The sequence below is a fragment of the Candoia aspera genome, chromosome 18 (assembly GCF_035149785.1).
Source record: "Candoia aspera isolate rCanAsp1 chromosome 18, rCanAsp1.hap2, whole genome shotgun sequence".
Taxonomy (NCBI): domain Eukaryota; kingdom Metazoa; phylum Chordata; class Lepidosauria; order Squamata; family Boidae; genus Candoia; species Candoia aspera.
In genome coordinates this window covers 81,597-203,885 of record NC_086170.1, presented here as the reverse complement: position 1 = coordinate 203,885, position 122,289 = coordinate 81,597, and the positions used below count along the sequence as shown (strand labels likewise).

At 51.5% G+C, this 122,289-nt stretch overlaps 6 protein-coding genes across 6 annotated transcripts; 4 read left to right on the top strand and 2 right to left on the bottom strand.

Moving 5' to 3' along the window:
• Positions 1-4,277: 4,277 nt before the first annotated feature.
• LOC134507139 (polyhomeotic-like protein 2) lies at positions 4,278-17,223 on the bottom strand. The gene is made up of 9 exons (XM_063317625.1): positions 17,128-17,223; positions 16,157-16,221; positions 15,457-15,661; positions 9,295-9,453; positions 7,485-7,562; positions 7,195-7,365; positions 6,299-6,448; positions 5,218-5,536; positions 4,278-4,774 (listed from the first exon to the last, which is right to left on the bottom strand). Exons 1-9 carry the CDS (start codon positions 17,221-17,223, stop codon positions 4,278-4,280), a joined length of 1,740 nt encoding a protein of 579 aa, XP_063173695.1.
• Positions 17,224-54,231: 37,008 nt separating this feature from the next.
• Positions 54,232-77,197, top strand: SLC2A1 (solute carrier family 2 member 1). The gene is made up of 10 exons (XM_063317352.1): positions 54,232-54,354; positions 66,622-66,714; positions 69,205-69,365; positions 69,929-70,169; positions 70,875-71,037; positions 72,261-72,448; positions 72,661-72,765; positions 73,237-73,338; positions 73,769-73,972; positions 74,879-77,197. Exons 1-10 carry the CDS (start codon positions 54,337-54,339, stop codon positions 75,074-75,076), a joined length of 1,473 nt encoding a protein of 490 aa, XP_063173422.1. The 5' UTR covers positions 54,232-54,336; the 3' UTR covers positions 75,077-77,197.
• A 795-nt stretch (positions 77,198-77,992) lies between these two features.
• ZMYND12 (zinc finger MYND-type containing 12) lies at positions 77,993-84,726 on the bottom strand. Its single transcript, XM_063317318.1, has 8 exons — positions 84,606-84,726; positions 83,414-83,555; positions 82,688-82,859; positions 82,169-82,338; positions 81,411-81,536; positions 80,648-80,768; positions 79,869-80,014; positions 77,993-78,844 (listed from the first exon to the last, which is right to left on the bottom strand). The coding sequence occupies exons 1-8, from the start codon at positions 84,719-84,721 to the stop codon at positions 78,725-78,727; spliced, it is 1,113 nt and encodes a 370-aa protein (XP_063173388.1). The 5' UTR covers positions 84,722-84,726; the 3' UTR covers positions 77,993-78,724.
• Positions 84,727-84,884: 158 nt separating this feature from the next.
• PPCS (phosphopantothenoylcysteine synthetase) lies at positions 84,885-87,463 on the top strand. The gene is made up of 3 exons (XM_063317463.1): positions 84,885-85,359; positions 85,988-86,091; positions 86,926-87,463. Exons 1-3 carry the CDS (start codon positions 84,888-84,890, stop codon positions 87,241-87,243), a joined length of 894 nt encoding a protein of 297 aa, XP_063173533.1. The 5' UTR covers positions 84,885-84,887; the 3' UTR covers positions 87,244-87,463.
• Positions 87,464-89,143: 1,680 nt separating this feature from the next.
• CCDC30 (coiled-coil domain containing 30) lies at positions 89,144-112,439 on the top strand. Its single transcript, XM_063317624.1, has 21 exons — positions 89,144-89,359; positions 90,122-90,268; positions 95,254-95,374; positions 96,448-96,626; positions 97,140-97,229; positions 97,846-98,011; positions 98,648-98,779; positions 99,688-99,824; positions 100,951-101,196; positions 102,415-102,584; positions 103,776-103,983; positions 104,067-104,222; positions 105,270-105,479; positions 106,125-106,276; positions 106,734-106,899; positions 107,878-107,999; positions 108,735-108,876; positions 109,284-109,420; positions 109,690-109,804; positions 110,221-110,288; positions 112,067-112,439. Exons 1-21 carry the CDS (start codon positions 89,144-89,146, stop codon positions 112,272-112,274), a joined length of 3,288 nt encoding a protein of 1,095 aa, XP_063173694.1. The 3' UTR covers positions 112,275-112,439.
• A 1,455-nt stretch (positions 112,440-113,894) lies between these two features.
• Positions 113,895-121,874, top strand: PPIH (peptidylprolyl isomerase H). The gene is made up of 9 exons (XM_063317458.1): positions 113,895-114,010; positions 114,096-114,160; positions 115,407-115,430; positions 115,694-115,738; positions 116,897-116,939; positions 118,533-118,625; positions 120,344-120,431; positions 120,633-120,673; positions 121,783-121,874. Exons 1-9 carry the CDS (start codon positions 113,945-113,947, stop codon positions 121,849-121,851), a joined length of 534 nt encoding a protein of 177 aa, XP_063173528.1. The 5' UTR covers positions 113,895-113,944; the 3' UTR covers positions 121,852-121,874.
• Positions 121,875-122,289: the final 415 nt, after the last annotated feature.

Here is a 122,289-nt window from a genome sequence, read left to right as displayed (position 1 = left end):
GGGCATAGGCCCCTGGTAAAGGCGACATTTCTTTTCAAGGTGGTGGGGCACCGTTCAAGCTTCTCTGGACTACAACACCAATAATTCCCAGCCAGCATGCCCAGGATCTGTGCCAGCGGGGCATGATGGGAGGGGAGGGTAGAGTTTAGAAGATGTCCGGTTTGGAGATTTGGACAGATTAAAAAAAACAAGGAGAAATCGCACTGGGACAAAAATATTCATTTGTTCTAAGAAACCTGGCATTCACTCATCTGGTGTAACAAGGAGGGAGGGATGATTATCCAAGCCAGAAAAGGAATTACGGTTTAACATTATTAAGCGGACAATCCTCTGGTGACACTAAAGTTAGCAGGGGAAGAATTGCGTTGGGAAGAAATCATATTCCAGGCCAAGTTGGCCTCTTCACGAAGGCAAATGCCTATTTTTCATTTTGTAGCATCCGAGGGCTCTTGCAATTCAGGTGGGGGCGGCGCCGCATTTGAAAGCGAGCCTATTTCCAGTCATGCAAAACCCCAAATCTGATGCGTTAGAAATAAGATGGCTGGGGATGTGAGCCCCACATCCTCTCTTTATCCTTCTTCCAGATAACTTTGCGGATCTCCACGAGAGTCGGGACCAGAACAGAAACGAGCTGGGAGTTTGCGTGAGAGAACGGCAGCTGCTGGGGTCTGGGGGGGCAGATGTGCCTCTGTGTGGCCCACCCCCCAATTCCCCATTTCTTGGCAGGACCCCCCCCCCATGCATTATCAACAGGCAAAGGCATAGGGCTACAAATAGCATTGTCCGCCCAGGAGGGGGAATTATCCAGCCTGCTGGCGGATGCAGATGTGACCTCACCCCTCCCAGGGGGGGGGAGTTTCACTCCATTTAACTTGAGTGAAGGGGCTTTGGAAGCGGGGTCAGAAATCCAGCTGTGGGGTGAACCGGATAGGGCAGTCCTTTGTCTTTGGGACAGCGCCCCCCCCCCAACGTCGAGAGCAGACAAAAAGCAGTTGCCCGCATGCGCCCCACCTCGCAGACTGGGGCGAGAAAGCCACCATGACCTGCAGAGCATCTCTGGCTGAGATATGAAGCCAGGACATTTTGCTGCTGGAAAAAGAATGACAAGGGGGACCACAATTTTGGGAAGGCATCTTGCGCCATCCCGTGCGGCTGTTTCGCAGAGAGACCATTCACGGCCCCTCTTTGTCCACTCCTTTCTTCGTTGGAGAGACTGATAAGGCCCCCCAGCTCATAATCTATGCCTCGGGGCAGCGTGTATCAGCCAAAAGCATAAACCTTCCAAACACGGAGAAGAAAATGAAACCGAATTAACGAACCACAATCACATGCAAGCATGTAATCTAGGGAGGCCACGCCTCAGTACCAGCCCCCCTCTGCCACGTGGTGAGCTTGCCTTGGGCTCAGCAAATCCCTCCCCACTTTTGAGGCCACTGGAGCCAACAGCCCTCGCCACATCTTGTGGCTGGGAGTTCCACATCCGCGCTCTGTCCCAGGAATAAGCGCTGCCATTAGCACACCTGAGCGGCTCATGGCTCAGCCGTGTCATCCAACCTCTGTGCTACAGGTAGTCCTCGCTTAACGACTATAATTGAAACTGGAATTTCAGTTGCTAAGCGAAGCAGTCATTAAGCAAATCTGACCTGATTTTACCACCTTTTTGTGGTGGTCGTTAAGCGAATTACTGGGGGCGTTAAATGAACCATGTGGTCGTTAAGCAAATCACACAGTTCCCCATTGATTTTGCTTGCCAGAAGCCAGCTGAGAAGGTAGAAAATGGTGATCACATGACTACGTGACGCTGCAACGGTCATAAATGCGAAGCAGTTGCCAAACACGCAAATCGTGATCATGTGACCACGGGGATCCTGTGACAGTCATAAGCATGAAGACTGGTCATTAATCAGTTTTTCAGCACCGTTGTAAGTCCGAACCATCACTAAACGAATGGTTGTTAAGCGAGGACTACCTGTAATAGTATGAAAGGGAGGGAAAAATTCCTTGCAGCTGCTTCTCCTGTTTCTAGCATCCCACCCATCCATTCGCACACACACAGAGAGTCCTAATAAGGTGTGTTGCCAAGAAAATATTTTTAGATCCAGTAATCCCGGAATAGCACGCTAGGAAAAATGACTAAATTCTGCCTCCGTTCGAGTCCCTGTGCACTATGCGAAACAGGACATCATGTTATTTGGGCCAACTGGCATTTTAGTGCCCGCAGGGGGAGGGTGACCCTGTGCGCCCCCCACCCCCAAGCTCCCCTGCAGAATTGGCCCACGGTTATAACTCCAGACCTTTGTTTGACCCTTGGATAATTCCTGGCCGTTTCCAGCCCCTAACTTTCCTCTCCGTTCATTCACGTCACCTGCAACCTTTCAATTCTCAGGACTCAAAATGTTCGTTTCCAGGTTCAACCTTTCAACTTCCCCTTTAACCCTTAAGAATCTTCCGCTTTCGTTTTCTTTATTTTACCAAGAGGCAAGCTTCTGGGGTCACCCTGATAATTTTCGTACTTTTTTCCCCCCCAAGAGGTAAGATGCTAACATTTAGTGAGTTTAATGCATCTTGCAGAGTTAAGCGTGAAGTTTTAGAGGAAACGTGTGGATGCGAGGAGGGGGATGGAGAGGAAAGGAGACCACTTAAGAAGAACTTATTTGATCCAGCCAGGCTCAGAATACGAGTTCCTCCCAGTCTCCCCATTTCTCCCACAGCTATTAGCACAAGCCTGGAATTCTTGCAAGTAAATATTGAGAGGGAGACTTATCCAGGGTTTGGCGAAAAAAGTAAGAAAATCCAGACCCCAGCTAGAATTTTTAAGGTGAAATTGCACAGAAGGTAAGCATATGAGCAGTATGGAATTACTTTACCAACCTTTAATCTAATTTTTAACCTCATTTTCTCCTGACCCCATGCACTGGGGGAGTACGCCTCCCTGCTCACAGCTGGTTTCTGCAGGTAGACTACTCTGAATGGGGAAGTTCCATTAAGTGATCCCCATTAAGTAGCTCTGATTCCCCCAGAATAATCCAGATTCCTGGAAAAGAAGAGAGCACCTAGGCATCTCCTACCGTGGGGTGGAGGTCCGGTACCCTCGGAAGCTGGCTTAGGAGTTGCTGACAGAGGCGTGCAGGTGGCCTCGGGTACAAGAAGACCGGGAACAGTGTCTTTCCGGGAACCCTCTTGGACGCTGAGGGGCAGCTGCAGACAGAGAAAGGAAGCGAAGGAAGGGTCCAAAAATGCAAGTAGGCAGAGCAATTTTCCCATTTCGGCAACCCAAGATGCTCGTGCCAACCGCTGGACAGGACAGCGCCAGAGCTTTGCAGATCCCACCGATCCATCAGCATCCGTGGAGGGCACCTTTCAGATCTGCAAGATGGGATCCTGGTCCTCTCCTCCAGACGTTACCGGTCCATGCCAGCTGACAATTCCAGGCATTACAGTTTCAATTGCACAAAGATAAGCCAAGTTTCAGTATTCATGGTTTGTTAAAGAGACAGCTATCAGTCGGGTTTAAAATCATAATGATGGGGGATGGGCTGTCTGTGCAGTTGTTTTTTAATTGCTTTTATTGCCTGCTTGGTACATATCTGTACATTCACATGTGCACGCACACACACGTACGATAGATGGCCAGTGGCTTGCAGATGTTCGTTGATCAAACTGGGACGATGCAATAAAAGATACATTTTTCCCTCTAATAAACCCATCTTTGTGCTCCAAAAGGAGAAAAACCAAGAGGAATTGAGCTTTCTGCTTCCTTCCAGCTCTGGGCTGAATCACGAAACCAATGCACCTTCCGATTTCTAGGGGGGAAAAGTTGGCCCAACTCGTTCTTCTTGCAAATTGGAATACACACGTGGAACTTTTCCTAAAAGATGCTGTTTCCCACACTCCAGCTTTCAGAGGATCATATGCCAAAAAGAGGCGGGGGGGGAGGGCCATCTTGCACCAGTATGGTTTACACTTTTTCTGGCACTAGCTTAAGACAGCTTACATCTTTGGGCGTGCAGATTTCCGTATAATTCTTTCCAGTCTCGGCTTTGTAGCTGAAACCAGAAGAGAGATATTCTTGGCTGGCCTCGATTTAACTGGCTGCTGGATTCAACGTTTTCACAAGTTACTGGAAGGCAAATTCCAGCTCACATAAGGACAGTTTGGCAGTGGAACCGAGAACCTGGGCTTCCCTTGCTGGATGTGTCCAAGTGGAGCCCGGGACAGCCACCTGTCAATTTGGAGCAGGGGATGGACTGGATGGCCTTAAGGGAACCTTCCAACTCTCAGATTCTAAGTAAGAAAACTCCACATCGAAGGCTGATGAGACAATGCCCAGAGTCCCTGGAATTCAAGGGGAGAAACCCCGCCAAGGAACTCTCTACCTCCACCCTGCACAAACTCACCGTCCCAGCCGGAGGCTGCAGCTGAAGAATGACAGCTGACGTGTGCTGGAACCTGTGCTGGGCCGCGTGGCTTCGGCACCCTGAGGGATGCCCTGGGGGGCCGCCTTCTGTTCGCTGCAGCCCCAGTGCAGGAGGGCCAGAAGGGTGCGTGGGGTGTTGAGATGTCTGGCTGGAATTCGGCTTGTGCTGGCTGGGGGCCTGGCAGGCTGGCAGGTGGGCTGAGGGGGCGTTGAGGCTGGGGGCCGGGGTGGGAAAGCCTTGCAGGTGGGGAGGTCTGGGCTGCAGCTGCTGCTGGATCACAAACTGGTGCTGAAGGGGCTTTGCCTGGGTCTGCTGCTGTTGCTGTGTAAGCGGCTGAGTCTGGACTTGAGAATAAGCTGGAGAAAGCATACAGAAGAATCCATCACTTTCCCACCAAGACTGCACACTGCTCCTGCCCATAAGAAGCCAAGTGAGCTGCCGGCATCCCTTGGTGCTCATTCTTTTGGGCAGAAGCATGATTTTGTTTACTTAACCGAAAAGAGGGAGAGGGAGAACAAAAAAGAGGATGGAGAGGAAGATGAAGAAGAAAACATTCTAATCTAAATTTACAATAGGGAATCCATCCCCATTGTCAAATGTTCTTTTCCTGGCTCTTCTAAGGGGTTCCCTAAGACTCCTGTGCACAACTTCCCACTTAGGGAAAGTGGAACTTCACCCTCTTGATGTTGCACCGTAACTCCTTGGACCCCACAAAGAATCCCACAGCCAGGGCCACCTCACCGGGTTCTTCTACCACCCTCCCTTTCCTCTGGCCCCTGCCACCTTCAGAAGCACTCACCTGGGGCAACCAGTGGCTGAGTGGTGGTGGGAGGGCCCGTCCGGCTGAGGGTGCTGCCTCGTCCATCCAAGGCGGCCGCCGTCCCGTTGCTACCGCTGCTGCTGCCTCCCCCACCCCCTTCACTTTTCCTAAGGTGCTCAGAGAGGAGCTCAGACAGGCCTTCCTTGGCCCCCTTGGCCTGAGCAGCGGGTGAGGTGGAAGAGGAATGGCTGCTGTTATTCAGAGCAGGTTTGATAGCCAAGGTGGGCAGCTGCTGGCCCGGGGAGGAGCTCAGAGCCTGGGTTACCGCCTGCTGAGTGCGGAGGGCTGAATTCTGCACCTGCAGGAGGAGATGGAAGACAAGCGGGTCTGTGCGTTGGGGGAAGCCTTCTGCTACTCACTGAGTGCCTGAGGACCCTGATTGATGTCAGCGAAGGATGAGGGTGATCTGCCACTCTACCCCGTCCTCCACTGACATCAATCCAGGTCCTCGGCTGCATGGGCCCCGCCTTGAATGCTGGAAGACCTCCCTCACCAACGTCCAGAGGGGAGGACCACAGGCTCCCTGCACTTGTCCCCCTCCATCCCCCTAAAGCCTTTTTCAATTATTTTTCAGCAGAAACAGAACAGAGGCCACAGAACCCCTGCCCCTCTGCATGAGTGCCTGGCCTGGTTGGTTTCTCTTCCAAACCAGAGACATCTCCAGAGCAGCCAACCATGCAGAGAGGTGGCCCCAAACCTCAGAAGAGGACAGACCGCACTTGCTGCAGATTCTGAACTTGGAGGGAGGGGAGAGCTAAAAACGGGAGTGGGGAGACGAAGCAGCAAGGCACGGAGACCAGGGGTTGTCAGACGCTCTTTTCTACCCAAGAGGCACATAGCACGTGTCTAATAATATGGAAAGCCTGAAAAAGCACCACTTTCAGGTCATGGCTGAATTTTGATGAACCATTAGGAAAAGCAAGCGATGAACCGGAAACATCTACGGTGACTCCCGAGGGGAGACGTCCTAAGGGGCTCTCCCCATGCGGGTTTTCGTGTCCTCTGGGAAGAGCAGCCCTGGCCCTCCTTTCCCAGCCCCCACCAGCACACCCTCCCTTACCTGAGGTGTGGTGGTGGTGGGCGGCTGCATGGCGCTGCTGGTCCCCTCGGGCTGAACCGCGGCGACCGTGGGCGTGAAGATGAGCTGAGGGGACAAAGGAACAGCACGCCCTAGGCTCCTAGCTACTTGCATTAAACTGCTCTGCTGGGCCTGAAAATCACAGGAAACGCGTCCCCTTGTACATCACCCCGTTGCCAATCCCAGCCAAGCAACCCCAGCAGAGAAAGGAGCCGGGTACAATTCAGCCAGGGCCTGGGATGCCTCCCGGCAGGCAGAGGGCACAAGCAGGCAAGGGGAGATGCCATCCACCTTGCCCTTGGATGCATGAGGAGGCTACCCACGTACGCATTTCAGAGTTGGCCAACTTGCCCCGAAAGTTTGATTTCCTAAGTTTTGGGAGGGCGGGGGGGGGGGCAGCGTTGGTGATGCTGCAGGGAAGGGCTGCAGCCATTTCAAAGGCAACTCCTTGGCAAGAGAGCCCCCCACCCCCATTTTGAGAAGTCCAAAGCTGCGAGGGAAAAAACCATTGGACCACTGAGGTTCAACAGCCGGGAAGAATCGCGAACTGGTCTCGTCACCTCGAACCAGGACCAGAGGGGTCTAACTGAGTGGCTTGGAGGACCCCGGGGGGCTGAAGCTGCCAACCGCGTTCCTTTCCCCATGGCGTCGCAACAGCAGAATTGGCAAGCTTGTCCGCGATAGGCGGACGAGCAGCTAGGAGAGGCAGCGCTGCGTCACTCCCTGCCCAGGTGCAGTCACAGCCTGCTGGACATTCCCCTGCAATGGCAGGGCCCGTCCCCTCCTCTGGCCAAACTGGGACCCTGCCCGCAACTCCCGCGGGCCACCCCTGCGGGCCCCGATGAAGAACGAAGCATCACGACGGCCCGATCGCTTACCATCTGCGCACGGAGATACATTTGCGCCTGGCTGGCACTCAAGGTGGGGCTGCTGGTGTTGCCCAAAAGGACGGCTTGCTGGGCGATGCCCGAGGCGGTGGCAGCCGCGGAATTCACACTCTGGGCCCGGTTGATGAGCTGGGCTGCTGCTGGGGAAGCGGCCAAGTTTATCTGGAGCGAGAGGTAAGCAATCAAGTGAGTAGAAGCCCAGGTCCCAGGCCCGGGCTGGAAAGGGACCTCACCCACTAGAGAGAAACCGAGGCAGGTACCACAAAGCCCATCTGCCTTACCGTGGGCTGTTGCGAGGGGGTCTGTGTGGCCCCGTTGGAACCCGAGGAGACGCTCTGCCGATTGGCTGCCAAGCTTGCCTGGAAAAAGGAATAGGAAATTATTGCCAGACAGGTCGGAAGGGAGCCAAGGTTTCTTCTCCATCACTGAGAAATCTCCTCCTGACTGCAGATGGGGATATTTCCCATTAGCAAGGAGACAAACTTCTCTGCTTCTAGCATCTTCTGCTGGTCCCAAGGGCTGCCAGAACTGCCCTCTAAATGGCTGGGCTGCTTGATTTTGTTTACTTTCTTTATCTTTAATTTTATTTATTTTAATTTTTTTATTTTTATTTGTCAAATTTTTATCACTGCCCATTCCCCCCTGAGGAGGGGCTCTGGGCGGTTAATAGGCCTGGCAGCTATTTAGCAACTTATTTTCTTCCTTTTTTTAGTCGAACTTCCAAAATTGTACTGCAATCCCAACATTGGAAGCCCACCGCTGCATTTTCCAGGGCTGCAAAAACCAGGCTGGGAAGCTAAAGTGTCTGCAAGACCTTTCACTTCCACTGAAATAACAAAAGCAGCATTCTGCTATCTCACCGCAAAGTCTGCTCCTTTTGCACGGGCATGCGGTGTCATAGTGAGCATACACAAAGACATGCTTGCATCATGTTGGCACAACTTTGCTTTCATCACCTGCCCCTGCTTGCCCCCCATGGGCACCGATGCAGTGAAAGCTGAAAGCTTGTAGCCAATACAAGCCACAATGACAACAGCATGCAACAGACACAAATTGCATAATTCACATCATTTGCACAAGATTGTTATTCCGTGCTCATACTGGCTTGCCTCGATGGAAATGATGACATTATTAGTTTTGTTCTCTTTTTTTTTTGCCACTAAGACAGGGGATTTAGAGGCTACTAGACCCATGACCCGTTGAGTTATCGTTTCACAGATATTTCCTTACCTGTTCCCTCAATGCCTTCAACAATGGCAGAGCTTCCAATGTACTGCCTTCCCTGGAAAAGTTCTTAAAAATTCAGGGAGAGATGTATCTACCTGGAAAGTAGCCAACGCTGAACTGCATAGCACAGTCAAACATTGACCACAATAAATTTTTGATGACATTTTGTGTTATGTCATAAAATGTTTTATGATAATTTTTATGTCATAAAATATTTTATAAAAAATTGCCAAATTTCAATTCCACAGGAGTTGTGGGTCCTGGATTTTGGATGCATTCTGTAAGTTAGCCCATCTGAGGTACCTTGGTTCAAAAATTGTTGCCCTATGATGCACCGTTTTGCCCAGTTATGGTTACAAAGTATCAAACAGACACGAGAGTTTTAGTAGTATATTGATAGCTAGGTTTCAAATGACCCTTTCAAAAACCAGCTCTTCTCAAAATATTCTGTTGGTAAAGGAATTTAGAGAGTATCTTGGAGGAGATGTGAAAGAACCATTAAGAAGGAACTTGGAGAAATGGTTACACCGTCTGGAAAAAGAGGAAAATGTGAAAAAGAAGCTCAGAATAAGCTTTCTTTGCTTTTGCTTGGTATAAGATGAAGTAGAGAGAAACTCAAGTTTCTGTTATTATACCCAACTACAATAAAGTAGCATTCTTGGAATCTTGGAAGAAGCAGTGGCTCTTTCTTGAGCTGGTCTACCTAACAGTGTTGAAAGAACTGTTGAAAATGAACGCCTTCTTGCCATCAAGAAGGTGGAACAAGGCAAAGACAAACCTTTTCTGGCAGGCTTTTCCCCACTCTCCCACCACCCCACAGGCCTGGTCCCTGCCTTCCGGCGGCATCTCCCCAGAGCCACACACCTGCTGGATGGCAGCCAGGCTTTGGAGCTGCGTGCTCCCCAGGTGCTGTTGCTGCAGGGCGGCGGTCTGGAGCATCAGGTGCTGCTGCTGGGCGGCGTACATCTGCTGCAAGTACTGGGCGGCTGTGTTCGGCTGCCGGTGCAAAGCTTGCTGGATCACCTGCCGAGAAGGGGAACTGGGTTTGCAAGACAATGAAGAGAGGAGAGGGCCTCTCCAGACAGGAGACTTGCAAGAGCTTGTCCCCAACACAGAGATTCCCACCCCCTCCTAAGGGCTTGTATTCAGGAAGAGTCACAAACTTTTGCCATTCCAAAGGCAATTCCCAGCTGGCATGGCTTACCTAGAACCTATTGCAACTATTCCACAGTGGCGTTATGGTTCTGATGGGTTGGCTGGTAGTCCTTGCTTACCGACAACCTTGTTTAGCGACTGTCTGAAGTTATGACACCACTGGAAAAGTAACTTTACAACCAGTCCTAGCATGTACGACTGGTGCAGCGTCCCCCACGGTCACACGATCCACATTCGGGCACTTTGCAATTGGGCATTTGCGGCCGTCGCAGTGTCCCGCAGTCACATCATTGCCATTTGTGTGCTTTGCAACCCGCTTGCGACAAGCATGGTCAATGGAGAAGCCGGCAGTAAAATCAGAAGCTGCGGTCACTTGATGTCTCACGTAACAACCGAATGGGAAGTGACATCGTAAGTCTGTCGTGGTCACACAATTTGCTGCTTAGCGACGGAGCTGCCAGTCCGAATTGTGGTTGCTAAGTGAGGACTACCTGTCCTTTGCTTTGTCTTGAGGCACAGTGATGGAGGGAGAATTAGACGCTGCTCAGAGTTGGTTGCGATTGGGATGGCCAATGAAATAAAATATGATAAAATAAAGCAAGACACCATGAATTGGTTTCCGTCTGTCTGGGCTGCTTGCTGACCCACAGAATGTGTGAGTGCAGCAGACATCAATAACATCCAAGATCCTTGGCCAGATCAGTTAAAGACCGAGGAGAAGGATTCATGGAAAAAGCTACATTTGGCTGATTTGAACTTTGGTTAGAGCTCTGAAAATGTTGCATCTTCCTCATGTGGTTCATTTATGATTCAGTGGCTGGGGATCCTAGGAGATGAAGTGCCAGGCATCCAAAAGACCCCGGATTGGGGGAGCTGTGGCACCAGAGATGCTGAGCAACCCTGGTCCACCACACGAATCTCTGCTGGGCCACAGCTGCGTAAACCACGGGCTGCAAAACAAGGCAGCTGGAAGACACACTAGATTGTAAACAACGGTTTGCAAACCCCAGCGGTGGTAGCGTCCTCTCTCCCCAGCACCTCAAAGGAAAGATTTGGGGGGTAAACCTTGCATTAGCACAAATTCTCCTCTCTCCGTCTTTTCCCCTGCAACTCGTTTGAAATCGTGTGTGTTTTGGGAGTAGGCAGACAAAGAAACACAGATAAAGTCCAGGGAATCGCAGGAGAAGCGGGAGTTAATGAAAGAGATCCTATCTAAACATCTTACAGCTTCCTCGCCCTCCACCCAAAATGGGGTGGGGGAGAGGAGGAGGGTCAGATCAAAGGTTAACCAGCCTCAATAAGGGCCTTAATACTTTGACCTTGTAAGGAATTTCCAAGCTGTCCTGGGACCTATCAAAGGGGGTCATCAATCATCTTCACCTTGTGCCAACATTCTCACATGCACCAGGGGAATCAAAAGCAAATCTTTGGTTCATTCCCCTGCGTGTCACTTCGGGATTGATGCCTGAAGAGCAGGTAGTGAGCAATGCTACTTAAAGAACCTCGTATGTATTTTGTTTCAACAGCGGCACTCACGTTGCCTTTAGTGGCATCCATTTTTTCGGGGTGGGGGGGTCAGGATTCCAACTGAACCTCCCTTCCTTCCCTTTGTTGTAAGAAACCCTCATGTTTTTATTTGATTTCTTTTCCTGGTCAAAACAGATAATGCTTAAGTGATTTAGGAAAGAAAAAAACCACACAGTAGAACATATAATAATTGCAGTACTGAGCTGCTTATAATAATATAATTCTAAGCATAATTGTAACTATAATTCCAGGTGAGCAAACCCCCTAAGGAAGGAACTGCTAACTTGTAAACTGCCTATAGCCACATGCCTTGTTAGAACTTCGGTTTGTTACCCAAGTTACGTCAGTGGCAACGTTCACATGCATTTTCTGGATTTGCACAATCCACTGAAACATAAACCAACCTAATTACATAATTAAGGGTGTTATGTGAAAGCAGCAAACTCAGTCAACCTCCAGTAATAAGCTGTTAAAACGCACAGATCAAATCCACCTGAAATTGTATGAAGCCATTCTATGATCTGGAGATCATCTGGGACAGCGGAACTACCAGCCACTAGAAGCATCAATTGATCTAAGAGGCTGTTCCTTCTTCCAGGCATATCTACACTATTACAAAGTCTGCTGATGGCTATAGAGAAGCCATTTGGGCACTCTATGGCTCATTCCAAGGGAAGAAAAGTTTTCCAATTCCAACATTCCCATGATCCGTACCCCGCTTCCAGACAAAGTTGAGTTTGGAGCCAGGCGGGACCAAGTAACAGAAGAGTTAAGGTTGCATTCTTGGGATTCCTCGAACATCAACGCCCAGAATTCCAGTTGTAGATTCTCGGAGTTGTAATTTCAATGAGTCTTCCGTTCCCATCACTAACACCCCCCCACCCCAAAAAAGCAGGGAACTTGGAGACACAGTCACAAAACCGTCAAACCGCTGTCAACGTGCACGAGCAACGCCTCCCTCGGCTGGAAACCACATGTGGTGGGATATGTAACCAGATCAGCGAAAGACTAAGGGGTTGCTTTTCAGCCTACACTAAGCTTGGTTAGCATTTAACTCTGATTTGGCTTGTGTGCATGTGTAAGCATGTGTGTGTGAGTGTGCATGCACGTGTACACGGCTGAGTGTGTAGCACAAACACCACCTGTTTCATTCGTTGAGAGTGGATGTGTTGTGCACACCCAGAACGCGGGTGAATTCAGCAAGTGAGGGGGAGGGCGGGGGACTCGCTCCCCAACAAAAGACCACGATGAAAACAAGCCCCCATGATCCACATTAAACCAAAACCTGGGTGGGGAATCTCTGCAAAGCATTGTGCAGACATTGGACATTCACTGACCTTCCTCTCCAGGGAACCAGCTCAACCCAGGCAGTGCCCCCCCAGTAAGAAAAGCATCGCAAGATGGGGTTTGCCCACGCTGCAAACAGACAATGCCATTCCCATGCTGCACTTTTATCCCCTAGAGCGAAACACACAAAGACTGTGGGGTTCCTTGGCTGAAGAAGCTCCAGGATAAAGAAAATGGAGTACCTACGCTCTCGTCCTTCAGCAGAGCTCCGTGGCGCCTGGCCCTTCCTGCAGGACAATGATGGGGATCGACAGGCAGCAAACCGTCAGGCAGGATTAAACCCCGGGGGTGGGGTGGGGGAGGCGCTAAACACTCTCCAGAGCCTCCCATCTCCAGGCCCAAAGCAGAGGGACAAAGGTTTGATCCCTGGCTGTATCAGCGCAAGTCGCCGGCCAGGGAGGGAAGGAAGGTGGGAAGAATAAAGTTGCTGCATCTAACAGCTGCCCTCTCCTTCCAGACCCGTTCCAGGAAACAAACACACACACACACACACACACACACACACACACACATACAAGAGCAGAGGGCTGAGCTTCTCCAAAAGTCCATCTTTGCAAAACTTCACCTGGTGCTTCCTTGCAACCCATTCCCAGCCTTGTGGCTACATGCCCCATCATTCCCATGTTCCTTAGCCATACCTGCTGGAGGATAATGGCAGTTGTAGTCCAACAGGTTGGGGAAACAGATTCTCCATTGGTGGAGGAATGCAATTTCACATGGTTTGGTGGCTGGGGGATTTGGGCCGCTGTAAAATGCAGCGCCTCCTTCTTAAACATTTTCATAAATGTCCAACAGCGTGAAGCCGTTGTATCGTTAATCAGCATCGGTTTCATCCAATTTCTTCCCCTTTTTCTAAAAACAGGGCTAGGAACATCGATCAAGTTCTCCAATTCTTCAAACAGACGTGCAACTTCAGAGGCAGCAAAGCATTGGAAGCAAATTGTTAAGCTTGAGTTAATCAGCAGCCAAGCAGTGTTCGAAGGTAAATCAAAGTCATAACTTTAGGAGAGGCCTGGTTTCCTTGAAACTCAGATTTACTGGCTATTTTTAAAGTTCAGTCGTCCAAAAATGAGAGCTTTCCATGAGGAAGGGCCATGAGAGTGCCGCATTTTTCCGATGTATTTGAATTGTATTTGAATGTGCCGCATTTCCACAACAAACGCAGGAGCTGGATCTGACCCTGAACAAACTAAAATCCCAAAGCTTGCTAGGATTTCGGATTCTCTCCAGCACTCTCACAAAATGGCCACCATGCTCAGCCAGGAATGCCCATTTTCCCAAAGGCAAAGTTAGGCCTTATCCCCACTTCCAGTAATGCTCTGAGCAGGTGGAAACACGTCCCTGCAATGTTCTGCCGTTTTCATTTTTTAAGGAAAACGGGCCCAGGAGGCACCCCAAACTCTCTTTTTCCACCTGAAGATGATGTTTGATGGCGCCAGTTTGCTTGGCAGCAGAACAATTTCCCAGTTACTTATGTTTAATTAAAAGCAGGTAGGCAGGGAGAAGTTTCATCAGAAGTTTCACCCCGCCTCCTTTCATTCCACAGCGCACCGTTTCCCTGCAGAGCATCCACAGCCGTGCCGTGCCGTCTCCTCCCCTCCCAGACAGAAGACACATTGGACTTTGGACCAGGACATATCCTTGATTTCAACAGAGGCAATCTTGATGGGCTTCATTCCACAACTTATTTCCAAAACAGAGAGATCCACGTTCAATCTGCATGCTAAAATCAGCAACTCATACAGAGAGACAGCAAAGGGCTCTCCAATTAGGTAATTGGAAGCAGTGGATTGCAATTAGACCACCTGGATTGTGACAGCGAAGAGGCGCAACAAAGTTATGGGTGAATCTACACATCATCCCAAGCCGGTTTGTTTAATCATGGTTTGTAGAACAAGCCACAATGACTAACCCATGCTAAGCCAAAACCAAACAGATTGCAGTTTAGCCTAATGTGTGAACCAGGCCAACTAGCAGGCTAATGGGCCAGAATAAGACCTGGTTTATTGTAACCGTGATTTGAAAATCAGCCAGAGTGACCTGAGAGACCCAGAATGCCATGGCGGAAACCATGATTTCCATACCACAGTGATTTGCATACTACAACCGTTCATCGTTGTTTATGTACCACATTATTTGCACAGAACACCAAGCCAAAATTAAACCAACAATGTTATAGCAGAATGTGGAACACCATGTCCAGCCCATTCTAATAAGGAGGAACATTCAGAAAGAGAACTCACACAGAGCACAGCAACAGAACTGTTGTCAAGGTTGGCAGGAAGATAATAAGGGGAAGAGAGAGAAGTGAAGCAAGGTATAAATCAGATCATAATTTCATTTGGGCAGCTTCTTAATTAATTAATGTTATTAATTACTTCTGCGTGGCTCACTTGCCCTGTATTTGGCGCACCAGGCCATGAAGACATAGTGCCAGTGCTTCCAAGGGCCACTAGAGGGCAATATTTACCAACCAATTCCAGATCAGCATCCTCCTGGACTTTGTCACAGGACCCTGGAAGGGAGCCTGGAGATCATCTAGTCCAAACCCACCACTCAGGGCAGGAATCCACCACTCTGGTCTTTATTCAAATCCTTCCAGCAAAGGAGAGTTCACCACTTTGGGGGGCATCTTCTTCCCCTGCGGAAGAGCTCTTCCCGATGAAACCCCCTACCTTGCCATTCCAACATTTTTCCTCTGCCCCACCTATTGCTCCAAAAATGAATCTCAGTTGTTTTGGGAGGCACAAGAGGCCAAGAAACACCCTCCACCTCCCTGATCTCCCCCAACTCATGTCCGCCGGTTGAGGAGCACTGAAGAGGGGGCATCCCAGGAAGTCACCGAGTTGGACCTCAAAGGCCATCTAGTCTGACCCTCCTCCCCAGTTCAACCGCATCAGCCCCCTTGGTGGGAACACACGATCCATTTCCTTCTCGCCCTTTTGGCCTTCTAGGGCTTCCACCCTCAGGCCCGGCCACTGGCCGCCTTCCCCTCACCTGGACCGTCTGGCGGTCGGGGATCCCACTGTACACGGAGATCTGGGGGCCCGCCTGGCGCCCACTGCTGCTGCTGCTGGTGGCTGTGGTGGCTGCAGGCCCCGGGTTGCTGACTGGCGGCGGTGTCTGGAGCTGCTCGTTCTCCATGGCGACCATCCAGAACAGCCCACAGGCCGGGCGCCGGGTGAGAACGGTGAAGCAGACCCTGCAGGAAGGGAGAGAAAAGGGTCCAGTCTTGAGTTCGGATCCCACACACCCATCTTCGAGACGGGCAGGCCACCCCTCGCCAAACCCCGACGGAAGGGAGGGTTCCAGCTGCCCCCACCCAACGCGGATGGGCCGCTCGTGTGGCTGGGAATTATGGGAGTTGTAGTCCCAGGCCGCCTGGGCCATTTCTGTTCAGTCGCGCCCGGATGATGCTTGTGCAGCAGGATAGCCTGCAATTTTTCTGTAGAGTTTGCAAAGCAAAACCAATTTTGTGAGGAGAGAGAAAGGCCAAGGGGCTGGTTGGCACAGGACCCCCACACACACACAAGGAAAGGGAAGAAACTCGATTTTTGCTACATTCAAGCTCCCCCTGACTAACTGGCAGTCCCCCCTCGTCTGCTAATAGCTAATAGCGAAAGGAAATAAACCCCATCGTTTTCCTCCTAAATAATCATTTTCCTGCCCAGCCACCCCACCCCACATCGGACCCCACCTTGCCTTGGCCCTAACTGCAATGGGCAAGGGCAGGGGATGATGGGAGCTGTAGTCACCGCCTCCCTAAGAAGATAAGCAAAACCTGGCAGTCTATGGAGGTCTCGTAGCCCACCCCGCTCGTCTTCATTTGGGAAGACACGTGCGTGGCATTTCATAGCTCAAAGGATCTCCCGGGGTGTCTTAAGATCTACTTCAGTGGGAAGCTGGTGGCAGTGAGTTTCACAAGCCGGATTACAATTTTATTTTCCGTTTTTCTCTCTCTCCCCCTGTGACTTCCCTTTGGCCTGTCTGATGTACCACAGCCTCCACATAGATCCCATGGGAAAAGAACCCTACCTAATACCCAGAGCATTCACATGTTTAAATCCTCCCCCTCCCCCAGGTAATTTTTGTCAACAAAATGAAACCACCTCCTTGCCTTGATCGGGGAATCACAACCTGCAAATCTCCACAATGGTGGGGTTGTCACTTCCAAGAAAGTTTCAGGGAAAAATGAAGATGGTCCTCTCACCATTTTTATTTGGGATGTGTTTCTATCTAAGTACAGTACAAGACCTATCTTTCCCCACCACAACAACCCTGTGAGGTAGGCAATGTCACCTGTTCCTTGAACCCGGGTCTTCCCACTCCACCTCATCCCTAACCAGCATTGTATAGAAACCTAGATCCTCCCCTCATGGAATTTCAAAGCCCTCTGCAGTTTTAAACCCTCCACTGCCTAAAATGTCTCCTCTTCGCCACAATGAGGTCTAGAAGCTTGCCCTGTGCAATTAGATAAACAACTCCCCAGTTTTCTTTCAAACAAAAAACAAGTCCACCACATCCAGACATGCCAGCGTTTGTACCCTTGTAACATAGATCCCCCCATGAATATAAAGAAAACACTGCAGAAGAGTGGGTGGGGGTCCCGAGTGGGCAGGGGTGTCACCCCCTGCTTCCCCAATCCACCAGCACCGGTTTGCCCCTTACCTTCACGACCGGGGCATCTTCAGGGATCCTGGCATTTGCAGCGCATGAGTCAGAAAGCGGGTGCAGCTGCCGAGGGGGGCCAAGACCCCCGTTCATCCCCCCTGGCGGTGCCCCTCAATCTTGCACCACCCCCGAGGGGCTCCAGAGCCTCCTGTTCCCCACATCGGATCCTAACCAAAGGGGGAGATCCCAGCAGCCTCCCAAGGCCGGGGTTGCGAGACCCCCGAGGGATGCTCCGAGGTGGTGCCCGAAAGGCGCTGCACGGCCACCTTTTGTGGGGGGGTCTGTCTCATGGGCTCATCCCGCCACTCCGCCTTTGTTCGTCCTTTCTCAGCACAACCACCGGCAATATCTACTCGCGGGCTAGGAAGAAAGATGGAGAAGGGGGAGGGCGGATGGGGGAAAATAAAGAACTAATTTCCAGATGATTATGGCATTTCCTAGCAACGGCCAATCGAAGCCGTGCGTTTTTGACTGCAGTATTTCATGCAAATAGTTTCGGAAGGGTCTTATCTCCCCCCCCCCCTTTTTTTTTTTTAATCACACAGGGTCAGCCAAGCGGCATAGCATTATTCTGCCGGGGACGGGTGAGAGACCAACGCAAGGGTTTTCATGCCAGGGAATTAACATCCCGCCGAAACCAGCCAGCGTAAGGAAGGTGCCCACGGAGAATTGGGCAAATGTAGCCACAGGGCACCCCCCAGAACAACTTGCCTCGCGCAGACGGGCGCACCCTTCGAAAACCCCAACTGAAAAAGGGCACCTTTGCAGGTGAATTCCGAACCCCCGGAGATGCAGAAATCGACCCCCCACACACCCACAGCCCGTTTGCAGAAATAAATACCAACCCAAGCGAGGACTTCCTGCCTCCGGATCAGCCGGATGGACTGCGAAGTTTATAAAGTTTGTGTCGCGGATCTCTCGGCAAAAACGCAGACTTAATGCCCAGGTCGCCGCCTGGGCACGCTTCGGGGCAACCCAGCCCCGGAGGAAAAAAGGGCGAAAAGGCGAACAGGGCCCAGGGAAGAGAAGGAAGGAGAAGGCTGCGGGAAGGGGTTCATGCATTAATTCATGCCACTGGAATAGGAAGCACTCAGCCCCCACCCCGCCCCCACGCCAGCCCATTTATCCTCCCCTAATTGTTTCATTTTTATTGCTGGCGTCGCCTGGAAAAGATTCCATTAACTGGTCACTCTGCCCCACCGAATCTTCCTGTATCGATCTGCAGGACTCACTGATTTCCAGCGGGTTCATTAGCATATAAATTAGCCATTCAAGGAAGATAAAGAGAAGGGGGGGAGGCATTAGACATAAATTGATTTGAATTTAGGAGTCCTTTTCCCTAATAGCGATAACAATAATCATCACCATCACACTTTTCTGCAAAAGACCATGTCTTCCCTCAATGGGTTGGTGCTACATTCTCCAGCTGGACAGTCCCCCAAATTCCTACCCCCCCCCCCATGGGAGAATTCAGGATGGGGATTTGGACCAACCCATGTGGGGAAGACCCGGGAAGGGTGCGCTTTTAAAAAAGCGAAGTGCAAGCTAAGAAGAAGAGGAAGTTGTGGATGCCAACTGCAATGAGTAGGGTCCACCAGCAATCCAGCCTCCAAAGGTTGCTTAGCGTATCCTACGTGCCCGGCGTATGGCATTAATTTATGGTTCTATCATACCCGGTGCCAATGCAGAGTTAGTTCAGGTAACGTTGAAAGCATCAAATTGGGGTGCCTGACCTGGGGATGTGAGGAAGAATTGGGGGCCAAGCAGTTGCACCAGACCAATGAAGGAAATGCCCTGCATGGTGGTCCTGAATTCAAGAGCCCAGTTTGGGCAGGATTCTCTGCCCCACAGAGGCTGAAAGACCCCCCTCGTCCTTCTCATGAAAAGCAGAGCTTTGGACCAAGTTTCCTCGATTCATTGATCCCACTAACAGCTCCTTCTCCTGGGTGACGTTTGAGATCTTTCCTAGCCTACAAGCTAAGAATATTTTGATAGAAATTGGTGGGGAGGCGGGGTCATTCTTACACAAGAGCTGCTAGGAGGACAAGCTGTGCCAAGGCAGAATCAGCACAGCTTTGGGGCACCATCTTGGAACCTGGATTTTCCTTTAGCTATCATGGCCAACCGTCACAGATAAGCCTTCCTTAACTTAGGTTGGCCAAGTCCACCTGTCAGGGTCATATTTAACACCCACCCCTGCACCCTGAGATGCTCGTCTGCAGGAAAACCAACTTCCCCACTTAAAGGCCCCAGCTTGAGTCCTCCGACTTTAGGCACATCCATGGCATTTTCACAGCCAACTAGCCTCGGCTCACCCTTCCAAGGTCTGCAAGTTGCTCTCCCCCCACCTCCAGGAAATCCCTATAAATCCCACGGACTCCCAACCAGCACAGTTAGGGTCTGAGAGAGTCCCACACTGGACTCAGGCAGGACGGAGCACCAAAGACAGAGTACCCCATGAGGGCTAGAAACTTTCCTTTCTTTAAAGATATTTCCACAGCCGAATACACAAATTTCCACATGTTTCAAAGGCTATGCTGGGGGACGAAAGGAGTGGGATCCCAACCAATCTAGAAGAAGTGAGGGGAAATTATTTTTATTTCACCTGATTTCTCCTTCCTGTTCCTGTTTGCAGACAATACATGTAGTCCTCACTTAATGACCATTCGTTTAGTGACGGTTCAGACTTAACAATAGTGCTGAAAAAAACAACTTACAGCTGGTACTCACACTTATTATCGTTGCAGCATCCTGTGGTCATGTGATCATGATTTGGGCGCTTGGCAACTATTTCACATTTATGACCATCGCAGCATCCTGTGGTCACGTGACCACCATTTTTGACCTTCCCAGCCGGCTTCTAGCAAGCAAAATCAATGGGGAACTACATGATTCGCTTAATGACTGCGGTGATTTGCTTAATGATCGCTGCAAAAAGGTCATAAAATCAGGTTGGATTTGTTTAATGACCACTTTGCTTAGCAACTGAAATTCTGGTCTCAATTGTGGTCATTAAGCGAGGACTACCTGTACTGCATCTTTACAATTCTGAGGCTTTTTGAGATTCTGCAAGGCAGGCCCCACTTTTAATCCCTCCATAACCCACCCACCCCCAATTTACCCGTTCCCCCCAAAGGGCAGGCAGGCAAGATAACTTGTAAGAGGGAGGGGTCTCCCCAAACCTGCAGGAAAAGGGTTCCTATGAAGCTCTTTGGCTTCACAAATCACTTCTGGTTGAGCCCCTGGCTGTAACTCTTCCAGAAAGAGCTCCTGGTGCATCTCATAGTCAAGCCTTCTTTCCACCCAGGCTTGGCCAGCTGCTGCTGCAATTTAATGACCATTAAACATCAGAGAAATTTATCATAGCTGTGCAATCTAAGCCAGATGCTGCTTTTCATCCTTTGTTTACTTACATCCCAGGTCATGGAAACGCTGAATAAAAGGCTGCTGGGTGTAAAAGGGGCAATTTTTTGTATACCCCAAAACCGTCCTCTTCGGCCACAAAGATGCTAGAGCAGATCGCATAAAGCAAATTAAGACAAATCCGGGAAAGCTGACAATCGGAAAGGCACAATACAAAAGGAAAAAGGGATGGTGAGGGAGGAGGAAAACTTAAGCACCAGTTCCTAAGTTACATTACAGGGGGACATTCCAGCCGAACCAAGTCACATAACAGCAACTTTTTTTCATTATCCCTGCCCCTGCACTACTGGTTTTTCCCCTTGGGGTTATTATTTTAAAGTTCCTTGCGGTGAAATAAAGTAACCGTTATTGATAATTAAATTCATTACTGTATTAAAGGCTCTTCGGCATCCTTGGCTGCTGCTAAGCTAACCATGACACACTTTGGCTGAGATTATCAAATCCGCCATGCTACATTGCAAATAAGGCACTCTTCAAATCTTGCCGCAACCTCATATCTTCAGAGAAGCCTGCCGGCCGCCTCTCTCCACAAACCAACTGTTCTGGCTTTCCAGCTGGAAGAAATACCCCAGTCACATCACAAGGGTGGGCAAAACCAGTGACCTCGCAGGGGTCAGTCTTTGTCCCCATCCTCAAAGCTGACATGCCACTGAAATTGTGGGTGCCTTGGGTCCAACATTGCTGCTTTCCAACATGAGAAAAACTAAAGAGATACTAAGGAGTTAGAGCCATGTTTCTCAACCTTGGCACTTTAAAATGGGCAGACTTCAACCCCCAGAATTCCCCAGCAAGCTGCACAGGATCGACGGCAGAGAACCTGGGGCTGGCGTACACCTGAAAAACGCACTTTGGTCCAGCTGAGCAGAGGGGAAGCGGCACAGTGGAGGCATCGCTGGGATGCGACTGGCACACCAAGAGGGGGCTGCAGCCAAGGAGGGGGCTGGGGGCTTGGGCACGGTGGGTGTGCCGAGTGGCCCTCGACCCTTTCAGCTACAGCGTCCGTGACAAAGAGGCCCCAAAGAGACCCAGACATTTATGAGGGCGCCGCAATTCACGGATCCGCTTTTCTGGCAACCCCCCCCCCGAAGCAGGTGCCATCGTGAATGCGCCGGCCTTCCAGGCGCCACAGCATTCTTTGTTGTCATCCCTTGGTGCAAGATAATTAGCTTCCCATATGGGGGTAGGAGGGGGGAGCTGTCAAGGAGGAAAAAAGCATCGGGCAAAAATTAAAAATTCTCCCCCCCTGCCCCCGCCCCGTTCCAAATCTCATCTCCATTTCAAGAGCTTGTTTCCCACAAGGGACCGCGCAGCTCATTAGGAATAAGCACGTGCGTGGAGGAAACGGGAGAGAAATCCTCCGCTCCTTCTCCCCAGGACACACGGAGTCTCCCAGCTTCAGCCCTCACAACAATCCTGCAAGGTAGAATCACTGGCCAAAATTTGCCCAGGCTGTCTTCTGATCAAACGCAGATTCTGGATGTTGGATTCTCTTCTCTACATGCAAGAGTCTAAGCGTGACGCCCGTGGACTTGCCCTGCATATCGCTCCACTACACAAAATAAGCTTTAAAGCAGGAAGGAAAACAAAAAATGTGTACATTTTACTTTCCTGGTTACCTATACAGGTAGTCCTCACTTAGCGACTGCCTTGTTTAGTGATGATTTGCAACTGCGAACAATGGTGATGAAAAAGTAACTTTGTGACCAATCCTCGCATTTATGACCTTCACAGGTCTGTAAAGCAAAGGAAAGCTGAAATCAGATCATAAGCACAGTTGCGGTTTTACTTAGCGACCACTTTGCTTAACAACCAAGTTGCCAGTCCCAATTTTGGTCATTAAGTGAGGACTACCTGCATCTTAGTCCTGCTTGCTACAGGTGACCAGGTAAGAATCAACTTTTCTCTCTCTCTCTCTCTACAGGTAGTCCTCATTGAACAACTGCTCATTCAGCAACCATTTGAAGTTACGACGGTGCTGAATGAGGGGGACTTATGATGGGTCCTCATAGTTATGGCTATCGCAGCGTCCCCCACAGTCACATGACCATGATTCAGGCACTTGGCAATCAGCTTGCAGTTACGACGGTTGCAGCATCCTGAGATCACACAATCACCATTTGTGACCTTCCCTGTCGGCTTCTCACAAGCAAAGTCAATGGGGGAGTCGGCAGGAGGTCACAAAGGTGATCACATGACTGCGGGATGCTGCAACTGCACAGTATTCGCCTAACAACGGCAACTGGGACTGCTGCAACTGCTGCCGTAAGTTGGCGCAGTCACGTGACGTCGTGCTTTACGGCCGCGTCGCTTAGCGATGGAGTCACCAGTCCCAATTACCATCATTAAGCGAGGACTGCCTGTATTATGTTTGATCTCAGGATGGCAGAACCTCACTGCCCTTTCTCCTGAGCTACTCTGTCTTAAAGCCAACAAATAAATACACCATGGTTTGACATTTGTCTATGGGCCTGAAAAATCTTTGTATTTCTCTCAGGGTGATACACACGCAACTTCCATTTTTGTTCTGGGTCTCCTTGCTTTGGATGGTTTGTCTAAAACAAATCTGTCTAGTGCTTCTGGTTCCCCACCTGCAACTCCCAGAATCCCCCAGCTGGCTAGGAATCCTGGGAGATGTAGTCCCAACCCCTTGGGATGGCCCTGGGCTGCAAAGGGCGGCTCGGACGCCTGGCGAAAAAGCCCTGCACGAAAAGTCTGTGTTTTTCTCCTCCCTGCAGCGCAGAAGCGACGGCGAGGCTGCGAGCAAGTGGCTGGCCCAGCACCAACGCCGGATAGCTCTGAAGCAGGGGCTTTCCCACCAGTTGGTCCCGGCTGTCTCATTCTGAAACACCGATACAGGCACATCCGCGCACCAGCGAGGGCAAACTCTCGGTTCCGGCTAGCCACCAGACCCACACACACACACACGTGGGTTTCTGAAGACAAGAAGACCGCCATGGCGGTCTCTCGCAAAGAACAGGCTTATAAAGGAAGCTGCCCTGTTCAGCCGCATGACAGGAAAGGGGCCCGTGTCCATGGCTAATTCGGCGGCGACGGAACTCTCCGCCACAAGACGTGGGGACTGCCCCAGCAGTCCCAGAAGGGTGTCAGGGAAACATATAGGAGGGGGAAAATTTCCCCAGACCTGACCCCCTCCACAGACATTAGGCAACAGCCCCCCAAATTCCCAGCTGCTGGGAACTCTGGGCATTGTAGTTGGATCACCTTTGGAGAACCCCCAGTTCGGAACAGAGGGCCCAGATTCTCACGGAGGAGAGAGTTTTGAGGGAGCTGAGGAGATCTGCAGAGGACAGCTCAGTGGGTTCCGAAGGCAGGATAAATCTTCCAGGATCAGTCACTGTCCTGAACACCAGGTGTCAGGAAATCTATTCAGTAGGTGGCTTCTTGGACAAGTCGCTCACCCCCCCACCAAAAAAAAAATCACCCTCGACTGATTGCTATAAATGGCCTTCCAAGAAGAGCCTCCCCATTCAGGAGCAGCCTTCCTCTGCAGAGATGCCACAGAGGAGAACTGTTTCTTTCCTCCCCCGCCCCCCCCCGGCTCAGAGACGTTTGCTCGGCTCCAACCAGCCTCGACCTTCTGGACCACAACTCTCATCATCCTTACCCACGAGGGGAAAAAGCGGTTCGGTCCCACCTCTGCCGGAGAAAGCACAGCCCTCCGGGCTTCAGCGCGTGCATGTGAACCCACGACCCTGAGCCTTGCATCCCCAAAGAGCGAGGCGGCATCTCCGGGTGGCCTTCCCACCCCTGGCCAAGCCGGGATGGCCGGACGGCGGCCAGCAGCGGCGGACCCCGCAGATGATGGGACTACCGCTCCCACAATCCCTCGCCGCAGCCAGGCTGGGGAGGATGGGGGCCGAAGTCTCCCGCTGGCCGGCAGGCACCCGGCACTGCCCGGGAGCAAGCGGAGCCCCCTTCGTTTCCCCGGCGGGCGGCCCGCCAGATGTGCCCGGACGCGCCCGCGAGGGTTGGGGGAGTGCGGTGCGGCACATCTGGCGGGCGGCGGGCGCCTGCTCGGGGCCGGGGCATTTGCGGGCGAGCGCCTGCCCGTGACAGCCCCCCGCCCGCCCTGGCAGTGCCAGGCCCGGAGCAGCAGCGCCCACAGGGAGGGAGGGAGGGCGGGCGGGTGGCAGACGGTCCCGCCCCCCGCCCGCGAAGGAGCGATGACAGCCGCGCCCCCCCGCGCGCCCGGGCTTACCTGCCCTCCGCGTGCCCGCGCGGGCCTCCCCCCCGCGCGCCCGCGCAGCAGCCCCGGGGGAGCCGCCAGCCAGCGGAGCCGCCGCGCAGCCCGACCAGCGCGCGCCGCAGAGCGGAGAAATGCCAGGGGTTCATTCCAGCGGGCGTCACGTGCCCGCCCCCGCCAATGGCAGCGCGGGGGCTGCCTGGGCTGGCCGTCCCGCCTTCCCCCCCCCCGCCCTGGGACTCACCGGGGTGGGGGAGAGGAGGAGAGAAAATGCCAGGCATGACCCAGACGGTTCCCATAGCAACTGGAAAAGGGGGGCCGTCCCCTTCCGCGTCGCATCATCTTGTGCTCCCCCTCTTGGTGGAGAGTCAAAGCCGGAGAAAAAGGGTGGGGGGGGGGGCAGCATGGCATGCAAACGGCATGAAGTGTGCAAATGCGCGGAAGGAGGCAGGCGGGCATCGGGGCTCCGCTGCTCGGCGGGCGCGAGACGGCGGGGTCCGGCTCTGCTGCCCCTCGGCGCCCCCGAAATCCCCAGGTGGCAGCGATGAAACCGTCCGGATGACCAGGCGGGGTGGGTAGGTAGGGAAGTACCCCGTGTAAAAGCACCACGTGGTTTTACCGAACAACAACCCTGCAAAGTAGATGAGGCTGGGAGGCGGCGGGCACATTTGTTCATTCCTTCCACCCCATTCTCACAAGCAGAGATGCTGAGCTGCCCTCCGGTCCTGGCCAAGGCCTGCAGGAAGAGCCAGGAGGGTCGGGCCTGGGAGTCTTGTGGGGAGGCTGTTCCTGCCCCCCACCACAGGCCCACTACCTGAATTGAGCCAGGGCTGCAGGAAGCCACCCAGTGATGTTGGTTGCTTGGCAGTGCCAATGGGCAAAGGCAAATGTTTGCCTTCTTTGGCTGGGTTGGGGGAACCAAGCCACCTCCGTGAGCTTTTGGCAACCCCCTAGGCTGCAAGGAAACTAAACTGGGGTTTAAGCCCCCTGCTAACCAAACCAGGGTGTCAATGTGGGCAGTGCCCAGTGCCCTCTGGGGGTGCCCAGCCTTGGGGGCAGCTTTCCTGTGACTTTGCAGCTTTGAACCTGCAGAGGAGGCTTCTGGCATGTGGCCACTGATCTCCAGCCTGTGGCAGGAGAAAGATGTTGGCAAAAGTCGGTCCTTTGGAAGAACTACACCGAGGGTCTCTCCAGGGTCTGGGCTAACCTCTTTGAAGGGCTGGGTAGCCTCACTTTGGTTGGCACATCCACATGACACACGTCACCGGACTCCTGACTTAAACTCAGATTCTCAGGATGAATGGAGCCGAAAACTAAACAAACACACGATTTATCCCTCCGAAGCAAGCCAGGATTAACACTAACCATGCTTAGCCTCAGCCACTAACTCGTCTGTGCTGCATGAACACAGGCCTGCGGCTGTCAGCCCTTCTCAGGAGACCTGTGGCTTTAAATGGCAAATGTTTGTCAATTATGGTAGAACTGGGAGAGACAGCGGGAATTTTGAAAGCATAAGAGTGTCACCATGGGACAATTATAAAATTTATTTGTTTGTTAAATTTCTCTGCTGCCCAAATACCGATTCACAAAAGCCCTGCTGCAAGGAAATACTCAGAGATGAATGCTTCCTTCCTTTAAAGTTTTATTTTATTTTATTTTTGCAAGGGGAAAGGTTAGGTATAGCAGAGAACTTAGTAGCCTGGGGGCAGATTTTGTGCACGGGCTTGCAGTTGCCGACCCCGGCTCTAACCATTTCCCATACTTACTTTCCAATTGGGGATGGGTGAAAATTGCAATACCAGCTGAGCACAGCCCATGAACTTCTATTCGAGTTACGATGCAGTTCAGAGTTCCCTGTTCAACCCTTTTCCAGCCTGCGCCAAACTAAAACGAGCTTGTGGCATGTTAGGACTCCCTTTGAAAGCTTGACTCGCGTGGCTGACTCAGCCTGGCCAGTGCTGGGGGGATGGTCAGGATGGAGAAAGGGGTTCTGGCAGAGACATTAGGAAGGGGACCCCCTCCTACATCCCACCCATAATAAAAAGAGGAGAACGAGGACCAGGAGGAGTGGGAGGTCTCTGCCCCACGAGGCTTGCAAAAAGTTTGTGTTATGGAAGGGAACTAGCAAAAGAGAAAGAGGAAATGTGTGCCAATACAGGCAGTCCTCGACTTACAACCATTCATTTAGCGACCATTCAAAGTTACGACAGCGCTGGGAAAAGTGACTTATGACCAGTCCTCACACTTACGACCATCGCAGCATCCCTGCAGTCATGTGATTAAAATTCAGGCACTTGGCATCCAGCATGTATTTATGATGGTTGCAGCATCCTGGGGTCACGCAATTGCCGTTTGCAATCCTCCCAGCCGTCTTCTGACAAGCAAAGTCAATGGGGGAAGCCGGATTTGCTTAACAACCACATGATTCACTTAATGGCCATGGTGATTCACTTAACAGCCGTGGCAAAAAAGGTCACTAAAGGCAATGGCAAACCATCCCGCTATAGTCTGCCCAGAAAACGTCATGAAAGCAGCGTCCCTTCAAAGGGTCAGACATGATTCGGTGCTTGCGCAGGGGACCTTTCACACATTTAACAACCACCTTGCTTAGCAACAGAGGTTCTGGTCCCAATTGTGTGCAAATCCTTTGGAAGAAATGGGGAGGGGGTCATAAATAATTTAGAAGGGGAGCAAAGCACCATGAGGGTCGCTGTTGATGGCAGCCGCAACCTGCTTTTATCAGAGACACCCGGATGCTGGTTTCTGGTCCTTTGCCCCACCCCCCCGCCGCCCCATTTCAACAAAACCCTGGCAGATGTCTGCAAAGGCCCCTGTTCTCTCTAAAAGGTGTGCCAGACAGCTTTGAGGAGTCAGAATGGGAACTCAGAAAGCAGGGGAGGGGGGGGAGGAAACCCCCTTAGAGATTAACTAGATCAGTGTTTCTCAACCTGGGCAACTTAAGATGTGTGGACTTCAACTCCCAGAATTCCCCAGCTGGCTGGGGAATTCTGGGAATTGAAGTCCACTCAAAGCTGCCCAGGTTGAGAAACACGACACTAGATTGAAAAACGGAAGGTTATAACACAGCCCTCTGCCTCTCCAGATGGGCCACATTGAAGCTTCTGTCCTCCCAGGCTGGACCACCTGAGGATGATGGGGATTGTGATCTGACACAGCCGGACGGTTAAGGCACCAGCACCAAAAAGGTCCCATCCTGCAGGCTTTGAAGACTAAGATGATCATGGGGTGAAGGAGAGAAGGGGTAATAAATGAATGTACTGTTCTGAGAAAAGCATTGGCTGCTCATACAATAAATGATTGTTTAGTGCCTTTTACTCCCCTCCGATGGTCAGGCTGAATTTAGCATCTGTCCCACAGCCTATCCTGTTCTTCCCTGGGGCAGTGATGTGTGAAGTTGATTTTTAAAAGAATTTCTATTGATAATTCCAGATTTCCCCCAACAGGGACGTTTCTTGCTTCCTCATACCCTGCCTGGTAGGTCCAGCGGAGAGACTCAAAGAGAATGGCTGGGTCAGACCCCATGCTAGCCAACACTCACTACGTGTGAATGAGCAAATGCCCACCGTTGCACTTTCTGGGGATGCCCACCCACAGAATGACAAACAGCTGGTAGAGGCAAAGTGCTGGTTTTGAAGGGCTCAATCTTAACCAGGAAGAGTTTGTAAGATAATGACATTATTTCATCCTTTTAATTTATTTCTAGCTTACAAAAAGGCCTGGGTATTCTCTCATCTGGGAGGGAGAGGGGGTGTGCAAAGACCCCAGTCACTGGGCACTTTTGTGTCAAATGCCCTTGAAAAAAATGCTCCCAAGGTTTTACCATCAGGTGGCGCTAGAGTACTTTATAGCCGAGTAAACGCTGATTTTTTTTCCAGAGCTTTCCTGTCAGCAAACCTGCATTTTGAAAGGCGCTATTTTTGCAAATTGTTGAATATCAGCTCCTAATCTCCTTCCCAGCAGAGAGTAGAGGTGAGGAAAAGGTTTTCTTAGTTGAAGATTCCCACTTGGGGGCTTCTCCACCCCAATAACCCAGTTTGATGCTGGAGCATCTTGGAAACCATTGCCTTTATCACAGGATAAAGGTTAGACAGGGCCCTAACATATAAACATCACAGTATCAATACAGAATTGAAGGTCAGTGGAAGAAACAACATTCTCAGGAAATTAACGAGTTCTACTTGGGTGCCAAACCAAGGGTCCTTAAAACAACAGCATTAGCCCTTTGCTACTCGGCAGGCAAATATGCCTGGCCGGTTTGGTATAAATCAGCCCATGCTGGGAAAGTAGACGTTGCTTTGAATGAAACTAGCAGAAGTATTACCGGATCTCTGAAACCTACCTCTCTAGAAAAGATCTACCACCTAGCAGGCATTGCCCCGCCTGCTGTCTGTAGAGAAGCAGCAGCATATAGAGAGAGGCTTAAATCGTCAATATCCAAACAACACCCTCTTTATGGCCTACAACCAGCTCCTCAGAGACTAAAATCCAGGAAAAGTTTCCTGAGGTCAACGGAAGATTTAGATGAATTTGAAAGTAGAGTGGACCTATGGAAAGCTACAAAGAACCCACACTGGATGGAACCAGCAGAGGACCCACCTGGGTCTGGTGAAGTTGGGAAGTATGGAAATCGCTGAACAGACTGCGCACGGGAATAACAAGATCCAGAGATACTCTGAACAAATGGGGCTGTCTGGTGGCCTCTGCCCTTTGTGAATGTGGAGACATGCAGACAACAACACACTTGTACACTTGTCCTTTGTGCCCTGACCAATGCACATTTGAGGACCTCATGACAGCGCGACAGAATGCAATTAATGTTGCCAGTTTCTGAGCAAGATCTGTTTAACTCTTATATATTTTAACTTTTATATCTTATATTTTAAATTCTATGTTTTACAGTATGCCTTATTTTAATTGTGATGCTTCTGACACAAATAAATAAATCATAGGAATCTTGACCCAGATGGGACCCCTGGTGATTTCACAGACGTGTGGCCTTTACCTATTTCCTTTGGGGAGTTTCTTTTTAACTTCTCAGTCTGACCTTTGGTCCCAGGATGTCCTGGTGGCCTCCCATCCAAGATCTAACCGAGCCTAGCACTGTTCAGCTTTTCAAGGTCAGCTGGCTACATCCACATGGCACCTTGGACACCGCTGCCAAACTCTTCCACGCTTACCCCAAATTTTAACAAGATGGGAGAACCAGACTCTGATCAGGATACGGAATGAATGCTGGCTGGGGAATTCTGGGAGTTGAAGTCCACCCACCTTAAAGTGGCTGAGGTTGAGAAACACTGCTCTAAGGATCAACGAAATGAAATCAAGTTTAGATTTTGTCCTGGCCCCATCCTGAGAGATTCAGGACCAGTGCCAAAGGGGTGGGGGGCAGATTGAGGGCATTGCCATTCGGGCCCCTCTTGTGCAGCCAGGCAGGTGGCGTGCAATGAAGGACGCCATGCTGGCAGTTCTCCAATTTCTTATTAAATTGTTCCATCTCAGCGGAGCTTGGCAGCGAGTCTGTGCCCCAAGTCGGCCTTCTGAGGTTGGGGGGGCAGGGAGCTCTGAAGACAGCAGGCATAAGGGGCCAAGAGGGCCCCTCTATTCATAAGCCTACCGGCCATTTGCAAAGAGGCCAGAGACGGGCCTCACACTAATAAGAGTTAATGAGGATGATTGTTGCAGAATTTCCTGGGCAGAAGGGCGCTGCTAAGAGGCCCCGGATTCTGGATTTTTGCAGCTTGGCAAAGGGTCAGCTAGGGGTTGCTGGATTTTTTTTCCTTTGCCCCGCTCTTGTGCAAGAGACAGGTGTACATGGTGTGTGTGTGTGTGTGTGTGTGTGTGTGTGTGTGTGTGTAAAGTGAAGATGGGACAAGAGAAATGGGTAGACCCAGTGCAACATCAAAATGGTATGTCACTGTCGCCTTATTCAGCTCACCTTCTTCAGCAGGGTGGTTGCCAACTGACCTGAAAAAGCCAGTCAGTGCTGCTCTCCTGCCATCAACCGGGCCTCTTTCTGGAGAAGAGCTGATCTTTCACATCCAGGCTGCTATACATGCCCAGTTGCAGAGGCTGGGAGTGGTGTGAGGGTGGCAGGGAGGGAAGGTGACCATTGGAGTCAACTGTCAACAACGGGTTGTCAGGATTGGTCGGCCAGCCTCCTGCTCCCCTTGAGAGCTGCTGAACAGGCACGTAATTCAACAGGTGAGGCTTGGGCAACAGGAAGTCCTGAACCCTTTTCCGAGTCGTCTTGGGGGGCAGAGAGGGTCAAAAGCTGCGGGTGGCCTCCCCTCCTCCCCCATGTGCCGGGGATTAGTGCCCCCTTGCCAAGAATGTGTTAATTCCCAAGTAATTAAGGCGCAAGAGAGAACAGAAAAGCAAAACTTTTGATGAAATTCACCTCTCCTTTAGACAAAGTCTTAAAGCCAGTGACCTCTTTCCAGTCTGAATGAGGGGGGGGGGGGATGCAGGCAGCAATTCCCTAGGCAGTGCTAAGCTTTCCAAGTGGGCCAGGACAAAGATATCAGGTCAGGGTTTCTCACCCGTTGCCCTTTAAGATGGGTGGACTTCAACTCCCAGAATTCCCCTCTGGGAGTCGAAGTCCACCCATCTTAAGGGGGCCAAGGGTGAGAAACACTGTTAGGTCAACCCAGTAGTTGATCTTGCTCATGGAAACAAAATCAGGGGCTGGGTACCCCATGCCTCCAGCGAGGGCTTTCTGTCGAAAAGGCCCCCTTTGTGCAGGAGCATTGCTCCACACGCTTCGGAAGGCCGCCAACAATGGAAACTGCCCTGCTGAGCTTTTCTGCCTCGGCCAAATCCTGCCCCGCCCCCGGGCTGCACCGTTTTGCATCGTCAGTGGATTCCCAAACAGCTTCGGGACACCTTTCAGGAGGGGCGAGCGCTTCTCTTTTGTCTAATTTTCTATCCCTCTTTTTTTCCCCTTTCACTCCACTTCTTCAGAAATCTGCACCGCCTGTGGGCAGAGTCACTCTCCTTTCGCTAGAAAAACAAGGGCGAAGTAATCTTTCCCAGCATCCCAGAAAGGGAGCATCTATTTAGCTCCTTCAGAGCTTGGTTTGGGAGTGCTTCTGACCATCGACTGTGGCGTTTTCTCCTGTTCTGGGTCAGCCATCTCTCCGTCGCTTCACCTTCCTCCTGGATGAGCTCAAGAGGCCCCCTGGGCAGAGTCCCCCAATTTAAATAAAGCATTTATTTATTTTATATAGGTTGCAAAAATGTGGAGTTAGGGAAGCTGTAAGCAGCTAAGTCTGTGCAGGTAAATAGGGCACAGACGTATCAGCCACCACGTTATATTGCGAGAAGCCCAAAATTACCCAAGAATCCCACTTAAATTTTCTCCCCGCAGGAAAAAGAAAAAAAAATCCTTTCTATCTGACTGAAGAATAGTAAAATACAGGTAGTCCTCACTTAATGACCACAGTTGGGATCAGAATTTTGGTTGCTAAGTGAAGCAATCATTAAGTGAATCTGACCCAATTTTACAACCTTTTTTGCAGCAGTTGTTAAGTGAATCACTGCCAGCGTTAAGTGAACCACGTTGTCGTTAAGTGAATCATGTGGTTCCCCGTTGATTTTGTTTGCCAGAAGCCAGCTGGGATGGTCGAAAATGGCGATCCCATGGCCACAGGGGATGCTGCGATGGTCATAAGTGTGAGGACTGGTTGTAAGTTGGTTCTTCCAGCACCGCCATAAGTCCAAACCATCACTAAATGAATGGTCATTAAGCGAGAACTACCTGTAAGGTCTAGGGTTGGTTTGTTCAAAGGATGCAGTTCTCTCTCGTGAGTTAGGAAAAATTTCATCTGTGGAGGGCGGGAGCAGGTCAGGTGAAAATCTTTACGTGTGTGTGGACTCACCGGGCAACACCCTGGCCAAATTGTTGGCTGTTTGCTGTGAGCAATATTTGCAGTTACAGATAAGTCTTCCTGCTATGGACCTTGAAGAGCATGCGATTCTATTGGTGAGTAGCTCGTTCGTAAATGTTTTCTAAGCAGATAAGCAGCAGTCACGAGGGTCTAAAGGGCAGGACAACGGGGAAGGAAAGAGGAAGAGGAAGCGATCTGGAGCTGGGGAAGAATAGCTGGCCCACAGGCCAAATATGCCCTCTCTGGTCTTCCCTGAACGCCTGTGTGCCAGAGGCATTGGCCCACATGATTTTTTAATCTTTCTTTCAGCTCCAAAATGAGCCTGTGGGAAGCAGGCCATCACAGCTCTGCAGGGATTAAGGCCCATTGTCCCCTTCAAATCCCTCCCCAGATCCCCGGAATGAACTTTCAGCAACCCCCTCGCCAGTGTCGCCAGCCCCGCAGGCGGGAGGGCGGCCAGACTGCTTCTCGGAGGAAGGGCGAGCGGAAAATGGGCTTTTCTGCCACCCAGGACTTGGATCGAGGGGGTGTGTACGGGCAAGACCACCTCCGTCCCTTCCAAATCTCTGTCTCCCCCAGCTTTTAAGAGTGGGGCCCCGAAGCGGAGAGGTAGCCAGCAAAGGTGTTCAAATCCTAAGAGAACTTTTGGACCGAGGGGCTGTCTCCAAGGGCAGCCTGCCCCCTCGCCCCCAACAACGCATGCCTGCAGTCCTGTTTGCATATTATTCCGGCCAGCATCTTTTCCCCAAATGGGCCATAGCCAGAAGCAGCTCTGCTTTACGGAGAGCTGAAATCTCTTCCAAGGCAAGCTGAACCCATTTTCCTTTCAAAATAAAACCAGCCCAGGCCCGTTTTAGGTGATCAATGTAAAACGTACGACGGGCAGAAGCTGAGGCATAACTCGGGAAAGTGCGCGAGCGTGCCTGAACACAGCGCAAGCCATGTGTGAGTAATTCAGGCGCTTGAAAGCCTCCAGTGTCTGCAGCGTGTGGCTGGCTGTGCTAATCCTTGCCTGAAGTCATGCCAGGCAGAGAAACTCTGGAGTTTCTTTTTTCCCCAAAACTTTTTTTTCACTCTGTTAGGTGAAAGAGGATTTGTTTAGAGGCATTTTAAAAGGAGAATTGCGAAGAACTTCTGGGTGGTAGGCGGTGTGGATGGGGGTTCCCTGGTTTTATCAGCCCCCCTCTTCCTGAATTCCCACTCTTCTATCCCCAGGGCATCCATGGGGAGAGGGGGCCAAAAAAGTCTGCACGATTGAGGCCCTGTCTCTTTTTTGATGCTTTACTGTAGTACAGTCTTTTTCAAACTGCGCCACTTTAAGATGCGTGGACTTCAACTCCCAGAATTGAGTGGGAATTCAGGAAGAGGAGTTCCAAGACGACCTTGGAGAAAAGAGTTGAAGTCCACACATCTTAAAGTGGCCCAGCTTGAAAAACCCTGCCTTAGGGCAGGGGAAGACCTGACCAGCATGAGAAATCCTAAAACCCTTTTTTATCGTCATGGGGTATAATAAGAGAAACTCGAAAGGCTGCTGGCGTCTCTCTCTTCCCCTCTTCCTGTATACCGAAGAGAATCAAGGCAAGGCTGTCTTGAGTTTCCTCCTTACTCCTTCCTGTCTTTCTGGGCTCAGCTGATGTTTTCATGGCTGCTGTGTCTTTTCTCCAAGGTCGTCTTGGAACTCCTCCAACTTCTCCGCCCCTTGGGAAAATCTGGAAAAATCCCCCACCCAATTTCTTGAATGTCAAATTTCAAAAGGCCATTGAAATTCCGCCTCTGTTTAAGTTGCCGGAGACATCACCTCCCTCCATCAAAGGCGGCCTGTTGTTTTTCACATTCTCCTCCCTAGCCAGTGGTCTGTGGGGGTCCTGGAATTCAGCCCTGGGATTTCCTGCAGCCGTGCTGGTTTATTTTGAAAAGGCTCAGCCTCTATTCATGCCGGGAATTCAGCCCCTGCCCAAATATGCCAAAAGCAAGTGCAGGAACCACCTGCAAACCTCGATGGAATCCAGCTTTCCCTTGGGGCTGGGGAAAGGAGAATGAGGCGCAAGGGAAGGGGCCTGCGAACGTCCAGTCACCCTCCGACAAAACATCTGAAGGTTGGGGAGAAAGTCAGGTCAGGCAGGACTGGCAGACTTGCTGGGATGGGCAGGGAACAAAGGTTTCCAGCCCATTGTGGACGCAAAACAGGCCCCCACCACAACCAAGCGACGACAAAGAAACAGAGGAACGCTGCCAGGGTGACCCGTGGCTCATCCACTCAGGAACCAGCTCAAGGTTCGTTCTGAGGTTATGCTTTTCTGCCCAAGAAGACTTCCTCCTGTTCTGAGTCCCTTGCCTCCACCTTGGCTGTGCGAATCCCCGCCTGGGGTGTCGGGACACAAGTCTTGCATAACCCCTTGTGTCACACAGCATAGACCTACCCACCGTCCTGTTAAAAGTGGGAAGGATGAGAAACCAAGTGTCAGCCTTGCCTGGTAAACCTGAAAGAGCTAATTCTACTTTATTGCAAGGCCACATTAACAGAAACTTGCAAGTCTAAAGGTACAACTCTCCTGCCGTCTCCTTTCCAGCCCAAGAAACCAGGGAGGGTCCCTTCCGAACCTCTTTCTCCCCCCGTTATGCAGCTGCGGGCTCTGCTCCCTCTTATCTGACTGTTCCCTTGGCAGTGTCTCTTCGCCCGTTTCTCAAGGCCTTTCTCACAAACCATTACACCAAGATGCAAAAGTGCTTCATGCTCTGCCAGAAATGATGTCGGCACATGAAGGAAAGGGGTCCTTGTGTGCACAGAGAGAGATTGGGGCCGTGGGGGAAATGGTTTCATGACTGGGATTCTCGTAAGTCCCTGGCCTTCGTCGCCACCAGTTCCTGCAAAGGAGGTCTCCGGCAGAATCGTGCATGGAGAAGAATCTGTCCATGATCCCAAGAAAGGGATGTTCACAGAAACGGAACAGAGCTAGGCCCTTGGCTGGAACGTGTTGCCCTCTGAGTGAAGGGGCGGCTCCACCTCGCTCGCGGTTTGGAAAGCTGCAGAAACCATCCTGCTCCGACAGGACTTGGGGTGGATGATGGACCAGCCCTGTGTTTGTAATTGTATTCTCTATACTTGGATGTCCTAGTTTTACTATGGGAACTGTCTTGACTCACAAGAAGCAGGGCACTGAGAAAATGTTGTCATACAGAAAGCAAATAGACGTCAATCATTTTAAAAGTATTTTTTGTTTTTTTTGCTGACCCTTCCCATTTATATTGCCAACTCTCCCGAATTTGAGTTGAGTCTCCATTAAGTCTGGAGACTTTGAGGAGGCCTCCGTGTGCTTTTCTTAGGAACAGGACTGAAGTGACTTGCTGTTGCTTCTTCCCTTGAGGCCATCTAGTCCACCCCTTGCTCAGTGCAGGAATATTCGATCGCTCAAGTCCATCCCTGGGAGAGAACTTCTAGAGGACACCCAGGGAAGGAAGGGCGGGAGCGGAGACTTTAGATCAGCAGATGTTAAATGAGAGAGAACTTGGTTCTGATCTCCATTGCGGTGAGGGAGGGATGGTGGGACATTCCCTGGTTGCGTTCACACAACCCTGGCCCAAGTCAGCTAACGCCACGTGCTAACTTTTTGTAAACATTTCTGGATGTTTTTGAACTTCCTTTCTGGACAAATCCAGGCCACTTAGCTTCAGTTGCCGGCTACCAATCAATCCCCAAAATGAGTTAATGCTCAGCAGGACAGATGTGGGTGGTGGCAACTCGGTCATGGTCCCAATTGGGGGGGGGGGGGTATTATCAATAAACAGGCTGGCTCAGCTTGTGGCAGTCTTGTTCAGGGGAGGGGCACTACTAAGGACATTGATTCCTAAACTGTACCTGCAGAAGCTGGCACCCAAATTTTAAAAGCCAAGAAACTTGCAGAAGTTGGCATCTGGGGCTGACAGCCAGAAGAAGGGAGACCAAATGGAGGAACATTTTCCTAGAATCAGGGGGGTCTCCTGCCCTTCCTCAGCTTGTTCCCTCCCCCTCCCCCCGCCCCCACTGAGATTGTTGTTCTTCTTCCTCTTGGCAGCCAGCCCTCCGCTCTCTTTGAAGCCTCACCCCTGTTCAGCCGTTCAACCGCATGCTCCAAGAGGCCGAGGGGGCCCTGAAGTGCCCCTCTTTGGCAGCGGAAATGTCAGACTTATTCTTAGAGGCGATGGGACCCCTTTCAGGGCATGGCGGGGGAGAGAATGAGAGAGGCCACCTCAGTGGAACAAGGATGGCCCTATAGAGGAGCATTTGGGGGGGGCTCATACTGGAACAAGGTGGGGAGGAGGAGGGGGGAGGGGAGGGAGGAAGGAAGAGGATGGAGGGTGGATGGATAGATGGATGGAAAGGAGGGAGGGAGGGAGGGAGGGAAGGAAGAAAGGGGAAGGGGAGGGAGGAGATGGATGGATGGATGGATGGATGGAAAGAAGAAGAGAGGGAGGGAAGGAAGGAAGGTAGGGGAAGGGGATGGGGTAGGGGAAGGGGAAGGGGAAGGGGAAGGAAGGGGAGGAGGAGGAGGAGGAGAAAAAAATAGAAACGTTAAGCCCCAAACTCCTAACATGTGGCTTATCTACCTAGCATGGTGACTCTTGGTGAAAGAGGGGAGAGGAGAGCAGTGATCAGGGGTGGCATCATGATTGTTTGCAGTGTTGCCAACTGAAAAGCGTAAGAAAGCCGAGCACCAACCAACGCTTCCTTTTAACCCCCAAAGCGAGGGAAATGCCTTTGGCCCAGTCTGTGAGAGGAGTTGCACCCTAAGCAAAGGTCACCATATCTCAGGAACCTTCCCTCGTGGCCCAGAGGACCGGAGCGAGGGCCGTTATCTAGCTATTCTGGGACCAGGTGGGCAGACACCGAGAGGAACACGATCGAGTGAAGCTCTTCGCCCGAGAGGGCCCTTCTGTCAGTCCCGGGCTTCAGGGCAACACAGAGGCAGCGGAAAGGCAGGAGGCAAAGCATGGAGCAGATTTAACCCGCCCTCTGGATGTGTGAGGATAACGTCTGAACGCCGTCCCCAAGTCTGTTCACACCAGTTGCCTGGGTCCAGTGGCATCCAGATGACAGACCAGCCATTCGTTCCTCTGTCATCAGTCTGTGCCTCGACCCTCCTTTTTGTTTGTTTGTTTGTTTATTTATATTTATTAACATTTTTTTCATAGAATAAAGGACAAATTGAAATAAGAGAGAGGGATAGGGATAGGGATAGGAATAGGGATAGGGATAGGGATAGGGATAGGGATAGGGATAGGGAGGGAGGGAGGGAGGGAAGGAAGGAAGGAATAAAAAAGAAAAAAACCTAAAGTTAAGGAATATATGAATGACTTCCAACCTTCTTTTCAACAGATAATTACAATCTTATTACCCTTCATCCCTCTTCAATGTCCCTTCAGACCCTCATTTGGTCCATATCTTTTTAAATCTTCAGATCCATAAATCATCAATGTGTTTCCTTCCTGAGCAAAAAGTCCAATAATAAGCAATAAGGTTTCCAGTCTTCCAGAAAAGTTTTGTTGTTTTTATTCTGACCAAACAGGCCAGTTTTTACCATTTCTGCGAATTCTGACATTTTCACAATCCGTTCCTCCCCGCTGGGAAAATCTGCACCTTGAGGCTCAGATTGAAGTCAACCTCTTTTTCCCTTCAGGATGTTGGAAGTAGCCAAACCCCATTCGTCATCCTGCTGGGGATGCTTTGCCCTGCCCACCAGATGCTCCTCTCTCCTACCTGTCTGCAAGGAACTCTGGGATTTGTAGTTCTTCAGAAAGGGCATCGCTTCGGGAAGTTTTCCCTGCAACAGAGAAGCCGTCATGCTAATGTTCAACCATTCTCCGCTCCCCGTGTCTGTGCCAGGTCACAGATGATGCAACGTCTAGCAAGGCTGGGCACACCAGGGCAGATCCGCAGCTGTTGCACCAGGTGTGGCCAAGAGCGAAGCGAAGCACAAGCCTGGGGCCCTCCCAGCTTGGAGATAGGATTGCCAGATTCCAAACGGGCTTGCTGGTCTGAGGACAAAACCGCCAATTAGGAAAATTTTCCGTGTTTTCTCTTCCCAGGAAGATGAAAGGGAATTTTCCTTTGAACTTTCTTTCAAAGGGGAAGGGAATTTCGGAGCAAGAGGCGAGTGGGGTTCTCACACTGATTTAGTGACAAGTGGCTCAAGGAGGTGTGTGAATGCCCAGCCTTTCCTGGCACTGCCCTCCCGCCAGCTTCCCACCCTGCCATCCAGTCCCAAGGGGGCCTGGCCTTGTGGGGGGGGCCCTCCGATTGGGGAAGGGGGAGGCCCTGGAGCAACGGAAGATGCGTAACCCCAAAGGAGGTGACTCTGGCGAAATCCAAGATGGACTCAAATCCAGCTTCATCCCTGCTCTCGTTTTAGGACCCCCAACACCAGGCTTCGCCGAAGCTGACTGAGCAGAGGCTGAAATGGGGAGAATGAGCTTGTTTCCCCTCCCCGTGGCCAGAGCATTGAGCAAATCCCGCCCTCCCCACCCCACAAGCCGCTTGGCTGCCGGCCTCTGGGTCATGCGGGGTTTTGCGCATGAAGGCTGACCTTTCCCGGGAATGCTAAGCCTCAAGTGACTGACCCGATTGCAGCCAGAGGAGAACATCAAACAGGGATACAAGCCAGCGTGTCCGTTCTTTGCAGCTCCTTCCTCCCAGTTTAAGCTGTCCTTCTCAAGGCTGGAATCCCAACGTTCTTGATCCAGAAAGTCTTGTTTCCACAGGTCTCCTGGCTCAATCCTCATCGCCCCTTTTTCCTGCTCAGTGGTCCAAGTTGGTGACTGGCTGGTGACTGCTGTAAATAGAGCAAAGCCTTTTACTCCTGGCTGGGCATTTTCCAAAGAGGTTGGGGGAGGGGTGCATTTTCAGAAAGTTGCTCCAAGGTCTGCCACGGACTCAACTTTTTGGAAATCTCTTTTTCTTGGGGTGCAGCTTGTCCCCCTGAGACCCCACACTCTTTGGGTGTAGCCAACAATGCCCAGATAAGGTTCCTGGCCAACTGCAATGTCTGATGCAGTGTTTCTCCACCCTGGCAACTTTAAGATGGGTGGACTTCAACTCCCAGAATTCCCCAGTCCACCCATCTTAAAGTTGCCAAAGTTGAGAAACGCTGGTCTAATGGTACAGAAGGTGGAAAACCCATTAAATGAGCTGCATTAAATGCCATTCGGAGGAACAAACTATGATTTGTCCTGATGTGGAAAGGAAGGGAGATGACCTTGATGGAGGTAGGCCAGATCCGTTACCAAAGCGACAAGGAGAAAAACGTATCTTAAGTCCACAACAGACAAATAACGTTCGGAAGCGGCTCAGACACCTCCCTAATTCACGTGGGGGGGAGGCAAGAATGGGGGGGAGGCCAGCCACAATCAGACTTGCAAGATCCGATTTTGGTAGCCACTCTCACACCCAGTATGCTTAGCCTTTCTCTGGAGCTCCTTCTTGGTCTGGTGTACCTCTGGCCTTGGAGGGAGGGCTCTTCCGGCAGGCTGCTCAGAACCCCAGCGCAGCAACACAAAAGTTGTGTGCCAGTGTTTTTGGATCTTATCAAATAATCAGATCGAGCCTGGCACTGATTGAAATGCGTGCATAGCCACAGGGAAGAGGGCAAACCTGGACCCCAGGACCCAGACTGCACTCCCTCCAACCACAGAGGTAACCGTTAGCCATCATGCTGAAGTTCTGGGCACTTCCACAAACTGTCTTCCACGGAGGAGACATTGCCTGCTTGCCAATTAATTGCTATGAAGGGAGGGCAGACATTGAAGACCTATCGTCGTCATTGTCATCACCTTCATCAGCTACTGTATATTTCAAATTTAGCCACCACCCATCTCACTCAAAGAGCCATCATCATCATCATCATCATCATCATCATCATCATGTTGTTGTTGTTTACCAGAGAGCACAGGGCTGAAATTGCTCTCGGCTGCCCACCCCCTTCAATATTCTCCATGTCCCCAAGCTTGTCTTCTCTCCCACCCCTCCCAAAGCCAACCTGGGTCTGGGGCCACCTGCTATTTTTATTTTCCAAGCGTGTCCGAAGGCCAGAAATAGTTCGTGGAAGTAAAGGGGATGTTGGTGGGTATCTTTCTGCGACATCACTTGAGTTTCCTGTTTGAGATAAATAATCAAGACGTCAAAATGTAACTCCACCTTGTGGGACAGAAGTCTTGAGAAGTTCCAAAGGAGGTGTCCTTGGGAGCTTGGACTTTGTGGGTTCTCTGTTCGGACCCCCTTCAACTTAACCCCCAACCCCTCCCACTCCTGTTCCTGTAGCAGCTGGCTCTACCTGTCCCTACTGGTCCTTCGCCCAACGTCACTCTCGAGTAAACCAGCCAAGAGAATTTTATTGTCCAGGTAATCTAGCCAAGTATACATTGCACTTGTTCGTGGCTTATTTCTGTGTTGATTTAAAATGGAAATGCCTGTCTTGCTTCACAGGTTCTTAAGAAAGGAGTGAATCCAAGTTCTGAAATTGGCACAACTTGTAGCTCCCCAGACAGGAGAGACCTTTCAAAATATCCAGAGCCCCTGCATGGAGAGATGCCCACAACTGCCAGCCAGAGAGTTTCATGCCAATGGGACCTCGGTCGAGGCTGTGCTAAAATTAGCAACTGTCCCATTGTGCTCCCGAGAGCAGTGGAGCAAGTCAAATGCCCCCGATCTGCAGCAAAATCCCTTCCCCAGGAGTACCCGTTAAGTGAAATGGATTGAAAAGAGAAGGTGGCGTTCCAGAACAAGCTGAGAAGCTCGTTCGCCCTGTTTGTAAGTCAGGTGCCAAGTCAACCGATCTGCAAGGTTTCAAGCCTTGCCTGCTGATCCCTGACGCAAGAGGGGGAATGGACACACCGATCGGCCACAGACGCTTTTGATGCTGGGAACCGGTCGAGCAAGGAACAAATTCTTAGCCACTGCATTGACAGTGCCCTTTCCTTTACAGCCAAGTCACCTGGATCCCTCTTGAGAGGTGTCATGTGTTGGCTTGTGATTGGCCTGGCAAAAAAACTGAACATGGAAAAAAGAAAAAAAAGGAACACAACCTGCGTTTTGTTTAACCATCTCCCCTGCGTAGTAAGCATGACAGGGACGTGTAACTTTAGCCACATGATTCAAACCAAAGACTCTTCCCCAAGATGGGATTGAGGGCTTCCGCAAAAGGAGCGCAGCACGTCCTGGGTCTGTCACCTTCTCCGTGGGCTCTGTGTTGCTTTCTGCAACAGAGACCGACAGAAGGGAGGTAAACATCTGGAGCCAGCCAGGAGTTGGTGCTCTCAGAGGAGGTAAGGGGTCTCACCCGTGGGCATAAAGGCCATTTGGCTGGCTCGATATCTTTTGGGACTGTTTTGGGCATGGAGCGGATAGAAAATTCAGAGGCGGCAGCTTGGAAATGGAACCAAAAATGGGGCAACAAAATGCACAGTCCAGCATGGCAGCAGGCCGTCGTTCAGGGGTGGAGACCCCACCTGTATTCGCCTGCTAACGGCTGAAATGGGGGGGAGGCAAAGAGTGGGCCACTTGGTTTCAGTGGGGACAGCTGCCGATGGAAGACTCACCCGGGTGTTTCAGCGTCTGGCCTCCTGCGCGCCCTTGTTGAGTGATGTTCACCGCTTTCCCACCTCATTTTCCCTCCCCAGAAGACAGCAGCCTTTTCATAATGTGTGCCCCCAGCACTAGGTATTCAGAGGTATACTGCCCTTGATCCTGAAGGTTCTAGGGAGATGAATTTAAAATAAGGATGGGCAAATCACCCATTCAGCTTCTTGCTGGGTTTCTGTTTGATTCTTTGTTGTTGTTATTGGCCCTATTATATTTGTTTATTTGTGCACGTCTATCTCCACATGTATAAATCTTTCTGCTTTAGCGAACCTACTGCATCATACCTTACAATGGATTTTAGTATACCTTGTTTTTAGGGAGAGATGCAGTTCTCCATAGACTTCCCCCTGACGTTCCTTAAATTGTTATTTGCATTTTGAATGACAGCATTGGTCAATTCACAAATACCACACCCGTCAGGTGGTAGCTACGTTCTGGTGAAATTCCACTGAAAACGAGACTAGAGGCTTTGCGTGCAACATTTGCAAAGCAACCCAGACCTCGTCTACAGCCTCTCTGATTCAAAGCCACTGGTCGATAGGCTGACTTTCCCAGAAATGGTTGGATGCTGTTCTCAGGCCTCTGTCATGTCGCGGCTTGTTGATGGATCTTGATTCTGCAAGGCCGTAATACTCTGGCTGGAGTCCCCTTTCGCAGTGACATCATTATGGGCTCTATTTTAAGAGTGCGCGTTGAGTCATCCTTGGCGTCCCGTCCTCTCGTCTCCTCAGTCAGGAGCGGAAACTCTGCAGGACCATCAGAGCTTCGGTTTCACTCAAGCGAGCCAAGAGTCTCCCACCCCTTGGATGGCCTTTCCTATCCCCCTTTGCAGTGGGTATTCAGGCAGAATCTGAACAGCCACCGGCCTGTTGGCAGCCTTTAATTTGGATTCCTGCCCTGGGCGGGGGACAGATTGGATGGCCTCAAGGGCCCCGCCCAGCTCTAGCTTTGCTGTTTCCGTGGCTCCCTCATTCTAAGGTCTGATGGTCCCCGCTTACAATGGCGGCTCATAGAACCAGGCAGGAGATGCGGAGACGCTCCGAGGCTGATGAAGTGGGGGCTGCAACAGGCTTGGTCTGGTTGCCAAGGCCAGCGGATGAGATCCTGGTCTGTCGGCATGGAAACAGCAGATGAGGGGGGCATCCAGCTTGGCCTAAAGAGTGGGGCTGGCTGATGGGGGAAGGGCTGTTTGTAGGCACAAAACACAAGGGGACAAAGCAGCATTTCAGGAGCAAGCTGGGCTGGTATGGAGTGGACAAAGAGGAAAGGGTTCGTGCACAGTTTTTTTTTTGTAGGGGGTAGAAATGGGGGGGGGTATAAAAAGCAAGGAAGATGACCTTGATGGAAATATGCAGGCTCCGTTGCAGGGCAGCCAGGGGTAAAACATATTTGAAGTCGGCAACAGGCAGATAATATCCAGAAGAAGATCAGACACCTCCCTAATTCACTGAACTATAAGGAGGAGGAGGATGGACAGACAGCCCAATCAGACGTGCAAATTCTCTTATTATAGCCAATCTCAATAAAATATAGCTTAGTCCCCTCATGGAGTTGATTTCCTGTCTGGTCTACCTAAGGGAGCTGATACCAAGGCAGGGAAGGCTTTGAGGAATAAGGGGAAGGGGAAGAAGGGGAAATTGGGGGGCCCTTCTGGGGATAAGAGGCACCCCGAGAAAAAACATAAAATGGAAAGGGCTGGGGGAAGAGGCAGGAAAGAGATTAGAGCAATGTTTCTCAACCTTGGGAACTTTAAGATGGGTGGACCAACTCCCAGAATTCCCCAGCCAGCCATCTGGCTGGGGAATTCTGGGAGTTGAAGTCTACCCATCTTAAAGTTCCCAAGGTTGAGAAACACTGGATTAAAAAGGCAAAGAGAGAAGGGTGGGATCTTGGCTTTCCCACCAACCTTAAAGGCAACACCACAAGGGGGTTAACATGGGGGTTAATCCACAGCGACCATATTAATCCAACAGCTTTGACTCAATCGCACAAACGCCATCCCCTTAAATCTCTTTCCCAGAAGACAAATCACAGTTCAGGCGGATAAGCTGAAACTTTCTCACAGAAATGGGGATTGACTTCTGCACCGGAGACTGGAAATGGGCGACCCCAGGAGGACCAAGCCATTTCAACGTCAGATTTCCTAAGCCTTGGCTTCTTGGCCCCATTTCCTGAAGCCGTGGGGCAAGGACTGCCAAGCGTGGGGAGCATGTTTGCAAGGCTCTGATGCCGGCAGCCGATGTGTCTTTCTGTAGCAAATCCATCCCGGTGCGGATTTGTGCCGACAAGTTTTCTCCTGCTGGGCTGGGGTTTTCTAGGCCTGAGCACCTTCAAAGAAAGAGCTATTTTTGGAATAACTGATGGGCTTGCTCCGGAGGGATGTCTTTATGCTGGTGAGCAGCAAGGCCCCTCTCCGGTGGTCCCACAGCTCTCAAAGCACCTGCAACAAGAAGGTGGACATGGTGGGGCCACAGAACCAAACAGACTTTTGCAAGGATGAAAAGAAACGGTTGGAATTAGCTGCAGGCTTGGGTGGCGTTCTCATCCCAATCTGATTAACAGCGTGCTTAATTTCCTGTTACACGCGTCCCTCATATCTCCTTCTTGAGCTGCCTGGCCCTGTAAGATTCATCTGGCACAGCTGTTTTTCTAGCTTATACTTTCTAAAGAAAATGGATTTCATCCATCCCCCACCCCAGGGAAATCTTGTTTCTTTCCAAGGGCCATAGCTAATATCTTTAGATAAAGGTCAGAGGAATCCCCTGCAGCAGAGCTTAAGGCTAATCTTTCCTGATCTGGAGGGGGGGTGCATTTTCTTCTTGCATCCTACCTGGGTGCTGCGGGGGCGGGGGGGCTGTCTGAGCAAAGTCACCAGCTTGACTGGCCTTGTAATCTGGGAGTCTTAGTGCCAAATGTAAATAGCAATGAACACGTCTATACCTACAAAGATCAGGATTGTGCAAGCAATGGTTAAACCAGATGGTATTTCCTGTGACACTCTGTGGAAGTGAAAGTTGGACTTTGAAGGAGCAGGATGGGAGGAGGATTGATGCCTTTCAACTTTGGTGTTGGAGAAGACGCCTGAGAAAACCAGGGACAGCCAAGAAAACGAACTAATGCATCATTGAACACATCAACCCAGAGCTCTCACTCGAGGCACCAATGCCCAGGCTCAAATTATCCTACTTCAGACACATGATGTGAAGACCAGATCTCTGGAGAAGGCTCTGATGCTGGGAAAGATGGAAGGAAAGAGAAGAAGAGGACGACCAGCAGCAAGGATGGTGGACCCAGTTACAGTGGTGACGGGTGGGCGCTGGCACACCTGAAAGACCAGGCTAGAGGCAGATCACCGTGGAGCAAATCTACCTATGTGGTCACTAAGAGTTGACAAAGACACGATGGCACACAATCAATCAAACAATGGGAAGAAAGAGGTGAAGAGGACGACCAGCAGCAAGGTGGAGACATGATGGCCCATAATCAGCTGATTAATCAATGGAAAGAAAGAGAAGATTAATTAACCAATGGGAGGAACGAGAAGAGGACAACCAGCAGCCAAGTGGACGGACTCAGTTTCAGGGGCAATGGGGGCACCATTGGAAGGCCTGAAGGACCAGCTTGGGGACACATGGGTAGAGAAAATGTCTCCAAGAGATGACACCAACTTGATGGAGATAATCAACCAGGGCCAACATGTCAAACCCCTCAAACCCCTGAGCCTTTGGGCTGTAAGAAGCGTGTGAAACTGCCGCCCAAGGGCTAAATCCTCACAGCCAAAGGGTGAGGAAGTATAGCCGGTTGTCCCACATGTGCACTTAGCACCCTGCCCATCTTTGGAAACGAGCACAGGGATTGGTACATTCTTCTCCTCCCACACCTGGCCCCCTAGCTACACCTTCGTTCATGTGATGCTGAGTCTAACGGAGGAATGAGTTGAGTCATGCCTGATCTAGGAACGGACCCTTGCATCAGCAGGGAGGATGTTTTTCTGTGTAGGGACAACACAGAGATGCTAACTTTGGCCTAGTTAGTTAAGAGCTTATTGGACTTCCTCCTAAGAAGGAAGCCTGTTGGAAAGTCCAATTCCGTACAGTATTTCCTGAAGAAGGACAGACTGTACCTTGGCTACTGGGAGAATCTCAGTTTGTTTTAGACAAACAAAGCGAACACTCCTAGCTATTACAGTTATGTCAACCAGCAACTTCCGCTGAATTCTCAGAACCCACCCACGTGATACCCTTGTCAGCAGATGGCGTCTTCCAGATCTAAACTGGGGATGGTGGCTTGTATAGTGTTGATTGACTGAACAGGCCACCCACCACCCACCATTCACGGGTCACACCAAACCATACAGGAGACAATTGAAGATTTTAAAACTCTTGTGCCAATCCCCAGACAATCTTTCCCAGAAAGGCTCAGTTGCTGCCAAGGTAGACTTAAAGTTTGCTCATGTTGCCTGGAGCTGATTCCTGCCCTGACAGAATTAAGACTCTTTGGATGTTTCTTTTTTTTGGGGAGGGGGGGGTTGGTCTTGATTAAGGAAAAAGAATCAGCGATTAAAACTTTGAGGATGTTGTGCATGGAAAAGCCACTGGCTTGACATTGCCCGATTACACAATCCATAAATTCCTGGAATGGGATCTAGCCACAGGTCTTAACTGGTTTTGTTCAGTCCTGCTTTTTTTCCAGGATGAGATCCACAGATGGACTTCGCAGTGGGAATTAATTGCAAGGAACGGTAAGCGGCTGTTTCCTGGCATGCAAAGCCATAAGCCCTGATCAGGACACCTAGGCAAACCAAAGGGCCTTCATTTCACCCCAGCATTGCTCAAATGATATCTGCAGGGAAAACCAGCATGCTGTACAAGTACAAGGCCTGTCTCAACGCACAACACGCCAATGGTTGTGTACCCAAAGTATCTCCCTGCCAAACGCCCAAGTTGGCATTTCAGCGACGTGTGGGTGGGATATAAATGGGGCTCCTGTCGGCCATTTCAAACGCTTGGCCCATCTTGAAAAGGATTTGGAGGAAGTGGGACAGGCTCCAGGAAGGTCCACGAGAAGATCAGTGGATGGAAAGGAAGCTCTGTGAAGAAGGATCGAAGGAGGTCAATGCCTGCGGCCTCTCACTCCAGGGCGCAGAACATGGAGCAATAGATTTTAGGGGGGGGAGGGCAGATTCTGGTTCAACGCTAGGAAAAAGTTCCTCAGGGTCAGAGCTGCTCAACAGGGGAATTGGGCACCAGAAGGGTGGATGCCTTCCGGTGGAGGCAGGCCACGGTTGGTCAGAGTGGCTTCTATAAATTGGATTCTAGTATTGAGAAGGGGGCCAGACTAGATGGCCTCAAGGTCTCCTTCTGTTTCTGGGATGCAGGGAGAAAAAAGAAAGAGTAGATCTGTCCTGCAATTTCTCCACTGTTTTCTCCCCCAGCAAAATAAATTATCTTTTTTTCCCTTTTTTCTTGTTCCCAGGGGACCGGGAAATTAGTTTCATGTGTCTCCTGAGGATGTTTTTCGGTTGATTACTGTAGGGCAGCGTTTTAATTTATTTTTTATCATATTTTTATCACCACCCATCTCCCCCACACAGGGGACCCTGGGCAGTTCACAATAAAAACAATTTAAAATTCAATAAAATAATAAATAATAACAATGACCAATAAATATAATACATTAAATTAAAATAATGTAATATAAAAGTAATATAAAATAATAAATTTTTCAACTTTAGCCACTTTAAGAGGTGTGGACTTCAACTCCCAGAATTCCCCAGCCAGCCATGCTGAAGTCCACACCTCTTAAAGTGGCTAAGGTTGAGAAACACTGTTGTAGGACGAGGAGGATGCATGGGTTGAATTGCTGGTTTTGGTGGCACATCGGTCCAGCCCTCTGCAGCTTCCTTGGCTGAATTTGCTGGGCAGAGCTCAGATGGGCAGGAAGCTGGGGAGGCTGCGGACCAGCAGAGTTTGGCTGCCCAGAAACGACGGGATCTCCACATCCAGTTTGGAAGTAAGATGAAAAGAACATCACGGTGCATGAGAATTGCACCAAAATTCCCTTCTCCTTCGAAAGGAGTTTCAGAAGCAACTGCCAAGGGGGTTCCTTGTGCAATCAATTTTTCTGCACAGCACATTTCCCTCCCTCAAGAGATGACAACTCTTGCCTATCGACTTCCCTAAAAGGAAATTAGTTTTTCATCTCCAGACAATCCCCATGAGCTTCAACTTTTTCTGGGCATGTGATGTTCACACCCCCGGGCCTGCTGGAGCTGGAATCATGCAAGGTGACACATCCTTCTTTTTCCACCCGCCTCTTTCCACAAAGCCGCTGACACAGAGGCCTCCTGACCGAGGTGCTTGTTTGATCTTGATTTTCTTTTTAAACATCCCTCAAATGCCGTTGTTGCACCTGGGCCAGAAGGAGAAAAAAAAAAAAGACATTTCCCAGATGTTTTTGGCCTAACCTGCAAGGCCAAGTCACATTTTGGTTTAAAAATATATGTGCATAATAGAATATTCATAGATGACTTGAGATGCCTTTCTCTGGGGTGGGAAAATGCTTTTTACAAACTTCCCCTCTGTGGCTGCATTAATGGATCATTGGAATAGATATTGATCCAATAAAATGGCTTTGTGACTGCCGTTCTGAGACTGTGCTGACCGAAGCTGAAATTCCCAATCAGTCGTGAAGGTCATTCCAGGATCGGTTGTTTAGCATCATTTTGAATATTTTGCAGGAATATTTGCTTGCTCCGGAGGGGAAAAACAGAATGAATGAGATGACGCTTCAAGGATGAAGATACAGATCCGACATTAGGAAAAACTGTTGGACAGGAAGAGTGGTCAATCGGTGGAACAGGTTCCCACGCCGAGTGGTTTCTTCCCCCTCACTGGAGGCTTTCAAACAGAGGATGAGTAGCCATCTACCAGGGATGGTGTAGTGAATCCTGCGGTGTGCAGGGGGCTGGACATGATGACCTCTGAGTTTCCTTCCAACTCTATGATTCTATGTAGGGACCCTTTTGGTTCCTCCTTATCTTTCCAACTCTGCATCTTATGCCCAAAACACAGATGAGCCTTAATCCAGGCCCAGTTCAATGGATTCCCATCAGCACAGTTAACAGACAGGGCCTTTACCGAAATATCTTGGCCTATAAGACTGTTGGACTCCGCATTTCTCTTTCTCCCTATCTGAGCATAAGGACTTAATTATGCCGCAGGTATCTAATCACGACTGGAATGTAAATAACCAAGATTCTGCTTCCTTCCCTCTTGAGGTCATTTCTTGAAACTTTGCAAAATTCTAGTTTTGCACAGCGGTCCCAGGAATCTGCCATCAGCTGGCTCTGCCTCGTACTGCAAAGTACTAAGTTTAAATTTTCAGTTTATGGCCCACAAGGGGTGACGCTAAAACCTCACTGGCCCTCAGCCACCATGGCTGACGCGTACCAGCAGGTTTTAAAAGCTTGTCTGTTTGCATGTTCATCATTTTTCTGGCCCCAAGACCGTAATGAGGTCTTATTTATTCCTTCCATGACTTGGGATCAGTGTTTTCTGTGGTTGGGAGAATCTTATGAAGATGGGGTCTTTCCACCAAGGTGTGAAGTCCTCTTACAGAGGCCACCCCTTGTAAAAAGAACAGTTGCAATTGTAAAAAAAATGTCTGAACGTGTTGCAGTGGGGAATAAAGTTGGGCACATCCATTGTGCCCTCTTCCTGAACACTACGTCTCCCTGATTTTATCCAAGTTGAGAGGGCTTTGTGGCTTTGTTGCTCCTGTGCTGAGTTTTGCCCTTTGGCTCAACTGGGCACTTCTTCAAGCTGGTCGATATCTGCTGGTGTGTGGAAGGTGTTACTTTGATCACCTAGCAGATTCATTTATTGGCAGGATTTATAATTCACTTCCTCCCGTTTCCAGATGAGTTTTGAAAGCATGCATTGCTGCAGGGGCCAGGACTCTTGACAAACTGTCACCTCCTTTTCTATTTTGTTCACCTGCCATTCCCTCAACCTGTCTAAAAAATTTAAGTAATTCCTCTCTTGCTGTTCCAGGATGACAGTGGATTTCATTAGAGCAGTGTTTCTCAACCTTGGTGACTTTAAGATGTGTGGACTTCAACTCCCAGAATTCCCCAGCCAGTCCACACCTCTTAAAGTTGCCAAGTTTAAAAACACTGCCCTACATGGCTGGCTGGGGAATTCTGGGAGTTGAAGTCCGCACCTCCTAGAGTCGCCAAGGTTGAGAAGCCCTGCATTAGAGTCAAAATGGGCTTATATTTTATTAATGCCAGCAGGATCTATTTAACTGTGCCTTCAATTTAAAGAATAAAACCACTGTTCCCCCATTGCATTAAACTTATTTATGGAGTACAGTGCAGTTGGTTGGGTTCATGCATTGCACGGGGCCCTTTCTGCAGTTTTGTTTCCTTTTGAAACAGAGAGAAAAAAAGAGTCCCTTTGAAAATTAGGTTTTCTTACTTTCATAACAATGATACAGAAGTGAATCGTATCTCCGTTTTACTGTCAAGGTTTAATCCCCACCCCCTGCTTGCAATATTAATAGCAGTTCATTTCTTACACTGCAAATTTTCCCCCCTGCCAGGAAAATGAAACAGAGCGAGAACAACGCCTTGCAATAAATGAGAGAAAAACTATTAGAACCGGGACTGAAAGGACATTAAAAATGGTGAGAGGCAGGTTTTGTCATCATCCTGATACTTATTTTCTCCATTATATCATCCCCCGCCCGATTGTTTCTTTTTCAAACTGGATGTTCCCACTTGATCCTGGCAGTTAATAGTAATTCTGGTTTTTGTGGGGGTGGGGAGGGATCCAAGAAGGACATCCTAAGGACATCTCCCATACGTGAGAAAGAGGGAGAGATGTTACAAATATAATAATAAATAAAATAAGCAAGGCTGCCCATGCAGAGACACTTGAAAGAAAAGCAGGTAAGACAAGCTTGCTTCTCTACATTATTGTAGGATAATTGCTAAGCAGGGTCAGACTTGGCTGAACAGAAAACCACAGAGAGCTAGACCGGAAAGTAAAAAAAACAAAACAGAAGCAGGAAGACCAACTGCTTCTCAGCCGGTCCCTGAGCTCGATAGGAGTCGATATGAGCATCCGAGGCGCCCAGGGGGAGAAGGAAACGGCACTGGGGTAGGGGGCGGGTAACTTCGGAGGGGCTCTCCCTCGCGGCCTGCAAAGATTTCAGCATTCATGTGATTATTCATCAGGGCAATTTACATTCCTGGCTATTATTAGTCACAGAAAGGGGCTTGTGGGAAATGCCTTCCTTCCGTCTGCAAGGCTGGTGTGGTGCTGAGACGGGGCCACGCGGGAGATCCTTTTCAAGTCTCTGGATCAGCAGCTGCTTCACTCCCCACATTAAGCCAAGTTTAATGTTAAACCAGGATTTTTAAAATGGTGCCTTTGTAAACAAGCCATTTTGGCCTGGTCAGCCCACGTGGGACTGTCTGTGAATCTGGAGCGTGGTGGCCTCAGCTTATTTTTGCCTCTGGCTTACTGCAAAGGGCAGAGACCCATCCAGAAGTAGGAATGTGTTTTATTTTTTTTCAATTAACCACCATTGCAGCCAGGCTTACAGTCCCGGCTGGGTCCACCGCCTGTACTGCACCATCATTCATACAGGTAGTCCTCTCTTAAGAGCCATTCGTTTAGTGGTGGTTCGGACTTACGAAAGTGCTGAAAAAAAGGCTTACAACTGGTCCTCACACTTGTGACTGTTGCAGCATCCCTGCGGTCACATAATTATGATTTGGGCACTTGGCAACCAGTTCACATTTATGACCCTCGCAGCATCCTGTGGTCATGTGATCACCATTTTTGACCTTCCCAGCTGGCTTCTGGCAAGGAAAATCAATGGGGAACTGTGTGATTTGCTTAATGACCACATGGTTCACTTAATGACCACCGCAAATAAGTTGTAAAATCGGGTCAGATTTGCTTAATGACCACTTAGCTTAGCAACCAAAATTCTAGTCCCAATTGTGGCTGTTAAGTGAGGTCTACCTGTATAGCTTTGGAGTAAACAGCATGAAGTCCCTGCCAGTTACAGCTGGTTCAGGAAACCATGGTTAACTATGGCTTTGTATAATGTGGAGACCACCCTTTGTGAGAGGAAGGGAAAGGAAAGGGCAAAAATTCAGAAATGGGGGAGGGATTTAGAGAAAGGGGATGAGGAGGGCATTAGCTCTGTAAGACTAGCTTGTTCCTGGCTTGTTCCACAAACTAAGGTTAAACAAATTTATGTCTCGAGCCTTCTCCTGGAGGAATATATTCCCCATTCCTGGGACCAGCCCAGACTCTCTCTGCAACCCTCACCCTTCTCTTGCAGGGTAGCTGAAATAGGGAGGCTTGCCCCCCCACCCCAGCATCTTCAGGCCTCAGCCCTGGGGAGGGACTACTGCATCTCAAAGTAAAGCTTCCCCCAATAGCATGTGGGGTGCACGAGGAGGGCCCTTCTTCCTCCTCAGATGAAAAAGGGGGGCTCCATCTTGCCCTCCTCCCCCCGGGAGAGAAGCTGGTTTCAAAAAGAGGGTGATGAGATGGGGAAAGTGACGGGCCTGAAAGCAAGCCAGGAATGAAAGGGCTGCTGGGCAGGCGAGAAGCGGGTGGGGTGGGGTGTTGGAAGCCCACCTCTGCTTGCCCTTCCCAGAAGCCAAAGCATTGCAGATTTCACACCTCTTGAAGCTGTTGAGGTTGTCTGCAAGCATGAAAATCCTCCCCCCCACAAGCAGGGAGTGCTTTACAACCCGTGTCCCCCCTTCAGGAAGCTTTGCGGGGGTCAGTAAAAATGAAGGCAATAACCTTTTAACCCAGCGCAAATGGGAAGGGAGTGGGGCTGAGTCCCATATCCAGGGGACGGGGGCTGTGCTGCCAATTCAGGAATCCGTCAAAATAGGATTCAGTTATGCGTTTTAAAACGCTTCTTCAGCTGAGCGTGCTCTTGGCTGATGCTCCGTGCAGTTTTAGGAATGCCGCCCAGTTAGCAGTCCTCAGCCCCAAAGCTTTAGGCATCCCACTTTGTTTTTCAGGGCCTGGCAACATAATTCGGTCCTCCAGCTGCATCTCTGGAGAATATTTATGCAGCACAACCCTCCCCCTCCTTTATTTATTCCAGAGTTTTAAAAGAACTTCTTTTTAAAATCAGTCCCCCCACAGGAGCAGCCTGAAACAGAGAAGGCTTTTAAAAGGCGGCCAAGCAGGGAAACAGAAAAAAAAAAAGGGGGGGGTCTCTTAAGGGCGGGATTCTCCTGCAAAACACAGCTGTCCTGTGTGTTACCTGCTTTCCAGAATGAGATGACCTCCAATTACTCTACCGTGGGTGTTGATATGATGCACAGGCCATTTACGGTACGCGTGCGAGATGCACGTCCATGCGATAGGGACGGAGGATGCCCCGCCTCCCGGGAAGGTGAAATAAAAGGAAAAGAAAAGAATTAACGAGTTAATCAACGAGCGAGTGTGTGAATCTCCTCCCAGACCTACATTTGAGGCGAAGAGGGGGCGGGAAGAGGAGGAGGGGGCGATCCGGGTTTAAACCCGCCCTCCAGGCGCGCCGACCCTGCGGCGTTGTCGTGTTGGCGGCTCGGGAGGGGTTCAGGGCCAGGTGTGCCGGCGGAGACGGCGGGAAAGCGTTCAGACTGACGGGGGGGGCAGGCGGGCTCACCTCTGCCCGGATCACGCGAGCCTCCCAGACGGACGGCGCTCCCTCCCCGCCCGCGTGACGTCAGCGCCGCGGCAGGCGGGGCCCGGGAGCGAGCCAGCCAGCGGGGAAGCGCCCGCCCCCCCCGCCCCCGCCACACCTCCAGCGGTGGGCCAATTGCCTCTTAAGCCGCCGCCGGCCGCAGGCCCCCAGACGCCGGTCTCGCCGCCCTACCCGAGCAGCCCAGGAGCCGCCGCCGGACCCCGAAGCCGCCGGTGCCCCGAGACGCGCTTGCCCTCCCCCTCGCCCTGCCCCCCCCCCGCCGGCAGGAGAGCAGCAGCAGCAGCGGGCGCCGCGTTGACGAGCCTGCGGCGGCGGAGCGCAGCGCCATGGCCTCCGAAGCGAAGGTGAGCCGGCCGGTTCGGCTGGGCGGGGGCACAGCAAGGCTGCGCGGGGCTCCGGGCCGGGCGGCGGCGGGCGCTCTTTTGTCTGCGGGCGCCGGGGCGGCTTGCGGGGCACGCTGGCAGTCGTGAGCCGGGGGGCGGCCGGGGGGGCTTGGGGGAGGAACCGCGCGGCTGCGGGAGGCGAAGCGGCGCCCGCTTTCAGGACCCTGGACCAGGCGCGGGTGGGGCCGACGGCGGAGCCGGGTGCCCGGGGGCTTGGCCGGTCCCCTGCTTGATGGGGGGCGCGGGGGGGAAGGGAAAGGAGAAGCGCGGTCTAGAGGGGGAGAGAGAAAAAGCGGGTTGGAGACGGGAGCCGAGCGCTCGGCATCCTCCTTCCGCGCGTAGCCCCCGCCCCTCCACGTTGCCTCAGCTCCGGGTGGCGACGCGGCGGGAAAGTTTTCTGCGCGCGTCTTGGGCCGGCTCTCCCCCGGGACGCATCCCTGCCCCGCTCCCCAGAAAAGCGCTTCCCCCGCGCCTTTTTCCGGCGTCTCAGCTCCGCCGGGCCGGTTGCGCGAACCTTTGCGGGACGTCCCTTCCCGTCCTTATCTAGTCTCCAAAAATCCCTGCCAGCTTCTGTGTAAAAATAGCAGGAGTCGGAGAAAGCAATCGCGGGCCGACCCGCAATAGCTGGGTTGTTGCGGGGGTGTGAGTGTGCGAGGGGGTCTCGCCCGTGGTAAGCCACAGAAAACGTAAGCAGGATTGAAGCCATTAAGCCTGTTGGCTTCCAGCCCTGGGAAGCCTGGGGAAACGGTCGTTGTTCTGGACCACCAACACTGGCAAGGGATGGGGGCCCCACCAGGACTCCCAGCTGTATCGTACTTTCGGCTTTATTTTTAAACATTTACTAGCCAGAAGTTGTCGGAGAAGAACTGGGTTAGTCTACAGCAGGCAAAAATCAGGAGTCTGTGGTAGCATCTTTAGGACTAACCAAATTAATAAATAAATAAAATTGGTTAGGGTTAGGGTTAGATAAAATTGGTTAGTCAGAAAGGTGCTATCACAGACTCCTGATTTTTTTTTCCCAGCTGTTGCTGTTTGCATTATTAAGATGCTGATTTTCCCATTTTTTACTTTCATGTTTTACCCCTTTCTGAGTTCAGGGGCTTCATGTCAGGGCCAGAAAAGAAAAGGGCAGAGATTGTTAGGGTGGTAGGAGGCTGTGATTTAAGCAAGTTTAAAACATCCATCATGCATGCTCAGAGTTGTTGTTGTTTTTAAAATCAGAATTGCTGGGATTTTATTTTTATTTTGTTTGTGCTCTGAATTATGCAATGATTGCAAAGCATGAAATTGCAGGAGAAGGAAGGATGAAAAAGGGGGGTCCTTTAAACCCAAGAATATCAGGTGTCTAATGATCTAGCTCTACCACATTTACTGTTACTGCAGAACAGCCATGTTTTCCAAGCCAAAGGCAATTTTGGGATGTGCTTCTGCCTGTTTCCAGCACATCCTTTGTCTACTGAAGTCTGACTTTAGAGCATCCTACTCTGAAGTAGGCTTTCAATGCCTGGATTACTGGGCAGCTGTGGAAAAGTCTTTTCAGCCTTGCGGCTGGGAGCTGAGTGGGTTTTTCCCTCTGATTTTGCAGTTGATAAGTTAGGTGCATTTATATCTGTCTTAATTCCCTGTTTTATTGATTGAAAGCAAGCAAGCGCAGCCCTTCATCAAAGGGCATTTTACTACTCTAGCAAAACATGCGTGCGAATTGCAGAGGAACTGGTTGAACGCTGTTACAAACCTGGCCTTGTGGGAAGTAGGACAGAGTAATACCTTGAGCATTCTGGAGAAGAAGCAGGAACCAAACTGTTTAATTTCGTTTAAATTAATTTAGGCCTCAAGGTTGAGTGGCAGTTGAGGAAGGCCTCTCCTTCCTCATCTGAAAGGGTGTGTGACCCTCCCAAACTCAATCCCCTGCTCTGTCTTGCAGGCTGCAGCTTTGTGGAAGGCCAAATATCACCCCTTCTGCAAGTTTTGCTGGTGGCTATAAGGTGGAAGTGGTCCTAACTGCTCAAATGGGGGATTTTGCTTCTGTTTTGAATTTGCAAATGGCCGGAGCAATGGGGCTTCATCTGCCTGTGTCAGTCCATCTGAGGGCCTTCCTGGCAGCAGACCAGCCCATTTTGAAATGCTCTGGTTTCCTTTAGCTTCAAGCCAATTTTCCTTGTATCTCCAAATGTGGGTGCTTAGCATTTTATCCAGATGTTTCAAGTTCTTTCTTCAGCTTTGATTCTGGATTTTGCCTTCCCTGCTTGGCTGGCCTGTCTTGGGATGGAAAGAGGCCTGCGAATGGCTCAGCCCACAGCAGAGCACTTTGGGGGGTGTCTGTGAGAGGGCATCTGCTTCCATCTCCTTTATTCTCCACCCACCCACCCCCCTTTTCTAATCAAAATGGTGTGTGCCGCAATGGTCGTCTCCCCCCACCGCACAGGCTGCCAGCTGGGAGAGGCGACAGGGCGGCGATGAAGAACTGGGCTGGAATTTTGGCGGAGTTGGGGGTGAGGCCTGGATTTGGAACAGGGCTGTGGGACGTGACTGTTGGGAGCACGCCACTGCGCCGTTTTTTTCAGCCAGAGGAAAGAGACCCGCCCCTTTGGAGAAGAGGCTCCCCTTGGCTCTTGGTTCCGCTCCCTGAAAATATCTAGGAATTCAAAAGAACATTTTTTGAAGAAAGCGAGTAGGATATATATTTCTTTTTCTGGGCTCCTTCTTCAAAGGGGATCAAGGGACAATAGGGCCAGCTTTGATCTCCTAGACAAAGGCCCCTGGGAGCAGTGGGGGTCGTCCTGGGCCATTGTGGGGAGAGAGGACAATAATAAATATCGATGAATGGATGTTATTGTGCCCTGGGCTTCCCAGATCCTGTGCCCACTGGACAGCAACAGGAGGCCCAATGGGCTGGCCCTTTTCTTCCCCCCATAGCATCCTTCAGCTCACAAATTCTTCAGCAAGGGATGTGAGAGAGCTTTCAGCCTGTGGCTCTTCCGTTTTGAAGGGCCAGATCCATCAGCCTTCCTGCCTGGGCAGGCCAAGGATGAGGGAGACCGTGGTGCAATTTAGCAATGCTGGAGAACTCCAACCACTCTTCTCTGGACTTTACTTCCCAGCTTTAAACAAAGCAGCTAAGGGTGGGTGAAAGGCAGTCAGTGTGGCAAGGGGACCTATTGGCAAGTCACTGTAGAGGAGTTGACTATGTGCCTTACCAGCAAATAAATTAACCCATTTCTTGCATTTGCACAACAGAGTTTGCCCCCCCAGACTAAGACTCAACCCCGCCAAGCTAAATTAAAATATCCTGTGGGACTCAAGTATCAGCAGGGGGCAAGTGACATCCTGTGCATTATTGTGCCAGATGCTGGGAATTTGCATCTGTGGCTTCATGCATGCTGTCAGGGTTTCACCTGGAGGCCAGTGGAGACTGTGGGGGAGGTTAAAATTTATTTCCCTGATTTGATTCAGAGAAGGCAGGATGGCTGCACTTCTTTCTTCAATCACTGAGGCACATTGTCAACCTCTGGACTGGTTTCCCATGACGATTCTTGCAAGCAAATAAAGGGAGTGATAGAACTGCCTAGTTATTATAAAGGTCTGTATTCAGCCAACAAGAGCCACTGAAATACATCTCCCTAGAATGTGCCCATTTTTAAATTAAATTAAATTAAATGTTTAATTTTATTCATCTTTTAGAAAAGCAACGAATTGTGATCTCTTGAAAAACAATCATGTTCTTACTTGGGAACCAAACTCTACCACCACAGATGGAGGATCATAATCGGCAAAGTTTGATTGGCTCCTGCTGGAAACGGTGGCTTGATCTGGTGGAGGAAGTCTGCTTCTTGTACAGCAGCTTTCCCTATTCTGGGCACACACACCCCTGATGTGTGGATTTCCCCTCCCAGAATCCTCAGCAAATGCTGGATGGGGAATTCTGGGAGGGGAAGCCCAGAAGGCTGGAAAGGGCATTAGGGGGCATTTAGGAGGTGATATAGAATGGGTGAGGTGGACAATGTGGAATCCACCAAACTAAGCCACGGTTGCTTAACCATAATTTTGATCTGCTATAACTGGCTGGAAAACCAAGCAACTGAATTAAGATTAGTGAAAGGAGACCTCAGAGGCATGGTCAGGCCTCCGTGGCCAAGCCTGGGTCCCACCCATCCTCACTCGACTCTCTAACTGCCCCAATGCCCAGGTGGCAGGCTGGGTGGCAGGCCTTTGTGGTTGTGAGTCAGAGGCACTGACTCAGAAATGGCTTCTGCAAAACCTTCCTTTGCTCTGACTGCTTGGCGCCCCCCCCCCCCACTTGCCCGTCTGGGCACGGGAGCCCTGGACCTGTTCGGGGAATGCTTTGATTCCTTTTGCTGCTTTATGGCATTAATGGCCTCTTTGGGGAAAAGCTGCCCATTTGTTTTTCTCGCGGGGGCTGTTTTATCTCTGATGTTTTCTCGCTTCCCATGGACAGTAGCTTGTGCAGAAGGGAAATGGAAAACCTAATCATCATAATGACACTAGCAGTAAAAATCACAACAGTCACCACAAGAATAATCAGTGTAAAATTAAAAGGAGCATGGCAGTGTTAGAGGAAAAAGAACTGAAAGGAAAGCCTGAGGTTCGGAGAGCTGCTTGGTTCTAAAATCCTCTCTCCGTGGTGCTGAAAGGCCCATGGCTCGGACACCGGGCATCTTAGGGGTGGCAAAAGGGCAACCTCCCCCTTTGCACCTCGCTTGGCAGGGCCAGCCAGGATGGGACTGCTGGAAATCCTGTAAGGACGCGGGCAGGTATGTTTAGAAAGAAATCATCCTTAACGCCTCAGAGCAGGCCTGGTGCCCAGCTTCCCCCCTCGCCTTACTATTTCTCCTTCGCATGCCTGGCATTTGAAGGTACACTGCCACAAAGGGTGGAGGTTCTCTTCTTCGCCAACCCATCCCCCCAATGAGCAACCCATCCAAGCTGTCGTTTGTGTATCGCGCCAAGCCAAAATGTGGCTGGCTTTTGGTTGAGCGCAGCAAAATCTCATTTATTCGGGTGATGCCTGACTGAGGATCCTCCAGGAGTCTGTAGAAATGTCTTATTTCAGGAACATTCAGCCTCGTTGGCTTTGTATGGTACATGATTAGGGTACAGCCAAAATTTTACTTTTATTTGCTTTTTAAAATTTGCCTGCTGCCTGCAACCCTTATAAAGCCTGGCTGGAGGCCTATGCAAATAAAAAATGGGGAGGAAAGCAGGAGACGCTGACCCACGTCAAGCTGCTGTGGGTGAGTCCACCAGAGAAAGGGCCTGCCAGGGCTGTGTGGGATCAATTCAGGGCAATTCGGTAATTTATTATTATTCCTGGGTGGGGTAGCAATCTGAAATGAGAAAAACACGTCACCCTGTGGACATGTTTATTTTAACTGATCTTTTTTAAGCAAACAGAATGAAGAAGAGCAAGGATGAGTTTATCTTTTCTCTTTCCTGCCTGGAAAGTGGGTCGAGCTGTCTCCCTGGTGCGTTGTACTTCAGTTCCCATTGTTCCCTGCCATGTCCAGCATAGTTGGGGGAGTGGTGACGTAACACATGGGGTGGGTGTAGCTAGCTGGATAGAAGATGCTGAGTTCCAGGGGATTGTCCAAAAACTTTGACTTATCACTTAGAAATCCCCTAACCCAGTGTTTCTCAACCTTGGCAGCTTGAAGATATGTGGACTTCAGCTCTAAAACTGTAGTTCAAAAACTGGCGTAGAGACGCTTTGCAAATGCCAGATATTTTGGTTGCTCCTTGGTGATGTTGTGCCTCTTGTGTGTGTGTATGTAAAACCTCACTCTGTTTTCCCCTTCCCTTAACCATTCATTGAACACTAAACTGTGCATTTGGCAGAATTAATTCTGGGCTGGGACAGGAGGAGATGCCCCCTTGATTCCAGGAGGCCCCCCGTGGCTGGCTGGCTGTTGGGCTCATTAAAATAGAAGCCCCCTTCTTCCGGGACCTTGCGGTGGTGATGTCTCTCGTGACTGCATCATGCAAGGTGATGCCATCCCTCCCGGGTTGTCTGCTGGTAGAAGGAAACCCAGTGGCTGTGGGCAAAAAGGGAACGCAACGTCGCCTACCCATTGGCTGCAGGGGCGAGCCTCCCCACACCTCGCCTGAAATCTGAGGTTTGTGGACGGTGGGAAGAGGAGTCCAGTCCATGCCAGGGAAGAGGGCAGATCATGCAGAAACCTTGCCGGAGGCTAATTTAGGAGATTACAGCCCTTGGCAGCCAAATTTGCCTTGTATGGGATGCGCTACATGATTGGGGGAGAAGAGACTTATTTTCAGTGGGGGAGCAAACCTGGCCATTTTATAATCTTCTTTCTCAGCCTCATGCCGCCTGGGCATGGTGGGGGGGCATCTACCTCCAGCTCATGCTGGTTTGCCAGTGGGCTCCTTGAAGGATGCCTCTTTCCCCATACCAGGCGCATTTGCACTTTTGGAAAGCCGCATAAAGGTCCGGTTTGGTGTGGTGGTGAAGGCACCAGGCTAGAAACCGGGAGGCCGCGAGTTCTAGTCCCACCTTGGGAACGAAGCCAGCTGGGTGACCTCAGGCCAGTCCCCCTCTCTCTGCCCTAGGAAGGAGGCAATGGCAAACCACTTCTGAAAACATTGCCAAGAAAACTGCAGAGACTCATCCAGGCAGTCGCCTGGAGTCAAGACTGACTTGAAGGCACAAATAAATAAATAAAGGTCCTGGGGTGGAGAATGGGATCAGCAGCCCCACCCCCACCCCCGCTGAAACCCTTTGGCTGAAAATTTGCATTGCTTGGGAACCCCATCCTGAAATCTTTGGGAACTTTTCGGTCTCAGTTCTGCCTCCACCCCAGTTTGCAGCGTGGTGGAGGCAACAACATTTCACCTGGAAGGGTGTCTGCAACAGTCATTGATGTCAGGCACCTGGGCATGTTTACACAATTCCCGTGCTTTGGTGACACAGCCCTTGCACACCCAGTCTGCCACCACCCGGCCGGGTTTCCATGGGGCTGTCAAAACAAGGCTGGTGGAGGGGGGATGGGGTCTCAGATGGTGCCATATTCCCTGCGGAAAAGGAATAGCATAGAGACCTTAGTAATACAGCAATTTGAAAAACCCAGTTCAAAGAACTGGCTGCCTCGGTGCAACCTGCAAAGCCGGAATAGTTTTTCTGAAGCCAAAGTGTGCAGTTGATTTGCAACTCGGGACACCGAAGGAGTTAATGTGTAAGCGGCTTATGTTTGCAGGGAGCTCTGCAAAGCTTCTTGGAGGGTGGGGAAATATTCTGGGCAAACCAGCTCTGAATGAATAGCTGTATAGTTCGACAGCACTTTTGCTCGGCAAGTGTTGTGGGTGGGGGACGGGGGGGAGCACAAGGGGAGGTTGCGAAACTTGACATTGTATTGCGACAGAGTGGAAGATTTTGCATGGTTCTGCCCTGGCCTGTTCTGGGTGGCAAGTTTTAAAGGAAACGTATTCACAGGATGAGGTCGGAAGGAGGCCGAGGAAGATGGCTAGGGGCCTTCAAAGAAAATTTCAGGGGAGACGGGGAAGGAGGGGGTTTGTGCCATTTAGATGTACGAGATGTTGAAGTTTCCGCTGAATGTGGAGCAAAACCTTTTGTGCTAAAGGCAGATGCAGAATGGGGCCAATAACCACTCCCCCCCCCAAGAGCTTTCCAAGAATTTCCTCTCTGAGGTGGGCTAGATGACCTTTTAGACCCCATCCTCTGTGATTCCCTGAGGGAAGAACCCATTCAGGGAGGGGAAGAAACAGAGAATGAGCTTCCTGTTGGTCTGAATCCAGCAAGGGGGTAATTTCCTCGGGTCAGAGATTTCCCAACGCAACATGGAGAATGGGTGAACTTGTTTGTTGAGAAGCCTGCCCATCACGCTGCAAAATCTATGCAAAGCGCGGATTTTCAGACCAATAAAGGGAGTTGCTGCATTGGATGCAAGGAATCTTTCTCTCTCTCACAGACCCACCGAAATATCCTTGTAGGACTCAGGTGGGGTCGCGGAGCCAAACCCCGTGAGAATTCATCTGAGGCCAAAGAAATAATTCTTCTCCCTCATTCTTCTTGCGATTGCTAAGCCAGCAGTTTGTTGCATTCATTACCAATCTCAAAATATTTCTGTTTAGTACATTCACCTTCTTGTAAGTTGCTTTGTGGCCCAGGACTGCTAAACCATGGTTTGTCAAGGGCTGGTGAATCTGCTCCTGGAAGAGGTGAGGTTTTAATCTGGGCCTGCCCAGCTCCCAAGGCGCTGCCTTCTCCCTTGGCCAGAAGTGCTAATCCATCATCAGAAATTTTGTCAGGAGGGACCATCCTGCGTCATCTGAGGTCTTTGGCAAAGCCTTGGGCATGTGATTGTGGTTGTGGGTATTATGCAACTGCATGCAGATGGGGGGCTGTGCCCCACACTAAATCTTGAGTCTGCTTCTTGCTGTTGGCCAGCAACATAATCTCTTCCCTCCCTGTAATCCGGCTCCCAAATTTGGATTTCTGTGTAGCTCACTCCAAGTTGTTCCCTTTAATTTTGGTAGGCCCCACCCTGAAGCTGGAAGGCCAGGAATCAGGTGGGTCTCTTAGGCAGGCAGTCATGACAGTTTTTACTTAAAACATCCTGGTTTATTTGTTGGTATGTTAAATCAAATGCAGAGCATTGCACAGCCCTCTCTCCTTTGTTCTGCCTTTTTGAAGACGGGTGTAGGTGGGAAGAAGGCTGTTTTGCAAATGAAGTATGACCGTCCTGTTTTTTTGCAATTCTGAAAATTCACTTTTGCATGCTGAAGTTTGGGTCTTCGGAAGGAAGGGAATGAGGAGGGTGTTTCTTTTTCTTTTTTGCGGAAACTGAACAAAACTTTTTTGCAGAATTTTTTTGTGCTGGTTTTATTGTAGTTCTGGGAAAGCTAGAATTTTAAAAGCCCGTGTTGCTTCTCACAGCCACTGGTGCCAAGGGCATGTTGGTGGTTTTACTCCCGGTGTGGTGGAACCAAGTTACAGCAGGTGTTGCGAAGTGGGACAGCTGCAGGGACAGCATTTGCTCTCTGTTGTGGGAATTCATTTTTTTAAAGACATTGTAAATATACATGACGTGATGGGTGCTGACACCTTGCCATCAAGGAATGGTTGCCTAAAAACAAAATGAAGGTGAACAAGAAAAAGTCCAAGTGATCCAGAAGTCCCCAAAGCTAGGGAGCAATTCCTAAGATGGAATTGAGGATGAGTTACAAATTCAGAATGGAGCGAGCTGTAGTGGGCATATGCAGACTGATGCTGCCCCGGTTCTTGGGACAAATGCAAACAGTGAGTGGCTGATTTCCCCGTTTTTTAATGCACACCATCATCCACTTTTGGGGAAATGCACAAACACGCTAAGCCGTAATTGCCACAGTGGCTTGTGAATGGTGGTCTTCGCATGCTGGTGCTATGCGGGGCACTCGATTGCCCTTTGCAGAACAGAAGCCCAGATGTTTCAGTGACGTCTTCTAGCACCTGTTGAGAAGGGATGTGGGCCAAGAAAGCTCCATCTAAGGAACAGTTCTGAGTTAGCTGAGGCTGCTTGGAAGAGAAGGGCTCCTGCGCAGACCAGCACTGTGGTTAGCAATGGGCCTAACCCCACATTCCAGGGTCTGATGGAACCATCCAGGTGGAACCATCTCAGCGTGGCCTTTGCCCCATGGTGTGATTTTGGGCTCAGCACCTGCTTTTTGTGCAATGGGGTGAGCGGACAAAGGTGACATTGGCTGGTGCGTATGTGTCTCTGATGTTGCAACCACAACCACACCTTTGGGAGCAGCATTATCAGTAACAAAACAAAAACAAAAACTGCTTCTTCGCAAGCTTCCCGGGACTTGCGCCAGGCAAGAAAATGCCAAACACAGAGAGTCCGGATTCCTCATTCTTGTTGCTGGGTGGCTTTATGGTTCAGCCCCCAAAGTCTGAACATGAAGTCTGAATGCAGCCGCTCTGTGAAGCCCTGCCAGGGCATGAGGAGCCCCAGGCTCCTGTGGGGGGTTAGGGAGGGTCAGGCTGCTCCAGGGCTCACCTTGGCGGGAGGCTATGCCAGCGGCCTGGTCCAGCTGCTCCCTTCGCGGTGGGACTCATTTCTCACATACTCGGCCAGGGTGAGGACGAGGATGGCCAGCCGGGGCCTCGGGTTGGCTGAGTGCATGTGTGGGCCTGGTGTGCAGCCTCCTGCCTCCCCTGGTGGGCCAGGACCCCCAACCAGTTCGTGTCAGTCTAGGAGGCTTCACATGAGACACCCGGGGCGGAGGGGAAAAGATTCAAGATCCGCAGCTTGTAATAGCTAGGTTCAGACTATGCGTCATTTGTGGTCCTTGGGCTTCTTGATAGAGGCTTGCCGCCAGGTACACCCCTCCATAGAGAACCAATGCTTGTTTAAACATGGTTTATTGTGGTTCCCATAGTAAACCTGATCGCGGCTAAGTGCATTGCATGGGCCAGGTCAAATGCTAGGTTTATAGTTCACACCTAGTTATACAGGTAGTCCTCGTTCAGTGACTGCCTCATTTAGCGACTCTTTGCAGTTAACGATGGTGATGAAAAAGTAACTTTACGACCAATCCTCTCATTTGTGACCTTCGCAGGTCTGTAAAGCAAAGGAAAGCTGACATCAGACCATAAGCACAGTTGCAGTTTCACTTAACGGCCGCTTCACTTAATGACCAAGTTAAGCAGAACAAGAACTATCTGTAGTTGGTTTAAGCATTTTTTAATGCCTTTGGCAAGCTAGTGCACCGCAGCTCTCAGAAGCTCTGGTTTGGAGTGGGTGGGTTATGACCTTGCTTTTCTTAATGATAGTTTATGCCCCAGTTAAACCATGGTTAAACCTGTTAACTGAGTTAACATGGTTTAACCCAGTTAAACTATGGTGCATGAGCTCCAGTTGGCTGAGTTCACCCTGTGGACTGAACCATGGTGGCTGAGTCTGTGCAGCCCAATGTATACTGGAGGCAGGCGCATGCTGGCTTAATCAATGGGGGAACCATGTCCTGTTGCATTCAACTTTGGGGATGACACCTGGGCCAGAGGTATTGCGTTCTTCAGCCTGGGTGCTTCCTTCCAGCTCGGACGCGTATTGGTTGAGTCAGGCGGCCTTGGCTGGCCTCTTGGGTGATTCAGCCACGCAGGGCTCCGAGGGACCGGTGGTTGCCTGGGGCTTGGAGAAACCGTTCTGCTTAATCATTCTGGAAAGAAAATAAGGCAGCAGTGGTTTCTCCGTGCTTTCGTGGCCTGGCCTGGGACGGGGGACCTCAGCCTTGCCCCTCCCTGTTTTCCCCCTTTCCCACCCCTGGCCCCAAACTCCGCTTGTGCTCGTGAGCAGTGCACAGAGACCTGCAAGGCCACCCCCTCTCCTGGTCAAGAACAGGCAGCTTGCCGGAAATCTGATTCACGAGGCTGCAGGCTCTGTGTTCTCTGGTCCAGCAATGTCCTCTGGGCTCAGCTGCCCCAGGGAGACCAAGACAATGCACAGAGCATGAGAACAGGAGCATGGTTTTCGTGCCGCAGGGCTCTTCCAAAGCAGCTTAAGTCAGCTGGTGAAAATTGGATCCCCGGATTACTGGCATGGAGCCACCGAGGTGGAGCTCCAGGGATTTCAGCCCCCTCTCGTAACTGATGGCCCAAACAAGCCCTCGATTGTTACCCTGGTTAGGCAGAAGGAAGGCTGGGCGATGGGGAGGCCGGCTAAGAAGGGTGCTGCTCACCAGCTTGCACAGTAAGTTGGTTTTCTCTTGGGCAAACTCAAGGCGGCAAACATACCTAATGCTCCTTCCTCCTCCTATTTTCCCCACAACAGCAACCCTGTGAGGGGAGTTGGGCTGAGAGAGGGGGACTGGCCCAGGGTCACCCAGCTGGCTTTCCTGCCTAAGGCAGGACTGGAACTCTCAGACTCCTGGTTTCAAGCCCAGCACCTTCACCACTAGACCAAACTGGCTCTCCAGTTATCTTGCAATTCTGGACTTAAAAAACGTTTCGGTCCCTTTTGCCTAGACAACAGCTCCTGATGATCTCCATCAAGGTCATGCTCTTGACGCTCTACAGATGCCTCCTTTGTGATCTGACTTAACCAAACCATGCTGGCAGGGCTCTCTGACCAAGCCCAGCTGGTTTCACCCACTGCCACTGTACCATGTGTTGGCCCGTCCGTGTTCATGGTTTAGTCTTTCTCAGTTGAATGACCACCACTTTGTCTTCTCTTTCTTTCCCTTTTGCAACAGATGACCCTCCAGTTGATGCTGGCTGTTGGAGGGGCAGTGTTGGGCTCTCTGCAGTTTGGGTATAACACCGGAGTCATCAATGCACCCCAGACGGTAAGAACTACTGCCTCAGGGCACCGCGGCTTGGATACACAAAACAACACACAATTGCACTGTCCTTCAGGCTTCAGAACCAACTTGCTTCCAGCTAACACCAAGTGCTCAGAGAGCGCCAGAGCAGGAAATGCCACGCTAGGGACTTGTAAAACAAGGTGTGCTCTGTTGACTCCCAAGCTAGCCAGCCACAACTTACTCAGAGCCCTTGCACGAACCCAGCCTGTGTGGTTCGTAAACCGTGCTTGATGACCGTGGTTTGTGTAAACCAGCCAACCGTAGACCTTGAACAGCTGGAGGAAAGCTGAGGAACCAATATAAAAATAAATGCATCCTGAGAAAAAGATGCCCTCCTCGAACAGCACCAGCTTCCCCGGTGGAATAAATAGGCCACTGGTCCGACCACTTGCTTTTTACACTGGGAGCCACCTCCAGCCAGGCAAACTCCTCTGATTATCCGAAAACAATAGAGGCCCAGAGCAGAGAATGTGAACTTGCTCCTCCACCCTGCTTAATCAGAACTCGGCATGGCCTGCAGCCAAGGACTAGTTGCATCACCCGCCCAGGCTTCCTTGAAACCTCCCAGGCGTGAAAGTTATATTCTGGGGCTGGGAACTCAGTAGAGGCCTTGGAATACTTCTCTAATCTGGATGCTGAGTGCTTAAGATATTAACTGGAGCTGAAAAGAGGCCTCCCTCCACCCACACCGCCCCCCCAGGGGCTAAGGAGAAGATGTGGTCCATCTTTGCTTTGCCCTGATATCTCTGAAGGCTTCCCGAGCTGGAAAAGGTGGTGCTGCGGATTTGGTCCAGATCTGGGAGGGCCGGAAAGAGCCCAGGCTGAGATCTCCCACTGCATTCAACCCCAATACAGGTTTGGTGTGATGGTTTTGCTTTGGCCTGTTGTGTCTTCCCGGCTAATTGTGCTTTGCTCAACAAACCACAGTTTCTCAAGGAAGCAGCGCACTATTTTATATTTTGAGTCTCTAAAGCGCCTGGAACGTTTTGTTCCATTAATGGTGGGGTTAATTTCTTTTTCCTCTCCAAAGACACAGGCGCATGTAGCATTGTGTTCTTGCACCATTAAGTAAGGCAGGACTGGATCCAACCATGAGATTTTAGTCTCTGGAGGAGCACCAAAAAACTTGTTTGGAAGAGGGCATGTGATCTCTCTTGACTACCCACCAAGTATTCTTGGAATCCTGCTTTCACTATTATCTTCATAACCCATCCTCTCTGGTGTATTTACACACCCACACCCAAAAGGACATCCTGCTGGAAAAGAAAGCAGCGCAAAAAGAGGTGAGCCTACAACAACAGCCTCTATGGGCCCCCTTTCTTGGGGGGAGAAGGAGGAGATGAAGAGGAAGGAAGGAAGGAAGGAAGGAAGGAAGGAAGGAAGGAAGGAAGGAAGGAAGGAAGGAAGGAAGGAAGGAAGGATGGATTGAGGTGCTGCTGCTTAGGAGAAGAGGGCCATCTCACCCCATAGTCACCTTTCCTTCCATTTCCACATCCATTGTGACTCAGCAAGATATCAGACCTCCCAGAAGCTGTTTGCTGGGCTTGAGGTCTTACTTCCTTCTAGGTCACTGTAACCTGCTTGGCCCGGTGCCCTCGCAGGCCAGATGGAAGACTGCTACCCTCTGGTGGAAAATAGACATCCGTGGCCACCAGCTTCAAGAGATCCTTGGCCCAGGATGAGCAGTGGGTCAGCTGGCATTGGGACTCCCTTACACGGGCAAGGTGGATCCTTGGCCCACTTCATCTCATATTGCTGACAGGGTCTGACCACGGAAATCAGAGTTTCTACCACCTGTCCTTGCTGATGTTGGCTCCTGAAGCTGGAATCTAATCTAAGCTTCCAGCCCAGTTTATTTTGTCCTGAATGAACTAATGACTTCAGTAAGAGCACAAGCTGCAACTTGATATCAAAGGGACATGCTGGATGTTGGTGAGAGGACAGCCCAGAGTTTTCTTTGTCACTTTGCTGCAATCTAGTGATAACCTGGACTTTTGTGGGCCTTGTGTTGGTGGCGTAGACTGTCCTGGGCTTCAAGGCTGAGATCTTCCACCCTGCTGGAGATGCTGGATGATAAGTCTTCTGCATGCAAGGCTGGCTTCTACCTGTGTCTTCATGCGCACACTTGCCTGGAGCCTGCTTGACTCGGACCAGCTTTGGGGGTGTTGCGCAACTTCCTAAGCCATACGTGAATTACCTAGGCTGAATCACACAACAGTTTAAAATGTGGCTGGCTTGTTTGTGGCTCAGCGTCTTAATGAGTAAGCTAATCTTGAAGAGTGAGAGATCTCAGGGGGGTTCCAGTATCTTGGGACATCAGGCACCTTCTAGGGAAGAAGATCCTCAGGGGCCATCTTTGGCCTGGTCATGTGTCAGCAGAATCCTCTGTAAGGAGATCTGACTGGTCAAAGCATATTATGGGGGTGGAACACTTCCCATTTCAGTCTATTGGGTTCTTTCTTCTCTTTACAGGTGATAGAAGAATTTTACAACCAAACATGGTTCAACCGATACGAGAAGTACATCACCCCGGGCACTCTTGTCACTCTCTGGTCTCTCTCGGTGTCCATTTTCTCGGTTGGTGGGATGCTCGGGTCATTCTCAGTTGGGCTCTTCGTCAACCGCTTTGGACGGTAAGTCAAAGGCTCTCCAAGAAGATCTTTTCTATGCACCACATCTGGCAATTTCTCAGGATTTAGGGCTTTGTAAAAAAAACAACAGTGGAAGTAAAAATACTTCACGTGGAAGGTCCATGGATGCCATTTAGGGAGGAGAGCAATAGTGGTTTTCAATCCCTGATGTCCATTTTAGATAAATTGGTCCTACAGAAGTGTCTGTAGAAGCAGATTCGGCACCCTTTTCCATGGTGGCTGCGGGGGGTGGGGGGGAATAAAACTTTGGAAAGCATTTTGGGTGGCAAAGTGGAGCTGCTGAATGGGATGGTGTCCTTGTATGTGGGGGGAGAGGGGGCTCAGGATGTTATTTAGAGAGTCCCCAGATATAATGGAAATAAGTGATAAAAATCTGGGGAAGTTGAAAAGGGTCGGGCGGGCCATTTGCCAGCCCTCTGCAGAGCAGGTCCTCTGCTGTGGTCAAAGAAAAACTGGGAACAGCTGAAAGTGCGTTGGGGGTCGGCCTCCTTGCTCCTTTCCCCCGATCCTGCCTGGTGCGTTGACAGCCGCCGTCCTCTTCCCAGGCGGAACTCCATGTTGATGTCCAACTCCCTGGCGTTTATCGCTGCCATCCTGATGGGCTTCTCCAAGATGGCCGGGTCTTTTGAGATGCTGATCCTTGGCCGCTTCGTCGTGGGGATCTACTCTGGCCTCAGCACAGGCTTTGTGCCCATGTACGTGGGGGAAGTGTCCCCCACGGCTCTTCGGGGGGCCTTAGGGACACTCCACCAGCTTGGGGTCGTCGTCGGGATCCTGATCGCGCAGGTGAGAGGTTCTCGGGGGAAGGAAGGACCTGAAAGGGCCACAGGGGTGCCGCGTTGTGTCTCCTGCAGATCTTGACTGAAGATCTGAGCGGTGCAAAGTGAAATCGCCACAATTCAAGTGTGGCTCATACTCATACGTCAAAAGCGTTCGAGTTCGAAACACTTATTCCAACGACGAGACGGGTCGTTTTAGCCACCTGTAAAGTGCGTCGAGCTGAAAACGGCCGTTTGGAGCGCAGAACCCTTCCAAAGGGGCTGAAGCAGCACGTCCCAACCTTGATTTGGATTTCAAGTTTGAAATGTGTTGCCCGCCAATCTTAGTTCCCCGGACACAAAGCCACTCTCTTCCCTGGCCTTGTCTGGAAGAATCCAGGAGTGGTCTCTTGGCTTTTTGCACAAACAAGCCCACACACAAAATACGGTGTGGGAGGAATGTTGACCTGCAGTAGCGAAACATCAGGAGGAGGAAGTCTTATGGAAGGCCCAGAGGGTCATCCTCCCCCAGCCCAGCTTAAACCGTAGATAGTCTGACCACGCATCGGATGAAGTGAGCGGAAAGCTGGTGCCTTTTAGTAAAATGCCTTGGTGCTACCAGATTCCTCCTGGTTTTTGACAGACAAGGGATTCAGGGATCGCCCGAGGGGTCTGTATGCTTCCTAGACTTGGCTTCTCACCTTCGCAACTCTCCGCTGTGCCTTTTTCACAGATCTTTGGCATCAATCTGATCATGGGGACCGAGACGCTCTGGCCCTTTTTGCTGGGGTTCACCTTCATCCCTTCCTTGGTTCAATGCGTCCTGCTGCCTTTTGCTCCTGAAAGCCCCCGCTTCCTTCTCATTAACCTCAACGAGGAGAACAAAGCCAAGAATGGTAAGATGCGGCCACCAGCCAGGATGGCCAGCTTGATCCCTCAGATGGTTGGGCAGCAACGGTGGGGCCAGTCACCCTTCACATGGGGAAGATGGAGGGCACGAGGGCAACCTCCGAAGGACCGCTCTGGGAGACATGTCCATTCCCCCAACAGAGCACAGCCAAGTTGCCACGTACGTTTTGCCCCACACCAGCTTCTTATTTCTTAGTTCTTTAAAAAAAAAAAAGTTGGAGGAAAAGAGGAGACAAAGATGCTGGGGTACTGGTGTCCATGTTGCCTATCCCTTAGCTACAGCACGCCAGGGCCTTCGTTTATCCGTGGTGGAGCTCTTTGCTTACACAGAATAAATCCAGCTTCTCCAGGGCTCCTGGCTGGGGCTAACAGACCAGACTGGCTCATCCGAGGTGTTCTGGTCTGGTCAGCCAGTGGTCACTTAAGGCTAGCACGTCCTGATATAAGCCTGCCCCAAAGGAAGCCCCAGTGAATTCGGGGGAGCCTATTCAATCGCCGGCATCTTCTTCATTGGCCGTGCTGGTTCTCTAGCCTCCCATCCCTTAAAATAGTCCCAGAGCAGAGTATGGTACCTTGGTCTGACTTTATCAGCAAGTGCTACTTGGGCTTTTCTCAGGTCCATATCAGCAGAGTCGGAAACAGTCTCCTCCTCCCTTGTAGGGGTTTTTTCCAGGGAATATTTTAGAAGCCACTTCAGGAATGTCAGGAGCCAGCTGGCATATTTAGAGGGAGCTTTAGTGCAACCCCCTGAACATCTGGAAGCAGGACTTGTCCCAGGAGAAAAAGACACGCTGTTGAGATGGAACATGGTTGAGGGAACTTGTGAGCCCCCACAGGTAGACCAGGCCAGGAAATCAACTCCACAGGAAAGCTGGAAGTGCTTTAATTGAGATCAGCTACAGTAACTGAATCTTGCAGGTCTGATCGTGCTGAACCTCCTCGCGCTTCTTATGCTCCACTGAGTTAGGGAAGTGTCTGCCTGATCCACTTCCCAATGTTATCTGGCTGTTCTGGGCTTTAAAAAATGCTTCAGCCCCTCGAGCCTAGGCAATGGCTCCTGCGCGTCTCCATCAAGGCCACCTTTCTGACTCTCTACACCCGCCCCTGAAAGGCCCCTTCCCATGGCGAGCGAGGAAGCCAGGTTCTGAGGACCAGGAGCCCAACTGGTGTGCTGGGAGTCTGGTTCATGGGCCACCCTTTTCCTCTCCAGTCCTAAAGAAGCTCCGAGGGACGACCGATGTCAGCAGGGACCTTCAGGAGATGAAAGAGGAGAGCCGGCAAATGTTGCAGGAGAAGAAGGTCACCATTTTGGAGCTTTTCCGCTCCCCGGTGTACCGCCAGCCCCTCTTGATTGCCATCGTACTGCAGCTCTCCCAGCAACTCTCGGGGATCAACGCGGTACGTACGGGGTTGGCGAGAAACTGAGGTGGAACTTTTGGGTTGCGCTGGTTCTGCAGTCCTACCAACCCCACTGAGTAGGACGATGGGTTCCTTGCGACGTCTAGAGAGGGTCGTAGCCCTTTGCTTCTCTGCCGACATCCCAGCGATGCTGCTGGGTGCTCTTAGGGCGTAATGGTGTTGACGCTGTCCTCTTTCTCTCCCTCCCCAAGGTCTTCTACTACTCAACAGACATCTTTCGAAGAGCCGGAGTGCAGAAGCCTGTCTACGCCACGATTGGGGCTGGTGTTGTCAACACAGCCTTTACCGTTGTCTCGGTGAGGGAGGGCCTGATGGGCTTTCTGGCTGGGGAGAGGGCAGGGCTGGACTTGGAAACAGGAGGAAGGGGCTGTAGCAATAGGTATTATAATAGGGTTGCTAGGCAGCCTTGGGGAGCCCCTCTCTTGGGGTTCAAAACCTTTTTGGGGTTCAAAAAAATGCGTGGTGTTCGGAGCAGGCAGTGCAGCAGTGTTTGGAGCCAAAGTGGGAGATGTTCAGTTACTGTCCAGATGTGCTGCAGAGGGGTACTAGTCCTGCAGGGTGTAATTTGGCCTATGAATAAATGTCACTCCGAATCAACTGCCTCTTCCTCCTGCTGGGGAGGCTGATTCATACGTGGCAAGATCAAGGAACTCACCCAGAATCACCATCTCTGGGTGGTCTCCCCAAAGCTATTGGGTTATTTTGAGGAGGAGCTTCCATGTTTCCCATGCTGATGAATTCATACCTCCATTGTTCCCGCTCTGCAGTTGTTCGTGGTGGAGCGGGCTGGTCGAAGGACGCTGCACCTGGTTGGACTTATGGGAATGGCCGTATGTGCATTTCTCATGACCATTGCCCTGGCGCTACTGGTGAGTGAGTGGCAAACACCGTTCCATCACAGGTCACACGGGATGACCACAGATGAGGAGCGAGGAGGGCCCCTGTCTTTTCCACTGACAGCCTAACCGTTCCATAAGTCCTGTTCTTGGCACAGTTTACCCTTGCCACGTGCTGGGAAGAAATTATGGGAAGTAAAGTCCAACCCACCTGGAAAGTTCAGGCTCTCCTCCTCAACAGCAGGCTGTTGGATCAAATGTCCTGTTGATTTTTCTCCAAACTTCCATATTCAGTTTGAATTACTATGATTCTTAGGGGAAAAAAAGAATTCTTTTGGGAAAAAAAGAGAAGCGAAGAAGCTAGTGCAATTTTTGGGGTGGGGGTGAGAAAAAAATAAGCTGAAAAATGCTACCGACAGTAATGGGAAACCCAATTAAAGGTCAATTTTTCTTCCCCTGCTAGAATCAAGTGCCGTGGTTGTCGTATCTCAGCATTGTTGCTATCCTTGGCTTTGTGGCATTTTTCGAAATCGGCCCGGGACCTATTCCCTGGTTCATTGTGGCAGAGTTGTTCAGCCAAGGCCCACGTCCTGCTGCCATTGCCGTTGCGGGGCTGTCCAACTGGACCTCCAACTTCATCATAGGGATGGGCTTTCAATACGTGGCGGTAAGTGTGGCTCTCCGAGGTGAGATAAGCTGTTTTCAGCACCAGCATCCGCGATGGGCTTCATGTATAAAATTAGTTTCCAGGGGCTGATCTGTGCAAAGCAACCAAGAAGCGCTTGGACATTTTGACATGCTGCTGCTTCTCTTTAGGAGCACACCAGTGCTTAAACTGGCTTGGGATCTTCTCAGTTTTACTTGTTGCCTCCCCATTATAACTCCATCCTTCCTGAGGGAACTAGAACCACTGAGATGGCTGGATAGACCAACTACTTTTGTTTACTCTGAAAGTCAGACACTCTAGGTACCCAACTGCCATCTCTGCTGCTCTTCAGGAAGGCAGTGGCTGCTTTGGGAAAAAGCAACAGAAGAGCCTGTTGGGAGGTGGAAAACTGATCAGGGAAGAACAGCAAACGTAGGGATGAGAGCAGGGTATAATAAAGTGAGGGTCTAATGTGTGGGGGTGCTTTTCACCCCAAGGGAGCCTCCCCACATGAGTGCTAAGTTGTTGCAATAAGATTCCTGACTCTTCTCAAGGGACAGGAAGCATCAAAATAGTTATTTCCCTACTGCCTACAAAGCCCTGATATTTAGAAAATTCTGAAAATTAAGTTTTCACCTCTTTCAAAACGGGGACTTTGGAAGCCAGCGGAGATGTGAGGGTGGGCACATTAAAAGGGCTTCCTGAAAAGATGGCCGCTTCTTTTAATGGGGAATATCAGGGAACCTGGGACTTCTTGGTTGAGAGAGATGTCTGCCCCCAACACGCCACCTCCTTGGCTCTCAGAGAAGGTTGTCTGCCCAACCGGCTTGGCTGGGCGGTGGTGGAGTGCATCGTCCTTAGCTAACACCCATCTGGCTTGTAGGCTGCACCGAGCAGAGCAATGACATCCCTTCCTCTTCCTTACAGGACCTTTGTGGGGCCTACGTCTTCATCATTTTCTTCGTCTTGCTTATCCTCTTCTTCATCTTCACCTACTTCAAGGTGCCTGAGACAAAGGGCCGAACCTTTGACGAGATTGCCTCCGAGTTCCGCCAGGGGAGTGCTGCCCATAGTGACAAGACGCCAGATGAGTTCCACAGCTTGGGTGCTGACTCCCAAGTCTAAGCTATGGAGTCGGGCAGGTTTCTCCTTTGCGTTGCTCCTTTCCTGCCTGTCCTCCATAAGCTTGTAGCAAAGCCAGGTCTGAGGCAAAGAAGGTGTTTGGGTCCTGATTCCAGCTCCAGAGCCTGGTTTCTGGATGACGAACCCAACTCTTAGCTCCTTAGGAACAGTTAGCTGGTTTCAAGTCCAGGATTTCAATGGTGTCAACATTCAGAAGCAATGGTTACTCTTCACGGCCAAGCCACGTCCTTGAGAAGATAGCACTTCTTCACCCTTCCTCTAATTTTTTTTTCCTCTTTGTTTTATAAAGGAGAAAAAGCAGAAATCTCCCCTTCCCCGAAAACCTTGCATTGCTGGAGGCAAACATTCAAAACCATTAAAAGCCAGTTAAATACGGGTAGGGGAAATTTAAAGCAGTGTGTCTAAAATGAATGTGGACTGGATTTGAAGGGGCAATTATGTGGTTTCTGAGGCCAGTGTTTAAGAGTTGGGGAGAAGAATGAATGAAGCAAAGGCAGAGGTTTCCTTTGATGAGTTGCAATTGTGTCCTAAAAGGAACGGTGTGGTATTTTTAAATGTGGGTGGGTGGGTGGGGGGAGTGAGAAAGTGCATCGCAAAAACAAGATTTTAAACCTCCTGTGGGGGGGGGGGAACCATTGGTTCTTCTCCCCACCTTACAAAGGTATTGTCCAAAGGTCAATAGAGGCCTCTTTTTTTGGCAGGACTAAGTTCTTGATCATGAAAACCTGGTTGCCAAGGCTCAGCCCCTTCCCAGCTGCCCCTTCCTTCAGTGTGACAGTCTACTCTGGTCACTCCAGAGCAAGAGGGTCCTGGGGAGAAAATGGGCTTGGTGGTCCAAGGGAGCTGATAAAAGAATTGAGCTGGGTTGGCCACTTGGGGCTGCAGTTTCCAAAATCTGGGGCTGTGAACAATTGGCATGGGCAATTGCTTTCTCTGGCCTGGAGGGGGACAGATCTGGATGTTTCTCTGATGAGACACCCCCGCTCCAAATCGCTGAAGGCAGAGGGTGCTACAGACGCCCCCAGGCCCAGTTTCAAAAGCTTGATGTGCAATGGGTGCCTTGCGACCAGAGTTCCAGAGACCCCTCGCTTTAGAGCCTCCATCCTTGCCGGAGTGGCTGGGTCGGGCTGTGGCCCACAGCCGTCTTCCTGCTCTCGGTTCCCCCTGATGGGGAGGAAATGAGTGAGGGAAAAGGGCCGGTTCCTCCCCATCAGGAAGGCTTCCACCCGCATTCCTGCCAGAGCGGGGTTGATCTTCGGACTCTGTGGGGTCAAGGGCGTGTAGTCCGGGATTCCAAAAAGGACGTTTCCCAGCCTTGGCGGAAGAGGGTCCCGACTGGCTGCCTCTGAAGAGAACAGGGCTGCGATCTCCCTGCCCTGGGAATGGACAGATTCTTTTCGAAAGCCAGCAGAAACAGCTCCAGAAATTATGCACTGGGGCAAGAACGACCCCCACCCCCCAAATCTCAGCTAACAAGGCTTTTTTCCTGCACCCTCCTCGCCCCCACCCTGAAAGAGAACCCATATCGTTGGGGTGGGGCGACTTTCTGGCAACCCTTGACAACCTGGACTCACTCAACGCTCCATCCCACCGCCCCAAAAGCGAGAATGGCTGCACACCTTTTCCTGCTTTGTGTCTAGACTGGAAAATATTTATATTACGATGTATTTTTTTTTGTCCGTTTTGTTCTTGTTTCACGTTAACAGTGCACTAAGTTATGGCATTGTTTCCGATAGACAAGTTCATTCTTGAATAGTTCTAGTTTCTCTAGCAACTGAAAGGTCTGTATTTGACTATGATAAACTTATTTTTTATATAGATTATCTCACCCGCACTGTAGCAGAACCTGTTGCACTGATATTTTAGAGTTTCTTTACTATAGTCAGCCACCCTGATTAAGAAGCCCTTCCAGGTTGTGTTTGGTAGAACAGGTTTGCAAAAAAGTAAAAATAAAAATTCTGAGGCAACACAATTAAACGCATCTATTTAATAATATATATATATATATATATTTTATTTATTTGTCTGTCTGTAAACTGAAGGCATACACACAACTGCACTTGAATTCAATAAAATAATTTCGTTTTTAGGATTTTTTTTTAATGTTAGCTTTGTGTTTGCTGTGTACTGTGTGATGTCGAGGGCGAGCTCCTTTCTGAAGTGCCAACAGGAGGAGGGGGGAAGGAAACACAGAAAGACGTTTCTGTGGATCAAATAAATAAAACAAATCCTAGGATTGTGTTCTGCAAGGTTGCTTCCGCTTGGGCAGAGAATTCTGGGAAGGGGAGGGAGGGAGGGAATCATTGGCCAAAGGCCTGTCAACCCAACTTCTCTCACTGCTGTGATATTTTCCAAAGAATTCTCAGCTCACCCTTTTACATTTGCTTTTCCTTCCTGGTCTGGGCACCGAGCAGATGACAAGCCTTCAGCTCCTAGAATCCCCCAGTCAGCAGTGGCCCCTGGGAGGATTTTGGGAACTGAATGCCACACCCCTGAGGGAGGCTGCAGTCTTGGCCATTTGAGAGCCGTTTGGGATGCCTGGGGAGAGGGGAAGGAAGTCCTCAAGAATGCTACAAACAGAGCAGGTCAGCCCTCTGAAGAGAGGAAGGTGCGGTGGTCCCACTGCTTAAAAGGAAGTTTAGAAAACCAGCCACTTCTAGGAGACTTGGGGAATGTAGTGGTGATGCTGGGGAAGAATCCTTCCGAGTAGGACCAGAAATCAGGGGCACAACCGTCAGCTCCACCCGATTCTGTCATCTGAGGACCAGTGTAAAAAATGCCAGTGGCACAATTTACGTGAACAAGATGAACTGGGATTTAACAGACCGTGAGGAGTAACAGACACCCCCTGCAGCCAAACTGTCCATTAAACCAACAGCCCACCTCCCCACGCAGAGCTGCAATCCAGCGTAAAACACCCTTGCGGATGTATCAACGCTTTCGATTGCTCTCAGGCTGCAATCCTGATCTCAGACCAGAGTGTGTCAGGTCCTGCTCTTTGGGACAATAGCAAGCCCTCTCCAGAAATTGCTCCCACATCCCCCTCATTCTTCTCTACCCAAGGGTCTACATTTCCAGCTCCTTTAATCCCCCTTCACAGGGCTTAAGTTTCTATCCCCCGAATCCTCCTCATCGCCCTTCCAGTTTCCTTCGAACGCCCTTAAAGTATAGTACCAAGGAATGGGCGGAGGCGTCAAGGAGGGGCCTGGCCCAAGCAGAATAATGCAGAACTAACTTTTTATGCTTTGAAAACTGAGCGCTTCCTGATCCACCTCGGTGTTCAGCCACGGAAACCCTGGTTTATGATTTACTGAGCTGGGCAGACGCAGCCGGTTGCCCTTCTCCAACAAAGTACAGCTAAACAGGCCTGGGCTCTGCCCAACAGGTCAACCGAGTGGCTGGGGACCTACCTGCTCCCCCACCCGCGACACTATGTTGTGACCCAGACTTTGTCTCCTGATGAAGGCGTGCGAGGTTGGGTAGAAAAGGAAGAAAAGGCCTTGCTGGTCTTTAGGGTTCCACAAAGACGTAAGACAGACTCATTTCATTAAAACTGGAAAGACACGTCGCAAAACAAGATGGGGGCGAGTCACAGCCGGAGGCTCCTTCCTCCCTGGAAAAGCCACCTCTCTATTTTTCATAGGCTACTTTGGATTTGATCAGTTTCACCAAGTGGTAGAGAGAGTCGTCCAGGTCGTGTCCGGGCAGATGCTTGCTTGCCTGGAGAACTTTCATCACAAACTCGTCAGCCTGAAATGAGGCACGGCGGGAAGAGGGTTAAGTAAAATCAAGCCCTTTGCAGAAGGCAGGGGGATGAAATTGAGAGGTTATTATAAAAGCTTGATTTGGGCAAGGCCCGTTCGGGTGCATTAGAGCAACGCGAGGCTTCATTCCTCACACTGTGGCGGATCCTGGCTTGGCCTCTTTAACATGAAGCCCAGCCACTGGAAACGGTAGCAAAACGCTTCAGCATGAAACGCTCTGACTCAAGTCCAGTCACATCCACTTCCAGGATGCCCAGGGCCCCCTTTATGGAAGGTTAAGTGTTCACTAAACGTATGCGAGCCATGTGAGTTTCTGCCCCAGAGGGCTTCTCCTAAGCGGGGTGGTTCTAACCCGGCAAATGTTACGAAGGAGGCGGGACCCACAGAATGCAGGCTTTATTTCCCTGGCTGCTGGAAGAGCGCAGTTACCTAAACTGAGTCGCCCTCTGCAGACAAGCTCTGCTCAGGGAAGGTCAGGTGTGGCTGAAGCCAGCAGATGCGGCTCTGATCCGTTGAGCCCGTTTTCTCCAGGCAATGAGAAAAGCGTGGGCCGGTCTGGGCTCAGCTGGACTGTCAGCACACTGGTGGTGTGGCTGCTGCTGCCCGCGATGGGGAAGCGGAAAGACGTAGGGAAAGGGGCCCAGGAGAAAGGCAGGACCCTTGCTTCAGGCCCAGGGGCCAACAGAAAGGACTTCCCTCTTGGATCTGCCCTGGCAGCTTCCTAGGCGGTCTGGGTTAGTTCAGGGACCCTCAGCCCTACAATGCAGACCAGACTAAGAAACCAATGTTTTATGGTAACAGAGCCTTGCAAGTCTGAATGAGCTTTCCCCTCCCTCCCTCCCTCTTCAGGTGGACTAGGGAGGGGCTGATCTGAGAGGTTTTTCTCACGTTACTTTCTTGGCCCAGCTCAAGCCCCCCCATATCTGACCATTGCCTTGGTAGCGGCTCTTCCTCCTGTCCTCCAGGGCAGTTCCCAATGCCCTCTACAGAAACCATGTTCTTTAACTTGCCTTCGGCAGATCATGGATCAAATAATGGAACATGGCCAAGGTGTGGAACACTTTGGCCATCTTCTCCAGCTGTGGCTTGGGAGACTGTTCTCGGAGTTCCAAGATGGGGTTCAGCATCTGGGTTGCTTCACCCTGTTGCTTTTCGTCTGGAAGAGGAAGGGAGTGGCCAGTGATGGAAATGGTTGTGAAGGACTTACCAGACCCTCCTGACGATGTTGTGAGAAAGAGGCAGCAAGGGTCACGCTGGGAATGTAAGATAAATCTAGATGGGAATAAAGCCAAAGAAATAAGAAAGCACTCTTTGCTTTCAGAAGAGGCATTCCCAGGCCCAAGCGGCCATCTTAGAAGAGGCATTCCCATTTTTCTCTCACAGAGGAGACAGTGCTAATCCTAACTGTCAGGGGGCTATTGTCAATGGTAACAGCCCATGCTGAGCCTTGGCAATGGAGAGGAGAGAAAGACATTTCATTGGATCTGCTACTGCTTTGCAACCAGCCTTCTGAGTGGAGCAGCCCTCTTCCATCACAGCTGGCCAGAATTCCTTCCCCTGCGTTGGCTTTCCCTCCTCAACTCCCTTTCCTTCCACGTTGTGTCCTTTTAGGCTGTAAAGGTGAAAGGCAGGGACTCTTTTTTCCCTATGATTGTGTCTGAGAGCAGGGCACAAACGCTTCAGATAAATACAGAGCACAGCCTTCTCAACCGAATGCGAGCCAGATGTGATCCTGACCCATCTGGGGAAGGCTGGCTCTGGGAGTCTGCCTCAAGGGACGCTTCCTTACCCAGGATCTCTTCCTCTGTCCCTTCTTCTTCAGACAGCAGGTCAATTTCTGCAGGAGTTATGAGTTTCTGGTACTGGATGTCAATCAGGTGGTTGAAGTGATCATACCAGATATTGACCACCTGGGGAGGAAAGACTCGGAAGCTATAACAACAACAACAACAATAATAATTTTGATTTAATCAGGGTGGTGGTGGCATGACCCTAACATTGCTGGGTCAGCCTTCCCCAACCTGATGTCTTCCACATGTGCTTGATCACATGTCAATCCACATGTGTTTGCCGTTGAGGAAGTGGGCAGCACACAGATATTCTAAATGAAGCAATGAATTCCCAACATTTTGTGGTGGGAATTCTGGGGGAGGTAGCCCAGTGCACCTAGAGACTACCAGGTTGTTGCTGCATTCCTTACTGAAGCCAGGCATTACCTCTCAAGCAGGATGGGAGCCATGAAGATAACTTCAGAGGAAAATTCAAGCACTCAGAATAAGATACATCAACTGAAAAAAGCTAGGAAGCCATAACCAGAAGAATTTCAGCAACTGTAGGGATTCAAGAACTGGCCTGATTCACAGGAAGAAGAAAAACCTCCTTGCGTTCTGCGTTCCAGCCCATCCTGATAATCTGTCCCCCTTCCTGAGCCAGATCTATCCACCCTTCATAGCTGAAGTGGCCAGATTTGTTCACATCTTGTTGTTCGCCGACTGCGTGGGAACTAATTCTCATCGGCACCTAAAATCCCAGCCGGGTCGGGATCTACTAACCTCAGAATACAAGGAATCAGCAATATCCATCCTATTCTGGCGGAAGAAAACATTGGCCATGTGAAAGTAGCCTCCTGAAACCGCTATATTGTTGGTCGTCCCAAAAGCGCAGCTGGCAAAATATACCTGCAATTAAATCAGTCGGTGTGATCGGTGATAGAGGCAGACACGGCCACCTTTCAGAAAGCCAGTAGGAAAGAGGGGGGAAGGGGGGGAACCATGGAAGGATGGAGAAAGTATATTTGGCCCAGCCATGCTCTGGAGGAAACTTCCAAGACTTTGGGTCCCGTCCTAGACAGAGTCCTTACGTTGGGCTGAGCATCACCTGGTCTGTTTGGGATTGATTTCATTCAGTGCTGCAACAGGTGATGCTCCCAGATTGCTACAGTCCATGGGCTTAACTGATGTTCCCAAATCAAGTTCAGATTCCAATCATGTTGGGAATGCAGGCCTCAATATCCTATGCGTCTTATGCAAACTCACATCATGGCTGATTCAGGACTCAGCCCGGCCCTTGCAAGCACGGAAGGATTTTCCTAACAGGGAGTGATTACCGTCCCTCTGAATCTGGTTTTAATCAACCAGGAAATGAGTCTGCCTTTTCTGCTCCCCCTCGCTTTGGCCGTGACTCCTCGTCCCTGCGATGGTGGCTGCTCCTTCTGAATGGCCTCTGCCGCCCATCGTGGGAGAAGGACCCACACTGATTATGCGGGGGAGAGTTAGGCCCACCCTGCCCCAAGTGCAGAACTGAACCTTACATTGTTGGCCAGGTGGTACAAAGAGTCATCAAAGTTCCCTTTGGCGGCATGAAGTAGCCCCAAGATGCGGTGCAGCTTGGACTGAACGTCGCTGCTGCAGTTGGTGTTCTTCAGAACGATCCAGTGTGCTTGGGAGAGATACTCTTCACTTTGTGAGAGGTGCCCAAGCCCTGGCAGGAGGGAAAACCAACAAAACCCAGCCACATTACGCAAGTGAAACCAGTGCGTGGTTCCTCAGGAATCTGGGCACACTCAGAGACAGAATGTCTGAGTAGTAAAAAACTTCAAACACACAGAGAAACAATTGACTACTTTGGGAACGACATTCGCTGCTGAGTTCAGAAAACAACGGGGAAGTGATTCCTAGTCTGAATTAGCGGTCTTCTCACTAAACTGAGTTTTAGTCCATCTTTCCACTGAAGCAAATACTCGTGAAGGCTAACAAGAGTGACATTACTAGCCCCTCTCCCCATTTGGAAGCAACCTGCAGCTCTTTCAAAGCGCTCCAAGCAAGCTCACCCAAGCTGGTCTCGGCTAAAATAAGATACCGGGGAACCAGTTCCACCGAATTGGGGCCATAGATACCGATGGTGAATTTCAGAGAATGCAAGGCGGCCGGGATGGCATCTTCGTGGTTGCCCTCGGACAAAAAATTCTGGGCCGTATCATACGTCACTCCAGCCAGGAATATCTGTGGAAAAATACCGACAGGTTACCCGATGGGTTTTTTTCCTCCAGTAGGTTTTGAGGACTAGATGTGGTATTTGATATAATTGATCTATATCTAATATATCAGAGAGAGTTTGGCTCTAAACACATGAAATGCATCGCTTGGGCTCGCAGGAGCAGCATTATAATCATTCCTAAGTATCTCAAGTAAGGGGGGCTCTGCAGTACGAAGATTAGTGTAAAATTTATAGAAACACACACTATTTATTTATTTTACTGGGAAAAGCTAGACGGGCGACCGACTCGGGCCGGCGTGCCTCGATAAGGAAAAGGAAAATTCAAAACCTGTTCAGGCCCAACAACGGCGATGGATAGGGCATCAGGAAGCCTCGCCCTGTGCCTGTGGGAAGAATGGTGTGGAGTCCTTGGTGCTCTCTGAGCCTTGTTTTCTTACAGACGTTTCATTGCCAGACTAGGCAACATCTTCAGTGCGAACTGAAGAACGGTGTTGTTAGGAGAGATTGTGCTGCCATGGAAAGGGGCTGGCCGGTCTCTCTGGACCAGCTCCTGGCCTACCTCCCGGCTGCGCTTCTGCTCCTTTCCGAGCTTCCTTTCTTTGTCTGAGTTGTAGAAGGGAGGCGCCGTCCGCAGTGGGATGAGCAGCTGGCATATTTTCTCGTGGATGCTGATCCAGTCGGCGGTCTGGTGGTCCACATCGCTGGCAAAAGGCAAGGAAGCTCCCCATCAGCCAGGCCTTCTACCTCCCCTCTTCCTCTTTGAGGCAGAGATTAATTTTAAGAGGGCTCAGCCAAGAGGGAGACGGGGAAACCAGACTCAGGGCAGCGTGGCGGGTGCCCCCCAGTTAAAACCATTATTATTTATTTATTAAACAAATTTATAAGGCTGCCCAACTCACACACGGTGACTCTGGGTGGCTTACCAAGTTAAAAAACAGAAAAACACAACATGCACACATTGTGTTTCTCTTAATTATTATTTATTATTTGTGTTTGTTTGTTTGTTTATTTGCTTATCAAATTTATCACCACCCATCTCCCAAAAGGGAGTATAATAATTATTTGATTATTTATTAGGCAATAAAACAAACATTTTAATTTTTTTAAAGAATGTTTGCCTTTTTAAAACATTTATGTAATGATGGTTTTTATGGATCTTGTGGTTTTATTCAATAGTTGTACGCTGCCCAGAGTCACTTTTAGTGAGATGGGCGGCTACATGAATGTGATTAATAAATAAATAGAATAAAAATGCACATATAAATGCCTATATCTGTGCCTCTCTCTCCGGAGATGTTATTAGGCATAATTTTTAAAAGTAAATCTAAACGGTTTTATGCACTGAATGTGGCACTCCAAGAAAGGAAGCCCTGCCTAGATGGAGAAGAAAAAATACTTTTTATTAGTAGGTTGCAAGTGTATTAGGCAATGAATTAATATATAGATGTATAGAGCTCTCTTGCTATGCTGCGTATACAGATATATCATTTGTAATAATTTGTAATTATGGACGATTTTATGCATTGGACATGGCATCCAAGGAAGGAAATTTTGCCTATGGGGAGAAAAAATACGCTTATCCTTGCAAATTATATTAGGCAATAAATTAATACGCATACATAAACTTGCATAGCTGTGCGTCTCTATATTATAATTAAAATTGCCAGCATACAGCTGAGGGGCGTACACCGATCCGGGCTCTGCGCCCGGCGGCTCTGCACCGGACGGACGCCCGCCTGCGGGCCACTCACCAGTAGTAGGTGACCCCGCAGCCGGCGCAGCGGACCGTGGCGGTGCCCAGGCAGAGCTCGCAGCGCCGCTTCCGCCCGCGGGGCTGCGCGAGCGGCACCAGCCAGTCGGTCTGCATGGCCGCCGTGCCGTTGCTAGGGGCGCGGTTGCCAGGGCGGGCGGCGGAGGGGCGGGGCTTCCGGCGTCGGCGCCCCGCGGGAAGGCCGAGGGGCCCGCCCCCGCACGCCACTTCCGGCGCGGCCACCCCGGCCGGGGAGGCGGGCCTTCCGGGCGCGGCGGCGGCGATGGAGGAGCGGGAGGCCGCGGCGGCCGAGGCGGAGCGCCGCGTGCGGGCCTGGGCGGAGGCGCAGCGGGCGCGCGGGCGGCGCGTGGTGCTGGTGACGTCGGGCGGGACGCAGGTGCCGCTGGAGGCGCGCGCCGTGCGCTTCCTGGAGAACTTCAGCAGCGGACGGCGCGGGGCGGCCTCGGCCGAGCGGCTGGCGCGCGCCGGCTACGGCGTTTGCTTCCTGCACCGCGCGCGCTCCGCCTTTCCCTGGGCGCGCGGCCTGCCGCCGCCCGGCCCGGCGCTGCTGGACCTGCTGCGCGTGCACGACGGGGCCGTGCGCGTGGCCGCCGAGGCGCTGCCCGCCCTGCTGCCCGCGCTGGCCGCCTACCGCCGCGCCCGCGAGGAGGGCGCCTTCCTGGCCCTCGAGTTCGCTGGGCTGGCCGAGTACCTGGCCCTGCTGCGCGCCGCCGCCCGCGCCCTGGCCCCGCTCGGTGAGGCTGCCGCCGGGGGTCCCTCTGGGCCGGGCGGGGGAGGCTCGGTGGTCGCGATGGCAGCGCCGCGCAGCGCACGCAAACAGTACATGCACAGACAGGTCAATGCCAGACATGCAAACACAACAATCTACATACAGAGAGTTCATGCAAACACAGGCCAATATATACATGCAGACAGTACATGCACAGACAGGCTGTTACAGTATGTGCAAATACATTATATGCAGAAAGCTGGCTGGGTGACTTTGGGCTGGTCTCTCTCAACCCAAACACAGCCCAACCCACCTCACAGGATTATTGTCGTGGGGAAGATAGGAGGGAGGAGTATGAGGTATGTTTGCCAGCTGGAGATAGATAGAGAGATGGATAGAAAGAAAGAAAAAAGGCAGGATAGAAATCTAATAATAGCGGCTTGGACAGTCACAGCCCAAGGCCAGTAGGAGGCTGAAAGTGTCACTCGGAGTTGGGCGGCATATAAATTTAGTAAGTTGTTATTAAAGTTTAGAATTGCCAGAAGGCAAAGTGGCTTTGCTTTTACAGCTTTATTTTGGGGGGAGGGAATTGCAGGTGTCCTTGCTCTGACAAGCATCATCCCCCTGTTTTTCATCCTCTCGACCCCCATCAGGTTCCAGTGCCATGTTCTTCTTGGCAGCTGCTGTGTCTGATTTCTACATCCCCCCTTCAGAGATGCCCGAACATAAAATCCAGTCATCTGATGGGCCCCTCCAGGTAAGGGGAGATGGGGCGGGGTGTCCTTCAGAAGGGCAGCAGTTCTGAGACAGAGAAGCAGGAGAATCTGCTGAGAGGGCAAGGAGCAGATCTAAAGAGAGGCCAGAACAGGTGGCACCATGCAGGCTGCATTTCTTTGCTCTGAGGCTCAGCTCTGAAAATGGTGTAACTGTGGGAATCTCCAGGGAAGGCTGAATACCTGTTGAGGAAGGACTTTCCACGGCCTACCATAGGGGTCAGTGCCCTCAGACACTTCCCTGGAGTTCTGCTGGCCTCCCTGCTCAGCCATTTTTTTTAATGGGACATAGGCATGCTATAGAGAGCCGTCATCTTTACTTGCCAAAATCATGGTCCTTTTATAAGGCAGAGGTACATTTTACTTCTGTGAAGCAAAAAAGGGAGAAGTTGTCATTTATTGAACTGCAGTGTTTGGGGATTTCAGCTTATATCCAGATTTGAAAAATGTGGCAGAACGTTTTGGCCCTGGATTTTTGTGCTGTGTAGTGTGTGAAAGAGTGATGATGGTTTTCTGGCTCACCTTGTGAAAGCTGCTGAGCAGAAAAACTTTTCCAAAAATAGCAAAGAGCCAGCAGAGAGGATGGTTTGTGCGAATGTTGTGAAATAGGTTACCGTTTCTGTGTATGCAGTTGGCAATTACGACTCTTGAAATTATTAGCTATCCTGCCGGAGGGCTAAAGAAGATGAATTGGGCTGTGGCACTTCAAGAAAGTGGAAGGAAGAGAAAGAGGGGGCCATTAGCATCACTGTTGTTCCTTCTCTGTGTTGAAGACGCTTGTGTCTTTTGCTAAATTCTCTCTGCTTCCCTTGTTGCAGATAACAATGAAGATGGTACCCAAGATGCTCTCTCCTCTGGTTAAGGAATGGGCCCCAGAAGCATTTGTGATTTCCTTCAAGTTGGAAACCGATGCTTCGATTCTGGTTGAGAAAGCAAGACAGGCTCTGGAGAAATACCACCACCAGGTAGTAATTGCCAACGCACTGGACTCAAGAAGAACCTCCGTGATTGTGGTCACTAAGGACTTGGAAACCCCACTCTCACTTTCAGAAGAGGAAATCGCCCAAGGCATTGAGATTGAGGAAAAGATTGTCAGCCACCTAGAATCTCAGCACAGGGCTTTTATGGAAAAATAACCGCCAGTGGATAAAAGTGACTTCTCCAAGTTCTCAAATCCAAACTTAAGAACAGCCAGGAGGTGGTGGTGGTGGTGGTGGTGGTAAAACTGGAATGCTTCTGTTACCAGTTAACAGAGGTCCCTTAACTGGGGTCAAAGGGGTGATTTCTTTGCACATCTTCAAACATGTTTGCTGCTCATTTGTGGAAATAGGTAAATAACAGGAACATTCCAAGTCATGGCTTGTCCTGGTGCGTGCAATTACAGTTGTTTGTTTTAGTGAACAGGCAGACAGCAATCTCTCTGACTTTCTGCTGCCTTGGTAAAAAAAATTACTCAGGAGAATTTAAATGTGTTCTAGTTAATTCCCAAATCTTATTCCATCTTGAAACAAGCCAGTTTGTACAAAATAATGTAGTTTCTGGGCCAGTGAGCTGGTACGTGGCTTGTTGACTTGCCCTTGGGCATGATAGGGTTAGGGTTACCTGGTGATGTAACTAGGATCAATTGGAATTTGTACCAAACTCCATGGTTCAGTAATGTTCCAGTGTTCTCTCTTTGTTCTGGAATGTGTCCATCTGGCCTTTCCATGGACCATGAAGTTATATGTTTCCCTGTTCTTCAGCAAGAAAAATGTCAAATGTTATTTTTGACCTGGTATTCCTAGTTAGTTACTCTCCTGGGAAACCAGTCTGTGAAGTTGTGCTTGAGATTGGCTTGTTGATTTGGGAAAGACTTGAGACAAGGATGATTTGTAGCCATCACGCTGAGCCAGACTGTGTGGCTTCTTAGATGGCTAAAATCTTCCATCACCTAAATGCCTTAGGAAATGGGAATTGTCTACTGTGTTCACACAACCTGCTTGGCTATACTTAAGATGGTTCGCCGAAACACCTGGCTATGCTTTCATGACATGTGAAGCCCTACAGAAGCAAGCCATGTTTTGATTTGTCTGTTAATAAGAACCCAGCTGTAAAAACTGTGGCCCTGCCTTTGCAAACCGCATACCTGTGAAGCTTCTTTAATCGAGTTTTAAAATTCACCTGGAAAAGAAATCTGATGCTTGAGGAAGGGCACGAAAACGGCCAGGGTGGGATTGGAGGACATCTCAGGGGCTTTGGAATTATAAACCAGAAAAGCAGAACTCTGAAACTGTACTGTGCTCTGCAAAGAAATTGTATGCGCTGTTCTAGCTTGTCCGGTGCATCTTTGGCTTAGCACATGCCAAGCAGTACTTTGTTCATAAACATGGATTTTGGGCTTAGCCGTACATGCGTACCACGTTATGATGGCTTGTTTTGTAAAGAAGGGTTAAAGCAGCCTGTTACCTTGGTGCAACACATGAAGCCATTCATTCATTCCACTGCCCTTCACACAGCCTGGCACTGGACAGGCCTTCGGTGCTCTTCCTGGGGAAGAATTTTCCTACCTCAGCACTGTGGGGAATCCCTGGGATGCCGGAGCATGACACCTGGTTTGCACCTTTAGGAAAGAGGCTGCATGGGATGGAGCACTGCAGGGTGCAGATGTAAAGGAGTGGGTTTTCACCCCTGTGTGAATTCGGTTGATAATGCTTTTAAGCATCTTGTGCTGCATTTGTAAACCGGGTTTCAAGGCTTGGGTTTCGTCCTCTTGCTCCCTTTCCAGGCGTGGACTGCGGTGGGGTGGGCTTCACGTGATCGAAGAGCGGCCTCGGGCCCTTTCGGGGGCAAGCCCCCCGTTGCTGTAGCTAAGCCCCGTCGTCAGGAGGCAGGCTGGAAGGAGATCGGGAGGAATCCGAAGCGGGTTCTTTAAAGGGGCGCGGCCTGTTGCTAGGGATCCCGGGAGGGTCTCCGCGCGCTCGGGCCGCGTTGCCATGGTTTCGCGGCCTTGCCTCGGGCTGCGTCCCTCCCGGGCCGGGGCGGCGCTGCCGATCCCGCATGGAGAAAGGCCGGCCGGTGAGTGCGGGGGCCGGGCAGGGCGGCGGCGGCGGCGGCCCGGGTTGCAGCAGCCTTCGGCGGGAAGCGGGAGGCCTGGACGCGGCGGGCGCTGGAGAGGTAGACTGCTCCTTCCCGGGGAGGCTCCTCTTGGGGTCCCGGCGCGGGCGCTTTGTGGCTCCTGCGACGAGGCCCCTTGGGGAGGGTTGGCTCGCCAAGGTAGGCAGGGTCTGTCCGGGGCGGCTCCACTCAGGACTCACCAGCGTTTTTTTCCTTAAACACGGCTAGAAATAATGGCTTATTTATTTATTTTATTCCACTTCGCAATGGGTGGCTAACGAAGCTGAAAACATCGAATACAAAAAAAGCAACTTAAATGTGTGTGTGTGTGTGGAATATATATATAGTGGGGGGTTAATATGTGTAGAAAAGTAGCTAAAGGAAAAAGAAGAAACGAAAAAGCCAAAATTTGGGAGTCAGGAGGCATACAAATGGGATAAATAAAATAAAAACGTATCTGTGTGTGGGCATATGCACGCACGCACGGATGATACAGAGGTGGATGGACTTCTTGATGAATTGGACTGCAACTTCCATCTTCCCCAGCCGTTGGCAGTGCCAAGTGGGGGCGAGGTAGATCGATTTGCCTGTTGCCCCCTTTTATTTGATTTCCAACACTGCCCGCCTTGCCAGGGCGACTCTGGGCGGCTGACGGGATTTTAAAAACCAAAAGCAAATTGAGCTGATTGATCCAGCACTGAATCAAAGCAAAAAAGGGTAATCCCAAGAAGAGCGACAAGGACAAGAACAAACCATTGAGAAGACCTGGCTTCCAGCATACTAAGCCAGGGTGGGTTCAAACCATGGCTTGCCCAGGCCACAAACCATGTTACGCCAATGCTCCAGGCCCAGCTGTTCAGCCCTGATGGCTTCCTTGCAGAGTGGACTGACTTGGATTTCTGATGCTTTTCTCTCCAACAGCAGCCAGGGGAGGCCGGAGGAGGAGGGGATGCTGCTTCCCCCCTGGAGACCCAGCTGGCCCTCGCATGGCACTGGTTCCTGCGTGGCCAGGAGGAGCTGCGGAAACTGGAGGAGCTCCGGCAGCAGCTGGCAGAAGAGATGCGAGAGGTGGGAGCCCTGCCTTCAGGCGCCGGGCATTGGGGAGGGAGGAGATGACCTTGAATTGCACCAACGGGGCCCCTCTGGAACGATTAGGCTGCCCCAAGCCTGAGGGGCAGAGCCCAGACCCCGAGACCCTCTAAAATGCCCCCCCCCAATTGTACAGGTAGTTCTCGCTTAACCACCATAATTGGGAACGGAATATCAGTTGCTAAGCGAAGCGGCCATAAAGCGAATCCGACCCAATTTTATGACATTTTTTGCAGCGGTCATTATGTGGCCGTTAAGCAAATCATTCCCCATTGATTTTGCTTACCGGAAGCCGGCCAGGAAGGTGAAAAATGGTGATCGCATGACCATGGGACGCTGTGATGGCCATAAATGCGAATCGGTTGCCAAGTACCCAAATTGTGATCACATGACCGTGGGGATGCTGCAACGGTTGTAAGTGTGAAGACTGGTTGTGAGTTGTTTTTTTCAGCACCATCGTAAGTCCAAACATCACTAAACAAATGGTTGTTAAGCGAGGACTACCTGTAATTTCAAACACAATGGGAGGGAAAAGATGCTTGTCATTCAAACACAGCGTAGGTTTATTCTCAGAAGGACCAAACAGCCCTGGCTTCCAGGCACAGGTGGAAACTTGGGGCAATGCCCGATTGCAGTTTCAAACATGGGCAGTTCACGAATTGGATAGGTGCCCGACTGCAGGTGTATTTCGCGCTGCTTCTTACTCAAGGGAATGCCCTGTTTATCTCTCGTGGGGGCAGCCTTAATTATAGTTTTTGGACAGTTAGGTGGCCATGATTTGCTGAACCCGGAGGACTGTTGGGAGGGTCTGTACTAGAAGCCCCACTGCCTTGCTCCTCCCCCTGCAAGCAATTTGTGTAACAGTTTTGGGAACTACACAGGGTGTAAACAGTGCTGTTTTTCACATCGCTTTCTCTCACTTTAGCCTCTTCTCACCCTGTTTCCAAGTGTGTTTCAGCACCCGTGGGACCTATAAACATTAATTTGTCCATAGAGACAGGACAGGAGTTTTATAGAACAGGCTGGCCAGGTCTTGGTGGATGATGGAATTTTCAGTGCCCGCCGCTTTGGAGACACACACTGTACTAAAGCACAGTATGTTTGATCATGGTTTCTTGAAGAAGTTACATCACTCTCAGTGACAAACCATGGTTTGCAGATCACAGAGGCTTGGTTGATATAAACCAGGTCTTCAAACAGAGGCTGGGTAGCCATCTGTCAGATGCCCCAATGGATTAGAGCAGTCTTCCTCAACCTTGGCAACTTTGATATGTGTGGATTTCAACTCCCAGAATTCCCCAGCCAGCCATGACAGCCAAGTCTGTCATAACATGCCAAGCAAAGTGCAAAAGAAGCACAAGATGTGGGATCCAGGCAGGGATTGATATGGAGCTCTGTTAGACATTTTGCTAGGGACTGGAAAAGTTATAGTCCTTATTGAGTGACCAGAATTGGGACTGGCAACTTGGTTGTTAAGCGAAGCAGTCACCAAGTGAAACCACGACTGTGCTTATGGTCTGACTTCAGCTTTCCTTTGCATTATAGACCTGGGAAGGTCATAAATGCAAGGACTGGTAGCAAAGTTACTTGTTCATCATCATCGTAACTGCGAATGGTCACTGTACAAGGTGGTCGCTAAGCGAGGGCTGCCTGTAATTATTTCAAGTCATGCTAAAGTTTAACGAGTGAGAGCTCAACATCTTTCTCCTGATCTCTCCTTGGGAATATCTCCCCTCTCAGCTTAGCCTCCTTCTCCAGGGCTACTCTGCGGCCAGGATAAATTCTGGGAGTTGAAGTCCACCCATCTTAAACTTGCCAAGGCTGAGAAATGCTGCTCTAACTTTCCTGTTGTCCTTTAAGCCTCCCCAGAGACATACACAAACCCAGCTGTGTCTTTTTGTTCCATTGTATGTCCTGCTTTTCTTGGAGTTGAGAGAAGCCATTGGGTTTCCTGGAATCTTGGTGTCCCGGGCACAGGTGCGATGCCAGATGCCCACAGGGAACTTCCCGGCGCAAACTCCATTGAAGGAAACGGCCTCCACATAGGAGCACCTCCCGAGTCCTTGCGCCTGTCTGATCTGGTGGTGGGAAGGAGTCTGGGCGAGTTTTTCCCCCACAGCCTTCAAAGGAGGGAGTTCAGACAATGGGAGCGACAGCAGGCCACGCCAAGGACAGCCTTCCTTTCTCAGAAGATGATCCATTTCCTTTCCCAACCCGCGTCATCAGGGGAAAACTCGCCCTGGCCGTGTGGCCCTCCAATTTGTAAAGACTCCTTTTCCTCCCGCTGAGAGGAAGGGCAGGCTATGTAAGAGAGCTGCGTTCTGCTCTGAACCAAATATTCGTGGAGTGGATATCTGGGTGTGTTTCGTTTGTTCTCCGACTTCTGGTAATCAGAGGGGCAAAAGATCAAAAATTAACATCGTGGGTTGGTGGCCTGTTCCGCTGACGACCCCGAGACTTTTGTGGTGTAACAATAGCAGTAGCCTCTGTGTGTGTGTCTGTTGGTTGGCTGCAAATTTGTTTGCATTTTGGTTCGTGAAGTTTGGCAGGCGCAGGTGGCTTCGGCCATCTCCCCTGGGCATGAGCCCTTGCTGTCCAGAGGCAGAAATCTGCAGAGGCCCCCCTTCCCCAACTGAGGCCCTGAAGTAGGTGGTACCTCATAGCATCATCACTGCTTCAGAGACACGAGACAGTCTAGAGCAGTGTCTCTCAACCTTGGCAACTTTAAGATGGGTGGGCGTCAATTCCCAGAATTCCCCAGTCCACACATCTTAAAAGTTGCTAAGGTTGAAAAGCACCGTGCTAAGGCATCTTGTTTTATTTGGTTCTGGCGCTGCATTGGGCGAGGATTCAGCTACTCTGGTTTGTCATATAGGTAGTCCTCGACTTATGACCGTTCATTTAACAACCGTTTGAAGTTACAATGGCGCTGAAAAAAGTGACTTATGACCAGTCCTTGCCCTTAAAATCATCACAGCGTCCCCGCAGTCACACAATCAAAATTCGGGCACTTGGCAACAGGCATGTATTTATGACAGTCGCAGCATCCCAGGGTCATGTGATTGCCATTTGCGACCTTCCCAAGGGGCTTCCAACAAGCAAAGTCAATGGGGGAAGCCAGATTCGCTTAATGACCACGGCAAAAAAGGTCGTAAAATCAAGCACAACTCACTCAATGACGGCATCACTTAGCGACGGAAGTTCCGGTCCCCATTGTGGTTATAAGTCGAGGACCACCTGTACATGGACTGTGGCTTGAAGGGTGAACTCAGCCAACTGCGATATTCCTTGAATCATAGTTTTTTAAAGGCCGCTGGCCACCAGTCACTCTCCGTAGGGTTGGAAGAGCTGTTTGCAGGTGGGGGGCGGCTCTCGGGCAAATTTGCAAAAAGTCCCCAGGTCATCAGCCCTTCGAGGTAGGCCAGGTCAAGAAACAAACCGTGCAGGGATTCTGGGAATGCTCCTGTATTGCTATAGGACGGGACAGCAAGATCTTGAACGCCTGCCCCAGTTTCTCTCCATCTGTTCTTATAGTAAATGAAACCAAGGCCAGGTTATTTTGCTTTTTTCCCCTCACATTTGCTTCAGTTTCTGCACTGTGTAATCTTAATGGTTCTTTTGTACCTTTGGCTCTAAATTCCTTTACAGATTTAGATATTTATTAGAATATTTTTGGACCACCTTTCAGGAGAGAACACTCCCTCCCCACTGTAAAACATAAGCATAAGAATCTACCTAAAACCATCAAAAATTAATATTGATACACTAGTTGAAATGAACTGCGCCGTACAAAACTTATTTAATGTTACTGGATAATACAGATGTTAAAAAACCAAATCTTCAGGTACGTATGCTCTGAAACAGTCTGCAGAATTATCCTAAAGCTTCCTCTTCTGGAACACGAGCTGCTTGTAGCTCCGTTAAATTCCATCTGTCGGGATCTGTTGCTGGGGCCTTTGAAAATAAACCAGATCCCGGCTCTTGATCTCTCGACTGGTTGCGTGCAGGTAGCACAATAGTGCTCCGACCAGTGATCCGTTGTGCCCTCTGGAGGAACACGGCTTGAATTTCTGGTTACGGAGGTTTCTGCACCACGGATGGCCGCAGCGGGCTGGTGGGACTAAAGGGATGCTTTTTGGCAGAGAACAGAGCCAGGCTGCCATCTGGCGACACTCAGGCAGAATCTCAAAAGTTTTCTCCTTTTCAAAGTTTCTAAGCTCTTGGTTGGCCGTGTCTGAAATTTTACACAATGTCAGGGGAAGATAAGGAATGATGGCTGGGGAATTCTGGGAGTTGAAGTCCACCTGTCTTCAAGCGGCTAAGGTTGAGAAAGACTGTTTTAACCCCTCCCCTTCCCCAGGTTGCAGCAATGAGGGGGTTGGACTGGAGTGCGGTGGGTGGCCAAGGAATTAAGGTGCTGGACCCGGTCTGGGGAAACTCAGCCTTAAGCCCACTTTCAGCCACAGAAGCTTTCTGGACGCTGTAGGAGGAAAGCCACGTTAGTCCATGGTAGCCCAAAACCTGAAGTTCAAAGGCGTCAGTTTTCGAGATTCAATTCCTCATCATGCCAAGACCAAGCTGGCTTGGTTTGCAGAGAGCACACTTAGCCACGACGACATTCCGGATGGCAGGAATCCAGTCAGCTGTGCTTTTTCAGTCAACCCTGGTTAGGACGGGTATGGCTTAGAGCAGCGCCTGGTGCCAACTCAGCTGCCCCGGCGCAGTGCCCTCCGTGTATCCTTTTCAACCAGGAAGAGGCAGCCCACAGGTGCCATCCAGGCTGTCCACTAAGGGCACTCCCAGGTTGTGCTGCTGGCACCGCTGGCCAGCTAAGGTGGCTTCTGATGCTGAGCCCCTGGCGTCAGCTGACGTCCCCGGCACAAGGGTGCTGGGCATCCGTGGCCTGGGACCACGCTCGGCTGATGAAGCAATGTCCTCTAGTTGGACAGTCCCTCTCCTTTCAGGTGGAGAATTACGTTGATCATGTCCGTACCTTGACCGAGGCACGGGATGCTCTGGCGGCTGAATACGAGAGGGAGAACGAACAGCTGAGGATGGAATTCACCCAGCTGCAGCTCGAACACGGTACCCGTCCTTGGCTTCATTCCGAAGTTCTCCAGGTGGAGGGGAATTTCCTTGCTGGAGGGGCTGGGCCTCCCTGGGGGGCAAGGAATGAACCGTGTGTCACGCTGTTGCCGCACAAACCCTAACCCTCCCGTTCTCGCAGGCAGCACTGTGCGGCAAGCAGAAAAGGTGGAGCCGGTGTTGTGACGTCACAGCGCTTGCTTCCTTGCGTGCCTGCCTGCAGCCTCCTTTCCTGGAGAGGCCCTCTTGCCTTTCTTCCCCCCATCCCATCGAAACCTAGAGTTGACTGCTTTGCTAGAGCAGAGTCCATTGCCTGTCAAACTGAGACCCCGAAGCGGAGGGAGAGCCAGCAAGGGTGAACCCAGCCGCTCAGCCTTTTTCTTCTGTTTGCACTTCAAAGCGTGGCTTAATCAAGAGGCGAAGTGTTCTTATTTCTGCGTTTGTTAGGATTATTATAGCCTGCCTTTCCTTTAGGGGCTCAAGGTGGCATACCTAGTTCTCCCCCTGATTTCTTCCCCCCGTACACAAACAGCCCTGCGAGGTAGGCCAGGCTGAGGGAGAGCGGCTGCCCAAAGTGCCCCAGGGAGCTTTTGTGGCTGGGCGGGGGCCAGAAATGCATGAAGGCCAACATGTTTTCCACTGCATCGTTGTGGTGTGGCGATTCAGGGCCCCAGGAGCATGGGAGGTTTCCATTCTGCAAGGCAGGGAGAGGCTCAGGTCGCCAAGGATTTGAGTGCAAGGGGCGGGGAGCCCTTTGTGATGTTCAGGCCGGCCGTTCCCTGGACCACGTGCCTTGAATTCTGGGCAGAGCTCTCCATAAAAGGAGAGGCTGTTGGAAAGGGCCCTCCCATCCCAAATTTCTGGACTCTGCTCGCGAAAGTAATCCTCCTGGGAGAGGGAATGTCTAGAGCCCAGAGAAGGAGCAGGGGGCTGTATCTTAAGAGTGGGGCTGCGCGCTGTGCTGAGCCCTGGGGCCCTCTCTCCAGGTGTTGGGGAGCAGCAACGGGATGCCTGCGGGCCACGGCCAGCCCACCCTGCTCTAAGGGAGGGGCCTGCCTTGTGTGTCCCCACAGAGTCCCAGCACAAGGAGGTGGAAGACATGCTGGGGCAGGAGGGCTTGCTCAGCATCATGCACAGCAGCCCCGGCGAACAGGTCGCCTATCTGTTGGTGGAGAGGAGTGCCCTGCTGGAGAAGATCGAGGCGCTGGGCGGCTCCCCCTGCCCGGGAAGGGCCTGCGTGGCTCCCCTACAAGTACACAGCTCTTTCTTTCAGCTCTGGGGGGCACGGAGGAGGGAAGGCTTCAAAGCACAGGGCCCCGGGGCAGATGAGAGGGCAGAGACGGGGATTCCCGCCAGCTGCTTTGTCAGAAAGGCGGCCAGTTCAGTTCGTTCAAGAGGTTTATATCCTGCTTTTTGTTCAGGAGCCCAAGGCATGTGAAACAGGTGGAAGGGGGCAGAAAGGGGGCAGGGGGTTTCTAGCAGCAGAAAGATGGTGGAGTCAGCTACCTCTGGCCCATCTCCATTCATCTTCCACCTGGGCCTCGGGAAGCCCTTTGCCTGGGGTTTCCCTGTTCCCCTTCTAGAGCGCCCGCTCGCGAAAGCTCCCCAGGCAGAACAGTTTTCATGGTTTTTGGCTGCGAACAGAAGCAGCGTGTCATAAAACCGAGAGAACGACAGCCATCTGAAGTCAGAATAAGGTTGTGTTGAAGCCAGGCTGAAACCTTTTTTTCTTTTCTCTCTCTCTCTCGCTTTTTTCTGGCTCGAGGGCGAATTGAATCAGTTCCATCAGAGGTCAGATGAGGAGCTCCACGAGCAGCAACAATCCACGACCCACATCAAAGCGACGAAGAATAAAGTAAAAAGACACTGAGTAGAATAAGAAAGGAAAATACATTGATCCGGTCAGAGGGTAGAGAACAGGCTGGAGCTGTGATATATTTTTTAACAGATACCAGTAGTCCTCAATTAATGACCATAAGTTGCTAAGCAAAGCAGTCATTAAGTGAATCTGATGTGATTTTATGACCTTTTTGTGATGGTTGTTAAGTGAAGCACCATGGACATTAAGCAGACCACATGGTTGTTAAGCGAATCACACAGTTCCCCATTGATTTTGCTTGCCAGAAGCTGGCTGGGAAGGTCAAAAATGGCAATCACTAGACCATGGGACGCTGATGGTCATAAATGTGAACCGGTTGCCAAGCACCCAAATTGTGATCACGTGACCACGGGGATGAGCAACAGTTGTAAGTGTGAGGACTGGTCATAAGTAGTTTTTTCCAGCATCATTGAAGTCCAAACTGTCACTAAATGAATGGTTGTTAAGCAAGGACTACCTGTAATGAAAACCTCTCAGTTGTGGCTAGAAAAAAGCAGGATTTTATAAGCCCCTGCGCTTGTGTCTTATACCTCTGGGAGCTGTGAGCTGTTCTTTCTCCAACTCTTGCTGAGAGACATGGTTTGTCTTGTAGTCTCCCTCCGGAGAGCTGGCAGGAGGAAACACCATCCATGGGAGTGCTGAGCAAGGTTTGGATGAAGCCCCAGGCAGGCTTCAGAGTGCCCAGGATGAGATCCCGGTGTTGAACGAGGAGCTGGATGTGCCAAAGGGAGAGCAAGGGAGGCTGAGTGACTCGGTTGGTAGGTCTTCAGCACGATTCCTTGTTCCCTCTGGAGCATAAAACACGCAACCGGGGTGTGAGTTTGTGATTCGGTGTGCTGCGCCCTCCCAGCAGATGGGCACCTGCAGGAACCACGCCATGGCAGCCTGTGCAATTCCAGCCACAAAGCTCACGCTGCTGGAAAACGTATCAGGCCAACCCCAGAAGGAGGCAGAGAACGTACACAGCATGGTGTGGTTCTGGAGGAGAAGTAGGAAAGTGGGGTGTCAATGAAAGATCCTGTTTGGGATCCATTAGGACTTCCCTCGCTTGAGAGGTTCAGGCTAAGATGCACAGCTTTTTCTTTTCTTTTTTTCTTTTCTTTTCTTTTCTTTTGTGCACAGCTGCCAAACATTGTGTGTTTGGCCCAGTAGAAATTCTGGTCTGTGATAAATTCTCATGATCCCTTGAGCGACGCAAGGCAGGGATAATTCACCCTGCCATGGGAATTCTGGGAATTTGGGAGCATACAAGGCCTTGAGGAGACGGCCCCAGGGCGCCACCCCTCATTTCTATGAAAACATTACAGTAATTCCAGGGTTGCAGTAATCTCTCCTTTCCCACACAATTAATACTTCGTTCTCTTCCTGTGTTTTTTAAAAATCTCTTCGGTCAGGACCAGGACCTGAGATCTGGAAGGAAGAGATGGATACGGGGAAAGACAGGGCTGAGCGGCCCATTGAACAGTTTGCTCCGTGTACAGACGCCAGAAGACATCCCATCTCGGTTCCAGATCCCATTCCTGGCGGTAAGCAGAGAGGGGCTTTTAGGAACTCCACGCCTGTCCCCAAGGGGACTTGCTCTCCCAGTTTCTCTCCCCCGCCCCAAATTTGCCGTTCAGAACTAAGAATGGCTCCGTCGTGAAATGCTTCAGCAAATCCACCCTTCTTTGGACTGGGGGCGTTGCTACCAGCCAGATGTGTTTTTTTTCTGGAATTCAGAATCCCTTTCCCAAACAAAAGGCTGGAAAACTGCCAAGGAAGAGCAATGTTATTTCCTGATTTGTGGTGGGGGGAGTTGATGGGGTTTTGAAAGAAAGAGATCCAGTTCTTCGAGGCTTTGCTAAGGCTTAATGCACCAAGGGAGACCCCCCTCCTGCCAGAAAGTAAGAGGAAAATGTCAGGATGTCCCTGGCCCAGCTACCTTTTATACCACTACAGGTAGTCCTCAACTTACGACCACAATAGGGACCAGAACATTTGTTGTTAAGCGAGGCATCACATGACTGCACCCCATTTTATGACATTTTTTGCAGCAGTTGTTAAGCGAATCACACGGTTCCCCTTTGATTTTGCTTGTTGGAAGCTGGCTGGGAAGGTCGCAAATGACAATCACATGACCCCAGGTGCTGCAACGGTTGTAAATACATGCCGGTTGCCAAGCACCTGAAGTTTGATCACGTGACCATGGGGACGCTGTGATGGTCGTAAGTGCGAGGACTGGTTGTAAGTCACTTTTTTCAGTGGGGAGGGCACTTTTTCTTTTGGGAGAGATGGGTGGTAATAGAAATTTGAAAAATAAATAAACTTCAGACGGTCGCTAAACGAATGGTCATAAGTCAAGGACTGCCTGTACTCTAAGTGTTAAAGGGTGACATAACAACCGTTGTGACATACTAAGCAAAGCCTGCCCAAGCAACTTTGCTATTCCCTTTAGCTGCGTTGGAGAGAGAAATCCTGCTGCTGCGTGACCGGCTTTGCTTTCTGGAGGCAGAGAGGAAAACCTCTCTGGGTGACACGTTGCCTGGCACAGACACAGCCGAAGACCCCGGAGGCTGCTTTGGGCACATACACGTAACCCCTCTCTCTCTCTCTCTCTCTCGCTCGCTCGCTCTCTCTCCCCGCTCCACTTTCTCCTGGGAGGCCCAGGGCGTTCCCGACGGACTCCTTCCATCGGGACCCTCCCCGCAACCCTTTGAGGAAACCGCTGGATTGGTTGAGCCAAGACGCGTTTTGGGGGGTCTCAGACAGGCCTTTAGGATGTAGTGTGAACCTTGGTTAGACAAACCCCACACCCCCTGCCTTCAGCTTAGGAAGCTGAACGAGGCAGCACAGGCCAGCCCCTCCAGTGCACAGAGTGGAGCTGATCTCGGTGCAGTCCTGCCCGTCAGGGACTGGACTGAAGCTTGTCTGGTTCAACCCCCCAGGACCTCCTGGAGGGGCAGGATGAGAAGGACCCTGCTGTGTAATGCTGCAGAGCAGTGTTTCTCCCCCTTGGCCGCTTGAAGATGTGCGGACTTCTGGCTGGGACAGTGTTTGCAGTTCTCCCCTGGAAACCTGCGATGGGCTTTGTGGGCTTCCTAAGTAGTGGTAGTTAGTCTTCACCAGCCAAGGGGAAGCTGCCGGGGTCTGAAATCGGTCCGTTTTGCATGCAAATCTTGCGATCTTACACCATTTCTGACATCACGGAGGAGGTGGGGCGGGGGGAGGAGATGGCGTTGCTGGAAGGAGTTGGTGGGAAGAAGCTTGTTTCCAGAGCTGCTATTTAAGAATAAAATTGGTGCACCGATAGAAACACACACACCCCTCTCTCTCTCTGATCAAGATCTCCCCTTTAGAGTCCGAGATGTGCAAAGCCCAGGAGATGAAACCCAACACGGGTGAGGAAGAAGCGATGAAAGAAACAGTGGATTGCCAAGAGGCAAGGAAGAGCATCCCATGGTGTTTGCATGCCTTGGATTGGGGATGAGGCGGATGACCTTGGAGCCCCGCTGTGGCCGCTGGATGGCCTTCCTTTTGGAGAGGCGAATCTGTGTGATGCTGACAGCTCAGCTGCAGAAAGGGAAGGGCTGGAAAATAACACCAGAGGAAAGCTGAAAGGACTGGATCCTTTCCAGCCATCGTGCTGTGATCCAGAGAATCGATAGGTTCCTCCAAGGAGATGCCCCAAGGACTCACAACATTTACAGTGCAATCTTAGGTTTGCCTGTTCCTCATTAATCCCTGTTGGGTTCAGATGAATCTCTTCTCTAGGCTCCCATTTCTGATTTGGTCTGTCCCTCACTGGTTTTCTCGTCTGTTTAACCAGGAGCTGCACAACTACAAGTCAGAACTTCTCCATCTGTATGGCGAGCTCCAGGTGTTTCAAGGGGCAGCAGAGGAGAGGGATTTTCTGCACCTGACTCATGAGAAACTGCTGCAAAAGAACGCACTGCTTGAAACCAAGGTGAGCCCTGCAGCAATGCCAGTGGGCTGGGGGTGTGCACGGCACAAAGTTTTGTCCTGAGCTCAGGGTAAAACAGCCTCCCTCAGAATATTCTGTGTGCTCTGTTATTCTGGTAGAACAAAACACAAAAGGTGTTGAGTGTTCTTCCGTAAAAGACGACGCAAACTCAAATGTAGGTTGTGTGGTAGTCCACACTCAGTGCTACCTGCCACCAAATTCTACCAAAATACTGACCAAAAGGATGATTTTTCTTAAAATACTGTGCAGATCAGTACAAAAATTGTGCTTATTTTGGAACGCTGTATTGTTTGCTTTGAGGGTTTTACAGTTGAAAAACTATAAACCATTCCTCTTGGTTAATTTTTCTGTAAAGGAAGACTACCTACTTTTGCTGCTGTGGCAGGAAAAACAAAGGTGCAAGAAGCTTGTTTTCAGTTTCCGTTGCGTCTTCAAGTAGAATTCTCAGCACACTGTAGTATAAAACGCCCCATCTTGTTCTGAGCTCGGAACAATCATTCCCAGCTTTCTAAACCTTCAGCTTGGGAAATACTGTCCTTTTTACAAAACATAAATCAGTATACAAGTAGTCCTAGCTTAATGACAGTTTATTTAGTGACCGTCCAGAGTTACGACAGCACTGTTCCTTGCACTTAAAACCGTCGCAGCGTCCCAGCAGTCACATGACGATTCAAGCACTTGGCAACTGTTGCACACTTCCCACAGTTGCAGTGTCCGCAGTCACATAATTGCCGTTTTTTACCTTCCCAGACAGGTTCCAATAAGCAAAATCAATGGGGAAATTGTGTGATTTGCTTAATGACCACGTGGTTTGCTCAACGACCATGTGATTCACTTAACAGCCACCACAAATATGGTTGTAAAACCAGATTCAGTTTTGCTTAATGACCACATTGCTTGGTGACCAACATTCTGGTCCCAGTCATGGTTGTTAAGCGAGGACTGCCTGTATTTCTCTTGAACTGAAGCCCTGTGAGCATGGTGTCTAACACTGATGAGGAGAAAATAAGGGAGAGGGGCCACATTTATCATCCTGATCAACTTGGCAGTGTGGTAACTATGCCTTGTTTCCATGTGTACCCTCAGTCCAGTGAGGGCACACGTACCAGGTCAAGAATAAACGTGCTTCTTTTTCGGACACAGACACAAGGCAATGTGATTCAGTTCAACACTGCCGTGTTTGCGTCCTTAAATCCGCAGGTATTGGAGCTCTCCCACGAATGCGAACGCCTGAACCAGTGCATGGTGGGAGAGAGGAAGAAACGGGAAGGGGTTTTGGCCAGCCGATTATCGTGCCCTGAGCCCCCAGTGATGGCGCAGGTTTGTGGAGAGCAGATCCTGAGCCAGGCAGGAGGCAGAGACCAAAAGCGGTAATTTGAACTGTCTCCATTTCAACATCTTTCAGTTGGAACGTTGAAATACTTTGAAAGAAGCTGATTGGTGTTGTACTGAACTTCCCTGCTGGGAAGAGGTTCCGCTAAATCAAAAGGAAATTATTTCCTGCAGAGTATTACTCTTTCAGGTGGTGTGCCAGAGCATGCGCAGAGTCTTTTCACAAGCAGAAACGTTAGGATCTTGCTTTAGACACCGAGTCTTACCCCTGTTTGTCACAAGCAATAAAAGCGCAAGTTTTATCACAACCATTTTTCACCCGTTCCGTACCTGAAAAGGCTCCCAGATAATATCAGAGGAGAGACAGGTCTTGTCTGCGTGCTTAGTCTGAAAGACATGGCACGCAAGGAAAAGGGGAATTGGAGGGAGAAGGAAAGAAACATGCTCAGGTGCCAGCGTACGAGCTGGGCTGAAAAGAGTTCAGGAAGCAAGATGGGCTGCGGATCTCTCAGTAAAGGGAAATAATGGTTCCTGGGTGGGCCAGGGAGAGCAGGGTGGGGGGTTTCCTGCAGAGATCCTCTGGGGGGGAGAGGAGGAAGGGAGACCCCCCACCCCACTTTCTGAGAATCCAGGGCATCTGGAACCAGCCCCCCTTCCAGCTTGTCCCCTGGCTTCAAGGTGTCCTGGCACTGCCCCATTCTGATGTCACCCACTGACATCGTGCCTGGCCCGATGGGGCTGGGGAGCTGCTGCCACCGGCCCCCAACAGCAGGGCTGCTGCAGACCCCACTCTTCCTCCGCTCTCACGAAACAGGCCACAGAAAAAGCCGGATCGAGGCACGGGCTTTGTCCTGCAGGACTGGGGGCTCTGGGGAGCTCGCTGTCGGGGAGACCCTGGGTTTGGGGGCTCGCCTTTCCCCTTTTCTCTTGAAAGCCTCTCCCACCCCAAAGAAGGTGGGGTGACTTTAAGACGCCCCTCCACGTTTGTCACATTCTGGGTCTGGTGGCACCATGGCCCCCAGAATTCCCCGAGGACACCGTCGCCCACCGTCGTTCCCCCACCTTAGTTCCTTGTGCCAACCTGGCCGGCCGGGAATCCAGCTGTCGACCTCTGTGGTTTTGCAGCTGTGAGGCTCCCTCCGGCCATGTGCAGGGGACAGGAATGCATTTCCATGGGTGACGCCTCCTTTCTCTGCCTCTTGTCTCCCCCACCCTCCTTTCACATCCAGCATTCCACTGTTAGAAGCCAGCAAGATGGGAGAACCAGAGAAGTGGGCCCAGGGCCAGCAGGAAGAGGAGGCCCAGCTCCTGAAGGACATTCTCGCGCTGCAGCGTCAGCTGAGTGCCCACCGAGACACACCCGGGGCTGGCTTTGGGCTGGCTCAGCCCCGCGAGCCATGGGTCTCCCTGGGGAGCGCCTGTGGTGACACGGAGCAGGTAAAGAGGGGCGCCACGTGGCAGGAAGGGAGCGTGGCAGGAGGGGGCGGTGGCTTCTTTTACGGCCTCCCCTCTGCACACAGGGCCCCCCCCACAAGGAAGAGCTGCGGTGGCTGCGGTGGGACTCCTGGGGGGCCCAAGGCCCCTGCGGCTCTGCCGAGAAGCAGCTGCGGCTCGAACAGGAGAAGAGCTCGGAGCTGAAGAAGCAGAACCTGGAACTGCAGCAGGAGAACGTCAAGGTGCATTGGGGGGGGTGCCTCGCAGCACACAGGGGGGGCGTCTTGTTTCAAGTCTCTGTCGTCGCTCTGTCAGAGGAAAGCTGCCCAGCGTGGCCACCGGGTCTCTCAATGGGCAGGGTCCTCGCGGCACAGCAAACCACCCTGGGTGTGGCTTAATCTGGGCTCCGCGAGTTTCGCAAACATGGCCCTGGCCAGTGTGGCGGGCTCCAGATGGATGCCGGTGGCCGAATGCGCCCCATCGGCTCCCTTTGGGGCCTGTGACCCTAGCCCATCGCGGCTGAGAAGGGAGAGAGCGACTGACAGCGGCTTGCATGAAGCTTAAACATCTGGTTGGAGGCCTGAAATTGAGCTCCCAGCTCTTTGGAGATCCAAAGTACCTGGAAGGCGGACTCACGGCCAAAAAAAAAGGGGGTGCGTGTAGCTGGGCTACCGTAGAGGGCAGCCTGGCCTTGGCCTGCCTTTGCAGACAGAGAATCACCCCAGGTTTGGGGTGGGAGAGATGGGAAACCTGGCCAGGTCAGAGGTGTCCTCAGGGTTGGGAGAAACAGTGACCTGGGCAAGAAAGTAGGCCACCAGGTAAGCTAGGGGGGCAGGCAATCTATTTACCCTCCCTTCCCCACTTGCCCCACTTGCAACCGATGGGGATTCTGCCTCTATACAGGCTGCGACCAGCCATGCTCTCCTGTATCACAAGAGGGCAGAAGAGAGTTACAGTTTGCTGCCCTCTAGCAGTCTTCGTGCTGGCTGGGGAATTCTGGGAGTTGAAGTCCACCCATCTTCAAGCCTCCAAGGTTGAGAAATACTGCTCTAGTGGCTGTGTACTGCTCTGCAGCCTGTGTTTGACTTCAGCCCACCCATGTTTTCCTGCTTCTGCACGGTTCCCCCGTCAGCCTGGCCACGGCTGTCTGCCCCTCTTCTGCCACCGCCCATCCTGCCGTGTTTCTTGGGCCCCTGCCCTATTGATCCCACCCAGGAGGGTGGAGGTGGGGGATCCTCTGAGGGTCTCACCCCCCCACCCCGATCCAATGGGACCCCCTTTCTCTTTAGATCCAGGCCGAGCTGAGGCAGGTGCAGGCGAAGCTTTCGGAGTCCTCCAAGGCATGCGCGGCCCTCTCCTCGCAGGGGGAGCTTGGCCAGATGAAGGTCAAGGAACTCGAGCTGCAGCTGCTTCAGCAGTCCCAGGCCATGAAGCAGGAGGCCCGCCTGCGGGAGCAACTGGCCCAGGAGAGCGAGCGGGCAGCCAAGGCCGAGCAGAGGGTTGGTGGCCCCGGTGCAGTTCGGACCCCCCTTTGCGGCCGTCTTTTAAACCTCAATCCTGGGTTGTGGCCGTATTAACTCTCTGCGGATCAACCCTGCTTGACTTCCAGGGCTTTCCTTCTTCTCTCTTTCCTGCTGAGGGGAGGCGACTTGCTTTGATGGCAAACACGGGGGCAGCCTGTGCCCTCCTGGGACTCCTTGAGTTTGAAGCCTTGCAGCTCCCAAGTTATTGCAGGGGAGGGATTTTTGACAACGTGCCCTTTGGTTAATCCATTCCTCTTTGTGGGAGGGGAGTTTGAATTACAGGTAGTCCTTGCTTAACGACCACAATTGGGACTGGAATTTTGGTTGCTAAGCGAAGTGGTTGTTAAGCGAATCGCCACAGGTGTTAAGTGAATCAGGTGGTCATTAAGCAAATCACGTGGTTCCCCATTGATCTTGCTTGCCAAAAACTGGCAGGAACGGTCGAATATGACGATCACGTGACCATGGGACCCTGCGAGGGTCATAAATGTGAACCGGTTGCCAAGCGCCCAAGCTGTGATCACATGAGCGCAGGGATGCTGTGACGGTTGTAAGTGTGAGCAGCGGCCACAAGTTGGTTTCTTCAGCACTGTTTTTTCAGCTGTCGCGGATCCTCTCCAGGTCCTGGAGCTACAGCAGATGCTGGATGAGGCTGGTCAGAAGGGACGGCTCTTGGAGACCCACACCACCGTGGGGAGGAAGCAGCTGGAAGAGGAGGCCAGGGAGAAGGAGGCGGAAGCCCGGCGGCACCTTCAAGAGGAGTGGAGGAAGCGGTAGGAGAGTGCCTGGCCAGGGAAGAATTTGCCCCCTTTTGCCCTGGGGGGGCAGGGGGCTTGGTAACCCAGCTGGGGAAGGAGTCGTGCTGCCTCTCGCAGGAGACGCAGCCTGCAGCCTCCGCAGCCTCTTGCGGGCACGGGCAGCGAAGGCTGGGCACATCCGGAGGGCCCTGAGGTTGGGAGGACAGAGACCTGTGGGGGGCCAGGCAGGGGCCAGGGGGAGGAAGTGCCATGGCCATCGTCGTTGGCACTGGGGGGAGAGGGGCTGGCCACTCCCCCACCCTCAGCCATGCCGGTTTCTTCGTTTTGAACGGGGAAGGGGCTCTCCGGGTGATCGCAAAGTCTGGGAGGCCGAGAGCTGCGGGAGGGAGCTGGCGGATCCCCCCGGAACCAGTCGAGCCCCAGGGCGGGTTGGGCAGCTGTTCCCTCATGGCTCCCCTCGTGCCCCTGGCAGGGTGCTGTGGGAGCAGCAGAGGGACGAGCAGCAGCAGCAGCTGAGGCGCTTGCGGGAGAAGGAGGCACAGCTGCTCCAGGCCCTGGCCGAGCGGCAGGCCCAGTGCCAGCAGCAGGAGGCCCAGCTGCGTGTCCTGGAAGAAGAGCGGAGGACCCTTTCCAAGGAGGTGAGCCATGCAGCCCCCTCCCGCTTCGTGGGGGAGAAGCCAGGCCAGGCCAGGCGGGCACGAGGGGTGGAAACGGGCAGGGTGCTGCCAGCCTCCCTGCCTCAGAGGGAGGGCCATGCTCCAGAAGAGGGCGTTCCAGAACGATGGACTGGGCTAAAGTGGGCCTTGGCAGAGCTGTTCTTATCTTTCTGCGTAAAAAAGAAACAGAATTCCTTCCTTCCTTCCTTCCTTCCTTCCTTCCTTCCTTCCTTCCTTCCTTCCTTCCTTCCTTCCTTCCTTCCTTCCTTCCTCTCTTTCTTGCTCATCTTGGTGGCTTACAACATTACAAACATAAAAATAGTATACATAGAATAAAATTGGGGCAGGGAAAAATTAGTTTATTATCACAAAGTGGGGAAATGTCCACTTTTTCTGTGACTTCGCAAAGATGGGTTTTGCTTTCGGCTCCTGGAGAAAGAAGTTTAACGTGTCGTTATAAAGGAGCCAAGCACATGCCAGAACTATTTAATTGTCACATAAAAAAATAACCCAGATAGTAGAACCTCAGTGGCTTTGGGAAGGCTCAGAGGTAAATTATTACATGTTAGTAATAAATAATGTATTTGCTTGACGCATTAATTGTTACAGTTAAAGAAAAAAAAGTTCAGATGGCCAAACAATTCTTACATTTAAAATAGCCTCAGTTGCACGGTTAACACCGTCTGTCAGAAGCTGGCCTGTGACTGAGACTGGGGTCTTCATGATATCCCACCTGTTTTTTTAGTCTCGGGCGAAATGTGGGTCAGAAGCCATCTGGTTCCTTCAACCCACGTCTTGTGGAGCCCCTGGCAGGAAGTGCCCCTCAGGCATCTCCTCCAGGCTCTGCCAGACCAAACCAGCACGGAACTTTGAGCCGTGAAGGCTCTCCGGGCCCGGCAGAGCGTTGCTCCCCCCGGCTGGGCCAGGAATTACGGCTGAGCCCCCAAATCCTTTTTTCAGTGCCTGTGCTATCAAGCCCACAGCCAGAAGCTCTCCGAGCAGCTCTCTGCCTTGCAGCAGGAGAAGGAGACGCTCTGTGACGAGCAGAGGCAGGTCCTGAAGCAGGTGGACATCTCTCTCAGGTGACCCCCAGCGCCCCGTGGCCCCCAGGCAGGGTGGCGCCTTAGTTGACCCCCGGCTAGAAGACTCGGCTGCCCTTGGTTGCTCTCGGAAAGCTAAGCAGGGCAGGCCTGGGCTAGGACCTGGATGGGAGACAGGCGGCTTCCTTCCGGTAGCCGAGAAGAGTCTCGGGACATGTCCGTGGGACCACCAGGAGGGTCATTGGCTTTTTAAAAGGCATAGATTCGATCATTCCCCTCTTCGGCCATGAGGAGGTCTTACGGAGGTCTTTTCTGGCCCCTCGATACTCCTGACTCAGGCAGAGAGGAGGGAGTGGCGATTCAAAGCAGCAGGGGATGATGGCCCCCCAAGCGTCACTCATGTCCGATCTGGGGAACGGCGGGGGACCTTGAAAACCAGGGCTGCTCGAAAAAGCCGTTTGGGAAATAGAAGCCAAAGGCAGAAGAGCCCGTCGGGCGCTCTGGAAGGCGAAATCTTTCGAAGTCTTGCCTAAAACAAAGCCTGTTAAGAAGGGGTGATTCAAAGCCCCCCCCATCTGTTCTGCAGTTGTGGGCACGGGCATGCCTAACGGGCTGGCGGGCAGACTTAACGGGCAAGTCTGGGGGGCTTTTTCCAGCTGCCCGAGGGTTATGGAAAAGACTCACCCACCCTCGCCTGCCGCCCCTCTGTTGGCCCTGTTGGCAGGCCACCGGGGGCTCCAGGGCCGAGGCCCCTAAGGTGCCCCCTCCCCTCCCCAGGAAATACAATGAGCGGCGCCTCCGCCACAAGGCCAGGCTCCGGCACACGAGGGAGGCGCTGCTGGGCGAGGTGAAGCAGCGCGACGGGCGCATCCGGCATCTGGAGAACGAGATCCAGCTCTCTAAGAGCCAGGCGGAAAAGGTAGCGCTCGGCACACCCCCACTGGCCCTTGCGCGCTCCCCGGACCCTGGGGTGGGCAGCATGTGCCCAGTGCCCCCCCACGGGGGAAACCTGCCCTCCCAATGTGTGAAGGGCAGAGCTAGGTGACCCATGGGCCACGCGAGTCCCCAGGTTGCTTATGCAGGGCCGCTGCAAAGGCTTCCAGGGCAAATTGGGTGCCTGGAGCACCAGCCCAGTGACATGCCGAAGCCCCCAGCCTTGACCCCTGTGGCCCCTGGCCCCCAAGGGCCCCCCTCTTCCGAGGCCAGCCTGTTGAGCAACGCAGGTTTAAGGAGCCCGGTGAGCTCTGAGCCACAGCAGGTGCCAGCTCTGCTCCAGGGAGGGTTGGGGGAGCGGAGGCGAACACAGACACTGGAAACTGCTCCCAGGACCAAACACTGATCAGGCGGGTGACCAGCGAGAACGAGGGCCTGTTCCGAGAGAAGCGGAAGATCCTGCAGCAGCTGCACCGCCTCGAAGAGGCTGGGGAGAGCAGCGGCCAGATTCTCTGCGCCGTTCAGAGCAGGTGAGCGCGGCCGTGCAGCAACGTGCATCGGCACCCGCCCCTCAAACCCACAGCTGGTCCTCCGCTGCATGTCCCTCCCTCCGCCGCATTTGCATGGCTTTTTAAAGCATCCGGGAAGCCCCCCTTTCCTCTGGGGGGATTGGGGGATGGGCAGCCTCTGCTTTGCGGGCCGAAGGTCCAAGGCCAGCCCCTGTCGGTCCGGAAGGGGGGACTTGGTTCCCTCCCGAGCGCCCACAAGCCTCCTTTCGCGCTTTCCCCCGCTTCCCCAGAGTCCAGCTGTTGGAGGGGGAAAACAAGCAACTCCAGGACCGGACCCTCCAGCTGAGCCTGCAGGTCGGGATCCTGGAGCGGGCCCTGCGGACTATCCACGTCCACAGCCTGGAGGTACGGAGAAGCTGGCCCAGGACCCGCCTTGCCCCGCCTTTCCCAAGGGAAGGCGCTCAGGGCCAGGGTGCCCACAGGCAGCCTTTTCAGCTGAGGTCCAGAGCCTCCGTCCCCACCCAGGCCCACAGGCGTCCTCAGCTGGGCAGCACCCGGCTGGTGGGAGCTGGTCCCCGAGGCTGAGCAGGGCCAGGCTCGGCGAGTCCTTTGAGGGGAGGCCACAAGGGAATCCCAAGACTAGAGGCCAAGCAGAGACCGGAAGGGTCAGAACGACTCTCGACTCGATCCAGCCCTCGGACGCCTTCCCCACCTCGGCCGGTTCTCTTTGGGACTCCCTCTTGCTTTTGGAGACTGTCCCTGGGATGGGGGGGTATGTTTTTTAAACAGCCTAATTTTGTACGCGCTGCTGCTTTCCCCAGGACCTGAAAAGCATCAGCTTCCCCGAGGGTCTGCTGCAGAGGAAGCTGCTGCCCTTCCCCAGCTTCAGGTACCACACCAGGGAGGTGCGCCTGTGAACCGGGGAGGGCCAGCCGAGAGCAGCCCCTGCATCACATCGGCACCGGGTGCTCCCTTCCCCACAACAGCCGGGGTCATGCTGCCGTTCCTCCTCGACCCGCCCAAAGCCCCCGGTTTCCCCCGGCTTTTTCGAGCTCTCTGGAGGTGTGCCGGTTCTCATCGTTCCTGCCTCAAGCCTTTGGGCCACTGAAGGCGGTGAACCGTGGAAATAAAAGACGGACCCCTAAAATCCGGTGCGCAGAGTTTGAATCACTGCAGATGCGGGCAACCAGTAGGTCTCTCCGTGGGGGCACGAAGTGCTTCTGAAATCCTGTTTCAGTCGGGTTGCTGACTCCAGATAGCTCCGTGCAGAGCATGCGGCCACACAACTTTCCGAGGAGACCCAGGAAGCTAAGTGGGGCCTTCCTGTTCAGGAGCTCTCTACCTTTGAAGAGCAGTTGGCAGGCAGGGCAGCCTCTTCCCAGCCCTGCTGACAGGCTCCCGGAAGACATGGCTCTGAGCACTGGCAGGGCGCAGAATCCGGGACGATCTGGGCACGCTTCTTTATTGAGAAAAGCTGTTACCAATTCAGAGGCTGTTTGCCCCAAAGAAAAGCGATAGCAGAGCAGGTTTGGAAGAGGGCTCCTCGGGGCCACGGGCAAAAGCCGAGCTCCATCCTCCCAGCCAGGCACGCTCCTGCCACGCTGGATTTCAGGACCACCCAGCCCAGGAAGCTCCCCCCCCCAGTGGGGTATCCCCAAGGTGGAAGGAGGGGGCAGGCCCCAAATTCACAGCCTGCCTCAGACCTCAGCTCAGTCACTCCTTGCCGCAAACCGCTCTCTCTCAATCACAATGTAGTTCTGTAGAATTGGAGGGGGGGCAGGAATATTGATTCTGACTACCTAACAGGGCTGTTGGAAGATGCACTGCAAGCTGGCGTATTTGCTCACAGTTCCCCCTGAGCCTGCCACACAAGGTACAGGTGGTCCTCGACTTACAACCTTTTGTTTAGCGACTGTTTGAAGTTATGGCGGCCCTGAAAAAAGTGACTTACAACCGTTCCTTGCACTTATGACCATCACAGTGTCCCCGCGGTCACGTGATCAAATTTGGGCACTTGGCAACCGGCACGTAGTTGCAGTGTCCCAGTGTCATATGATTGCCATTTGCGACCTTCCCAGCTGGCTTATGACAAGCAAAGTCAATGGGGAACTGCATGATTCCCTTAACAGCCGCATGATTCACTTAACAACTGTGGCAAAAAAGGTCGTAAATTGGGTACAGTCACATTATGCCTCCCTTAAGGACTGTACTGCTTAACAATGAATTTCCCAGTTATTGTGGTCGTAAATTGAGGACTACCTGTAGTTGTAAAAGGAAATGAAATACTTCTAGGTGCTGCTTTCTGTTCCCAGGAGAAAAAAAACTCCTGGGCAGAAAGATAATCATTTAAAAAATAATGGCTGTTGAAACTTTTATAAAATACTGCAAGGCTGTCTAAATGCAACTGTGGAGAGTTGTGGTTTTTTTTTTGTAATTAATTTGAGGTCTAGCTCATCCAGGAAGAACGTCCGCTTCCCTCTTCCACTCGCTTCATTTCCAACCCACAGTCTCTCCCAACTGCCCCGAATCCCAGACTTTGGAGTTAGTCGCCAGCTCAGAAATGGATTCTGTGGATACTCCAGTAGGCCATTTTTGCCCCCGTCTGCCATTTCTCAAGCCGCAGTGACCTCTCGCTCTGTGGGCTGAAGCCGGTCCTTTCCCTTTCAGCTTCTCAGTGACCGAGCTTTCGGACTCCTGCAGCCTTCGGCCAGCCATCAAGGACAGGCAGCCCTCCGAGCCCGTGCAAAGGGCCCTGCTCTCCCCTCTCGCCTTCCAAACGTCTGAGATCAGCTACTTGAACATCACCATCCCGAGAAGCCCAGCCGACCCGCGCAAGGATGAGCCCGGCCGTCCCGTCTGCTGCGACCGGGTCTGAAGGGCCCGGCAAAGGTTGAACAGCGCAACCGCCTGGACGCGTCTTCCCACCTGCGGCTTGTTTTCTACCATGCACCAGACTGCCTTTTGAGATGTTTTGTTTTTTTTAAAAAAGGAAAAAACATGTCAAATGTACTTTTTAAACAATAATTATTTCTTTGTACAACTGTGGCCTCGAAAGTTTAGTTTGTGTCCTGGAGGATGGATGGATGGATGGATGGATGGATGGATGGATGGATGGATGGAAGGAAGGAAGGAAGGAAGGAAGGAAGGAAGGAAGGAAGGAAGGAAGGAAGGAAGGAAGGAAGGGGCTGTGTTGTCCTGTGGGGCCCCACTCGTCATCCCAAGCCTCAGACCTTCATCTTTGCTTCAGCCGAGCAGTCCGACAGTGTCCCTCCCGTAAGATCACATCTGGGATTCCACAACAAAGGGATGTGTTTTAGAGATGGTTGGGCCACACTCCTGCCTTGCCTAACACAGTGGCTGGATTCACACATTGCGCCAAGCCAGGACTTGACACAATACGTGATCCCAGCTATTTTGGCGGGAACGTGAGCCCCACCAGACCTCTCGGCATTAACTAGCAGAAGAGACAGACCTTTTTCTAGAAGGGCCCAAGTTTGCATGTCGTTCCTGCCAGCGCGTTGGCCTGCTTAAAACTATTTTGACAGCCGAAAAACACCAAAAACTCAGGTGCGTTTAACAGCCGAGCTTTTTTTCGGAGGTTCCCACTTCGGGGTGAAAAGCCGGATTCCCAGGGTTAGAACGTTTGGCAATTTTAGGTGCCTAGCCCGTTTTTCACCTTTAGCGAGTGGGGGACGATGGTGAAAGTTTTTCATGTTATGAGGAAGTCTTAGTGAACATTGCACTTTTATATGTCGCTCCTGGAGTACCTGGAAGGAAGCGGGTGTTTATTGTAAATTAGCCACTGGCAGTATATATAAACCTCCTTTTCATAGCTTGACTCTGTACAGATTTCATAGTTATGGGGCTCTGGTGGAAGTATTGCCAAGGACTCATTGAATCGGATTTCAAGCCCTTTAAATACTACTCTGGACTTTCAGCAGCCAACAGTGTTTAATGCTGCATTCTGTGTATGTTCAGAAACCCTCTGTTCTTGAGTGAGGCTTAAAACGTGCTCCTTATTGGGAGATCGTGGCCGTGGCCTTTTTTAATATTTGCAATATAAGTTCTGCACGTTTGCAAAAGGAAACATTCAGCATAATGCCCGGGAGGCCCGGCCGAAGAAGCAGGTGCATTGACTTCAGGCTGCTAATCGACACGCCGCGCAACGCAGCAGACGCGCAAGCGCGCGAATGAAGCGGCACTTCGGGTTCTCGAGCGACCAGGGTGGCGTTCCAATGGATCGGAGGAGCCTGAAGAGGAAGAGGCGGGAACTTCCGGTGAAAGCCGAAAGCCACTGGGGTTTGAGCGGAAGCGTGTCGCTCTGGCCATTGGGACATCTGTGGTGAAATTCCTCCGTTGGAAACCCGAACGGGGCACCCAAAATATTTGAAAATGTCGATAAAAAGGCGATGGAGTCGGAAGGAAAGGCGTGTCAACCCTGTTTAATGATTTCCGTTGGATGCCGGATGCGACCGGAAGTGAAGCGTTTCACGCCGCGCTAGGCCCCGGGGCAGCCTTTCCGCTTCCGAGTCAGAGGTGGTCGCCATGGCGGTGCTGGCCTCCAACCCCAACAACCCTGTGGTGTTCTTCGATGTCACCATAGGCGGCCAGGTAGGCCCCGGGCAGAGCGAGCGGGGACGGGAGGGGCGGGGGAGGGAGCGCGGCTCCCTGTTCTGACGCCTCTGTCCGTGCCCAGGAGGTCGGCCGCATGAAGGTGGAGCTCTTCGCCGACGTGGTGCCCAAGACGGCGGAGAACTTCAGGTAAGCCCGGCCGGGCAAGGCGGGTGCCGTAGAGACGAGAGGCCAGAGCCGTCACCTGCCCCCTCGCTGCGCACCACCGAGAGGCCCAGCCTAGAGCGCCGCTCCCAGCCTTCCCCAGCGCCACCGGTCCTTTGCCAGCTGGCCGGGGATGATGGGAGCGGGGAAGATTCCCGAGCCCCTCTCTCGAGGCGGAGGGGGAGGCGTCCCGGGTTCAGCGGCGCCGCCTTTCCCTGCGGAACTCCCCGCCACTGAAGGCCGTTTTCCCCTCGCCGCCGGTTGAAAAAGGCCGCCGCTGCCCTGGCCGGAGCCTCGAGGGAGCGACCCGTGGATGCCACCCGCCTCGGCTTCCGGGTCACGCCAAGCAGGGCAGCGGGAGAGAGAACGCGGCGGAACCCGGCTCATCCCTGCCAGCCGCTCCCTGCGCCCACTCTTGTTCCTCAGGCATCCTCCCCGCCACGGGCAAACCCCCTTTTCTGCAGAGGAGGAAGAGGAGCTTTTGCGCTCCGCTCGCCCCGACTGCGCTGAAGGCGGCGGGGGAGGGTCGCCCGTGTCCGTCGGGCACCCCCTTGTTCCTCTCCCAGCCGTGTCTGCAGGAGATCAGGGAAAATGCCAACCTCGTGTAGTCTGGGCGTTGCTTTTTTTACACATACACGCATGCATAATTTTTATTAAGAGTTTTAAACAGGAAATAAAAATTAACAAGAACTAATAGAAAGTAAGAAGAAAAAGTCAAAAGTGCAGAAAGAAAAAACAAAAAGTTGCTTCCAATTTCCTTTACAGCAGGTAGAATTACAAATACAAAATTACCTCTTACAGAAACGGACTCTCTTTTTTCTATTATTTATTTTTTTCTAATCATCAAAACCGTAAATCATAAGTTCATTTTCTTTTTCTGCTTCATGCAAAACGTGCACAAGGGGCACGCCGTCTGGACTTTGGATGCTAAAACGAACGCGCGTGGAGAAAGTCTGAGGTCGCTAGGCGTCAACCGCAGCTGGATGGCACCCAGTCGAGAGCTAGGAGAGCAAATTAAATGAGTTCCTCTTCTCTCTTTGCCCAGCATTTCCAAGCCATGGCCTTGATTGTCGTTTACGGCAAAACACAGTTTAAACCTGGTCACCCACCTTCTTTTTCCCGATAATCAAGGGAATTCTATAAATCCTTGCTGAATTTAACTCTCTCGCTCTGAGAAATCAGCCTTTCTGTGTCCGAGTTTAACACACGGCCTTTTCTTTCCTCTTTCCAGGCAGTTTTGCACGGGTGAATTCAGGTAGGTCAATTCTGTTGACCTTTCAAAAAACAACTCTCCCTGTTTTTTTTCCTGGGACCACGCTCCCCACTGAGGAAATTAGCTACTTTCAAAGAGCCCAAACGGGTGACCTGTCTCTCTGGCTTCAGAATAAAACAGCGAGATGTGACAGCTTGTGAGGGGGGGGTGCCTCTTTGGACCTGGAGAAATCTTGGTCACTCAAGGCCTCTTGAGCTGCGAGTGTTGCTGCCAGCTTCTGAGTGTCTCTGCTTCTTGTCTTCCAGGAAAGATGGCGTTCCGATCGGCTACAAAGGCAGCACCTTTCACAGGTACGTCGGCCATCGGGTTGTGGAAGCTGGGAAAGCTAGCTTTTTCCCTGCCAGGAGGTGAGGGGCGTTTGGACTACAGCATCCATCCAGGCCACGGCAGCCAGGGCTGACGGAGTGCTGGAGTCCAACAACATTTGGAGAGGGAGGTTCAGACGAGTTTTATTACTTTTCAAAGCTATAAACCGCTCAGTCTTACTGAGTTGGGTGCCCTCTAAATCAAATATATAAATAAGCGTTCAGCAGAGGATGGCTGAGCTCTGTGGTGCAGGAATGGAACTACAGCTCCCAGAATTCACCAGCCAGTCAGGGCTTCTGAGCACAGGGGTCTCCAGGCATCTGAAAAGAAACCTGTTTCAGGGAGGACGGGAATGAATTCACTGTTCCCATCGGATTGTTAATGATTTAACTGACTTTCCTGCTCATTGCTGAGTGAAGAAAGAGATGGTCCTTGTTAGCTCTTCCAGCTTTATGATTCTCTGGTCCTTCTCACAGCACATTAAAAATGCAAGACATTTGCCAGGTGAATCAATGAATCAAGTCTGGAAGGTGTCCTCAAAACCCCAGATTTGTTTCTCTCAGTGGCTGTAATGCCAGAGTCCCTGGGAAGACAGGGGATTGTGCCCCAGCAGGAGGGGATTCAGAAACAGGCAGTCCTTGAGGAGCCCCTCCCTGCATTTATCCAGACTTGCTTTTTTCAAGCCAGCACCACCTCCTGTGGCAGAGAGTCCTGCCTAAAACCTCCCAAGGAGCAGCTGCGTTAGTCTTGTGCAGTTAAAAGCAGTTTACTGGCACCTTAAAGGCTAACCAGGTTATTAATAAGCTGCTTTCACTGGCCTTAGTCCGTGTCATCAAACGTGTGGAGTTTGGGACTGCCCGAATCCAGGAATTGTTGCTGTAAGCAGAGCTAGGAAGGTTTTCTCAGAATTCTTAAGGATTCTGCCACTGATATGGAAAAAAAAATCCAGTTTTCAAGGTATTTTGCCACTGGCACACCTGGGTGGTTGGTTTGGGGATGAAAGAAACCCTGGGCCCTTTTGTGGCTCAGCTGCCTGATCCTGAGGTCCTTCACTTAAGTGGAAATTACTCCTGGGGTTTCCCAAGCTGGTGTTCAAGAGCAGCTGTCTGCCTGATAATATCTTCTCTCTTTTTGTTTTCAAGGGTTATAAAGGATTTCATGATCCAAGGAGGCGACTTTGTGAATGTAGGTACTTAAAGCTGTTTTGCTGCTTTTAAAGAGGGGAAAGTGGGCATTTTGTCTTGGAATTGGTATTTGAAATTCTCGCCAGTCGCTTATTTTGTGTGTGTGTGTGTGTACGCACACGCGCGTCCATACATGAATTTATCAAACTGTTTGGCTACAGCGTCTTCCACCCACCCCAAAGGAAAGATCCTGAATGGAGGATTCAGAAAGTTTTGCAAAGCCCCCCTTGAGGTTTGGGCAGTGACCATAATCAAACTTTATTGGCTGGGGAGAGCTGATCTGCCTTTCCCCCAATATTTTTTTACACTTCTGAAAGAAATGGGATTTTTTTTTCTTTTTGGATGCCTAAAGAGCCCTATCCAAAGGCAGAACACGAGGCATGGAAGGATGGGTAATAGTATCCGTTGTGTGTCTTCTGGGTAACGGGACACTGAGTGACAGGATGTGGCTCCCCAGCATATCATCTGGCAGGCAAAGGCTTCCTTCGTTCCTTAGATCTACCACAGGACCGTGGGGCTGCAACAGGTCACATTTACATTAGTAACCAGTTCACACAACGCTCTTCGCCGAGTCAGTTAGATGGCTAGTAATTGCATTCCTGTAATGTGCTCAGTTGGGTTAGTTTTAATCCTGATGAACTGGGGCGGGGGGGGCAAATCCAGCCCGTTGGCTCATTTATTGTATACTCATAGCCCAGACATTCGGTTAATTCAGCAGCCGGTTGAGCACGTGGTGGGAACTGGGCATGCCAGGAACTAGTCGTATATGGTAGAAGGTAGTCCAGCTTCTTCCAACTGCCCCCCAGTTTGGAAGGAGAATCTCAGACTGGGAAGAAGCATATAATTGGCTTCTGGAGGTTGCTGTGTGTTTGCCTTGAGCATCCATTTCAGTGTCCAGGCAATCCAAATGTTGAGTCCCGTCAACTTACAGAGTAACTCTCCTTCTTAGGGACGATTGGGAAACGCTCTTTTTGTTCAAATCTCCCCCGAGCAGCCAGCCTTGGGCCGTTGTTTTGTCCTGGGTCCCTGGAGAAAGCCCCCCAGGCAGGCCCCCCCCAGGCTCTGCAGATCAGATTGGAAGCTGCTCCACCAAGGAGCCGGGCTTCCGTTGCTGGCATCCTCCTTCAGAAACTCCGGCTAAACCTCTGGGGAAGTTCCCTAGAAAATGTGCTCACTGTTTGCTGGAAGGAAGTGGGTGTTCCGAACTTCTCTTTTCATTCATGCCGCTAAAATTCAACGTCGCAGAAATTAAAGAGGCCTGCAAATTAAACTCGTTGGCTCTTATGTTGTCTGGCAAGATGGTGGGGCTCACTCTCCAAGGCTTCCAGGAAGGAAAATTCCTTCAGTGGGCTCATTTCTAATGCAGCATATTAAAGGAATAAGGAAGGAGTGTTTGTGGAGAGGTGTGTGCGCGCGTTATACCTGCACACGTCATTGTAAACAAAGTTTAATTCCAGAGAAGCAGTCTGCATCTTTTTCCCAAGGGAACTCCCCCATGATTTGAGGGAGGTTCCTTTCCCTCCCTCCCTCCCTTCCCCTTCCCTCCTGTGTCCCTGGAGCCGGGTGGAAATCCCCTGCTCTCCTCTCTCAACAGGGAGACGGCACCGGAGTGGCCAGCATCTACCGGGGGCCCTTTGCCGATGAGAACTTTAAACTGAAGCACTCTGCACCTGGCTTGCTCTCCATGGTAAATTGGGTCTGAGAGAGAGAGAGAGAGAGATACACACACACACACACACACACACATACATTAAATGTATATTATATGCTATTTATATATATTTACACACACACACTATTTGTAAACCACCCAGAGTCATTGTACGCGAGATGGGTGGCAAAGAAATTTATTCATATTCTCTCTCTCTCTCTCTCACACACACACACACACACACACACACACCTTCCCCCCATTACACACATACACACACACCTTCCCCCCATTCGGAAGGTCGGCGGTTCGAAACCGCGCGGCGGGGTGAGCTCCCGTTGCTCGTCCCAGCTCCTGCACACCAAGCAGTTCGAAAACATGCAAATGTGAGTAGATTAATTGGTACCGCTTCGGCGGGAAGGTAACGGCGTTCCGTGAGTCATGCTGGCCACATGACCCGGAAGTGTCCCTAGGGACAACGCCGGCTCTAAGGCTTAGAAACGGAGATGAGCACCGTCCCCTAGAGTCGGACACGACTGGACTTTACATCAAGGGAAACCTTTACCTTTACCTTTAGGTTTCCCCACCTAGGGTTGGGTTGATTCTAAGGGATGCCCATCCTCTGGTGGTTGGGCTCACCCAAGCCTCCTTAATTCAGGAGCTTCTTTGCCCCCTTTTTGCATTGTGCAATACGCCGAACCGTGAATTCACCAAAGGGGCTGGGTTCTCCAAAACGCTTAGCCTCACGAAAGCCCTAAGCAGGGTTAGGCTTAGCTAAGATTAGCACACCATCTGGGTGCAGCTGCTGGGGCTGTTCAGACCTGGTCACTTCCCTTCTTTTTCCACGTAGCCCCCGGGCAGCCCAGGTGGGCAGCTGGGATGCCCACCCACACCCAACCGGGGGGTCCTCTTCCTTGGTGAACCGGGACTTCCGGCAGGGAGCCCACGTAGGACCCCCCGGCCTCTGTTCTAGATGGAGGGGGAGGGAGACGGTGGTCTTCATTTCCCTGCCCAAACGATGGCACACAGGTGCCTCCCCCTCCCTCTTTCTGCGGGAGGGCCCCCCCAAGATGCCGTTGGCTCCTCCTGCACATGCAGCCGGATGAGTGGGAAGGGCCGAGATGCCTCCTAAGGGCTGCAGGGCTTGGGGACAAAGGCCTCGTAGAAAGAGCTCCTTCCTCCCCTCCATGTTAGGGTTGGGGGGACCTCCTGTGGGTCTGACTCCTTCCCACCTGCCATGCTGCTCTGCTGCGCAGACTGCGTATTGACCTTCCTCCTCTGCTTCTGGTCAGCCCCAAAGCCACCCTTCTCCCTGGGCCGGACCCCTGAGTCTCAGAAGGGCATTTCCTCTGGATCGTGGTGCGAGAGGCAAGGGTTAACCCCCAGCCCCTCCCCCCCAGTAACAGTCCCAGTCAGGCTGCCCAGCGGTTGCTATTTATAGGAGCCGGAGCGGCGGCATTGCTCGGCTTTGGCAGACAGGCGGGGGCCAGGTGCCAGACTCTGGAGGGGGGGTGGGCTGCCCTCCTCCCCACCCCAGGGTCTTGCAGAGGGCCCAAGACAGCCCCCCAAAAGCGTTTTGAGTTGGATGCCCCTAAAATGGAGAAACGTTCTCTCCCCCAAGCGGACCCTGTGACAGGCGGGGAGGGTGCCGCCGGACTGGGCGGGAGCTGACCGCTGAGCAGGGAGGCCGTTCTCCTCCCCTCCTCCTGCCCCCTCCCCTCGTTTGCCTGATGCGTGTGGGGCTCTTTCACCAGGCCAACAGCGGTCCCAGCACCAACGGCTGCCAGTTCTTCATCACGTGCTCCAAGTGCGACTGGCTGGACGGGAAGCACGTGGTTTTCGGTGAGTCGCCGCTGGCTGGGCGAAGCCTCCCTGGGACTTCAGCTTTGGGACTTTCTGGGCAGTTAGACCCGAGCCCCCCACCTCCCTTCCCATTCCCCCTTCGAAAATTGAAGAGCACATTAGCATTGTTCTTCTTTTGCTAAGGAACTGGAGAAGGCTTGAAACGCTGAGGTTACTCTGTTCTTTCTTTTAACCTGGCAGGTAAAATAATTGATGGACTACTAGTCATGAGAAAAATTGAAGTAAGTCAGAGCTGCCCCTTCACATCATCTCCAGGTTTGGGGTGAAACTGTTAGCAATCCAAGAACCAACACAGAATTAGACATTTTCTAAAGGAAGATTCTTTTCTAGCTTCAGGCTTCTTTGACTGATATCCTGCCCTTCAGGATTCAAATCCTGCCAAGGCAGCTTAGAAGGAACAGCAGCAGGTAGCATAGAACCACTGGGTATTTCCACATCTCTGTCCCCCACAAGGCAAAATCTGTTTTTTTCTGCTCTGCTTGCTCCTGGTTGTCCTGCTCTATAACCCAGCCTGAGAAAGTGAGAGAACCCAAATATTTATTTATTTACTATCCGGCCTTTATTATTTTTATAAATAACTCAGGGTGGTGAACATACCAAATACTCCTTCCTCCCCCTATTTTCCTCACAACAACAGCCCTGCGAGGTGGGCTGGGCTGAGAGAGCGGGACCGGCCCAAGGTCACCCGGCCGGCTTTGTGCCCAAGGCGGGACTCAGAACCGCAGCCTCCTGGGTTCTAGCCTGTTGCCTTAACCACTGGACCAAACTGGCTCTTTCAAATGCAAGTTATGCAAGAGGTCTTCTTTGCCCTGGCAGCAGCCTCAGTCCAAACCCTGGCTAATGCCTTGGGCTTGGTGGTCTCAGCAGAAGAATCGTTTTCCCACCTTTCTCAGAGGCGGAGCCTTAACTAGATCTCCAAGCTTCTCGTCCTCCCCAGAGCGTGAGGCTGTAACTTCAAATTTTATGGAACTCGGCAACCTGGTGCTCTCCAGATGTTCCAGACAATTAGCTCCTAGCAGGGGGTTGCAAAAGGAAGAGCAGCAGCAAACAGCTGGAGGGCACCAGTTCCTGAGTCCTGTTTTGGAAAAGAGACTTCTCCAGGTTGTTCTGGGGTCACTGAGCGAAGCCTCCGTAGGGTTAGTCTTGAGCGATGCCAGCCCTGTGGAGCCAAGCAACTGGCAAACTAGTTAATCACGGTTACAGTGTCCAGCTAGGGTACAGCCAGCCACTCCAAGCTAAAGCGGCTTGTCCCAGGATCCAGTTTCAGGTTTTCTGGGCTGAGTTGGAGCTGCCATTTTACAGCTGCTCACCTGTTTCGTGCTTCTTGCAGAACGTGCCCACCGGGCCAAACAACAAACCAAAATTGCCAGTAGTGATCGCCCAGTGTGGAGAGATGTAGCCGGGGAGCCCCAGGTACGTGCCATTTCAGTCTGTGTGGCTGATGCTGCAGCAGCTGGTGAAACGGTTTCTGGGAAGGGAGTAGAGAGGGAGAAGGGACTCCACGGGCAAGGCGGGAGGGTCTGTGTGGAGCATCTCTCTGGGTCTGCCGTGCAGACGAGGATGGCCGGGGCAGTCGGGTGAAAACGGTAGGCATGTTTCTAGCCCCCTGGCTTTGAGGATGGGGCGTCCATGGGGCCTCTCAAAGCCAGGGAGTTGGGCTCAAACATCAAACCGCACTCCCGAGTGAAGCGTGCAGATTTCCTCGTGCCCAACTTGGTGCAAAGCTCTTCCTTTCTGGAGGCCGGGAGGCGGTGACCGATGCTGCCCCATGCCTGGGACAGTCCTTGTCTGCAGCACTGAGCGGACCACTGCTAGAGGGGAGGAAAGCCACCAGTGC

What these genes read in the sequence shown, in the direction of transcription:
- CCDC30 (XM_063317624.1), top strand. Translation starts at nt 89,144, where the DNA reads ATGGAGAAAGGCCGGCCGGTGAGTGCGGGGGCCGGGCAGGGCGGCGGC. An exon ending in TCAAAGCGACGAAGAATAAA is followed by an intron (nt 97,230 to 97,845) that starts GTAAAAAGACAC and finishes TTTGTCTTGTAG; the next exon opens with TCTCCCTCCGGAGAGCTGGC. An exon ending in GAGGCTGAGTGACTCGGTTG is followed by an intron (nt 98,012 to 98,647) that starts GTAGGTCTTCAG and finishes CTCTTCGGTCAG; the next exon opens with GACCAGGACCTGAGATCTGG.
- PPCS (XM_063317463.1), top strand. Translation starts at nt 84,888, where the DNA reads ATGGAGGAGCGGGAGGCCGCGGCGGCCGAGGCGGAGCGCCGCGTGCGG. An exon ending in CCGCGCCCTGGCCCCGCTCG is followed by an intron (nt 85,360 to 85,987) that starts GTGAGGCTGCCG and finishes GACCCCCATCAG; the next exon opens with GTTCCAGTGCCATGTTCTTC. An exon ending in CATCTGATGGGCCCCTCCAG is followed by an intron (nt 86,092 to 86,925) that starts GTAAGGGGAGAT and finishes CCCTTGTTGCAG; the next exon opens with ATAACAATGAAGATGGTACC.
- SLC2A1 (XM_063317352.1), top strand. An exon ending in TCATCAATGCACCCCAGACG is followed by an intron (nt 66,715 to 69,204) that starts GTAAGAACTACT and finishes TTCTCTTTACAG; the next exon opens with GTGATAGAAGAATTTTACAA. An exon ending in TCGGGATCCTGATCGCGCAG is followed by an intron (nt 70,170 to 70,874) that starts GTGAGAGGTTCT and finishes CCTTTTTCACAG; the next exon opens with ATCTTTGGCATCAATCTGAT.
- PPIH (XM_063317458.1), top strand. Translation starts at nt 113,945, where the DNA reads ATGGCGGTGCTGGCCTCCAACCCCAACAACCCTGTGGTGTTCTTCGAT. An exon ending in AAGACGGCGGAGAACTTCAG is followed by an intron (nt 114,161 to 115,406) that starts GTAAGCCCGGCC and finishes TCCTCTTTCCAG; the next exon opens with GCAGTTTTGCACGGGTGAAT. An exon ending in TAGTCATGAGAAAAATTGAA is followed by an intron (nt 120,674 to 121,782) that starts GTAAGTCAGAGC and finishes TGCTTCTTGCAG; the next exon opens with AACGTGCCCACCGGGCCAAA.
- LOC134507139 (XM_063317625.1), bottom strand. Translation starts at nt 17,223, where the DNA reads ATGAACGGGGGTCTTGGCCCCCCTCGGCAGCTGCACCCGCTTTCTGAC. An exon ending in GCAGTTAGGGCCAAGGCAAG is followed by an intron (nt 15,662 to 16,156) that starts GTGGGGTCCGAT and finishes CCCTTCCTGCAG; the next exon opens with GGTCTGCTTCACCGTTCTCA. An exon ending in CCACCACCACCACACCTCAG is followed by an intron (nt 5,537 to 6,298) that starts GTAAGGGAGGGT and finishes CTCCTCCTGCAG; the next exon opens with GTGCAGAATTCAGCCCTCCG.
- ZMYND12 (XM_063317318.1), bottom strand. Translation starts at nt 84,721, where the DNA reads ATGCAGACCGACTGGCTGGTGCCGCTCGCGCAGCCCCGCGGGCGGAAG. An exon ending in TGCGGGGTCACCTACTACTG is followed by an intron (nt 83,556 to 84,605) that starts GTGAGTGGCCCG and finishes GCCTTTTGCCAG; the next exon opens with CGATGTGGACCACCAGACCG. An exon ending in TTTAGCCGAGACCAGCTTGG is followed by an intron (nt 82,339 to 82,687) that starts GTGAGCTTGCTT and finishes CCCTCCTGCCAG; the next exon opens with GGCTTGGGCACCTCTCACAA.